The following is a 143,565-nucleotide window of genomic DNA, read 5'->3' as shown; positions in this document are numbered from 1 at the left end:
GTGCTTTATAAACTGTGCTCACTTTGGATGCTTTGAAAATCTGATGTTCATTTAGAAGCTCTAATGTTCCCTGTGTTGGCCCAAGTTAATAGTCAGTAATGTGAGATAATAAACATAGAACTCCGAGGAGAGTCCAGAAGTGTATTTAAAGTTGTAGCGTTTTACTGCTGTGATTAGACCTCCGTTATAAAGAGAGACTTCATGGGTAGAGATCCAAAGGAAAAACCAAACCCTGGTATTTAACCTGCAATCTGAGTGGCTGCTTCATGCTGTCCACCAATTAAAATACAGCTGGAATTAAAAATCCACGAACGGGAATAAAATAATGGTAACTCGACATTGGCTGTGAAATGCATACTTCCTGGGGCAATATTCAAAGAGTTGGTTCCGTGACTTTTACAGCTATTTTTGAACATAATTCTATTTTATATCATCTGTATGTAATTAGAAACACCGTGTTGGCCTCTAAGTCCCCATGGCAGGGTCATCTATCACATCCACTTGACAAAAGTTGTCTTTTCTCAAATTTAGCAACTATTTAATAGTGTTTTGCATCGATTTCCATACTGCCTGAGGTGCCTGAGTCCTAGAGTTAGGCAAGAATAACATTTTCACTCAGAAATGATTGCATTTCTAGTCCTCTGGAGACAATTCAGAGTTTTGTGAATAAAACCCATAGTGACATTTAACATTTGGATCTCCTAATCTTTAGGCGGTATCAGGATTAATTTTACAGTTTAGTGCAAACATTAGGAAACAGTGATTGAAGAAAATAGCTGGTTTTAGAATTCATTTGTTGTCCCTTTCAGACTTTAGCCAGGAATATGTCCCTCTGTCATTTGGAGCCTACACAGATAGCGGGGCCCCCGATACGGCAGAGAAACTCACCATGCTCTTATTTACTGATCAATATCTCTGGTGCCTTAACTATTGGTTGATTCCACGCTTCCACAAACTTATATCCTGTTTATGTGATAAGAAGATTATTACCATTTTTGAAATATAAAAAATACAGCCAAGTAGGTCCATCTGCAATCGGTGATAAGATAAATTGATAAACTGATGGGATCTGAAAAAGGACACGGGACTGGACTGTTTAATGATGCGTTATGGAAACTGGTATCTTCCTGCCATTCATTATTGGACCGGCACCGGGAATGTTTCATCTGAAAAAAGGGCAAGATGGGAATCGCTGGCAAACACCTGGTCAAGTCATGCCAGAAAAAACAAAACAAAGTTGTTTGAGTTTTGGACATCAGTGTTGCTCTCATGTACACCATGTCTTACTGTTTGCTTTTATATGTTTTTGTGTATTAAAAAACAAACCAGGGGGCGGGGCCTGACAGCCAAGATGGCTGGTCGCATACTCATGGATCTCCCACAATGACGGCTAAAAGAGAGCTGCTAAAGAGAGATCTAAAGCAACCAGCGGCAAACAGAGACCGGGTACGAGCAGAGCACGATAAAAGCAACCGATTGACACCAGCCCGGCACCTGAGCGCTGCAGGAAAACTTGCACCGGCCATGCGGCCTACAACAGAGCGAAGCCTGGAAACTGGGGGAGGCGGACGATCTCCTGACCCGGGCCGAGCTCATACACGACAGCACGCTTCAGCCCTGCAACCCCCCCCTCTGGACCGGTGGGGGACATCCCGGTCCTCGCTGGGACCCATCACCCCAGCACTTCTGCCTACCCAAGCGAAGAAGCCCGCACCCACACAGAGAAGCCGGGGCCCAACAAAGATGGCGACGCTACACACGAAGAAGCACTCGCCTTCCACGCCACCCACGGACACAATAGAATTCTTCCGCAAGCTCTGCACCTACCTGTGGGTAAAACTTAAAGCCAGAACGCAACCCTTCACACTGGCGGTGAAAGAGGCTGCAGCCTGGATCCGCCCGACGACTCGCCGTCGCCTGCGGTGGAACATACCACGCGGCCCTAGCGGGACCACCCGACAGGAAAAGAGAAGAGGAGCAGTGTGGCGGAAAGCGACACAAGGCACCGTCCTCAAGCCCAAGCATGGAACCCGCCGGTGTACTCGACCCGCCCATCACCCTGCGGTCCCGGCAACACTCACCTCGCATGCCACAACCCAGCGCGAGGGGACCGGCGGAGCTATCAGCGACCCCACTTGTGCCACAACAGGGCGAGGGTCCGACCGGCAGGGAACCTACCCACGGCCAGACGGGAGAACACCGAAGGGACGAGCGCCTCGACGCAACAGCACATCCACCACTCCGCCATGCGAGCGGGCTACCCCCGGGCGGGACCACCCAATGATGGACACATCGAAACACCCGGTGGGTATAGGCTGAACGGGATAGGCTCTCAGGCAACTGGCGCGGGACTCTGGCTCCTGCCTTATACACCCCACGGGACAAGGCCACCGCTGGAAATACCACACAGCCCAAACATTCGCATCATGGCATCTTGAACTGGGGACACCTAAACTCATATTGCACTGACTAGCCGTGCAGGTTATCTGTTATTAGTTATTAGATTGCAGCTAAGCTATTGTCTTATGCCTTATATACCTCACAAACGTTAACTATGATTTCACTTCTGTCACGTACAATCTACACCGAGACATGCTAGGCTTAACTCTAATGTTCCTAACGGACACCGTTCCGCTCCTAGCAGTGTTTCTCATGCTGTTGCCTACATAAGTTAAATATGAGGAGAAAAAGTTTATTCTTATTAAAAATGCTTCACTCTAACTAAGAAGTTAGAAACCAGTACTAGATGTTGAAACTGCACAGCCTGTAATCTGACGAGCACATAATATTTTTATTTTCTGTTTTTATATGCATTGTGCTTTCCATATGTATACTTCATCCTCCTCATGTATAGACAGTATCGCTGATAGCCAGTACAAATTGCTCTAAGAAATTTGCCTAGCATGCTTATACCTAGATGTTACCCAGCATCTGAACGCACATCTTCATGGATAGATTACTGTACTGCGATAAACGTTTATAGCTCAGGCAGTAGCTCAGCGAGCCTCCTCACTGTACCGAACGACACCTAGCTGGTTAACCCTTTGTTGTTCTTAACTTTACTCACTTTTAAAGAAAATCGTCTAGACCTAGCATATTTACACACTGTGCATACCAGTATAGCGTTTCGCTTCACTCTACTCATGCACTCAGCAGATATGCACTCTGATACCTTAACAGAATAGCGATGCAAAGTTTAATGTTACTTAAGATTCCTTATTATAATGCTCCTACTTAACTACTTTTAAACATAAAATTTGTGCTAGATATTGCATGTACCTCTCTGTTAAACTGTATACTAAGCGTTGGAGGAATGCCGTTGGGGTACCTCCCAACCGACTGTTAAAAGCTTATGCACAATAAAAATAAAGAATTTAAAAAAAAAAAAAAAAAAAACAATAATAGAAGTATTATCTTATATATATATATTTGGGCATGTTAACTTTTCATGTGCTTTTATGTTGACCTCCCAGTGCCAAAGGCATCTTTTCTCCCAGTTCCATTGATTTTGCAGTTTATAGTAAAAATAATAAAACATAATATAATACATTTTTCTCAAACAACTAAAGCAAAATTTGCATCCCCCCCAAAGGATCCCTTCCCCCCCATACCTGCAGCAGGGTGGCACTGGGCTGTCTTTGGAGTCTGTTATTAGATCGTCTTCTAAAGAGAGGGTCTGAGGGTCATTTACTGCAGCAGTGAGATAAGCATGTTTTTCACCAGACAGAGGAGTTTTTTGCATATCTTTAAAAAATATATATACATAATGTATATAATTTCTAATCTAGATGTGGTCGGAATCACCATTTTATAGTGCGTTACAGATTAAGTAAAGCTGCTTAAAATGTACTTTTTGCTAAATACTTTTCAAATACTTGGGTGTCTATTTTAAGCCAGCTGTCTGTTCTAACAGAACAAAATATTAAATAAATAAATGTAAAAACATTTATTTGTTTTTTTCCCATCACTGCTATCTGCCATTATTCTTGAAGTCCTTTGCCAATTCACTATCCAAGGAGTCATCTAAGATACGTCACTGCACTCTGTCCAGATATGTACAAACTGATACGTCTTTGCAACAAGGTCAACCTTCTTTTGATAAATGAAATTCAGCATCAAAACTGGCTTCTTTATCCTCGGTTATTAACCCTTTTGATGCTGGAGTGGGAACACTGCAGATTCTACTCTGAAATCACGTCACTGAAATAGTTAATGGGGTCGGATTGTTAGGATTAACAGACCCGAACCGTGTGCTCTTGTGATGTGATCCCAAGAATTGCTTGAGTCAGGGATATATTTGCTGACTTGCAGAAATATTATGCTGGCATTTACCGGTATGTTGGGATAATGGACAAAGCATCACACAAACAGCCAGTCAGCACACATTAGGATTGCACAGGAGACCTGTGAACGGATCCATCAGAAACATTTCATCCCAATGTGTATTTATTTTACTAACGTTCCAGCGTGGAACATGACCAGATCTTCCATTCTTTTTTTATGTAAATATGTTTATTTACCTTCAAGTTTTTTTTTGGTTTTGTTAGATTAAGCAATAAAAGCACACGTTTTGGCCATGCAAGTCCACAATTGGAGAAAGGAACTGGTCTTGCAGGAGTCAAGTGACCATAAGACTGTGAAATGAGACTCGCAAGCCCCCTGTAGCAAAGAGAATGTACAGCCTTTTCTAACATATTCAGATTTATTCACAGTTGAAATGCACGTCAAGGACCTCCTGCCATGTAACCCATTCAAGTTGTACGAGAATAACAAACTATACATATTGGGGTTTCCAGGACTATTTGAGGGACTTAGTGACCATATGGGTTACTGTGACGGACCACCTGGCACTCCGACCGAGTACCTCCGCCAATCAATGCTCCTAGTGCTCACTGAGGAATTCCAGCACTCCACCAGACACCATAAGGACAGCAGACCCCACTTCCAGCGATGCAGCTGCGCCGGGGTCTCGCCGTCATTCACCCACCCTGGACCCAAGTCCAGGATTCAGCTTCCAGTGGGCAGACCTCTCCTACTCCCACAGAGTGTAGCAGGAACAGCTCTTATAAGAGCTAGTGATTATAATTCCTGGGGAGTATAGTGATATAGCAATCCCCAGGATAGATACAGCCGTTTTCCCCACGCATGAGATGACTCTATGTTGAGGGTAAGCAGGAACAGCCTTTAATGAAGCCACAACTGGCCTTTTATGCAGTTCCCCATGCAAGGGGACCTGATGGGGCGCAGGGTGACAGTTACAGACCAATAACAGTATAGTTACAACATGGGACACTCCCAAACACAAACAATAGAATCCCTCCGCTGTGCTTGGGAGATAATTGAATCAGGAACTGTACTAATCTAACCCAATTATCTCCAAGCATAGAAAAACATACAATTTTATGAAATCCTAAAAAGTACATTAGAAACACATAAAAGTTACATCCCCTGATAGCCCCAATTTGGATGAACAACATATCCAAAAATCACACAGATCAGTTGAGGGTTCAGGAATTTCCTGGAAGGTCATAGTTTTGACCAACCATGCACATGGTCCTATGCCCAAAACAGTTCCAGGGAAATCAGTGCTAACAGTCGGTCAAGTTCGGTAGTCTTGTACAAGTTTCCCTACAGGGCCCATAGTCTGTGGGCAGGAGGCTGGCAAGCAGGCCCTTCCAAGTACAAGTGGCGAGGTTACTTTTGCCACAGTTACTAAATAGTAGGAGACTCACCGGTTTCCTCGTAAGGGGAATAGACAGGGAGATACCTGGTCTAAACTTGGTACTTTAGACGTAAGGATCAATTCCAGCGAACTCCACCAAAACCATATTAACCAGGCAGAACAACAATAGCAAAAGAGCGGTACAGAAGGAAGGAGTAGGGAAGTGATAGGGACCCAGGTTGGACTTCTCCGTGGAAAATTGCACCAAACCCATGAACCCTCAGGACCAGATTGAGTGTGACCTCATCTTCCCATTTGCTACTGTAGCACAAGTTGCAAGACTTCACTAGAAGTCATAAACAACAATTGGGACCATAAATTCAAATATTTCTGCAATCTCAGAGGCGAGATTCTTCCATTAAATCACAAGTACAGAGCTAAATACATTGGCAGGTTTTATCTCACTCACCAGTCGAGTAAGTGGAATCTGTATCCAAATCTGCCCTCGGTTATTGAGAGGTGGTCTGTCTGGATTAATTGAGAGTTTCCTTGAATTCTAGAAGAATGGTGAGTTCCTTGGTTAAAGCGAATATGATGGATAAAATTGACCTGTTAAGCTATCTTATTTTAATTATTTGCTATTTATATAGCGCCAACACATTTAGCAGCACAGTACTATAGGGGGTGATAGTGGCTGTAGTGAATATAGAGGATAATGGGGGTTATAGTCTGTAGGTAGGTAATCTGTAAGTTGTGCTGACTCTTTTGGTGTAGCCTACAAATTTCCTGTAGTGTATTACCAGATAGTGCTAAGTTTAGTCTACATTAACTCCTATGAGTTCAGCAATCAACCCCCAAGATGGGTATGATTGAGGAACCATCTAGGGAGAAAGACACAAGGTTCTAAATCCTGTCCTTGACCCAGGTAAGCCTTGAAACAAGGTTAGAAGTGTCGGTGTGAGAGCCACATTGACCACTTCTTGGATGGCGGAATAAATTTCCCTGTTACCGAATTACAATGCCAAATAATTTTCTTCATTTACTGTCAAGCAAATCGGTCAATTTTGTTTTTACGAAAGTGGCCATAAAGATTTTAGTTAATTAGCACCATTCTTACGTTTCTCACTATTTGGGTTCTGAAAGGGTTAACATCAAGACCTACCTTGCCCTCAGTAACCATTCTCTTCAATCAGATAATTTTCTTATATGTTAAGTTCTGTAGCAAGGAAACCGACAATAATCCAAATGACCATCACAACCAATTTAACGATGATCATCTTGCCAGTAAATGACAAGAAGTTTAAAAACGAGTCCTCAGAGTTTACAGACGAGTCCTTGGATCAGTGGCTGAAATTTTTTAGTAGGCCCTGCATAATGGGAGATTTAGTCTTGATTTACTCATTAATATGAAATTGCCCCATACACACAGCATTCTCCTGCGAGGATTCTGGATTTACAGTGTGGTGAAACATAGACGTGGAGACTCATTTCGTTCCAAACTGCAATTCGTCCAAATTCAGGCCGATCTTTCGAATTCCCAAACTCTGAGACGAAATGCACCCGACTCACGAAGCAAATGAAACATACACTGGACAAGATGTTCATTTTTTGGGGGGGATTTGAATCCCACCCATGGCGACATGAAAGGAGATAATTGATGGCTAGGGACAGACCGTGACAAGATTATTCACTAAAGTGAGAATTCAATGTGAATGTAAGATTTAAGGTAAAAAAAGCCGAAGTGAAAATGTTCGCTAAGTCTGTTATGTTTGGCTACTCTGGTCTTCAATTCGAAATTCATTTTGAATTCTCACGTTAGTAAATAACCCTGTGAATGTTTATTTTAGTCACACATCAACTAAGAAGCGACCAATAGAGAAAAAAAGGAACAGTAAAACAAATCTATATATTTAATAAATATATAATACTGTATTTAAATATAGATCCTTTACTATTTTAGTTGGTTACTTTTTCTCTTCTTGTGAACCAAATGTCGGGGAAATGTGCTTAGTGGTGTACTGTAAAATATATCATCTGTATATTGCGTATATATATTTCACAGTACAGTAATTGGCTTTTTTTTTTTTTTTTTATTAATCTTTCTCGGATTCGTTTTTCCAAATCTCTCTTTGTTAATGAAATTCAAACAAGCTAATTTTTACATTTTATTCATTTTTATTTTTTATATTTTCGGCACAGGTGATTCGACCAGAATGATTTTTCCTACCATGCACAAGTCTAGTGTCACCTACAAATATGAACACTCCAACAGTCCAGTTCCGGACCATTTATAAACAAATGAGAAAGCCCTACACCCAGAACTCAACCTTGAGTAACAAAAGGTTTAATTAATTGCTACAATGGAACAGATGGTGCCCCGTAGTAAACTGAGATCATTCATTACTAATTAAAGACTTGGCCAGCCAGTGAGTCAAGAGAACGACCATCGAAAAGGAAAATACTAGTTTGTAGTTTGTGTTTGAAAATGTGGGTCCTAGCTAGACAGAAGTACATCAAAGGAAGAATGCACACTTACTATGTGAGATTTACCAGCATCTTGGCAAATTATAAACTAAATATATTCTTTAAAAAGAAAACCAACTGACACAAATTTATTTTCAATGTTATATAATGCTTATCCCAGTAATTAGTAATAATGTATTTTATTGTGTTTTGGTTTGTAAAACTTCAAGAATAAGGTTAAAAAGGTAACAAACAATTAATTTTTTTTTTCTAATGCGTTTAAAAGGGACACTACGAAATTGCATGATCTATACATCGAAAAGGCTTCACTAAGCAAAATTAGTTTTGGTGACTATAGTGTCCCTTTCAAACTAAAAGTATATTTTTAATTAAAGAGTATAATACAGAACTGTGAACCTATGTCCCTATGTCACACAAGATAGAACTGCCTTAACATATCGGATGGCATTAATAATACATTTTCAAACTTTTTTTTCAACTCTTTATTTGACATTCACATGTTTTTTTTATTCACTATTTATCTCTATATTTTCTAAGTCAAAGTGCAAATTAGGCAGAGAAGCCATCATTGTTCTCTCTCACATTCTAATCATACTGACGGCAATACAGAAAGGCTGATTGCCATGTACCAACATTTATTAGTTTTTGTAACTTAGCAATTTATTTTTACTGTATGACTTTTAGTTTGGTGTTGATTAGTAATATTAAAAAAATCATAAAATTTTAAATTCCAGTTTTCCACTCTTTATTTATAAAATATTTTACCAGGAAAGATACATTGAGATTTCTCTCGTTTTCAAGTATGTCCTGGGTCCACAAATCATTGCATTGTTACAGTTAGTGTACAATAAAATACAAAATTAATATACAATATATACAACATTTAACATAGAACAGGTAGGAAAAATATAATCAACCATGACAGGTACATTCTGTTTTGAGGTATGTAGAGATGGATCTCTTAAAGGACTTTAAACTTAGGGAAGATTTTAATTTGTGCGGGAGGTCGTTCCACAAATGCGGTGCTCTGTAGGAGAAGGAGGATCGGGCTGCTTTCTTTTTATATTGAGGTAGACTAAGTAAAGTGTTGGTACTGGATCGGAGGTTGTAGGAAGTGGGAACAGCCGGGGAAAGCATTGCGTTCAGGTAGGGTGGGAGTTTCCCAGAAAAGCTCTTAAACACAAGGCTAGAAAGATGAAGGGTGCGTCTGGATTCCAGCGACAGCCAGTTTAGTTCTTTTAGCATGTCACAATGGTGGGTCCTGTAATTACATTGTAGCACAAATCGGCAGAACGAGTTATACAATGTGTTGAGTTTATTAATGTGGGATTGCGACGCAGATGCATATACTACATCCCCATAATCAATGATTGGCATCAGCATTTGCTGTACAATCTTTTCCTTTACTGAAGGGCTTAGGCAGGATTTGTTTCTGTACAGGGCACCTAGTTTTGGATAAAGTTTAGATGCAAGCTTTTCTATGTGCAGGCCAAAAGATAGATTGGGGTCTAACATCATACCCAAGTATTTGAAAGAGTGGACTGCGGTCAGTGTGCCATTTGAAATTGTTTTGATGGATAGGTGAGAATTGTGTAATTTGTGTAATTTAGGTACTGTTCCAAAGATCATTGTGACAGTTTTGTCAGTGTTCAGGAACAGTTTGTTTTTTGCGATCCACTTTTCAACCTCTGTAAACTGGTCTTGGAGCACAGCCTCAAGCTGCGGTAGATCGGAATTGCTCGCATAGATTACCGTGTCATCTGCGTACATGTGTACATTTGAGGATTTGCAGACATTAGGCAGATCATTTATAAATAATGAAAATAGTAGGGGGCCGAGAATGGAACCTTGGGGAACACCACACGTGACTGGGAGAGGGAGGGAGTCGCTGTCAGAAATGGTCCTCTTAATGCAAATCTGTTTACATTTTCCTTAATTAAGCTTTTTTCCCCCTTTCTTCATCTAAAATTACTATTTTGGGATAGAGTTCCCATGAGGACTATTTTTGAAATGAGAAAAATCATGAAAAAAATAAAATAAAAGTCAATTTACTTTCAATAGGATTTTCTGTATGTTTTCAGCAGTAGTCGTAATGTTAGAGAGCAATTGATTCTAGTTCATAAGTGTTTGGACACTTAAACAGGTTAACTATTAATTAAAGTATGACTTGTCAGGAATTCAAAGAGAATTTCACGTTTTCAGCTGAGTTTTCAATTTGACTATTTTTGCCTAAAATTTGAAATTCAGTGTGAAATTCTATTGAATTCACACTTTATGGGAATTAAAGAGAAATCACTTGAGAGGTCAAAGATCTGTGGCGTTAAAGGAACACTCTCTGCACCATAACCACTTTATCTATTTGAAGTGATAATGGTGGCCGGAGTGACTTGACGTTGTTCCTCAGTTTATATTATGGTTTAATGGTTAACCTGTGGTGGCTCGCTGTCTTTTCTGCTCTGGTTCTGGTATGGCTTGTACACCTATACCAACCTGTATGAGTAATAGGTGGCAGTGATAAGCTGAGAGCCCTCATGTTTCGTTCTCAGCCAATCACTGCCCTTATCACAAGGAAGCATTATTATTATTGGTATTTATAAAGAGGAGCCACCTTGTTACACAGGGCTTTATTAGGTAGATCACAAATAGAAGGAAGAAGTGGTGGGAGGGTGGGATTCTAGTTAATTATGGAAAAATAAATGGTTTCACAGTGTACCATGGGAGAGGGCCAGAGCGCTCCAATCATGATAACCATAACCACTTCAAAGAGTTAATGTGGGTATGTTACCTAGAGTGTTCCTTTTAATGTGAGGGTGTTTATTTCTAAATACTACTTGGGAACGACAGACGTTTTGTGAAATTGGGCAATTGTATGCTCGGTTGTTTCTTGACTAATTGACTGTTCTCAAATTTTAGACCATTTTTAGGGAGTTAACAAAAGATTTGGAGCAACAGTTTCTGATATAACAGGGTTTTGGGCTTTCTCGCTTTTGTTCAAATCCAGATGTTACCCCTTTTTCTCGAGGGATGGATTGGATTGAGAACAATCAGAATCTACATGAACTGTGTGTTTTAAGTTATGTTGCTGTTCTCTCACAAAGAATAAAAATATTAGAAAAGCTAAACATCATGTAGCCAACTCCTCGTCTCAAAAACATCAAAACAAGTTATAATGAACAGGAGAATTACATTATTTATTACCTGCGACATTGTACATGCAAGGTCACCTTTCTAGGACGTGAGACAGTATAGGCCTCCCACCCTGACCCCAGTGGGGTCAGTTTAGACAATTACCTGGATTTAATGTAGAGTTCAGTTCAAACTGCAATTTATTTGTTTTACCAATTGATATTTTCTGAAGAAATTCTATATTTCAGCTTTCCGTTGGTCCTCTTGTCCCAAACTGTTTTCCCTCTAAAACAAAAGGCATTTAGGCACAGTTAGGTTATATCTGTTGGGACACGGTTGACCCTTTTATACTCTAAGTTCATTGAAGGGGCCTTAAATAATTTAGAAATTGTACCTTTTCAAGGACGAGTGCTATGCATTCTATTTGTCACGGGGTGCCAATAACAGAATTCCATGGCATTTAGTACCACATCCTATTAGTACACCTCCTCCCCCAATGCATTTACTGTTGAAGCTCAGCCAAGCAGGACCATTGCATTGACCATGCTTGTTTCCTTTGCCTATTCTTCCAGTGAAGTTCTGAGCATGCTGCCAGCACTTGGAAAGTGGAGGATTTAACATGATGTCATGTTTTTATATCCACTAACCCTGCACTGGCACTGGCAGTGAAACTACATTGAAGGAACGAGGGGGAAAGAAGTGTATGCTTCTGGCACAGCAATAATCGGCATGGCTACAGGAGTATGGGTAAGAGAGGGTATGTGGAGACACACAGGGAGGGTACATGTGAGGAGGAGGAGGATGTCGAGACATAATGGGTCAGTAGGGGAAGTGGAAGAGTAACCCATAAAGTGATGGGATACTGAAGCACAATCAAGGATGAATGGTGGAAAGAGGCACAGAAGAAGAAAAGTAAGCGAAAATGAAGTGGGCAGAGGAGTAAGTGGAGATTAAATACTTACTTGCCAGCAAACATTTATTCTACCGTGGTACAGTTCTGATTTTGGGTCCTTGACCTGCTGTTCCTGGTGTTTTCTTTGGTGGTCGGCTTCTGGGGACACCAGAGAAAAATGCAACAAATGTTTAACCCCTTAAGGACCAAACTTCTCAAATAAAGGGGAATCGTGACATGTCACACATGTCATGTGTCCTTAAGGGGTTAAACAGTGCGACTCTGCTTGGCAAGCCTTACACGGCATTATAACCAATACACAAATTGTTCAATAGCGCTCTGCAAATGCGCAGTCCTGCTTGTCTTTCTTCCAGGGAAACCTGTCCTATCCATCTACAAACTGGAATTGGCAGCAACCAAATTGGCAAAAAATAATTTTTGGGAGACACTCATGAGTGATGATGGGAGACTAGTAGGGAACCAACACTGAGATATCACCAGCAAACCTCGATGACAGGGACAAGGAGAGGTCCGAAGACATACGGAAAATGACATGAAGACAGCAGTAACCAATTCATATATTACTTTTCTTGTTTTATTCAGATGGAATGACATCATTGATTGATTAATCAGTGTCACATTGTCGCATGTGATTTTATTCACAATTGTAATGTCTATATGGTTTATAATTTTCAAAGCAATGAAAGGATTAAAAAAATCTGATCTTCAATTTAGTTCACAGACCATCTTCCTGAGTTTAGTCAACATTTGATATGGGGCAGAATTTGACATTCTAATACATTGTTTCCTCCATGTATACAGTGACTACCAGTTAGCAGTTAGTTAGACTGAGGTCGGATCTTCATCTCTGATATTTTATATGAGTAATTTTGACCACGGCCCGACCTCCAGTTTACCCCAGTGCCGTAGCTGTTGTGATTTCCTCGCAGGTACAATCCGTTCAGGTTTGATATATGGCACTCCGTATACCACCAGGCACCTTTGTAATTATTTGCACAGCTTTTCGTGGTATGGCGGTCGTTATCTCTATCTTTGGTAGAAAATGGTGTGTTTCTGTGACCATAGAAGGAGTCACCTGTAAATGGAAGAGAAGATGATGTGTAAACCACTAGTGCAGTCCATTAAATAAACCGGATTATATTTACCTGACCATGAGTTTACTGGAAAATTGGATGTGATTTTTAATTATATCTTTATTTAGGATCTGTCTGTATTTGAAATATCGATACAAAAAAGGGACTTTCACAGCAAACTGTGTAGAAAACACAAAGTAATAAAAACGTAACAAATTGGTATTAACTTCCCTGGTGGCATGAAACGCGTAGGACTGCTTTTTTGCATTTTATATTGCTCCTGTTTTATCTGGTTGCATTTTCTTTTTTTATATAGCCCAAATTTGGATCTGAATTGAATACATGGAAACATATCTGAAACCAGCATTACTCTGAGGGCTCTCTTTGGTCTTACAAATTGTGAGAGTAAATCACATTTATATTTTTAAAAATACGTTAGTTATGCCATTCTTATCTTTCCTAGCAGGACCACCCCTATGTATTGTACATGTGTATTTGAAATACCGGTATATTTAAAAGATTGGTATAAACGTATTCGTTTGTTGACCTATAAGAGAGACAGAAAATATTTCATGGATTTATTGGATAAATCTGGTATTTTTTTAGAAATGTCAAGGGAAGTAAACATTTTAGAAAAAAAAAACAAAGTGAACATATAGTCTAGCTTCAGAATTCTTCTACTTTTTGCTATTGCTTTTTGCTATATTGTGCTAAAATCCACGATCAATGCTCTACAACACATCATTTAGTGAATAAACCCTCAGTGAAATGAAATGAGTCACATCATGAGTATAAAAGGTTTTAAGGTGTTTTTCTGACACCTAGAGGTCATTTTGGGAACGGCAGGAATAATTTCTAATAGATAATTAAAATATTTGGATAACGGATACACAGATGGCTGGTGTCTGTCATACCTGCAGTCCCTCCAGTGAATGACCCCAAACGCAAAGTGTAATTCAGATTCTCCCCTGTGATTTTGAAGTTGCTGTATGTGGCGTAAGTTCTGTTGTTTTCAAAATCCATGAAATCGAAGCGGAGGTCGTATGTTCCTATCAGAAAAGTGAATTATTATTTATTACGTGCAGCGCTGGGCAAAACCACATGGTTTATAAACAATCCATAGAAGATAAACATGAAATAAAGCACGATGTACAATCACATACTGACGGACACGGTCGAGGTTTGTGTTTATGTATCTGTTTGGGTGTCTGCCAGGAGGAGGAAGGAAAGTGACACGGAATCTGAAATTAAATTTATGGATATTTTCTTAGCAGTGACGTTGGGTATCAAAGGCTGATTTGGAATATTTAGGCTAAAATTATCACCTTGAAACAGTTCTACAAATCAGCTGCTATTTTAAATTGCCACAACTCTCTCATTAAATTATAAGGAATATCCCATTCCCTCCCAGCAACGTTTATACATAGGGTTAATGTTAAATGTAAAACAAAAAGTAACCTATGAAACCCCATTGAAGGAAATATTTCCAAACTCATAACAAACTAAGCTCATTTAAATTGTTGAGGGGCAGAGGATTCTGGTAGCCATATTACTTACCGGGCCTAAACAGTTTTACAACAAATTAACCCAGAAATAGGGGTCTTTCACCTACTACCTCTGCCTCATGGCTTTCTTTCTCTCTGCCCGGAGTACGAGGAAGGTTTAGCAGGGTGTCAGCCAATGAGGTGCGACAGTAAATTGACGCTCATGATCACTGGACACCAATTGAGAGAAATAATACGTACTATTTCTCTAACAATTCTAACTACGCCAGTGTGCTAACTATTCATCTGGGGTTTCTGATAAATGTTATGCTAGCAGTACTTGGTAGTGAACATGTTAAAGAACATGGAAAGACTTGTCTTTACCCGTGTGTCTCGTTTCCTCAATTCCAACTCTCTCCTTGACCCCCTTCAATCTGACTTCCGCCCTCTCCACTCTACTGAGACTGCTCTGATCAAAGTCACTAATGACCTAATCGCAGCTAAATCCAAAGGTCACTACTCCACACTAATTCTTCTTGACCTCTCTGCTGCCTTTGACACCGTTGATCATGCTCTCCTCCTTCAAACTCGTCAATCGCTCGGTCTCTGTGACTCTGCCCTCTCTTGGTTTTCCTCCTATCTCTCCCAATGCTCATTCAGTGTCTCCTTTTCCAAGCATACCTCCTCCCCTCGTCCTGTCTCGGTTGGAGTTCCCCCAAGGCTCTGTCCTTGGTCCCCTTCTATTTTCTCTTTATACTGCCTCTCTTGGCAAGCTTATTGCCTCTTTTTGATTCCACTACCACCTGTACGCTGATGACACTCAGATATACCTCTCCTCCCCGGACCTCTCCCCTGCCGTCCTGCAACGTGTCAATGCTTGCCTTTCTTCCATCTCTGACTGGATGTCCTCACGCTTTCTGAAACTCAATCTCTCTAAAACTGAACTCCTTGTCTTTCCTCCTCCTAATACTGATCCTCCTCTCTCGCTCTCCCTTCAAGTCAGTGATATCCACATAAGTCCATCCTTGCAAGCACGCTGTCTTGGCGTCATATTTAACTCTGGCCTCACCTTTGAGCCTCACATCCAGTTTGTTGCCAAATCCTGTAGGTTCCAACTCAAAAACATAGCACGCATCCGCCCCTTTCTTACGCAAGATGCGACCAAAGAGCTTGTCCATGCTCTAGTAATTTCCCTCATGGATTATTGTAACCCTCTCCTGATTGGTCTCCCCAAAAGCTGTATTGCCCCGCTACAGTCTGTAATGAATGCTGCAGCTAGACTGATTTTCCTCTCTAGTCGGTCCTCTCACACATCACCCCTCTGCCAGTCCTTACATTGGCTCCCTGTATCCTATTGGAGTCAATTCAAAGTGCTAACCCATACATTTAAAGCACTGAACAATTCTAGCCCCTCTTATATCTCCTCAATGATACATAGGTATGCCCCTCCTCGTTCCCTCCACTCTGCCCGTGACCACCTCCTGACCACTGCTCGTACCCGTACGGCCAACTCGCGCTTGAAGGACCTCTGACGGATGGCTCCTTTCCTATGGTATAGCCTGCCTACTGCCATCAGACTCTCCCCTAGTCTTCAATCATTTCAGAAGAGTCTTAAAACCCATCTCTTCAGGAAAGCTTATGGCCTCCCAGAGTAACCTCTACCTCACATAACTGTCTCTTGCTCTTGCCTGTTTGATTGCTATTTCCTGTCCTAACGTGTCTTATTCCCCACCTCCTATAGAATGTAAGCTCGTTTGAGCAGGGTCCTCTTCAACCTATCGTTCCTGTAATTGTCCTATTGATAGTTAAATCACCCTCTCATAATATTGTAAAGTGCTACGGAATCTGTTGGCGCTATATAAATGGCAATAATAATAATAATAATAGTAATAATAATAATAAAGTATAATGGCGGGGCTTTGCTTGCAGTAGGAAACATGAATATTACCTGTGGATGTAAGTTGGTGAATGTGATCGTTCCCCAGCCAGAACTCGCTAGTCTGGTGGCCAAACCCTCGCTTGTAGGAATTCCAGTCCTGGAAGAAATCCACCGACCCATCCATCCTTCTCTGGAAAACCTAATTACAAAGTAAGGGGTTATTAGTTAACCCAATAGGTTCCTGTCAGGCTTACCTTGCTGGGAGTCCAACATGCAGAGATAAAAGCTCACCCTTGCATTTAGACACAGGCCGAGGTGGTCAAGGTAGAACTCACCTGGCCTGTGAATCTGTGCACGGGGGCTGTGCAGCTGAATGCTTGTAGTCGCAGTACAGACAAGGAAATCCAGGAGAATAGTCGTAGGTAAGCCAATGGTCAGAGGGTGCCGGAAATCAGGGGATACGAGTAACAAGCCAAGGTCAAAGGATGCCAGAATTCAGGAGATACGAGTCACAATCCAAGGTCAGGAGAAATCTTAGCACGTGGAGTAGCAACTCTCTAACCAGAGTCATTGAACTGACACTGCCCTTAGGGAGGAGCAGTGTCTTATACCTTGATGATTAGTATATCAGGTTCAGCTGGAGAGTGATCGACAGGTCTGAGCCAGGTGAAGTCCAGCCCCTTAGTGCTGCAGGCAATACAAGATAAAACAGGAGTTATCCCAAGTCCTGAAATGGCTCAGATGTTAAAGAGCAGGTTCAGAACTGCCAAGCATACAGGTTCAAATCCCTCTTCGGGCAATAAAAGGGCGACCCCGTCTGGCAGTCTGGAGGTCCAGGCGTGAATCCTGACAGTTCCAAGCAATGGTAAATATTCTGCCCTATTTTAAGTGACCTTGTTCTAATAGATGGTTAGTATTTGGGTTAAACTGAGATCAGGGCGGTGCATGGATTTTTGGCTACACAGGCGAAGATGAATTTTGCTGCCCCCCTACCAACCGAAAAAAATGCATCACCTGTGCATCTCGTAACCCCTTTTTCAATTTCTTACCCCCTTTAGTGTTTCATATTCTCTCTTGAATGTCTTCTCCCTTTTGCCCCTTTGATGTACCTTCTTTAATGTAATATATCCCCCCTTTATTGTGTCTTACTCCCCCTGGTGTACCTTTAACTTTCCCACCAGCCCCTTTCTGTGTCACTGTGCATTAGTGTGGGGGTATGGGGGAAGACATGTGAGGGACAGGATCCAGGACTTTATTATTATTTGTATAGCACCAACAAGTTCTGTAGCACTGTACAATAGGGTTTTAGTGTGGGGTTATAGGGGCAGTATTGTTGGGACAGGGGCTTTAGTGTGGGAATGGGGGTGCTATTTTTTTTATATCCACCCAGTCTCCCTACCTTCAAGAGAAGTAGAGTGAATCCACAGCCTGGGGTCCAGTGGGCTGCCACTGTGCTCCTCTAGGGGAGCTCTGATCCATTTCAGCATTGCCTGTATAGCTCCCTGGTATGCCCCGCAGTGGTGCCTGGGCTGGAATGGCATCCCATTCCGGCTCCTGGGACCTCTACAGGGCATGTCCAGGAGCTATACAGACAATGCTTATATGGATCAGAGCTCCCTCGCTGGCACCCATCGCCCTAAAAAAAATTGGCGCTACAGGAGAGGGGGAAGTGCACAGCGTGAGCTACCACTGTGCTCTTCTCTCCTCCTGCCAGCAACCCAGAGGTTTGCACACCCCCTGCCGGGCCGGTGTGACCTAAGGAAGCCGCTTGTGCCAGTTTATGGTAGCGCAAGCCCTGGCCATTATAAATTATCGCCGAATTAACGCCTCTCTGCTCTGCTGTAAGGCTGTCCCATGTATTCACAACCATTTCTGAAAACATCCCTAATCTTGTTGTTACTTATCATGTTTCCTCTTAAGGGATAAGCTCTGGTGAGTTAAGCCCTGTTTCTTATATATATAAAAAAATCATGAATCCAGAGTTATGGTGGCAACGTTACATAGAACAACAGTGTAGAGACCCCTTGTGGACATAACTGGAAATGCAAGTTAAAATAATCTTGTTGGTGGAGCCTATTTTTTCTATTTAAGAGCAGCCCAGGAAACACTCCGCTATAGCCTGTTTCATCAACCTGTCTCATGTCTGCCTTAGCTGTAGTCTGCTAGGAAAGTAAAACTTAGTGGCCATACTTACTAGCCATCCTCCTCCGTCAGTCTCCATGTCACAATACACAGTGAGAGGAAGCCCATTGCTTGTGTATACTGTGTACCAACCGCTCAGAGAAGCTCCATAGTCCAAGAGCTCCTTACAGTTCTGGGCAGCTGGAGGAGAGAATGAGAGAGGATCATGCTGATTGGACGGTTAGCTGTTTGACTTCCTGATTCAGTTTAATGCAGCCAATCAAAAAGGGAGATTAAATATCTCTGCTTATTAAAACACTCGGAATTGCAGACTTTTAATTAACACAAATTACTTTTTAACAGGCGGCAGCTAAGAAGCTTATTTCCTAAAATGAGAATTCAAAGTGACTTCAAGGTAAATTTAAAATTTAAGGTCAGAATAGCCGTAACTGGAAAAAGTCTCTGTCGGCTATACTTTCATTGTCTAGCTACTCTAATCTTAAATTTCAAATTCACCTTAAAATCACAGATTTCTCACTTCAGTGATTAACCATTTAAACCTTACACGCGTTAAATATTTATATAATATTCACTGTCTCTGATTATTATTAAGGCTACAAATAATTACCTTAAACCTAAAGAGGCCATCTCCTAGTCAGTTTTACTGTATAATTAAATGGATTTATATTTATTTACTTACTTCCAGGGGCAGGTACCCCGGGATCTCCTTTGTCACCTGAACAAAGAAATATTAAAAAATATTTAAAAATATTGCAAATCAGAAAATATATGAATTTTGGACAGTTACATTGTAACTCTAAGAATATTTTAGTATGTTTAAATAGAGACATCACAGATTGTGTCTCTATAAACGGCTCTGTAATAGATAAGTGTGAAGTTAATAAATGCAGAGTTGATAAAATGACATTCCACATTTAAAATGTTTTGCTTTAAAACTCTTATGGCTAATGGATCCCTCTAGATGCAGTAATAATTAGAAACATAGAAACATAGAATGTGACGGCAGATAAGAACCATTTGGCCCATCTAGTCTGCCCAGTTTTCTAAATACTTTCATTAGTCCCTGGCCTTATCTTATAGAAACATAGAATGTGACGGCAGATAAGAATTGTTTCAGTTCCTAATTTCTACCGAACAGTTGAAAGAGCAAAAATAAATGTCCTTTTTCTTAACGTTGCTGTTTCCATTGTTTTGGAGATAAATGTCTAATCTGGTACCCTTAAATATGGCGATCCCACATAAGGATAGCAAATTAGAGTGTTATCTGCTACACAGTTGAAAGATCAAAATGAAGAAAAAAGTCCTTTTATTAAGTTTGATCTTTCAGGCAGCCTTAGTAAATAGCTCCCTTAAGTGGTACTCTTATGTGAGATTACTGTTTTTAAAGATACGAAATTATAGAGCTATCTGCCAAACAGCACCCTAACTTGGTATCCTTTGGAATGCATCTAAAATGTGTTTTTCGTTCAGAAATTCGTCTCAATTTTGGTTAATTTCGAATCGATAATTTCCACATTTTGAGCATTCAAAATTTAAAAAGTCAACAAAATTGAAAGAAAATGTGCCCATGTACATCTCCAGAAGCAACGTTGATTGTTCTTTACTTGATTCTTTATCATTTGTATCTGCTAATTCTACCCACAATAAAGGTTTATCCTGAATTTACCTACTTGTTACCTTTTTGTCCTTGTGCGCCTGTGGCCCCTTTATCACCTGGAAGAGAATACAATCTATATAATTATGAGCCCCTCAGTAAATCCTTTTCACCGCTTTCGATGTGCAATGAGGAGATTTCCTGGCCACGGATTGGGGCCACGTGATGACAATGTATGGTCCACGTATCTTGCTCATTCCATGACTAGCACATCCACGGTTGGCTTTAGAAGCTATGTGGCCTCTTAAAAACAACTGACTGGGCTCTTCCAAACTCTCACATACGCGCATACACAAACATTCCCAGACACACAGTCACAGCCACACTCACAGTAATGCACTTACACACAGTCACAGGATCACACTGCTAGATTCCCGCTCACACAGGTACACACATCAACACATGGCCAGAGATATATTTTACACAGAATCCTTCTTGGTTCTACCCATTTTCCTGTCTGTCTATCCATTGCTGCAGGGTGATGACTTTCATGGTGTCTAGTGGGGGCTGAACCAGTGCTGCAGTCTATGCCTTTCACTCCCACGTGGTTTCCTTCTGCGGGTGTTAGGGTGGAGCAGTTGCAGTTGATGCCCCATGTGGGTGAAAGGAAAGCATGCGGTAAGGGGCCCGCTGTGTTAGAAGCCACCCAGTCCACAGAGATGGCCCCCAGTGTATTGCCAGAGCGCTTACCTGGGTACCAGCTTTACCTACTGATGACGACTCTGCTCTTTGATGAAGCAATTCTGGGATAAAGTTCTACATTCAAATTCTAGATTCTATGGGGATTGTATCAGATTTAGCACATTGCATTTCTATTTCTCTCTCTCTCCATCTTTGTACAGTTGACATGACAGTATAAGAATGTATTAGTTTAGCGATTTATGAGCATTTAAATATGTAGAAAGTATCGTACAATGATTATGAAATGTGATCCCATATTCTGTATTCTAATTTAGTATTCTCCCAATATATCGCTATTTAGAGTAAGTTTACCTTTAAGTCCTATTGGTCCTATCTTCCCGTGAGTTCCAGGCGAGCCTTTCTCTCCTACAAATAAGACACCATAGGGGTTAGTAGAATACTTTTTATCTAAAACCATTTTACATTGTGATTTCTCGGATTCTCAGGATTCCTGGACTGGATACATTATAACTGAAAAATATGCAATGACATCATTATGATAATTAACCTCTGGGTTGATACATCTGACATCACCTTTAGGTCCTGCTGGTCCTTGCACTCCCTGTATTCCTTGTGTTCCAGGAATTCCCGGACATCCTCGCAAAATGGCCAGCTTGTCCGACTCGCCAACGCCAATAAGCTTCACATCTGCCCAGAAAGTAACACATTATATATATATGTTTCACCAGTTAGGGGCTCATTCACCAAATACCAAATTGCAGTGAATTAAAAGCCAAATTACACATTTTAGGTTAAAACAGACAAGCTGGGACGATAGTGAAGTTGGAGAATATTTTCAAATCAGATGGTTTTCCTTTAAATCTGTGATCTGATTTTTTTAAATCATTACAATTTGCTGTTGAGTGAATAAACCTCATAGATTGATCATTTTTTCCTTATTAATCAGATTCAGATTGTCAGCTCTTTTGAGTAAGGCTTTATTCACCTCTTACATCTACTCGTCTACGTCTCATAGTGTAATTGTAAAACTCTGTGGAAATTTCCGACACTATAAAAATGATAATATTACTGATAATAGGAATAATAATTACAGGGTAGTAATGACTCAATTTCCAAGACTCTTACTGACGTCATGGGTTTCAATGTCTTTGTCTGCAAACTTCAACTCATTTTTTTGTGCATTTTTTTCTTTCAGGTTCACAAACAGATTTTACAGACGATATTGAGCTCTACTAAGTGTAATGATTTGTGGTAACTTAAGAATAAGTTTAAAAATGACAATCCTAAATAGTAAATGAAAATGAAAATCAACATAGCTACTAAACTGGAGATAAATACAAACACGGTTATTGTATCCAACATCTTCCAAACTGGTTCTTGAGTCACCACAATTAGCTGTTTATTGTCTACATGACTAGAAACATTATACTATAAAGATCAGTGACCGTAACGTTACGTTACATTCTAACGTTTGTTTTGCTGTACAGAAGGGCTGTATATTCCATTTATATATAACTTTCCTTCATTCAAGATTTGGATTTGAAATTTTAGCCGTATCAGTCCAGTGATGCAGATGTAAAATAGATGAACCTTTTTTTTAAGTGTATCAGAATTTTGGCAAAGTTGGGATAGATCGTATGGTTCTCACAATTAAAGCATTTCTCACCTTCTCAACTTTAGGATGGATAAAGGGAGGATCTCCCGAATGCAAAATTCTGTTAGTCCAATAAAAGCGGTATTAGAAGAACCTAATTTCATCTCTTAATCTTACATATTTATTCACAAGAAATAATGACTTTTGTTTTTACTGATTTTCTCAACATCCATCCATCATTCATAAGTGAGACCTGATAGACTCTCTCACACTGAAACAACCAATTAGGTTTCTCCATTAGTAATAAATAATATAGATTTATGTCTATATACATTGCTTGGCAAGTCAAGTGACAAGCAAGACTTGCATATCAGAGCACTTTGATTGGCTCGCTTTCAAGTCAACCAATCAATGTGCTTTGACATTCAAAGTGTGGGACCTTTATAAAGGACGAGTGTGTATATAACTATGTGTTTATATTCACTTTGTAGTTTGTTTTTCATTTATTTTTCCACTTTTGTTGACCTTATATTATAATTGTAAGTAGCAAAAGTTAAGTTGTATGACTATGTTTACCGGAAATTTGTTTGACCCCTTAAGGACACTTGACGTGTGTGACATGTCATGATTCCCTTTTGTAGCGGAGCGGCAGGGGTTAATCCAAGGGCTCTCCGCTGGTAATCAGGATTCAGCATACAGAAGGCAGGACACACAGCATAATTCCCATTCCCAAGGACCACACGACACATAGCCTGGGAGTCAACTGACAATTTTTATTCACGGCTCCAGGAGTTAACTGTCAACTTTTAAATGTTCTGCAATATGACCTAAATTGGCTAGGTTTGCCACAATGCTCCTTTTATGACATTCTCCCATGCAAGGGAGGTACAATCGGTTCTCAAACAGAATGGTGATTACTGTTCGAGAAACGATTACCTTGTTCACATACAGCAAAATAACGAATCGTTCATAGTAAAAGTCCTGAATACCGTTCTTTTACATAGGAAAAAGTTTGTTGTGGCTACGTCTGCCACACCTTTTATTCCAGAAGTTTGGTCCTTAAGGGGTTAAATCAGTTGTCTGTTCACAACAGCTCATATTTAAAGAAAAAACTCTAAGTGCGCTTCTCCAATCAGTAAAACTATAAACTCAATGATTAGAGTGAGGGATCATTCGTAGCTCACCTGGACAGGTGTCTTCAGCATAACACAGAATGGCGGCCAGCGATACGAGAATGCTCAATGACGAATATGCACAGTTCCTCATCTCACTCCCTGTAGCTGCTGGAGTAGAAGTGTTTTATGGTATCTCTAGAACAGATGGAGATTATCGTCTAAAGTACAACAAGCCCCTCATCCTTAAATAGGCAGCAACGACTGTATGCCAGTAACGGAATTTATGGTGTTTAGCAACGAGAATTTCATCATATGGAGCGGTTTGATTGCAGACAGACCTCTTCTAACCACTGATAGTCACACCTTCTTTTTATTCATCTGATTTGGCTTTATAGATTCATCATTTCTGAATGTTTCCCTTTCCTGGCAATATTTTTACTTCTACTGATATCTTGTAAGATTAGGTTTGCATTATCACATGAAAAATAAAGTTTTAAGCAACGTTCTGCATAACCGTAAAAGAGGGGTGCCATATATTTCAAAAAACATTTTGGGAGTATTGGTTCGGTAAATAAAAGGGAGCTGTGGGGAGCTAAGTAATGACTTGATATACATAGGTAGAGGCGACTACGTTTAACCAAACTGGAGGTTTTTCTACTCACAATTTGTTGCTTGAATAAACCACTTCCAGGGTAATTCATTATTATGGTCTGAATTATTAAATTCACTTTATTTCCCACAACTCACATTTATAGCAGTTATATCCCTTGTTTTCCTTATATTATTGAATTGTATATTCCTGGACATCTCAACTAATTTTATTTTCTTAAAAAAACAAAAAAGAAAAAAAAATTGCCTTATATATTGATAAATAGATAAAGTAGTTCATATTTTTCTCTTTTATGAAATGCAGGTCGACAAATTTCGAGACGGGGTGGAGCTTTTGAAAGGATTGTCGAGGTTTTTACTCTCCTCCTTGATTCGTTGAGTCACTTCCTGACCTCCTTACATTGATGGGCAGCGTTCCGGGTTCCCACCGGACCATGTAACCACCAATGACATTATCAGTGAATGGGAATGTTTGAGATCTGATGGACATGCCCTAGGAATGGCAGAGGGGGAGCATGCCATAGGGTAGATGGCAGTGTCTTTCTCCTAGAAGGTTCCCCCATCGTCTCCAGCTGGTATAAAATGCTACATCAAGGCTGCTAACTGGCAAGTCCACAATCTGCCGTGTGACCTCCATCCACCACTGCCTTCACTGGCTGCCAATAAAATGGCTCATATTATTTATATTACTCAAAATGATCTTACTAAGTAGTACAGAACCAGGGAATAAAGGCGCTATACACTCTTCTAGATTGTAAGTTCGTTTGAGCAGGGTATTCAACTACCTATTGTTCCTGTTACATTTTGCTATTGTCTCATTTGGTAAATTCCACTCTTATTGTAAAGCGCTGCGGAACTAGCTGGCGCTATATAAATACCAATAATAATAATAATAATAATAATACAAGTTCTAATTATAAGTTATAAGATCTGCCTTTTACACCTAGCAGCCAGTAGAGGGCGAGCATAGAGATAGGAGGAGAATCAGAAACAATAATATGTCTGGCTGTGCCAAGACTCAACTGGATTGTGATGTCAATTGTTTAATCTTTAATACACATCTGAAAGAACACAGAGCATCTCATGGAAATAATGTAACACAAGCTTGCTGCAATGCTTTCCTATGGGGAATTTACAGACGCTGGATTTCCTCATGCATAGCGTGAGGATATCCAGCGTCAGGCGATTAAAATCCGTTTAGCCGGGGGGGCGGGGCCAAGCACCAGGACGGAGCAGACGCCATCTTTCAGAGCTCCGGGCCCAAAACTGGTTAATCTACCCAAAATCAATCGACTCGGGCCCCATCGACAACCGCTGAAAGGTGAACTAGGTGCATAAGCACATAAGGAACCCACTCATGCCCTTCACATACGACTCGAAGGCCAAATCAGCCCGCAAGCTCCGGAAAACGCCCAGGCCTCAAGACCTGAGGAAGGCCGCGGAATACGCCGAGGCATTTGCAAACTGGGCCTGGCACTCACCTCCGTCTGAAGCCGACTCGCCTACAGCATCGATGGGCCGCACGAAGCCCAAAACACAAACAGGCCCGCAAAAGGGGAGGGATATCGGCGAAATGCTCTCCGGCCCGACAAAACAGGCACCCGCAGAACGGGCGGACGAAGAGCACACCACAAACCCCTCAGAGGACGAAAATGGCCGACCCCCCAGTAGGTCTAGCGGCCCCCTCCGGTCGCTGCCAGGGGAACCAGCGCACACGCAATCCTCCGATCCCTCGACCAAGCAGGATATCTCAGACCTCTACGACCGCATTAAAAAATTATTTGATGCAGACATCGCCCTTGTGAAAGAAGAAGTACAAGCAGTCACAGAACGAGTCCGGGTGACGGAAGAGGATGTAACCGACCTCAAACGAGGCCTATTAGCCCTGGAGGAGACAACACAAAAGCTGCAAGCTGCCCACAGCAACACGATCCTCAGACTAGATTCCCTCGAGGATAAAGGCCGAGAGAAAAACCTGAAAATCCGGGGGGTTCCAGACACAATAGCGTCAGAAGAGCTGCCCCACCTTATTAGACGCCTAATAGCCTCCGTGCTGCCAGCAAAAATGGCTAAAGCAATAGAGCTAGACGGTGTATACCGCATAGCGAAATCACCCAGGGCACCCACAGCCTCCTCGAGAGACATTATACTTCGCTTCCACGCGTACGCTGACAAACGAAGACTTCAACAGGCACTGCGGGACAAAACGCCTCTCCACTTTGAAACACACAGCCTGACCTTCTATCAGGATCTTACCCGCTCCACACTTCAATGGCGGCAAGCCATGAGACCCATCACGAAGAAGCTCCAAGAAGAAGGCATAGCATACCGCTGGACTGCCCCAAGGGCCCTAACAGTGACAGTGGAGGACAAAACCTACAGAGCTACGGCACCAGAGGAGGCACCAGAGTTCCTGGCCTCACTTGGTCTGGTGAACAGGCCCCCAGAGGAGCAGAGGTGCCATCCCGAGCACTCATGGGACATTTCGAACATCAGGCCGTTCGTCCCGGCCGGAGACCGAAACGCAGGGACCTGACTCGTAACATGCTAACTCATACCTGTTATATACATATGTTTAAAAACCTGTTTATCTGTTGACTTAGTTTACATGCACCCAACATACTACAAACAGGACACCCACAGGCCGCCGACACACCACAGAGATGAATATCCCACACCAGAACGAATAGCACCGACCATAGGGAACTACACAGACGGTATACCCAAGAATAGGCCCACACCTAATGCACCTAATGCAGCACTCCCCCCCCCCCCGCTACCCCCACGTTAAGGGGCCCACATGATGACTTATACACACGGCGCACAGGACACACACATCCCCTCCCCAATCCCCTCTAGCCCGGACCGCCCAAGATGCCAACTAGGGCAGAAGGGTACACAAAGACCGAGGGACCTATACGAACCTAGCCCACACGACGTACTAGCACAGGGACTCCCAGGACTAAACCCAGCTCTCAGGGGAGCACACCCGCTACAGACGCCCTGTCCAGCCCACACCATCAGGCTAAATCGGCCACTCAAAACCCACATCTACGATCACCAAGCAGTCTCATATAGGCACCTTCCCAGACAAACACTAGATCCAAACGAGACTGACCCACTACTTAGACTCCTGTCATAAACCAAAAATGTGAAGCCTGTAAAGTACTACTGTTGTAACGTTTATAAAATGAGGCTGTCATTCTAAGGTTTACATGCAACAATTGTATAATCAATTATGCATTTCGCACGTATTTCATGCATTAACCCTTTTGTTTCACTTTCTGTACTACCTAATCTTATGCCTCAATAAAAACAAAGATTGACAAAAAAAAAAAAAAATCCGTTTAGCCACCAGGAAGTGCCTCTAGTGGCTGTCTGATTGTCAGTGACGAAAGGCAGTCTTAGTCTTGCAATTTAATTATTGTTGTTTCTCAAAAACTGTAATGATTTACATTGCAGGACCAAGTGGGACAGTGACACTGCTCCCAGAGTACATCAATGAGCTGAAGTGGTTTGGGTGATTATAGCGTCCCTTTAATGAGCAGTTACAGCGGATATGTGTCAGTGTCTGGATAGTAGAGACCTGGTGCTACCCAGCAAGCTACTAGTCTGAGCCCCAACCTGCTAATACACATATCTGTTTACTGAAGGATTGTGTTACTAAATGTTACTGCAGCATTGTTACTCAAACTGTTACTCAACGAGCCCAGGACTACTTGCAATCCATTCTCTCCACGTAACAGGGAACTTTGCAGGAAGTGATCGTGGATGGAATATTGGGTAACAACATTGCAAACTTCTTATTTTGTATTAAAGGGATCCTATAGTGCCAGGAAAACAAACCCATGGCTGATGTGCGGTGGCCATCTTGAGGAATACTGGCCAGTGAGTGTTCTACTACAGGGCGGTTGTTTGGACCCAGATTGGTGCAATAAAAGGGGGGAGCGAGATGCCTGTCGGAGACCCAGGAGAGCGGCCGTCTCGTCCCAGCTCAAGCTCCGACGGGCTTCGGGCCCTTGTCGGGTTACTTTTGATGCCAGGCAGGGTCTTGAAAGGTATCCCCGCGTACCCCAGCAGCTGGAGATCGATGTGGTCACCAGTGTGGGTCAGTGGTTGCGTTTGGCTTCCAGTTAGCTCCGATTTTCAGGCCCTGAAAGCACGTCTGAACCTGTTGGCGGTCAGGCCCCGCCCCCTTAAAATACATTTTTGTCTTTCACCTCTTTAGTAGATATCTCCCTAAATAGCAAGAATAGGAAAAGCCCTATTTCTTTAATATGCTCTATCAATTGCTTATTAGATAAGTTCCTAATGTAATTCCCTTAAAGGAACACTATAGTGTCAGGAATACAAATGTGTATTCCTGACACTATAGGTCTAAATAGCTGTTTAGACCCTGTTACAAAGTCCCCTCTGTCTACTACACGTTTGGTACTTGGTTATTAAAAACTCACAAAACATTGTATCAAGTCATTCGTCTGTACGAATGACTGACCACCCGGCCCCTGGCGTGTGCCAATTGGTCATTGACGCCTGGTACCATTTTCGGCTACTGTTTCATATGAGCCCCGCTGGGATCCTCTGTGCCCCGTCTGTTCGTGCATAAAGTACCTAACGCCGTGCCATTTGGTATGTTAAGACTGAGAAGGATATACCGACCTCATGCAGGATGGTGAAGGATTTCTGGGTTGGTAATGGCCAAAGAGCCCTCTAGACACTTTTTATCACCATGGCATTCCCATACCATTCGTGAGATCTAAGCGCTTTTCGTATAACTTGTGGGCTCAGATCCAACATGTTGAATGTGTATATTAAAGAACATAATGTCTGAGTTATGTATTTTTATGCAGTTTTCGTGTATCTGTATCTGTAACAGTTCGAATATTCCCTGTACCTGGAGATAATTAAGTTATTGTAACCGTTGGAACTGATTATCTCCAGGCTAGAGGGGAGGGTTCGAAAAGATGTACTTTGTCCTCATTGGTTATTGTCATTTGTCACCCTGTGTACCATCAGGTCCAGTGGTGGTGTGCCTCTGGCCTGAAAATGTGTATTTAAGCAGTGCATTGCCAATCAATAAACCAGTCTTCTTACCCTCAACTCGCAGCCGTGACTCGTGTTGTAGGGAAATGCTTAATACTAGCTCTACCTATAGCTAGCTGTATATTCTACACTTGCAGGATTATCGCTGGTTGCTGTTTGGAACCTCTCTACTGCTCTGCAGGATTGGGAACAAGGATATCTAAGTGGTCCAACCCTCAACCAGCCTGAGGCAACCGTAACAGACCCTCTGACCCCCTTATCTCTGGTTAAAAAGGTTGTTTACTCACCTTTTTCAGCGTTGCACCGGTCTGGTCGCAACTGGCCCGCCCACGCTCCGCCACCTAGGCTGTGTGATCATCAAACTTAATGATCTTAGCCAATCCAATCATTGGGAGGCTATTGTACATGCAGAGAAAAACGCTGCTGTGCACCAATACACATATCCTGTTTAACTGTTTACATTAAAATGCATTCAGGGACAGGTGACTATAGTGTGCATTTTAATTATGCCAATCACACCAAATTAGGGAGCCATCTACTAAACAGCTGAAAGACCACAATTGAGAAAAAAAAGCCCTTTTATTTATTTTGATATTTTAGACAGGTGTGTTTACTAGATAGCCTCCAATTCTGGTACCGTTATGTGTGATTACTATTTTAAGAATACCAAACTAGAGAGCTATATGCTAAACAGCACCCTAAATTGGTATCCTTTGTAATAATAATAATAACAATAATAATAATAATAATAGTGTCCTTCTGAAGCACTAATCTCCAACTTTCGGATGATCCAAAATTCAAAAGTGAGCAAATTGAAACAAAACAAATTTTTATCTGCTATTTGTACCCACGAGTCTGAGTTTATCCTGAATTTACCTATTTATTACCTTTTTGTCCTTGTGCGCCTGTGTCCCCTTTATCACGTGTGGAAGAGAATAAAATGTGTGTGAGTATATATCTGACAAACATGGATACAATAGTGTGAAATAAGTGTGACAGAGTTACTGGTATACCAGGTGTTAAATCACGGATATAACTTGTCCTGATCGTGCGTTAGCTGTATCTGATCATTAGACAGTATAAAAGGTTATTGATTGAGGTTAACCCTTTATATAGCCCGTTGGTTTAAAGAGATTTAATAGTGTCAGCATTAAAAAGCAAAGTTGTCTTCTTTACACTATATAGCCCCCCCTCCCCCACTCCTCGCACCCAGGGGAGGGCTGGCAGCCTTAGGCCTGGGGGGCAAAACCAGTCAAGTGGCCCATTGCGCCACCCCCCCATGTGACATCACAATGCCCCACCCATATGATCTGCCATATGAACTAACGCCAGTGCTGCACACAGTGTGTGTTTACATTAAAAAGCCTGCAGGGACCAGCTATAGACACCAGAACCACTTCATTAAGCTATAGTGTCCCTTTAATGTGAGGTAAATTATAGATTAGTGTCACTAATAATATACTAGATTGCCTACTTACAATTGGATGAGGATGATGATGGGCTGCAGTTTGGCTCCACTGGTCTGGTGTAGAACAGGACCTCTGGAGGCTGTTTGCAACTGTGGTCACAAAATTCAACGTTCTAGGAGAATTGGAAGCAGCTCCATTTTTTGGGGGCCTCTTACACAGCTCAAGGTCTGGGCTCCAGTGCCTGACGGTGAGTATGCCCATAAGGCCCACTCATAAGTCCACTTATATGTTCCACCCACCCATGAGCTCGCTCACAGGGAGTGGAGTGTGTAGGGGATGTGTTATGTGTTATCTAATATGTGTGCTTATGGTATGTAGTGTATAGGGATACCAGTTTGTGCAGGTGATGCAGTGTGTTTGTGTGTAGTGGAACAGTGTGTATTTGTGTATAAGGGATGTATTATGTGTTTCTGGTTGTGTGTGAGGGATGCATTGTGTGAATCTGTGTTTGTATGCATAAGGGATGCAAGGTGTGTGTCTGTATGTGTGTGCATTGAGTGTAAGAGATGCATTGTGTTTCTGTGTGTATGTAAGAAAAACAGTGTGTGTGTTTGCATGTGTGTGTAAGGGTTTGCAGTGTATGTTTCTGTGTATGTGTGCAAATGATGCATTGTCTTTGTGTGTAAGGGTTGCATTGTGTGTGTGTGTAATGGATGCATTGTGTGTTTCTCTGTGTGTAAGGGAAGCCTGTTCTGTTTCTGTGTATGTATAGGGATGCATTGTGTGTTTCTGTGTATGTATCGGGATGCATTGTGTGTTTCTGTGTATGTATAGGGATGCATTGTGTGTGTGTGTGTGTGCGCGTAGTGTTAAAGAGCTCCCTGTCTTGCCCCCTGTCCTATAGAGCTGTCCCTTCTGTCCCTTAGAGCTCTCCCCTGCCCCTTAGTGGTCTCTCCTCTCCCCCACCCTCCCCTAGCGGTCTCTTCTCACACTCACCCACCCTCCCTGTGCTCTTCTCATCCCCCCTCCACCCTCCCTGTGTTCTTCTCACTCCTCCCTCTGTGTGTTTTCACCCCCCCCCCGTGTTCTTCTTACCATCCCTCCTCCCTGTGTTCTTCTTACTCCCCCCTTGTTCTTCTTACCCCCTTCTTCTTATTACTCCCTTCTTCTTCTTCTTACCCCTTCCTTCTTCTTCTTACCCCCCTTCTTCTTCTTACCCCCTTCTTCTTTTTACTCCCCCCTCTTCTTCTTACTCCCCCCTCTTCTTCTTACCCCCTTCTTCTAATTACTCCCCACTCTTGTTCTTACTCCCCCCTTCTTCTTCTTACCCCCCTCTTTTTCTTATCTCCCCTTCTTCTTACTCCCTCCTCTTCTTACTCCCTCTCTTCCCTCTTCTTACTCCCTCTCTTCCCTCTTCTTACTCCCCCCTCCCCTCTTCTTACTCCCCCCTCCCCTCTTCTTACTCCCCCTCCCCTCTTCTTACTCCCCCCTTCTTCTTACTCTCCCCCCCTCCTTCCCCTCCCCTCTTCTTACTCTCCCCCCCTCCCTCCCCTCTTCTTACTCTCCCCCTCCCTCCCCTCTTCTTACTCTCCCCCCCTCCCTCCCCTCTTCTTACTCTCCCCCCCTCCCTCCCCTCTTCTTACTCCCCCCCCTCCCTCCCCTCTTCTTACTCTCCCCCCCTCCCTCCCCTCTTCTTACTCTCCCCCCCTCCCTCCCCTCTTCTTACTCTCCCCCCTCCCTCCCCTCTTCTTACTCTCCCCCCCTCCCTCCCCTCTTCTTACTCTCCCCCCCTCCCTCCCCTCTTCTTACTCTCCCCCCCTCCCTCCCCTCTTCTTACTCTCCCCCCCTCCCTCCCCTCTTCTTACTCTCCCCCTCCCTCCCCTCTTCTTACTCTCCCCCCCTCCCTCCCCTCTTCTTACTCTCCCCCCCTCCCCTCTTCTTACTCTCCCCCCCTCCCTCCCCTCTTCATACTCTCCCCCCCTCCCTCCCCTCTTCTTACTCTCCCCCCCTCCCTCCCCTCTTCTTACTCTCCCCCCCCCTCCCTCCCCTCTTCTTACTCCCCCCCCTCCCTCCCCTCTTCTTACTCTCCCCCCTCCCTCCCCTCTTCTTACTCTCCCCCCCTCCCTCCCCTCTTCTTACTCTCCCCCCTCCCTCCCCTCTTCTTACTCTCCCCCCTCCCTCCCCTCTTCTTACTCTCCCCCCCTCCCTCCCCTCTTCTTACTCTCCCCCCCTCCCTCCCCTCTTCTTACTCTCCCCCCCTCCCTCCCCTCTTCTTACTCTCCCCCCCTCCCTCCCCTCTTCTTACTCTCCCCCCTCCCTCCCCTCTTCTTACTCTCCCCCCCTCCCTCCCCTCTTCATACTCTCCCCCCCTCCCTCCCCTCTTCTTACTCTCCCCCCCTCCCTCCCCTCTTCTTACTCTCCCCCCTCCCTCCCCTCTTCTTACTCTCCCCCCCTCCCTCCCCTCTTCTTACTCTCCCCCCCTCCCCTCTTCTTACTCTCCCCCTCCCTCCCCTCCCCTCTTTTTACTCTCCCCCCCCTCCCCTCTTTTTACTCTCCCCCCTCCCCTCTTTTTACTCTCCCCCCCCCCCTTCTTACCCCCTCCCCTGTACAGGGGCGGGCTGGGCCGGGGGGCAGGGAGGCAATTGCCCCCCAGGCCGCCCGAAATTCTTTTAGGACCGGCTGCGGCGGGCCGGCCCTTTAAATGCTGCAGCCGCCGAGCGCTCTGTAAAGAGCGCTCAGACGGCTGCAGCAGCTTTTCCCTCCCTCCCCTCCCCTGTAGGTGGCCGAGCTGCACTCCGGTCCGCGGTCCCGGCCGGAGTGATGTCAGTCCGGCCGGGTACAGGAAACAGAAACTCCTGTTCCGCGCGGAACAGGAGTTTCTGTTTCCTGTACCCGGCCGGACTGACAGGAAGGTGCACACTGAGCACCTTCCTATCACTCCGGCCGGGACCGCGGACCGGAGTGCAGCTCGGCCACCTACAGGGGCAGGGGAGGGCTGGCAACCTTAGGCCTGGGGGGGCAAAACCAGTCAAGTGGCCCATTGCACCACAAAATCAGTTCACCATCCATGCCCACCTTTTCCTGGTTTTATAACGGATATTGATGTTATGCTAATCAGTAGCTAACCAGTAGCTCTTTGCCATACCCGCTCCTTCACGGCTCTGACTTTCAATGTTGTCAGAGCGCAGGCTGAGAATCTCTGAGCCTGTGCTCTGACTCATAAACTGAGCGCCGGAACCACGAGGGAGAGGATATAATCTGACTGCACCTACTGCTGGTGCGCACCGGTGGACCACCAGCGAATCGTTTAAATTGAATATGCTGGTGTCCCCAACTTGTGAGCTGTGTTGGCTACTGGGCGCCTCTGTTGTCATGGCACCCTACGTGACCGCACAGCTTGCACACCCCAACGGCTGGCCCTGCTGACACACACTGATGTTACTACTTAGAAATCCCTCAATATTAATACAGACATCAGAGTAAACACCAATAAACTGTGGAGAGCTGATCCCCCCAAATTTATAAAGATTTGCTTAGTGGATTTGTTGTAAGATTAAATCATGCCTCCTCCTCTCTCTCTCCCATGCGCTGCTCTGTAGGCTGGGAGGAAGTGAAGAGTAATCACAGCACACCCCCAGACACACAGCGCACCCCCAGACACACACAGCACCCTCACTCACACACAGCACGCTCAGACAGACAGCACCCTCGCTCACACACACAGCACACTCCCACACATATACAGCACACACACACACATATATATATATATATAATATATAAAATAACCCTCAGTGAGTTAACAGACAAAGAAAATTAGAAACCTAGAATGTGACGGCAGATAAAACCACCCTCACACACAGCACCCCTCTTACATACACACACACTGCGCCCCTCACACGTACAATACGTCCAAATAAATATATATACTGTCACGGTAATATACCCCAACACGCAGGAATAGTACAGATAGTCAGGAGACAAGAAACCAGGGTTCGTCTTACCGGACCTTAGAATGGCCGGACTTGACGAGAATAAGCAAGACAGAGTCTAGAACAAGCCGAGGTCAAGGGAACAGAGAGACAGCGAAACGTAGAACAAGCCGAGGACTGGTACACAGAGGACAAAACAGCGGATAAGCGAGCAGGGATAAAGAGAGAGCGGAGTCAGGAACAAAGCCAAGGTCAAGCACCAAAAAACCAACTGAACGATACAAGCACTAAAGGGAAACTGGACAGAAACCACGATAGGGCAATGAGTAAGGGAAACAGGTGAGTATAAATACCCTAAGGTTCACTTTGATTGGCCCCTGTCATATCCACGCCCCCAAAACGTGAGTGTATGGGGAATGTGGCCTGACAGGGGCCAATGGGAGACTGATTCTAATTTAGTCTCCCACTGTCCCTTTAAGAGCCGCCCGAGACGCGCGGCGCGCTCTTAGTGTCGGGCGGGACACGTGACCGCTTCTCGCGGTCACTGCCCGCCTGACTGATCTTATTGTAGGCTGAGCCGCGCGCGGCTCGTGCAGGAGCAGGACCGCGCGCGGCGAGAAGAGAGGACCCCGGCCGGCCCCTGGAGAGGGTAAGTACCGCTACATATACACACACAAAATCTCCTATACACAGTCTGGGTCCCTTACACAGTAGATCTCCTACACACACACTGCACCACCTACACACACACTACATTCCTTGTCAGCAAACACATACAACATTCTCTAAACACACCCTCTCTACAACCCCTACACACACTACGTCACCTATACACACACACTACAGCCCGTATGCACACACTCGCTACATCCCCTATAACACTATGCTCCCTATACACACACTCTCTACAGCCCCTAGCCACACATATTACACCACAAACACAAATGAAATTGACCTATTTACACAATACACACCACACTCTACACACACGCAATCCCACAAGCAGGCTCCAAACACATGCACCATGCACTATCCTGGCCCTTTTGTCCTCTGGTATCCCACTTGTGGAGACACCAGAGGCAATTTAAAAGCAAACACAGCGCAAGCATGTTATTAAATTTGCTTGCGCTGCGCAGAACAAATTCAGGGCCTTTTTCTAATGCCAGAGCTCTTCAGCGGGGCTCTGCGCATTGAACCAACATGCTCACTTTGAGGGGGGCGTGCTTGTCATTAATGATGACAAAACACACTCTCTCCGGCCCTGCCCCCTTCTTAGGAGGCCGCTCTGATTGAAAAATGCCCGGGCCTTATTTTTTCCCCAGTCCGGCCCTGCTGTTCAGTAAAGAAAGGGGAGCTGTGGGAGCTAAGTGAAGACTTGTTATATGTAGGTAGGGTCGACTATGTTGGAGTTTCTCTATTGGGGCTATATTCAGTGAAATGTCAACTCTTCACAGTTTGTTGTTTATTGAATAGACCACGTGCAGATATATTCATTATTTTTGTCTGAATTTTTAAATTCACTTTAATTCTCTTTGAATTCTCCAAACTCACATTTTTGTTGTGTGTATTGGGGCCGATGTATACTATGGTCGTTACTGCCACCCAGGAGTAGTGGATTTTGAGTGCAGGATTTATTTTTGTGTATTTGCATAAACTAACTTAGAAGGATAAATGCAATATACACGTTTTTAATTGTTGTTATACGATCTGCCTCTTACACCCAGCAGCCAGCAGAGGGCAGACATAGACATAGCCGGAGAAACAATCTATTCTATTCTATTCCTATTTTATTCTATTTCTCCTCCCATAACACAAGGTGTGTCTGTCTGTGGCCAAGACTCACCTGGATTGTGATGTCAATAGTTAATCTTTAATACACGTCTGAAAGAACACAGAGCATCTCATGAAAAACGTTATAGGGGATTATCAATATTTTATTAGACGGTGTAATTCCAGAGAATTTACTGTCACCGTTTTAGTGTGTGAGTATATATCTGACAAACATGGATACAATAGTGTGAAATGATAGTGTGACCGGATTGTGCGTTAGCTGTATCTGATCAGCCGATATTATTATTATTATTATTATTGCCATTTATATAGCGCCAACAGATTCCGTAGCGCTTTACAATATTTTGAGAGGGGGGATGTAACAATAAATAAGACAATTACAAGAAAACTTACAGGAACAATAGGTTGAAGAGAACCCTGCTCAAATGAGCTTACAGTCTATAGGAGGTGGGGTATTAGAAACATTAGGATAGGAAATATCAGGTAGGAGTGAAGCAGAGCTGAGAAGAGACCATAGGAGAGAGCAAGAGACAGGTATGTAAGGGAGAGATTACTCTGGGAGGCCATACGCTTTCCTGAAGAGATGGGTTTTAAGGCCCTTCCTAAATGATTGAAGACTATGAAAGGTTATTGATCACAATCAGGCCCGTCGCTAGCCGACAGGCAAAACAAGCAACTGCTTGGGGCCCCGAGCTGGCCCGGGGCCCCAAGCAGAGCCGGCATGGGCATGCGGTCCTGGGGGGCCCGGACTGCTCAGGTTGTCCGGGCCCTACATTCAGTGGGTACATACCGTGTCGCAGGGGGCCCGGTATGTACCCACTGGGCCGGCCTCTTCTCCTGGGGGGCCCAGCAGCCGGTCACCTCAGGGCCCCCCAGAGGCTGGCCCTGCTGACACCCGGCGGGCGCGCGAGGGAGCACTCTCCCTGGCTGAGTGCTTCCTCTTCAGCTCCCTCGCGCACCGTACTGATGCCGGAGCCGGAAGATTACGTCATCTTCCGGCTCCGGCATCAGTACGCGGCGCGCGAGGGAGCTGAAGAGGAAGCACTCAGCCAGGGAGAGTGCTCCCTCGCGCGCCCTCCGGGTGTCAGGGACTCAGGGAGGACATTTCAGTGAGTGGGGGTGGGGGAGAGGGAGGGAGGACATTTGGGGGGAGAGGGAGGACATTTGGGGGGAGGGAGAAAATTTTGAGTGGGGGGGAGGGAGAAAATTTGAGTGTGGGGGGGAGGGAGAAAATTTGAGTGGGGGGGAGGGAGAAAATTTGAGTGGGGGGGAGGGAGAAAATTTGAGTGGGGGGGAGGGAGAAAATTTGAGTGGGTGGGGGGGAGAGAGAGGGAGGAAATTTGAGGGAGTGGGGGGGAGAGGGAGGGAGGAAATTTGAGGGAGTGGGGGGGAGAGGAGGGAGGAAATTTGAGGGAGTGGGGGGAGAGGGAGGGAGGAAATTTGGGGGGGAGAGGAAGGAAATTTGAGGGAGGGGGAGAGGGAGAAAATTTGAGTGGGGGGGAGGGAGAAAATTTGAGTGGGGGGAGGGAGAAAATTTGAGTGGGGGAGAGGGAGAAAATTTGAGGGAGTGGGTTGGAGAGGGAGGAAATTTGAGGGAGTGGGGGAGAGGGAGGGAGGAAATTTGAGGGAATGGGGGGGAGAGGGAGGGAGGAAATTTGGGGGGGAGAGGAAGGAAATTTGAGGGAGGGGGAGAGGGAGGAAATTCGAGTGGGGGGAGGGAGAAAATTTGAGTGGGGGGAGGAAGAAAATTTGAGTGGGGGGGAGGGAGTAAATTTGAGTGGGGGGAGAGGGAGAAAATTTGAGTGGGTGGGGGGGAGAGGGAGGGAGGAAATTTGAGGGAGTGGGGGGAGAGGGAGGGAGGAAATTTGAGGGAGTGGGGGGAGAGGGAGGGAGGAAATTTGGGGGGGAGAGGAAGGAAATTTGAGGGAGGGGGAGAGGAAGGAAATTTGAGGGGGAGGGAGGAAGGAAATTGGAGGGGGGAGAGGAAAGAAATTGGAGGGGGAGGAAGGAAATTGGAGGGGGGAGGAAGGAAATGAGAGGGAGGGGGAGAAGAAGGAAATTGGAGGGGGGGAGAAGGCAATGAGAGGGGGGGGGGGGAGAAGAAGGAAATTGACGGGGGTAGGGGGAGAGATTGACATCCATCACACACACAATGCACCCCTTGCACACAGAAAAACACACAATGCATTACACACATACACAAGCAATGCATCCCTTACACACAGCAACACACAATGCACCCCTTCCACACACTCAGTGCATCCCTTACAGCAGTGTTTCCCAACCCAGTCCTCAAGGCACACCTACCAGTCCAGGATTTAGGGGTGACCCAGTTGTGTCTAAGGTGTTTTTTCTTTTTTTTCTAAAAACACCTTAGACAAAACTGGGTAATCCTTAAATCCTGGACTGGTAGGTGTGCCTTGAGGACTGGGCTGGGAAACACTGCCTTACAGACACACACACTGCATCCCATACATACACAAACTCACCTTGCAGCCCTTACACATACAAACACAGATTCACACAATGCATTCCTTACACACATCAGGACATCCCCCCCCCCCCCACACACACACACAACCCTGTGAACAAACTCATTGGTGGAACATGAAGGTGGACCCTGGGACCCAGACCTTAAACTGTGTAAATGGCCCTCAAAAAATGGAGCTGCTTCCCGTTCTCCCAGAACATTGATTTTTGTGACCACAGTTACAAACCACCTCCAGAGAGCCTGTTCTACACCAGACCAGTGGAGCCAGACGGCAGCTGAAGCCCATCATCATCCTCATCTGGTTGTAAGTAGGCAATCTAGCATATTATTCGTGGCACTAATCTCAAATTAACCACACATTAAATAAACACTATAGTCCCCTGAACCACTGTAGCTTAATGTAGTGGTTCTGGTGTCTATAGCCTGTCCCTGCAGGCCTTTTATTGTAAACACGGCGGCACTGCAGCACTGTGTTAGTTAACATGGCAGATCATATGGGTGGGGCACTGTGATGTCAGATGGGGGGCGGCAAACTTTACTTTTGCCTAGGGCGGCAAAAATCCTTGCACCGGCCCTGCAGACACTGCATCCCTGTGGGCGGACTCAGGGGGGGGAGGGAGAGAGGGGGGGGCGCCGGGGGGCCCAGACCTTGAGCGTGCATGTGGGGGGTGGGGGGGGGTTGGAGTTTGGGGGGGCCTCCATGTCCGTTTTGCTTGGGGCCCCCAAATTCCTTCAAACGGCCCTGATCACAATAGTCTGTTGGTTTAATGAGCAGTTACAGCGGATTTGTGTGGGAACAGTGCAGGAAGTGCTCATGGATGCAATATTTGGTAACAACGTTGCAAAGTTTTTTTGTAATAACTGCTGCAGAGATAATCAGATACTTTTTCTGGAGTTTGGAAAAAAATATTTGACAAAATTTGATTCCATGTTTATGTGGATTTGGAAAAGCAAACATTATTGTAGAAAATATTACCAAATATTGAGAAAAGGGTTATGACATAAATTAACTCACACATGTATACATATTAATCTAAAAAAACAGACAGACAGACAAACACACACACACACACACACACACACACACACACACACACAATATAATATAATAAACAATGTGTGTATCTTTCTGCACCCATTGTATGCCAGTAAAATACATAGTGATACCCAGCTATGATCCACATACAATGACTGGTATATGGTCAGATGTTGTCATGCCAAGGGGAATATAAAAACAAATTATATAAGTAATATTTTCCTGAGATGGGTCAGTGTTCCTATGAGCTTTCCTTATATATTTATATCAAGTTTTATTATAAAAAGTTTAAACAGTGCAGCCGCACTAGGCACAACTTCCTCCTGTGTTTCAGCCTGTACACATAAGCTTGAGTAGCGTTCTTCGTATGGGCAGTCTTGCTTATCCTTCTTCAAGGGTAGTCAGTCATGACCATCTTCAACCTAATGTTGGCAGCTATTAAATAGACAAAAGAGAACTCTAATCTTTTGGAGTCAATCATGAGCATTGAGGTGATCCTAATAGGGAACCAACAGTGGAATATCCGTGAAAATCTTGATGCCAGGAACAAGGTGAGTTTTTAGATCCTGGCTAGAGTTGTAGTGATATCTCTACCTTAAAATTGGGACACCCAGGTTCAATTTTCGTTCGGACAACCTCACTGGGAAGGTCACCCAACCAGTGGAGGAACTAATGTAGAGTGGGCCCCGGTGCAAGAAATAGTTTTGGGCCCCCCTCTAGCGCAAGTGTGGCCAAAATATAGATTCCCATCAATTGTACAATTCTATGCTAGCTGGGGATCTACCATTTGCCCATCCTTGCAGGGTTGTATTTGTGAGCAGTGTGTCTGTTAGAATTTAAGGGTGTTTTTGTATAGCGTGTGTTAGTCTGCAAGTAGGGTTGTATTTCCACATACTGTTGTCATTGAAATGCAATGGTATACTTGTGTGTAATATATGAGTGTTGTGGTGTGATGGATGTAGTCTTGTCTTTTAAATGTGGATGTACATTTCTGTGTAGTAGTGGTGTTTGAATGAAGGGGTGTGTTTGGATATCATTTTGGAGTTTGAATGCAGGAGTGTATTTTTATGTAATGTTTGTGTATGATTGCAGATGTGTGTTTGCATGTTGGTATTTGATTGCACATACACTACCACATACATTCATACATACATTCTCATTAACACACAGATACACACATATAAACACACTGACAAATACATACATTGATATACACACTGACACATACATACACATAGAAAGACACATATGCACACACCTTGACACACAGACATACACAGTGGGGGACACACACACAGACACTGTCACCAAGATACACATACACACAAACACAGATACCCACTGAGACCCAGATACATACAGACACACAGATACATAGTGACAACCAGATACATAGACAGACAGATACACACTGACACAGAGATACACATACAAATGCAGATACATACTGACACACACATACACATCCACAAGATATACATACACTGACACACAGAAATACATACACACACACACACACACACAGATACACATGCACACACAGATACACACATTGGTACACATATACACATACACACTGACACAGATACATATACACACACACATGCACAATGACACAGAGATAAACACACGTACACATACACACACAGATACACACTGACACATAGATATACATTACACAGTAAACCCAAAAGTTGGTGTGCAACCAAATATATTAAAAAAACTTTGAAATATTTATTTTAAGTCCTTGAACTGCACCTTGCGCAATAACAGCATCCTTTAAATGGTGTATTTCACATTTGGGGATCCGATCCTCACTCCTGATCCACCAGCGGCACAATAGAGTTGGCGATAGTGGGGTCAATGCCTCGTCCCAGGCCCTGGGGCCGCCTCTCAGCCCTGGCGGGAATCCAGGATTGATGCATGGCTATTGTATAGTAAGGGTGCAATTGTTGGAGGGGGGGGGGGAGTTTTGATAAGTATAAAATAATAACAATAATAGGAATAATTCCCAGGGCTGCAGCAATCCTAGGCCGCCATCTGGTGGTATCTCGCTCACCACCTCTCCCTCCCGTGTAGTTCCACCATTGCACCTAACATTATATGTCTGCTTACCTCAAATCCTAATAGGTCATAAGATTGTTTCTTCACCTCCAGATATCCCCTTTCTATAATTGTAAAGCTCTACGGAATGTCCTAATAATAACCTGAGAGCAGGTAGACAATAATACCCAATTAATATATTATTTTTCTTGTTTTATTCTGATTGATGTGCAATCTGTCACATTTCCGCATGTGATTTTATTCACAATTGTAACGTTTATAATGTCTATAATTTTCAAACCAATGAAAGGATTTAAAAAAAATTACACATCAGGATACGGAGAAACACTGTATTACCAAACATTTACATTACTGATCTTCAGTTGAATTCGCAGACCTTCTGCCTGATTACAGTCAATATTTGATATGAATTTTTATTTGCCCATTCTAATACATTGTTTCCTCCACGTATACAGTGGCAACCAGAGAGCAGTTAGTTAGACTGAGGTCGGATCTTCATCTCTGATATCTTATATGAATAATAGTAACCACGGCCGGTCTTCCAGTTTACCCCGTTGGCCGCACTTTTGTGAGTTCCCCGCAGATACAGCCCATTCAGGTTTGAATAATGACAGTCAGTATACCACCAGGCACCTTTGTAACTATTTGCACAGCTAATCGTTTTATGACGGTCATTATCTCTATCTTTGGTAGAAAACGGTGTGTTTCTGTGACCATAGAAGGAGTCACCTGTAAATGGAAGAGAAGACGATGTGTAAACACCTAGTGCAGTCCCTTAAATACACAAACTATCCAGTGACATGTGTTTAAATGCTTAAAATAAACAGAGATCCTCTAAATCAAACGTAAATATTGTGGATTCTATATTACTTTGTGTAAGTATTTCTAAATGTTCTAGTTATTTTGTGAATACTAAACCATCTGCACTATAGTTTGTCTAATTAAACGTATTTTGTTAAGATACACCCCGTTGTCATCGCTTCACTATTTATAGTGGTTTTCACTTATACACATACTGTTGATTGTTCTGGTGAGGGGAGTAAGGTTAACACCACACAAGTGTTTTGAGTTTCTATTGTTTAATTATTATTAATTCACTTTCTACACACTAAACTTTTATATATCAGTTTTGCTCTATTTCTAAATGTTTTCACAGGCCAAGAAACAAGTAATACAGATCTTTACTCTCTGGGAAGCATGAGCAAGCCTAACTCGTTAAACCGAGGATCTTCATCATCTATCAATTTTAGTGCTCAGTTACCAACAATTCCTTGTAAAAAAAAACTGATTATATTTACATGACCATGAGTTTACTGGACAATTAGATGTGACTATTAATTATATCTTTATTTAATATCTGTATTTGAGATATATATATATATAAATATCTGGTATAAAACTGCCAGTTTCTTATCCTATGAGAGCAACCAATAATATTTCGAGTATTAGACATGGGGGGTTTATTGGATAAATCTGGTAATTTATAACAATCAATGTGAACGTATACTTCAGCTACAAAATTCTTAAAAATCTTTCAATTTCACACTTTTGTGAAACAAATTGCAAATCCATTATCAATTCTGTATAACTCATTATTTAGTGCATTACTCCCCAATGAAATCAGAGCCATAGCAAGAATAGAAAAGAAACTTCTAATGTGTTCTCTGACACCCAGAGGATATTTTGGGAACTACAGGAATAATATCCAACAGACCATTTAAAGTGGCACTGTCACCACCCCATAAAAAAAATTGGATTTCATAAAGATATAATCTTTATGAAATACTCATTTTGATTGTTTTAGAATTTCACTAAAAATTCCAATCCAGTCAAGAGATATACCGAGACAAAATAAGGACTTCTTGGTCTCTGTGTATTTCCTACATCTAACTTTTTTTTTTTTAGGCTCAAAGCGGAGTCTAAAAGTCAATCCCGACAGCCTCTCCAGTGATGGCTGCAGGGAATTGACTGTGTCAATGAAGGATCCCGAGGTCTTGCAGGATCCTCCTTAGCCGCAGTGCTGTGAGAGCAGTGACGTCGGCACCTGATTCTACAGAGTCAGGAAATGAAGAAGAACAGTATAAGAAAGATGGCAGCACCCACGAGAGAGAGTTTCAGGTACGTACGCTCACACTTACCTACCTCCAGAGCCACCGGACCCCCAGCGGAGATGTCACAATCGGGGAAATTGCGAACTTGGCAAAATCCCCTAATGGCGACAGTGTCTCTTTAAATATTTGGACAACGGAGGGTCACAATACACAGTCAGCCTGTGTCTGTCATACCTGCGGTCCCTCCAATGAATGACCCCAAACTCAGAGTGTAATTCAGATTCTCCCCTGTGATTTTGAAGTTGCTGTATGTGGCGTAAGTTCTGTTGTTTTCAAAATCCATGAGATCGAAGCGGAGGTCGTATGTTCCTATCAGAAAAGTGAATTATTATTTATTACGTGCAGCGCTGGGCAAAACAACATGGTTTATAAAGAATCCATAGAAGATAAACATGAAATAAAGCACCATGTACTATCACATACTGACGGACACGGTCGAGGTTTGTGTTTATGTATCTGTTTGGGTGTCTGCCAGGAGGAGGAAGGAAAGTGACACGGAATCTGGAATTAGATTTATGGATATTTTCTAAACATTGAAATTGGGTATCAAAGGCTGATTTGGAATATTTAGGTTTAAAAAAAAACACCTTGGAACAATTCTGCAAATTAGCTGGTATTTTAAAATGTCACAAATCCCTAATTACATTTTTTTGGATATCAATATCCCATCGCCTCTGAGTTCCCTTTTACACATGGGTTAATTTAAAAAGTAAAACAAATGTTAATTCATGAAATCATATTTAAAAAAACACAGTCTCTCTCTCTCTCTCTCTTTCTCTCTCTCTCTCTCTCTCTCTCTCTCTCTCTTCACGCATCCTTGTGGGTGGACTCAAGGGTGGGCCCTGTGGATGGTCTAAACCCAAATTTGGGGTACTGACACCAAGTCCCTCTGTCTCCCAGCTTCCTAACTATCAGCATGGAGCACAAGGGAGCTTTAGCTGGGCTGCAGCTAAGAAGCTGATGGAGTAAGTTGACGCTCACAGCCTATCACTGTTTGTCCATAGAGAGAAATAACGCATACTATTTAATTAATTATTCTAACTACGCCAGTGTGCTAACTATTCATCTCAGGTTTCTGATACATGTTATGCTATATTTTTTAAGGAAAAAAAAGTACTTGGTAGTGAACAGGTGGGGACCGTGCACAGAACCACAGTGGGGTCTTGCAGTAGGAAACATGAATATTACCTGTGGACGTAAGTTGGTGAATATGATCGTTCCCCAGCCAGAACTCGCTGGCCTGGTGGCCAAACCCTCGCTTGTAGGAATTCCAATCTCGGAAAAAATCCACCGACCCATCCATCCGTCTCTGGAAAACCTAATTACAAAGTAAGGGATTAGTAGTTAGCCCAATAGGTTCCAAGCAATGGTAAATATTCTGCTCTCTATTTGAGTGACCTTGTTCTAATAGATGGTCAGTGATCGGGGAATTAAGTTTATCATTGGTCGCAGGGAGCAGGTTATGTAAAGTGATCTAATACACAGAATTATTTTACCAGCAAATGTGGCCAATTAGCCAATCTAACCTGCTCCTTCCATATTCTTATATATTATCTCTGCATTAATGTATCCTTCCTGTATTGGAGGTCTGTCCCATGTATATGTGACCATTTATGAAAACAATCCTAATCTTGTATGTTCCTTATCATGTTTCCTCTTAACGGATAAACTCTGGCGAGTTAATCCCCGTTTCTTATCAATTAAAAAAAAAATCATGAATCCAGAGTTATGGGGGCAACGTTACATAGAACAATAGTGCAGAGACCCCTTGTGGACAGAAGTGGAAATGCAAGTTAAAATAATCTTATTGGTGGAGCCTATTTTTTCTATTTAAGAGCAGCCCTGGAAACACTCCTCTATTGCCTGTTTTACCAACCTGTCTAATGTCTGCCTCAGCTGTAGTCTGCTAGGAAAGTAAACCTTAGTGACCATACTTACTAGCCATCCTCCTCCGTCAGTCTCCATGTCACAATACACAGTGAGAGGAAGCCCATTGCTTGTGTATACTGTGTACCAACCGCTCAGAGAAGCTCCATAGTCCAAGACCTCCTTACAGTTCTGGGCAGCTGGAGGATAGAGAATGAGAGAGGATCATGCTGATTGGACGGTTAGCTGTTTGACTTCCTGATTCAGTTTAATGCAGCCAATCAAAAAGGGAGATTAAATATCGCTGCTTATTAAAACACACAAAATGCCAGACTTTAACAGAAATCACTTTTTTTAATAGGCGGCAACTGAATCTTACATGTGTTGAATCATATATGTATAAAATATAAACTACCTCTGATTATAAATAATGGAACAAATAATTACCTTAAACCTAAAGAGGCCAATTCCTAGTCAGTTTTACTGTATAATAAAATGGATTTCTATGCATTTACAAGGTGTGATACTTACTTCCAGGGGCAGGTACCCCGGGATCTCCCTTGTCACCTGAACAAAGACATATTTAGAAACATAAAAAATAAAGCATTTTATAAAATATTGTAAAACATGTAATATATTCATTCTGGAAAGTTACTCTGTAAATCAAGGATTTATTTATTATGTTTAAATAGAGACATTATATATTGTATCACTAGACACGGCTCTGTAATAGCATTGGGAGTTAATACAATTACATTCCACATTCCAAATGTTTTTCTAAAAAATTGGCATATTTAATGGATCCCTCTAGATTCACCAATAACTGTTTCAGTTCCTCTTTAATCATAGGAGAAGCCCTCTTTCTTCAATCTGCTCGGTTAGTAGATAAGTTACCAATTTGGTACCCTTAATTATGGCAAACACACGTAAGGATAGGGCACAAAATTAGGGAGCTATCCACTAAACATCAAAAAAGACCAAAATTAAGAAATGCACTTGTTCTTAATGTTTACTGTTTCATATTAAAATGCTAATCTCTGAGTTTCGGACCATCCCAAATTCGAAAGTGAATGAATTAAAACTTAATGAACAGGAACACATTTTTCACACATACATATCTCTACCAGCCGTATTGTTTGTTAATTGTGTGATTCTTTTTGATTTCCATCTGCTATTTCTACCCACAAGTCTGAGTTTATCCTGAATTTACCTATTTATTACCTTTTTGTCCTTGTGCGCCTGTGGCCCCTTTATCACCTGTGGAAGAGAATACAATCTATATAATTATTAAGCCCCTCAGTAAGTCCTTTCCACCCATTTCAATGTGGGATGTAGAGATTCCCTAACCACGGATTCCCTAACCACGGATTGGGGTGCATGGTCCACGTATCTTGCTCATTCTGTGACTGGCACACCCACGGCTGGCTTCATATGTAAAGGTGAAGCCTGAAGTTTTGGCAGGGGCTTGTTTACCTTAACGAACTCCTCTCACTGCTCCATACCGCTACCTTATTGGCGATTCTGATTCCCCCTCCCTCCACTCCCCTTATTCTCATATTCTCTATCTTTTTCTTTCTCCATAATTTCTATCTTATTCTTTTTTGATGGATCCTCTTTATTTTACAGGCCTGCTGAAACGTCGATTTCGGCACACCATGACCAACTTTCACGTAGCAATATGTTAATTTTACACATATCTACGTACTATCGGCTATGATACGGCCTTAGCGCCACGACCACAAATATATATATATAACTTTGCAGGATGACATGACAGTGATTTTTTTTTTATTAATTTAGTGATTTATTAATATTTAATTATGTAGAAAGTACATTGCAATGTAAATGACATTTGATCCCATATTCTGTATTCTAATTTAGTATTCTCCCCATATATCGCTATTTAGAGTTAGTTTACCTTTAACCCCTGTTGGTCCTATCTTCCCGGGAGTTCCAGACGAGCCTTTTTCTCCTAAAGATTAGACACCGTAGAGGTTAGGAAGGTAAATTTTGTCTGGAAATATTTCGCATTCTAGAACTGGATAGATTGTAAGTGACAATAAGCGCAATGACATCATAATGTTTAATAACCTCTGGGTCGATACAGCTGATATTACCTTTAGGTCCTGCTGGTCCTTGCACTCCCTGCATTCCTTGTGTTCCAGGAATTCCCGGACATCCTCGCAAAATGGCCAGCTTGTCCGACTCGCCAACGCCAATAAGCTTCACATCTGCCCAGAAAGTAATTAAATATATATCTATATATCTCTATCTATCTATCTACCTATCTAGGACTTGGGAATTGTTATACACAACAAACTATGCAACAATATGCAATGTCAAACAGCAGTGGCTAAGGCCATGAAAAAGGGCATTCATTCTCGGGACGAGAATATAATTTTGTCTCTTTATAAATCACTGGTAAGACCACATTTTGAATATGCTGTGCAATTTTGGGCACCTGTTCTAAAGAAGGATATTATGGCACTAGAAAAAGTGCAGGAGCGGGCTACAAAATTATTAAAAGGAATGGAACATATCAGCTATGAAGAAAGGTTAACAAATTTAAACCTCTTTAGTTTAGAAAAATGTTGCCTGAGGGAGGATATGATAACATTATACAAATATATCCTCGGCCAATACAAACCATTGTGTGGAAATCTATTCACAAACCGGACTTTACATAGGACATGAGGTAATGCGTTTAGACTGGAAGAAGGAAGATTTCATCTAAGGCAGTGGTAGTCAACCTTTTTCTACCTACCGCCCACTAATGCATCTTTTTGGTTGAAAAAAATTCCTTACCGCCCACCAGTTTTCGCGCAAATGCAGAATATTTTTTAGAAAGGAGGGGGTTTTAAAAAAAAATAAATGTACGTACATTTAGCTTTTTATTTCTACTTAATGCAGGTTTATAAGGTTTTTAACTTTATAAATTTTAATGAGAAAACAATAAAGTAAATTGAAATTACCTTTACTAGTGATTAATGAGATCCTTGAGGTTGATGCTGCAAGACTAAATATTTGCTATCTGGTTCGATTTTCGTAAGGAACAAACAAAGGTCTCTTTCAGTGATATTCAGACGACTTCTCTGTTTGCGCATATTCTGATTTCTCATTTGTGCATCAGCTCATCTCCTCTCCCTCCTCAATTCCCCTCCCCACCTTTTTTTTCCCTTTTTTCTATTTTTTAACCTTCCTTATAGCAATGCCCAGTAGGAAGGCTGAGCTAGGTAGCCCACTTACTATAGTCCACTATAACAGACAGGCACACACACACACACCAGACACACACACACACACAGACACACACACACACCAGACACACACACACACCAGACACACACACACACCAGACACACACACACACCAGACACACACACACACCAGACACACACACACACCAGACACACACACACACACCAGACACACACACACACCAGACACACACACACACCAGACACACACACACACACCAGACACACACACACACACCAGACACACACACACACACACCAGACACACACACACACACACACACCAGACACACACACACACACCAGACACACACACACACACACACCAGACACAAACACACACACACCAGACACACACACACACACCAGACACACACACACACGCCAGACACACACACACACACACACGCCAGACACACACACACACACACACACCAGACACACACACACACACACACACACCACACACCAGACACACACACACACACACACACCAGACACACACACACACACACACCAGACACACACACACACACACCAGACACACACACACACCAGACACACACACACCAGACACACACACACACCAGATACACACACACACCAGACACACACCACACACACCACACACCAGACACACACCACACACACACACACACCACACACACACACACACCAGACACACACACCAGACACACACACACACCAGACACACACACACACCAGACACACACACACACACACCAGACACACACACACACCAGACACACACACACACAGACACACACCAGACACACACACACACACCAGACACACACACACACACACACACACACACACACCAGACACACACACACCAGACACACACCAGACACACACACCAGACACACACCAGACACACACACACACACACACCAGACACACACACACACACCAGACACACACACACACCAGACACACACACACACACACACCAGACACACACACACACCAGACACACACACACACACACACACCAGACACACACACACACACACCAGACACACACACACACACCAGACACACCAGACACACACACCAGACACACCAGACACACACACCAGACACACACACACACACACACCAGACACACACACACACACACACCAGACACACACACACACACACACCAGACACACACACACGACACACACACACACGACACACACACACACGACACACACACACACACACACACAAGACACACACACAGACACACGCACACAGACAGACAGGCGCGCACACACACGTGCACGCACACGCGCGCACACACACAAACAAACACACAGACAGGCGCGCACACACGCGCACACACGCGCACGCACACACAAACACACAGACAGGCGCGCACACACGCGCGCACACACACACGCACACACAAACACACATACAGGCGCGCACACACGCACACACACGCGCACACACACGCACGCACAAACGCACACACACGCGCGCACACACACAAACACACAGACAGGCGCGCACACACACGCGCACACACACGCACACACACGCACTCACAAACACACAGACAGGCGCGCGCACACACGCACACACACGCACACACACGCACACACACGCACACACACACACAGACAGGCGCGCACACACACGCACACACAAACACACAGACAGGCGCGCACACACACGCACACACAAACACAGACAGGCGCGCACACACACGCACACACACACAAACACACAGACAGGCGCGCGCGCACACACACGCACACACAAACACACAGACAGGCGCGCACACACGCGCACACACACGCACACACGCACACACAAACACACAGACAGGCGCACACACGCACACACAAACACACAGACAGGCGCACACACACGCACACACAAACACACAGACAGGCGCGCGCACACGCGCACACACACACAAACACACAGACAGGCGCGCACACACACGCACAGACAGGCGCGCACACATGCACGCACGCGCGCACACACACACACACACACACACAGACAGGCGCGCACACAGACACAAACAAACATACACATTATATTTAAGTCACCCTCCTGTTTCCTACCTTTAAGGTGCAGGAGGGTGACTTTTCCTGGGGTCCAGTGGTGGCTCAGGTGGATGGGAGTCAGAGTTCCCACTCTGACTCCCTCTGCTTCCTCCCGCGCGGCTCTCAGTTTTAGCTGGGAGGAATGACCGGGGAATCACTTCCTCCCAGCTCTGTGATGTCATCACATGGGGCCCGGTCACGCTGTTAAAGCGCCCAGCGCTGACCGGGCCCCCTTACAATCCGCATCCATCGGGTGGCCCTGACAGCATGGGCCACCCGATGGACACTTTGGAAGGCGGCGCCGGAGCCACAAATGGTCACAGCGGTACCCAGTCGCACAGGTACCGCCGGCTCGCACCCGCCCGCACTATCAACCTGGAAATCCCTACCGCCCACCTGGAATCCTGAAACGCCCACTAGTGGGCGGTAGGGACCAGGTTGACGACCCATGATCTAAGGCAAAGGAAAGGTTTTTTTTTACTGTAAGAACAATAAGGATGTGGAATTCTCTGCCTGAAGAAGTGGTTTTATCAGAGTCCATACAGATGTTCAAACAGCAACTAGATGCATACTTGCAAAAACAGAATATTCAAGGATATAATCTTTCAATGTAGGGTAATATGTGCTTGATCCAAGGATAAATCTGACTGACATTCTGGGGTCAAGAAGGAATTTTTGTTTCCTAGTTTGTTGCAAAATTGGAAGTGCTTAAAACTGTTTTTTTTTTTGCTTTCTTTTGGATGAACAGCAAAAAACAAATGTGAGGAAGGCTGAACTTGATGGACGCAAGTCTCTTTTCAGCTATGTAACTATGTATCTATGTCAGTTGTGTATCATGGACCCTAGGCAGGACAAAACTCAGGCACCCCCTCCGCCCCTGCCACCCCACCCTTCCCCCCTGCCCCGCCTTCTAAATACACACACACACACACACACACACACACATTCACTGACAGATACACATACACTTGCTAACAAACATAAACACTCACTAACAGACACACACACACTGACACACACACACACACACACTAACAGACACACACACTCACACTAACAGACACACACACATTCTCACTAACAGACACATACTCACTCACTGACACACACACACACACACACACACACTAACAGACACACACACACTCTCACTAACAGACACACACTCACTCACTCACTAACAGACACACACACACACACACACACACTAACAGACAAACACACACACTAACAGAAAAACACACACACTGACAGACACACACTCACTCACTAACAGGCACACACACACTAACATACACACACTCACTCACTCAAACTAACATACACACACTCACACTAACATACACACACTCACTCACTCACTCACTCACTCACAGACACACACTAACAGACCAGCACACACACACACACACACACACCCTAACAGACAAACACACATACTAACATGCAAACACACACACACACACACACACACTATGTTAGTGTGTGTGTCTGTGTGTGTCAGTGAGTGAGTGTGTGTGTTTGTCTGTAAACACACACACACTAACACACACACACTCACTAACAGACACACACTCACTATCAGACACACACACTAACAGACACACACTCACTATCAGACACACACACTAACAGACACACACACTAACAGACACACACAGACATACACACTCCCTCCCCTGAGCGCTCTGCTCAGCTCCCTCTCGCGCTGCCTGCAGAGTGATGCCGGGAGCCGGAAGGTGACGTCATATTCCGGCTCCCGGCCTCACTCTGCGCGCGGCGCGCGAGGGAGCTGAGCAGAGCGCTCAGGGGAAAGTGCTCCCTTGCCAGCGCCGCCCGCCAGGCATGTCAGTTAGCCCCAAGGCTAACAGGACATTTGCCTGGGCATTTGGGGGCGGCTTTTTTTGCCACCCCCTGGAAAATGCCGCCCAAGGCAAATGCCTTGTTTGCCTCGCGGCTAATACATCCCTGATCTATGTATGTATCTATCTATCTATCTGTCTGTCTGTCTGTCTGTCTATCTATCTATCTGTCTGTCTGTCTATCTGTCTGTCTGTCTGTCTGTCTATCTGTCTATCTATCCATCTATCATCTATCTATTTTTTTTGGTTCACTGAAAAACATATTGTAACGAATTAAACACCAAATGACACATTTTAGGTTACAGTAGCCAAGCTGGGACTATAGTGCAGTTGGAGAATATTGCCAAATCAGCTGGTTTTCCTTTATATTTGCGATCTGGTTTTTAATTCAGCACAATTTTGTGTTAAGTGAATAAACCTCATAGAAAACAACTGTAGGGAGCATTATTTTTCTTATTAACCACATTCAGATTTTCATCTCGTTTGAGCAAGGCTTTCTTTACGTCGTAGATCTACTCGTCTACGTCTCATAGAATAATCGTAGAACTCTGTGGACATTTCCGACACTATAAAAATGATAATATTACTGATAATAGGAATAATTATTACAGGGTATTAAAAACTTCATTTCTCATGTCATAAGGTTTTGTCTGCAAACTTGTTAACTAAAAGTTATTTTATTTAGAATGGGATAAAAATGATAGTCCCAAATAGTAAATTGAAAATGAAAATAAACATATTTACTGAATTGGAGATAAATACAAACAAGATTCAACAACATCTTCCCAAATGGTTCCCGAGTCACCCCAATTAGGCGTTGATTGATTACATGATTAGAAACATTATAATATAAAGTTCAGTGACAGTGACATTACGTTACATTATGAAGGTTGTTTTGCTGTATGGAAGGGCTGTATATTCCATTTAGATATACATTTATTTTGTTCAATATTTGGATTTGAAATATTAGTCGTATGAGTCCAGTGATGCAGATGTAAATTACAGTTAAAATTGGTATCTTGCAATAAATTATTTGACTATCAGAATTCCAGCACGGTTTGGATAGATCCTCTGTTTGTCAAGTCTAAAGCATTTCTTACTTTCTTAGCTTCAGACTTGATAAAGCTTGTCTTTCCAAAATTCTGTTAGTCCAATAAAAGTGGTAATAGAAGGTCAAATTTTCATCTCTTATTTTACATGTTCATTCTATAAAAACTATTACTTCTTTTACTGATTTTTACAATATCCATCTGTCCATCCATCTGTCCATTCAAAGAGAGATCTGACAACCAACTGGGTCTTCCCAGTAATAAAACATAAATAGTATAGATGTACGTCGATATACATTACTGGACAAGGCCCATGACAAACGACTGACTTTTTATGAAGGATAATCAATGATTAGAGTGAGGGATCATTCATAGCTCACCTGGACAGGTGTCTTCAGCATAACACAGAATGGCGGCCAGCGATACGAGAATGCTCAATGAGGAATATGCGCAATTCCTCATCTTACTCCCTGTAGCTGCTGGAGTCGAAGAGTTTTATGGTATCTCTGGAACAGATGGAGAGTATCGTCTAAAGTACAACAAGCCCCTCATCCTTAAATAGGCAGCAACGACTGTATGCCAGGAACGGAATTTCTGGTGTTTAGCAACGAGAATTTCAACATACGGGGTGGGTTGATTGCAGACAAACCTCTTCTAACCACTGACAGTCACACCTTCTTTTTATTCATCTGATCTGGCATTGTAGAGCAGGAATTTAAATAATAAATTAACCAATATTTTCTGAATGCTTCCATTACTTGGAATTAATTTGCTTCTGAATATATCTTGTAAGATTAGATTTGCATTATTACATGGAGAAGACAGTTTTAAGAAATGTTCAGTATCACCTTAAAACGGGGTGTTATATATTTAAAAAACCTTTTTGGGAGTATCTGTTCAGCAGGCCCGGACTGGCCATCGGGTATACCGGGCAAATGCCCAGTGGGCCGCGATGGCCGTGGGGCCGAAGCTGGCAGGGGAGATCACAGGATCTCCCCTGCCAGCCCCTGCAGGGCCAGCGCTACCCGAGCACCGGCCCTGCTGTGTGCCTCCATGGGCCGGTAGGGAGATCAAAGATCTCCCTCACCGGCCCAGAGGCAATTAGAGGCGGCCGCTTGCTGGGGAGGGAGGGAGGACCGTCGGAGCTCTAGCCAGCAGCTCCGCCGGGTCCTCTCGCGGGATTCCGAGCGTTGCCGCGGTTACCGCGGCAACGCTCAGATCTCGCAAGAGTGAACTGGACCACTGGACCACCAGGGAAGGATGACAGAACGGCTCCCCCCCCCTCCAGGCAGAAAGGCTCCCCCCCTCCAAGGCTAAGGTAAGAAGGGGGGGGGTATAACTTTTTTTTATTAATAAAAAATATATATTTAAATTTAAATAAAAAATACATTCACACTCACACACATAGCACCCCCAGACACACACAGCACCCAGACACACACAGCACCCAGACACACACATCACCCCCAGACACACACAGCACCCTCAGACACACACAGCACCCAGACACACACAGCACCCCCAGACACACACAGCACCCAAACACACACAGCACCCCAGACACACACAGCATCCAGACACACACAGCACCCCCAGACACACACAGCACCCAAAAACACACAGCACCCAGACACACACAGCACCCCCAGACACACACAGCACCCAGACACACACATCACCCCCAGACACACACACATCACCCGCAGACACACACATCACCAGGGGAGGGCTGGCAACCTTAGGCCTGGGGGGGCAAAACCAGTCAAGTGGCCCATTGCACCACAAAATCAGTTCACCATCCATGCCCACCTTTTCCTGGTTTTATAACGGATATTGATGTTATGCTAATCAGTAGCTAACCAGTAGCTCTTTGCCATACCCGCTCCTTCACGGCTCTGACTTTCAATGTTGTCAGAGCGCAGGCTGAGAATCTCTGAGCCTGTGCTCTGACTCATAAACTGAGCGCCGGAACCACGAGGGAGAGGATATAATCTGACTGCACCTACTGCTGGTGCGCACCGGTGGACCACCAGCGAATCGTTTAAATTGAATATGCTGGTGTCCCCAACTTGTGAGCTGTGTTGGCTACTGGGCGCCTCTGTTGTCATGGCACCCTGCGTGACCGCACAGCTTGCACACCCCAACGGCTGGCCCTGCTGACACACACTGATGTTACTACTTAGAAATCCCTCAATATTAATACAGACATCAGAGTAAACACCAATAAACGGTGGAGAGCTGATCCCCCCAAATTTATAAAGATTTGCTTAGTGGATTTGTTGTAAGATTAAATCATGCCTCCTCCTCTCTCTCTCCCATGCGCTGCTCTGTAGGCTGGGAGGAAGTGAAGAGTAATCACAGCACACCCCCAGACACACAGCGCACCCCCAGACACACACAGCACCCTCACTCACACACAGCACCCTCAGACAGACAGCACCCTCGCTCACACACACAGCACACTCCCACACATATACAGCACACACACACACACACATATATATATATATATATATATATATAATATATAAAATAACCCTCAGTGAGTTAACAGACAAAGAAAATTAGAAACCTAGAATGTGACGGCAGATAAAACCACCCTCACACACAGCACCCCTCTTACATACACACACACTGCGCCCCTCACACGTACAATACGTCCAAATAAATATATATACACACACAAAATCTCCTATACACAGTCTGGGTCCCTTACACAGTAGATCTCCTACACACACACTGCACCACCTACACACACACTACATTCCTTGTCAGCAAACACATACAACATTCTCTAAACACACCCTCTCTACAACCCCTACACATACTACGTCACCTATACACACACACTACAGCCCGTATGCACACACTCGCTACATCCCCTATAACACTATGCTCCCTATACACACACTCTCTACAGCCCCTAGCCACACATATTACACCACAAACACAAATGAAATTGACCTATTTACACAATACCACACCACACTCTACACACACGCAATCCCACAAGCAGGCTCCAAACACATGCACCATGCACTATCCTGGCCCTTTTGTCCTCTGGTATCCCACTTGTGGAGACACCAGAGGCAATTTGAAAGCAAACACAGCGCAAGCATGTTATTAAATTTGCTTGCGCTGCGCAGAACAAATTCAGGGCCTTTTTCTAATGCCAGAGCTCTTCAGCGGGGCTCTGCGCATTGAACCAACATGCTCACTTTGAGGGGGGCGTGCTTGTCATTAATGATGACAAAACACACTCTCTCCGGCCCTGCCCCCTTCTTAGGGGGCCGCTCTGATTGAAAAATGCCCGGGCCTTAATTTTTCCCCAGTCCGGCCCTGCTGTTCAGTAAAGAAAGGGGAGCTGTGGGAGCTAAGTGAAGACTTGCTATATGTAGGTAGAGGCGACTATGTTGGAGTTTCTCTATTGGGGCTATATTCAGTGAAATGTCAACTCTTCACAGTTTGTTGTTTATTGAATAGACCACGTGCAGATATATTCATTATTTTTGTCTGAATTTTTAAATTCACTTTAATTCTCTTTGAATTCTCCAAACTCACATTTTTGTTGTGTGTATTGGGGCCGATGTATACTATGGTCGTTACTGCCACCCAGGAGTAGTGGGATTTTGAGTGCAGGATTTATTTTTGTGTATTTGCATAAACTAACTTAGAAGGATAAATGCAATATACACGTTTTAATTGTTGTTATACGATCTGCCTCTTACACCCAGCAGCCAGCAGAGGGCAGACATAGACATAGCCGGAGAAACAATCTATTCTATTCTATTCCTATTTTATTCTATTTCTCCTCCCATAACACAAGGTGTGTCTGTCTGTGCCAAGACTCACCTGGATTGTGATGTCAATAGTTTAATCTTTAATACACGTCTGAAAGAACACAGAGCATCTCATGAAAAACGTTATAGGGGATTATCAATATTTTATTAGACGGTGTAATTCCCAGAGAATTTACTGTCACCGTTTTAGTGTGTGAGTATATATCTGACAAACATGGATACAATAGTGTGAAATGATAGTGTGACCGGATTGTGCGTTAGCTGTATCTGATCAGCCGCTATTATTATTATTATTATTGCCATTTATATAGCGCCAACAGATTCCGTAGCGCTTTACAATATTTTGAGAGGGGGGATGTAACAATAAATAAGACAATTACAAGAAAACTTACAGGAACAATAGGTTGAAGAGAACCCTGCTCAAATGAGCTTACAGTCTATAGGAGGTGGGGTATTAGAAACATTAGGATAGGAAATATCAGGTAGGAGTGAAGCAGAGCTGGAGAAGAGACCATAGGAGAGAGCAAGAGACAGGTATGTAAGGGAGAGATTACTCTGGGAGGCCATACGCTTTCCTGAAGAGATGGGTTTTAAGGCCCTTCCTAAATGATTGAAGACTATGAAAGGTTATTGATCACAATCAGGCCCGTCGCTAGCCGACAGGCAAAACAAGCAACTGCTTGGGGCCCCGAGCTGGCCCGGGGCCCCAAGCAGAGCCGGCATGGGCATGCGGTCCTGGGGGGCCCGGACTGCTCAGGTTGTCCGGGCCCTACATTCAGTGGGTACATACCGTGTCGCAGGGGGCCCGGTATGTACCCACTGGGCCGGCCTCTTCTCCTGGGCCTCTTCCCCCAGAGGCTGGCCCTGCTGACACCCGGCGGGCGCGCGAGGGAGCACTCTCCCTGGCTGAGTGCTTCCTCTTCAGCTCCCTCGCGCACCGTACTGATGCCGGAGCCGGAAGATTACGTCATCTTCCGGCTCCGGCATCAGTACGCGGCGCGCGAGGGAGCTGAAGAGGAAGCACTCAGCCAGGGAGAGTGCTCCCTCGCGCGCCCTCCGGGTGTCAGGGACTCAGGGAGGACATTTCAGTGAGTGGGGGTGGGGGAGAGGGAGGGAGGACATTTGGGGGGAGAGGGAGGACATTTGGGGGGAGGGAGAAAATTTTGAGTGGGGGGGAGGGAGAAAAATTGAGTGTGGGGGGAGGGAGAAAATTTGAGTGGGGGGAGGGAGAAAATTTGAGTGGGGGGGAGGGAGAAAATTTGAGTGGGTGGGGGGGAGAGAGAGGGAGGAAATTTGAGGGAGTGGGGGGGAGAGGGAGGGAGGAAATTTGAGGGAGTGGGGGGGAGAGGGAGGGAGGAAATTTGAGGGAGTGGGGGGAGAGGGAGGGAGGAAATTTGGGGGGGGAGAGGAAGGAAATTTGAGGGAGGGGGAGAGGGAGAAAATTTGAGTGGGGGGGAGGGAGAAAATTTGAGTGGGGGGAGGGAGAAAATTTGAGTGGGGGGAGAGGGAGAAAATTTGAGGGAGTGGGGGGGAGAGGGAGGAAATTTGAGGGAGTGGGGGGAGAGGGAGGGAGGAAATTTGAGGGAATGGGGGGGAGAGGGAGGGAGGAAATTTGGGGGGGAGAGGAAGGAAATTTGAGGGAGGGGGAGAGGGAGAAAATTTGAGTGGGGGGAGGGAGAAAATTTGAGTGGGGGGGAGGGAGAAAATTTGAGTGGGGGGGAGGGAGTAAATTTGAGTGGGGGGGAGAGGGAGAAAGTTTGAGTGGGTGGGGGGGAGAGGGAGGGAGGAAATTTGAGGGAGTGGGGGGAGAGGGAGGGAGGAAATTTGAGGGAGTGGGGGGAGAGGGAGGGAGGAAATTTGGGGGGGAGAGGAAGGACATTTGAGGGAGGGGGAGAGGAAGGAAATTTGAGGGGGGAGGGAGGAAGGAAATTGGAGGGGGGAGAGGAAAGAAATTGGAGGGGGAGGAAGGAAATTGGAGGGGGGAGGAAGGAAATGAGAGGGAGGGGGAGAAGAAGGAAATTGGAGGGGGGGGGGGGAGAAGGCAATGAGAGGGGGGGGAGAAGAAGGAAATTGACGGGGGTAGGGGGAGAGATTGACATCCATCACACACACAATGCACCCCTTGCACACAGAAAAACACACAATGCATTACACACATACACAAGCAATGCATCCCTTACACACAGCAACACACAATGCACCCCTTCCACACACTCAGTGCATCCCTTACAGCAGTGTTTCCCAACCCAGTCCTCAAGGCACACCTACCAGTCCAGGATTTAGGGGTGACCCAGTTGTGTCTAAGGTGTTTTTTCTTTTTTTTCTAAAAACACCTTAGACAAAACTGGGTAATCCTTAAATCCTGGACTGGTAGGTGTGCCTTGAGGACTGGGCTGGGAAACACTGCCTTACAGACACACACACTGCATCCCATACATACACAAACTCACCTTGCAGCCCTTACACATACAAACACAGATTCACACAATGCATTCCTTACACACATCAGGACATCCCCCCCCCCCCCCCCCCCCACACACACACAACCCTGTGAACAAACTCATTGGTGGAACATGAAGGTGGACCCTGGGACCCAGACCTTAAACTGTGTAAATGGCCCTCAAAAAATGGAGCTGCTTCCCGTTCTCCCAGAACATTGATTTTTGTGACCACAGTTACAAACCACCTCCAGAGAGCCTGTTCTACACCAGACCAGTGGAGCCAGACGGCAGCTGAAGCCCATCATCATCCTCATCTGGTTGTAAGTAGGCAATCTAGCATATTATTCGTGGCACTAATCTCTAATTAACCTCACATTAAAGAAACACTATAGTCCCCTGAACCACTGTTGCTTAATGTAGTGGTTCTGGTGTCTATAGCCTGTCCCTGCAGGCCTTTTATTGTAAACACGGCGGCACTGCAGCACTGTGTTAGTTAACATGGCAGATCATATGGGTGGGGCACTGTGATGTCAGATGGGGGGCGGCAAACTTTACTTTTGCCTAGGGCGGCAAAAATCCTTGCACCGGCCCTGCAGACACTGCATCCCTGTGGGCGGACTCAGGGGGGGGAGGGAGAGAGGGGGGGGGCGCGGGGGGGCCCAGACCTTGAGCGTGCATGTGGGGGGTGGGGGGGGTTGGAGTTTGGGGGGGCCTCCATGTCTGTTTTGCTTGGGGCCCCCAAATTCCTTCAAACGGCCCTGATCACAATAGTCTGTTGGTTTAATGAGCAGTTACAGCGGATTTGTGTGGGAACAGTGCAGGAAGTGCTCATGGATGCAATATTTGGTAACAACGTTGCAAAGTTTTTTTGTAATAACTGCTGCAGAGATAATCAGATACTTTTTCTGGAGTTTGGAAAAAAATATTTGACAAAATTTGATTCCATGTTTATGTGGATTTGGAAAAGCAAACATTATTGTAGAAAATATTACCAAATATTGAGAAAAGGGTTATGACATAAATTAACTCACACATGTATACATATTAATCTAAAAAAACAGACAGACAGACAAACAAACACACACACACACACACACACACACACACACACACACAATATAATAAACAATGTGTGTATCTTTCTGCACCCATTGTATGCCAGTAAAATACATAGTGATACCCAGCTATGATCCACAGACAATGACTGGTATATGGTCAGATGTTGTCATGCCAAGGGGAATATAAAAACAAATTATATAAGTAATATTTTCCTGAGATGGGTCAGTGTTCCTATGAGCTTTCCTTATATATTTATATCAAGTTTTATTATAAAAAGTTTAAACAGTGCAGCCGCACTAGGCACAACTTCCTCTGTGTTTCAGCCTGTACACATAAGCTTGAGTAGCGTTCTTCGTATGGGCAGTCTTGCTTATCCTTCTTCAAGGGTAGTCAGTCATGACCATCTTCAACCTAATGTTGGCAGCTATTAAATAGACAGAAGAGAACTCTAATCTTTTGGAGTCAATCATGAGCATTGAGGTGATCCTAATAGGGAACCAACAGTGGAATATCCGTGAAAATCTTGATGCCAGGAACAAGGTGAGTTTTTAGATCCTGGCTAGAGTTGTAGTGATATCTCTACCTTAAAATTGGGACACCCAGGTTCAATTTTCGTTCGGACAACCTCACTGGGAAGGTCACCTAACCAGTGGAGGAACTAATGTAGAGTGGGCCCCGGTGCAAGAAATTGTTTTGGGCCCCCCCTCTAGCGCAAGTGTGGCCAAAATATAGATTCCCATCAATTGTACATTTCTATGCTAGCTGGGGATCTACTATTTGCCCATCCTTGCAGGGTTGTATTTGTGAGCAGTGTGTCTGTTAGAATTTAAGGGTGTTTTTGTATAGCGTGTGTTAGTCTGCAAGTAGGGTTGTATTTCCACATACTGTTGTCATTGAAATGCAATGGTATACTTGTGTGTAATATTTGAGTGTTGCGGTGTGATGGATGTAGTCTTGTCTTTTAAATGTGGATGTACATTTCTGTGTAGTAGTGGTGTTTGAATGAAGGGGTGTGTTTGGATATCATTTTGGAGTTTGAATGCAGGAGTGTATTTTTATGTAATGTTTGTGTATGATTGCAGATGTGTGTTTGCATGTTGGTATTTGATTGCACATACACTACCACATACATTCTCATTAACACACAGATACACACATATAAACACACTGACAAATACATAGATTGATATACACACTGACACATACATACACATAGAAAGACACATATGCACACACCTTGACACACAGACATACACAGTGGGACACACACACACACACACAGACACTGTCACCAAGATACACATACACACAAACACAGATACCCACTGAGACCCAGATACATACAGACACACAGATACATAGTGACAACCAGATACATAGACAGACAGATACACACTGACACAGAGATACACATACATATGCAGATACATACTGACACACACATACACATCCACAAGATATACATACACTGACACACAGAAACACATACACACACACACACACAGATACACATGCACACACAGATATACACATTGGTACACATATACACATACACACTTGTGTATGTGTAAAAAATTACACATCAGGATACGGAGAAACACTGTATTACCAAACTTTTACATGACTGATCTTCAGTTGAATTCGCAGACCTTCTGCCTGATTACAGTCAATATTTGATATGAATTTTTATTTGCCCATTCTAATACATTGTTTCCTCCACATATACAGTGGCAACCAGAGAGCAGTTAGTTAGACTGAGGTCGGATCTTCATCTCTGATATCTTATATGAATAATAGTAACCACGGCCGGTCTTCCAGTTTACCCCGTTGGCCGCACTTTTGTGAGTTCCCCGCAGATACAGCCCATTCAGGTTTGAATAATGACAGTCAGTATACCACCAGGCACCTTTGTAACTATTTGCACAGCTAATCGTTTTATGACGGTCATTATCTCTATCTTTGGTAGAAAACGGTGTGTTTCTGTGACCATAGAAGGAGTCACCTGTAAATGGAAGAGAAGACGATGTGTAAACACCTAGTGCAGTCCCTTAAATACACAAACTATCCAGTGACATGTGTTTAAATGCTTAAAATAAACAGAGATCCTCTAAATCAAACGTAAATATTGTGGATTCTATATTACTTTGTGTAAGTATTTCTAAATGTTCTAGTTATTTTGTGAATACTAAACCATCTGCACTATAGTTTGTCTAATTAAACGTATTTTGTTAAGATACACCCCGTTGTCATCGCTTCACTATTTATAGTGGTTTTCACTTATACACATACTGTTGATTGTTCTGGTGAGGGGAGTAAGGTTAACACCACACAAGTGTTTTGAGTTTCTATTGTTTAATTATTATTAATTCACTTTCTACACACTAAACTTTTATATATCAGTTTTGCTCTATTTCTAAATGTTTTCACAGGCCAAGAAACAAGTAATACAGATCTTTACTCTCTGGGAAGCATGAGCAAGCCTAACTCGTTAAACCGAGGATCTTCATCATCTATCAATTTTAGTGCTCAGTTACCAACAATTCCTTGTAAAAAAAAACTGATTATATTTACATTACCATGAGTTTACTGGACAATTAGATGTGACTATTAATTATATCTTTATTTAAAATCTGTATTTGAGATATATATATATATATAAATATCTGGTATAAAACTGCCAGTTTCTTATCCTATGAGAGCAACCAATAATATTTCGAGTATTAGACATGGGGGGTTTATTGGATAAATCTGGTAATTTATAACAATCAATGTGAACGTATACTTCAGCTACAAAATTCTTAAAAATCTTTCAATTTCACACTTTTGTGAAACAAATTGCAAATCCATTATCAATTCTGTATAACTCATTATTTAGTGCATTACTCCCCAATGAAATCAGAGCCATAGCAAGAATAGAAAAGAAACTTCTAATGTGTTCTCTGACACCCAGAGGATATTTTGGGAACTACAGGAATAATATCCAACAGACCATTTAAAGTGGCACTGTCACCACCCCATAAAAAAAATTGGATTTCATAAAGATATAATCTTTATGAAATACTCATTTTGATTGTTTTAGAATTTCACTAAAAATTCCAATCCAGTCAAGAGATATACCGAGACAAAATAAGGACTTATTGGTCTCTGTGTATTTCCTACATCTAACTTTTTTTTTTTAGGCTCAAAGCGGAGTCTAAAAGTCAATCCCGACAGCCTCTCCAGTGATGGCTGCAGGGAATTGACTGTGTCAATGAAGGATCCCGAGGTCTTGCAGGATCCTCCTTAGCCGCAGTGCTGTGAGAGCAGTGACGTCGGCACCTGATTCTACAGGGTCAGGAAATGAAGAAGAACAGTATAAGAAAGATGGCAGCACCCACGAGAGAGAGTTTCAGGTACGTACGCTCACACTTACCTACCTCCAGAGCCACCGGACCCCCAGCGGAGATGTCACAATCGGGGAAATTGCGAACTTGGCAAAATCCCCTAATGGCGACAGTGTCTCTTTAAATATTTGGACAACGGAGGGTCACAATACACAGTCAGCCTGTGTCTGTCATACCTGCGGTCCCTCCAATGAATGACCCCAAACTCAGAGTGTAATTCAGATTCTCCCCTGCGATTTTGAAGTTGCTGTATGTGGCGTAAGTTCTGTTGTTTTCAAAATCCATGAAATCGAAGCGGAGGTCGTATGTTCCTATCAGAAAAGTGAATTATTATTTATTACGTGCAGCGCTGGGCAAAACAACATGGTTTATAAACAATCCATAGAAGGTAAACATGAAATAAAACACTATGTACAATCACATACTGACGGACACGGTCGAGGTTTGTTTATGTATCTGTTTGGGTGTCTGCTAGGAGGAGGAAGGAAAGTGACACGGAATCTGAAATTAGATTTATGGATATTTTCTTAGCAGTGACGTTGGGTATCAAAGGCTGATTTGGAATATTTAGGTTTAAAAAAAACACCTTGGAACAATTCTGCAAATTAGCTGGTATTTTAAAATGTCACAACTCCCTAATTAAATTTTTTGGGATATCAATATCCCATCGCCTCTGAGTTCCCTTTTACACATGGGTTAATTTAAAAAGTAAAACAAATGTTAATTCATGAAATCATATTTAAAAGAACACAGTCTCTTTCTCTCTCTCTCTCTCTCTCTTCACGCATCCTTGTGGGTGGGCCCTGTGGATGGTCTAAACCCAAATTTGGGGTACTGACACCAAGTCCCTCTGTCTCCCAGCTTCCTAACTATCAGCATGGAGCACAAGGGAGCTTTAGCTGGGCTGCAGCTAAGAAGCTGATGGAGTAAGTTGACGCTCACAGCCTATCACTGTTTGTCCATAGAGAGAAATAACGCATACTATTTAATTAATTATTCTAACTACGCCAGTGTGCTAACTATTCATCTCAGGTTTCTGATACATGTTATGCTATATTTTTTAAGGAAAAAAAAGTACTTGGTAGTGAACAGGTGGGGACCGTGCACAGAACCACAGTGGGGTCTTGCAGTAGGAAACATGAATATTACCTGTGGACGTAAGTTGGTGAATATGATCGTTCCCCAACCAGAACTCGCTGGCCTGGTGGCCAAACCCTCGCTTGTAGGAATTCCAATCTCGGAAAAAATCCACCGACCCATCCATCCGTCTCTGGAAAACCTAATTACAAAGTAAGGGATTAGTAGTTAGCCCAATAGGTTCCAAGCAATGGTAAATATTCTGCTCTCTATTTCAGTGACCTTGTTCTAATAGATGGTCAGTGATCGGGGAATTAAGTTTATCATTGGTCGCAGGGAGCAGGTTATGTAAAGTGATCTAATACACAGAATTATTTTACCAGCAAATGTGGCCAATTAGCCAATCTAACCTGCTCCTTCCATATTCTTATATATTATCTCTGCATTAATGTATCCTTCCTGTATTGGAGGTCTGTCCCATGTATATGTGACCATTTATGAAAAGAATCCTAATCTTGTATGTTCCTTATCATGTTTCCTCTTAACGGATAAACTCTGGCGAGTTAATCCCCGTTTCTTATCAATTAAAAAAAAATCATGAATTCAGAGTTATGGGGGCAACGTTACATAGAACAATAGTGCAGAGACCCCTTGTGGACAGAAGTGGAAATGCAAGTTAAAATAATCTTATTGGTGGAGCCTATTTTTTCTATTTAAGAGCAGCCCTGGTAACACTCCTCTATTGCCTGTTTTACCAACCTGTCTAATGTCTGCCTCAGCTGTAGTCTGCTAGGAAAGTAAACCTTAGTGACCATACTTACTAGCCATCCTCCTCCGTCAGTCTCCATGTCACAATACACAGTGAGAGGAAGCCCATTGCTTGTGTATACTGTGTACCAACCGCTCAGAGAAGCTCCATAGTCCAAGACCTCCTTACAGTTCTGGGCAGCTGGAGGATAGAGAATGAGAGAGGATCATGCTGATTGGACGGTTAGCTGTTTGACTTCCTGATTCAGTTTAATGCAGCCAATCAAAAAGGGAGATTAAATATCGCTGCTTATTAAAACACACAAAATGCCAGACTTTAACAGAAATCACTTTTTTTAATAGGCGGCAACTGAATCTTACATGTGTTGAATCATATATGTATAAAATATAAACTACCTCTGATTATAAATAATGGAACAAATAATTACCTTAAACCTAAAGAGGCCAATTCCTAGTCAGTTTTACTGTATAATAAAATGGATTTCAATGCATTTACAAGGTGTGATACTTACTTCCAGGGGCAGGTACCCCGGGATCTCCCTTGTCACCTGAACAAAGACATATTTAGAAACATAAAAAATAAAGCATTTTATAAAATATTGTAAAACATGTAATATATTCATTCTGGAAAGTTACTCTGTAAATCAAGGATTTATTTATTATGTTTAAATAGAGACATTATATATTGTATCACTAGACACGGCTCTGTAATAGCATTGGGAGTTAATACAATTACATTCCACATTCCAAATGTTTTTCTAAAAAATTGGCATATTTAATGGATCCCTCTAGATTCACCAATAACTGTTTCAGTTCCTCTTTAATCATAGGAGAAGCCCTCTTTCTTCAATCTGCTCGGTTAGTAGATAAGTTACCAATTTGGTACCCTTAATTATGGCAACCACACGTAAGGATAGGGCACAAAATTAGGGAGCTATCCACTAAACATCAAAAAAGACCAAAATTAAGAAATGCACTTGTTCTTAATGTTTACTGTTTCATATTAAAATGCTAATCTCTGAGTTTCGGACGATCCCAAATTCGAAAGTGAATGAATTAAAACTTAATGAACAGGAACACATTTTTCACACATACATATCTCTACCAGCCGTATTGTTTGTTAATTGTGTGATTCTTTTTTATTTCCATCTGCTATTTCTACCCACAAGTCTGAGTTTATCCTGAATTTACCTATTTATTACCTTTTTGTCCTTGTGCGCCTGTGGCCCCTTTATCACCTGTGGAAGAGAATACAATCTATATAATTATTAAGCCCCTCAGTAAGTCCTTTCCACCCATTTCAATGTGGGATGTAGAGATTCCCTAACCACGGATTCCCTAACCACGGATTGGGGTGCATGGTCCACGTATCTTGCTCATTCTGTGACTGGCACACCCACGGCTGGCTTCATATGTAAAGGTGAAGCCTGAAGTTTTGGCAGGGGCTTGTTTACCTTAACGAACTCCTCTCACTGCTCCATACCGCTACCTTATTGGCGATTCTGATTCCCCCTCCCTCCACTCCCCTTATTCTCATATTCTCTATCTTTTTCTTTCTCCATAATTTCTATCTTATTCTTTTTTGATGGATCCTCTTTATTTTACAGGCCTGCTGAAACGTCGATTTCGGCACACCATGACCAACTTTCACGTAGCAATATGTTAATTTTACACATATCTACGTACTATCGGCTATGATACGGCCTTAGCGCCACGACCACAAATATATATATATAACTTTGCAGGATGACATGACAGTGATTTTTTTTTTATTAATTTAGTGATTTATTAATATTTAATTATGTAGAAAGTACATTGCAATGTAAATGACATTTGATCCCATATTCTGTATTCTAATTTAGTATTCTCCCCATATATCGCTATTTAGAGTTAGTTTACCTTTAACCCCTGTTGGTCCTATCTTCCCTGGAGTTCCAGACGAGCCTTTTTCTCCTAAAGATTAGACACCGTAGAGGTTAGGAAGGTAAATTTTGTCTGGAAATATTTCGCATTCTAGAACTGGATAGATTGTAAGTGACAATAAGCGCAATGACATCATAATGTTTAATAACCTCTGGGTCGATACAGCTGATATTACCTTTAGGTCCTGCTGGTCCTTGCACTCCCTGCATTCCTTGTGTTCCAGGAATTCCCGGACATCCTCGCAAAATGGCCAGCTTGTCCGACTCGCCAACGCCAATAAGCTTCACATCTGCCCAGAAAGTAATTAAATATATATCTATATATCTCTATCTATCTATCTACCTATCTAGGACTTGGGAATTGTTATACACAACAAACTATGCAACAATATGCAATGTCAAACAGCAGTGGCTAAGGCCATGAAAAAGGGCATTCATTCTCGGGACGAGAATATAATTTTGTCTCTTTATAAATCACTGGTAAGACCACATTTTGAATATGCTGTGCAATTTTGGGCACCTGTTCTAAAGAAGGATATTATGGCACTAGAAAAAGTGCAGGAGCGGGCTACAAAATTATTAAAAGGAATGGAACATATCAGCTATGAAGAAAGGTTAACAAATTTAAACCTCTTTAGTTTAGAAAAATGTTGCCTGAGGGAGGATATGATAACATTATACAAATATATCCTCGGCCAATACAAACCATTGTGTGGAAATCTATTCACAAACCGGACTTTACATAGGACATGAGGTAATGCGTTTAGACTGGAAGAAGGAAGATTTCATCTAAGGCAAAGGAAAGGTTTTTTTTTCACTGTAAGAACAATAAGGATGTGGAATTCTCTGCCTGAAGAAGTGGTTTTATCAGAGTCCATACAGATGTTCAAACAGCAACTAGATGCATACTTGCAAAAACAGAATATTCAAGGATATAATCTTTCAATGTAGGGTAATATGTGCTTGATCCAAGGATAAATCTGACTGACATTCTGGGGTCAAGAAGGAATTTTTGTTTCCTAGTTTGTTGCAAAATTGGAAGTGCTTAAAACTGTTTTTTTTTTTGCTTTCTTTTGGATGAACAGCAAAAAACAAATGTGAGGAAGGCTGAACTTGATGGACGCAAGTCTCTTTTCAGCTATGTAACTATGTATCTATGTCAGTTGTGTATCATGGACCCTAGGCAGGACAAAACTCAGGCACCCCCTCCGCCCCTGCCACCCCACCCTTCCCCCCCTGCCCCGCCTTCTAAATACACACACACACACACACACACACATTCACTGACAGATACACATACACTTGCTAACAAACATAAACACTCACTAACAGACACACACACACTGACACACACACACACACACTAACAGACACACACACTCACACTAACAGACACACACACATTCTCACTAACAGACACATACTCACTCACTGACACACACACACACTGACACACACACTAACAAACACACACACACTCTCACTAACAGACACACACTCACTCACTCACTAACAGACACACACACACACTAACAGACAAACACACACACTAACAGAAAAACACACACACTGACAGACACACACTCACTCACTAACAGGCACACACACACTAACATACACACACTCACTCACTCAAACTAACATACACACACACACTCACACTAACATACACACACTCACTCACTCACTCACTCACTCACAGACACACACTAACAGACAAACACACACACACACACCCTAACAGACAAACACACACACTAACATGCAAACACACACACACACACACACACACACACACTATGTTAGTGTGTGTGTCTGTGTGTGTCAGTGAGTGAGTGTGTGTCTGTTAGTCAGTGAGTGTCTGTTAGTGAGTGTGTGTGTGTCTGTTAGTGAGTGTGTGTGTTTGTCTGTAAACACACACACACACTAACACACACACACTCACTAACAGACACACACTCACTATCAGACACACACACTAACAGACACACACACTAACAGACACACACAGACATACACACTCACTCACTTTTTTTTTAATTTAACCCCCCAGCCTCCTTACTTCTGGGCATGCTGGGGGGTTCTCCCTTTCCCTGGGGTCCAGTGGCTGCTGGGCGGGTGGTCGGGCAGCGCTGGTGAGGGAGCACTTTCCCCTGAGTGCTCTGCTCAGCTCCCTCTCGCGCTGCCTGCAGAGTGATGCCGGGAGCCAGAAGGTGACGTCATATTCCGGCTCCCGGCCTCACTCTGCGCGCGGCGCGCGAGGGAGCTGAGCAGAGCGCTCAGGGGAAAGTGCTCCCTCACCAGCGCTGCCCGCCAGGCATGTCAGTTAGCCCGAAGGCTAACAGGACATTTGCCTGGGCATTTGGGGGCGGCTTTTTTTGCCACCCCCTGGAAAATGCCGCCCAAGGCAAATGCCTTGTTTGCCTCGCGGCTAATACATCCCTGATCTATGTATGTATCTATCTGTCTGTCTGTCTGTCTGTCTGTCTATCTGTCTGTCTGTCTGTCTGTCTGTCTGTCTGTCTGTCTATCTGTCTGTCTATCTATCTATCTATCTATCTATCTATCTATCTATCTATCTATCTGTCTGTCTGTCTGTCTGTCTATCTATCTATCTGTCTGTCTATCTATCTATCTATCTGTCTGTCTGTCTGTCTGTCTATCTATCCATCTAACATCTATCTATTTTTTTTGGTTCACTGAAAAACATATTGTAACGAATTAAACACCAAATGACACATTTTAGGTTACAGTAGCCAAGCTGGGACTATAGTGCAGTTGGAGAATATTGCCAAATCAGCTGGTTTTCCTTTATATTTGCGATCTGGTTTTTAATTCAGCACAATTTTGTGTTAAGTGAATAAACCTCATAGAAAACAACTGTAGGGAGCATTATTTTTCTTATTAACCACATTCAGATTTTCATCTCGTTTGAGCAAGGCTTTCTTTACGTCGTAGATCTACTCGTCTACGTCTCATAGAATAATCGTAGAACTCTGTGGACATTTCCGACACTATAAAAATGATAATATTACTGATAATAGGAATAATTATTACAGGGTATTAAAAACTTCATTTCTCATGTCATAAGGTTTTGTCTGCAAACTTGTTAACTAAAAGTTATTTTATTTAGAATGGGATAAAAATGATAGTCCCAAATAGTAAATTAAAAATGAAAATAAACATATTTACTGAATTGGAGATAAATACAAATAAGATTCAACAACATCTTCCCAAATGGTTCCCGAGTCACCCCAATTAGGCGTTGATTGATTACATGATTAGAAACATTATAATATAAAGTTCAGTGACAGTGACATTACGTTACATTATGAAGGTTGTTTTGCTGTATGGAAGGGCTGTATATTCCATTTATATATACATTTATTTTGTTCAATATTTGGATTTGAAATATTAGTCGTATGAGTCCAGTGATGCAGATGTAAATTACAGTTAAAATTGGTATCTTGCAATAAATTATTTGACTATCAGAATTCCAGCACGGTTTGGATAGATCCTCTGTTTGTCAAGTCTAAAGCATTTCTTACTTTCTTAGCTTCAGACTTGATAAAGCTTGTCTTTCCAAAATTCTGTTAGTCCAATAAAAGTGGTAATAGAAGATCAAATTTTCATCTCTTATTTTACATCTTCATTCTATAAAAAATATTACTTCTTTTACTGATTTTCACAATATCCATCTGTCCATCCATCTGTCCATTCAAAGAGAGATCTGACAACCAACTGGGTCTTCCCAGTAATAAAACATAAATAGTATAGATGTACGTCGATATACATTACTGGACAAGGCCCATGACAAACGAGTACTTTGGGCGATTTTACTGGTTAGTTATCAAGCCAACCAATCACTGTGCTCTGACTGACGTTCAAAGTATGGGGGGCCTTTTTATGAAGGATAATTGTGTCTATACCTATGGTTTTATTCACAATGAGTTTGTTATATTATGCCGTTATATTATAATTGTAAGTAGTAAATGTGAACTTTTATAAGTACATTTACTAAATAAATGTGTCTAAATCATTTGGCTGTTCACAATAGTTTACTTTTTAATGAATAAACTCTAAGTGAACTTCTCCTCTCAGTAAAAATATAAACTCAATGATTAGGGTGAGGGATCATTCATAGCTCACCTGGACAGGTGTCTTCAGCATAACACATAATGGCGGCCAGCGATACGAGAATGCTCAATGAGGAATATGCGCAATTCCTCATCTTACTCCCTGTAGCTGCTGGAGTGGAAGAGTTTTATGGTATCTCTGGAACAGATGGAGAGTATCGTCTAAAGTACAACAAGCCCCTCATCCTTAAATAGGCAGCAACGACTGTATGCCAGGAACGGAATTTCTGGTGTTTAGCAACGAGAATTTCAACATAGGGGGTGGGTGGATTGCAGACAGACCTCTTCTAACCACTGACCCTTCTTTTTTATTTGATCTGGCATTGTGGAGCAGGAATTTAAATCATAAATGAACCAATATTTTCTGAATGCTTCCATTACTTGGCATTTTATTTGCTTCTATCTTTATCCTGTAATATTAGATTTACATAATGACATGGAGGAAAGTGTTATGCAATTGTGATCATTAGTTTAAAAACGGGGTGCCATATATTTCAAAAATATTTTGGGAGTATCTGCTAAGTAAAGAAAAGGGAGCTGCGGGGAGCGAAGTAATAACTTGCTATATGTAGGTAGTGGCGACTACGTTGGAAATAGGTTCAGCTTGACGAAGCTGGAATATGCTTTATTGTGGTTATATTCAGTGGAACGTCAGCTTGCAGGAAAATTTATTATTTTGGTCTGAATTTTTTAATTCACTTTAATTCTCTTCGAATTCCCCCAACTCAAATTGAAAGCACTATGTCGCTTGTTTTCTCTTTTTTGTGGAATTGTAAATCCCGTGGGCAGCTCATTTTTTTTTCTTTAAAACCCCCCCAAACCTTTCCTTACATAGTTATACATAGATAAAGTAGTTCATACTTTTCCTTTTGTATGAGATGCCGGATGACAAAAGTCGAGAAAGGGCGGAGCTTTAGTTAAGCTCCATGTAATTTGTCAAACCTCTCTTTACTCTTTACCTCCTTCCATCGTTGAGTCACTTCGTCATTGAGGGCGAACATAGAGATAGGAGGAGAAACGGAAACACTGGTTCTATTTCTCCTCCCATAACACGAGGTGTGTCTGGCTGTGCCAAGACTCAACTGGATTGTGATGTCAATAGTTCAATCTTTAATACACGTCTGAAAGAACACAGAGCATCTCATGAAAAATGGTAAAACATTATAGGTTATTTTCAATATTTTATTAATCGGTGTAATTCCCAGAGAATTTACTGTTACCATTTTAGTTTGTGAGTACATATCTGCAAAACATGGATAAAATAGTGCGAAATGATAGAGTTACAATGTTCCTGTTACAATCTTTGTTACAATTTTCATTTTGTTTATATTGATTGAGGATTTCAGGTATATCTTTGTTTTGTTTATATTGATTGAGGATTTTAGGTATATCTTTGTTTTGTTTATATTGATTGAGGGAAAAGAGGGATCATTTTGTTATACCTAAATGTGGAAGGGTAAATACCTCTTCACTTTGATTGTCATTATACTGCACCTTGGGTCGTTTTAATTTTATTTAATATTACTGGCACAACAGGTGTTAAAGCACGGATATAACTTGGCCGGATTGTGCATTAGCTGTATCTGTTCATAAGACAAAACAAAAGGTAACCCTTTATATAGCCTGTTTGTTTAATGAACAGTTAAAGCATATTTGTGTTAGTCAAGGCTGGCCCAAGACATTGTGCTGCCTGGGTACAAGGAAGAAATGCGGCTCCCACGCCTCATCAAAACCACACACATCTATTACGTTATGTAGTGTGTGTAGTGAATGCATTGTGTGTGTTTGTGTAGTGAATGCATTGTGTGTGTGTACTGGATGCAGATTGTGTGTGTAGATGCAGTGTCTGTGTGTTTAGTGGATGCAGTGTGTGTGTTTAGTGCATGTATATGTATATATGCATTTTAAATTGTACTGGGGTTGCAAAAGTGCCACCTGAAACCATGGCCACACTTAGACCAATGTACAGGCTGGCCCTGGTGCCAGTGTTTGGATAGTAGAGATCTGGTGGTAGTAGGGTGCTACTAGTCTGAGCCCCAACCTGCTAATACACAGATCTGTTTACTGAAGGACTGTGTTACTAAATGTTACTGCAGCATTGTTACTCAAACTGTTACTCAACGAGCCCAGGACTATTTGCAATCCATTCTCTCCACGTAACAGGGAACTGTGCAGGAAGTGCTCGTGGATGGAATATTGGGTAATAACGTTACAAACTTCTTATTTCGTATTAACTGCTGCAGAGATAATCCAATTCTGTTTCTGGAGTTTGTAAAATCATTTTACAAAATATGATTATGATTTAGAAATATGATTTCTATGTAGATTTAGAAAAAGAAACGCTTTTAAAAAACATTACCAAATCTTTACAAAAAAAGTTTTTACAGAAATGAACACACACATTTACACAAACACACAGATGTACCACACCAACCATAACCAATAAAGTAAAACAATGATGAAAGATGGGGGATGAGATGTCACTTTGTGTATCTTTCTGTACCCACCATATGACAATAAATGTATAGTGATACATACATGGTGTAGAGAGCAACAGGTGCAACTATGATCTACAGACAATGGGCGGTATACAACTTGAGAAAGGCTGTTGTGTGAGCCGAAATGTTGCCTTTCCACTCCAGGAGAGTCTTATGCCAAGTGGAAAATATAAACACATAAGTGATATTTAATATGATCCACATCCTTAGTTGTATCAGTGTTCCTATAAGCATTTCATTATATAATTATATATATTAAAAAAAAAAAAAAAAGAAGGTTTAAACAGTGCAATTTTGCTCGGCATGACATACACGCTTAAGTAATATTCTTCACACGGGCAGTCTTGCTTGTCCTTTTTCCAGTGTAGCTTGTTATGGCCATGGTGTTGGAAGCTATTAAATTAACAAGAAAGTTCTCTAAATTATATTATTATGAGTGTTAATGCAAGGCCTGTAGGGAACCAACTGAGGGATACCACCAGCAAACCTCAATGACAGGAACAAGGTGAGTCTTTAGAGTCTGGTTAGAGCTATGGTACTGTCACAGCCTTAAAACTGTGAAACCCAGCTTCGAATACTGTTCACCCAACGCCACCAGTAAGTGTCCCTGGAAAGTCACCTAATGATATAGATTGTGAGATTGTTTGAGCAGGGCCTTCTTATCCTCTAGATATCCCCCTTTCTATAATTGTAACACTCTGTGGAATATGTTAATAATGAGCTGAGAGCAGGAAGACAATAGTAGCCAATTAATATATTATCTTTCTTGTTTTTTTCAGATTGATTGATGTTCTGTCTGTTCATCGTCACATTTCCACCTGTCATTTATTCACAATTGTAATGTTTATGTGTTTAACATTTGAAAAGCCAATAAAAGGATTACAAAAAAACCAAAAAAACAACACATCGGGTTAGGGAGAACCATTGCATTACTAAACGTTTACGTGATTGATCTTCAGTTGAATTCACAGACCTTCTGCCTGATGACAGTCAATATTTGATATGGGGCAGAATTTGACATTCTCATACATTGTTTCCTCCATATATACAGTGACTACCAGTTAGCAGTTAGCAGTTAGTTAGACTGAGGTCGGATCTTCATCTCTGATATCTTATATGAGTAATTGTGACCACGGCCAGAACTCCAGTTTACCCCATTGGCGTAGCTTGTGTGATTTCCCCGCAAGTACAGTCCATTCAGGTTGGATGAATGGCACACAGTATACCACCAGGCACCACTGTAAACATTGGCACAGCTACCAGTGGCATAGAGGTCATTATCTCTATCTTTGGTAGAAAATGGTGTGTTTCTGTGACCATAGAAGGAGTCACCTGTAAATGGAAGAGAAGACGATGTGTAAACAACTAGTGCAGTCCCTTAAATACACAAACTATCCAGTGATACATGTTAACATAAACAGAGATCCTCTATATCGAACATTTAAATATGGTGTATTCTATATTACTTTGTGTAAATATATTTCTAGATGTTTGCCCAGACCAGCAAACAAGTAATTACAGAGCTTTACTCTCTGGGAAACACGAGCAAGCTTAACTCGTTAGACTGGAGATCTTGTACATCATCTATCAATTCTTGTGCTCAGTTACTGACAATTCCTTGTAAATAAACCTGGTAAAATTTTATAACCCTGAGTTTACTGGAAAATTGGATGTGGCTATTAATTATATCTTTATTTCAAAATCTATCTGTAAACGATTGGCATAAAGCTGTCAGTTTCTTGTCCTATTAGAGAGACAGTGAATATTTCATGGATTAGACATTGGGGTTTATTGGAATAATCTGGTATTTTATAGAAATGTTAGGGGAATTGTACATTTGAGCCAAAAGAACAGTAAAGACAGACATACAGTTGATTTAGAGAAACCTTCAAATTCTTTAAATGCCACTATTTTGTTAAAAAAAAAAAACAGCAAATATCTTTTCAATTTCATACAACTCATCAATTCACAATCCCCCCCATTCCCCCTAAAATAAGACATTTGCCCTAGCTTATTTTCAGGGTTTGTTTGTAATATACAGTCAGGTCCATAAATATTGGGACATCAACACAATTCTAATCTTTTTGGCTCTATACACCACCACAATGGATTTGAAATGAAATGAAGATTTGCTTTAACTGCAGACTTTCAGCTTTAATTTGAGGGTATTTACATGCAAATCAGGTGAACGGTGTAGGAATTACAACAGTTTGTAAATGTGCCTCACACTTTTCAAGGGACCAAAAGTAATGGGACAATTGGCTGCTCAGCTGTTCCATGGCCAGGTGTGTGTTATTCCCTCATTATCCCATTTACAAGGAGCAGATAAAAGGTCCAGACTTCATTTCAAGTGTGCTGTTTGAATTTGGAATCTGTTGCTGTCAACTCTCAATATGAGATCCAAAGAGCTGTCACTATCAGTGAAGCAAACCATCATTAGGCTGAAAAAACAAAACAGACCCATCAGAGAGATAGCAAAAACATTAGGTGTGGCCAAATCAACTGTTTGGAACATCCTTAAAAAGAAAGAACGCACTGGTGAGCTCAGGAACACCAAAAGACCCGGAAGACCACGGAAAACAACTGTGGTGGATGACCGAAGAATTATTTCCCTGGTGAAGAAAACACCCTTCACAACAGTTGGCCAGATCAAGAACACTCTCCAGGAGGTAGGTGTATGTGTGTCAAAGTCAACAATCAAGAGAAGACTTCACCAGAGTGAATACAGAGGGTTCACCACAACATGTAAACTGTTGGTGAGCCTCAAAAACAGGAAGGCCAGATTAGAGTTTGCCAAACAACATCTAAAAAAGCCTTCACAGTTCTGGAACAACATCCTATGGACAGATGAGACCAAGATCAACTTGTACCAGAGTGCTAGGAAGAGAAGAGTATGGAGAAGGAAAGGAACTGCTCATGATCCAAAGCATACCACCTCATCAGTGAAGCATGGTGGTGGTAGTGTCGTGGCGTGGGCAGGTATGGCTGCCAATGGAACTGGTTCTCTTGTATTTATTGATGATGTGACTGCTGACAAAAGCAGCGGGATGAATTCTGAAGTATTTCGGGCAATATTATCTGCTCATATTCAGCCAAATGCTTCAGAACTCATTGGACGGCACTTAACAGTGCAGATGGACAATGACCCGAAGCATACTGCAAAAGCAACCAAAGAGTTTTTTAAGGGAAAGAAGTGGAATGTTATGCAATGGCCAAGTCAATCACCTGACCTGAATCTGATTGAGCATGCATTTCACTTGATGAAGACAAAACTGAAGGGAAAATGCCCCAAGAACAAGCAGGAACTGAAGACAGTTGCAGAAGAGGCCTGGCAGAACATCACCAGGTATGAAACCCAGTGTCTGGTGATGTCTATGCGTTCCAGACTTCAGGCTGTAATTGACTGCAAAGGATTTGCAACCAAGTATTAAAAAGTGAAAGTTTGATTTACTTTTGGTCCCTTAAAAAGGGGGAGGCACATATACAAACTGTTGTAATTCCTACACCGTTCACCTGATTTGGATGTAAATACCCTCAAATTAAAGTCTGCAGTTAAAGCACATCTTGTTTGTTTCATTTCAAATCCATTGTGTTGGTGTACAGAGCCAAAAAGATTAGAATTGTGTCGATGTCCCAATATTTATGGACCTGACTGTAAGCCCTACCCCGAAAATAAGTCCTAGTTGCTGGTAGCAAGTTCGCTAATTCATGGGATTCCATGTGTTAGTGAACTTGTCTATGTCCGAGGGAATTCACACAAATGTAGACCTGTTTTTCTAGCACATGCTTGCTACCATTTTCCCCTGAAATAAGACCTCCCCTGAAAATAAGTCCTAATGCATTTTTCAGGAGAAAAATTAATATAAGACCCAGGAAAACACGGAAATAGACCATTTCTATATATGTAGAAGGGAGTATCCCATACACAGACAACCTGCACCTGTCATACCTGCAGTCCCTCCAGTGAATGACCCCAAACTCAGAGTGTAATTCAGATTCTCCCCTGTGATTTTGAAGTTGCTGTATGTGGCGTAAGTTCTTTTGTTTTCAAAATCCATGAAATCGAAGCGGAGGTCGTATGTTCCTATCAGAAAAGTAAATTATTATTTATTACGTGCAGCGCTGGGCAAAACAACATGGCTTATATAGAATCCATAGAAGGTAAACATGGAATTAAGCACTATGTACAATCACATACTGACGGACACGGTCGAGGTTTGTTTATGTATCTGTTTGGGTGTCTGCCAGGAGGAGGAAGGAAAGTGACACGGAATCTGAAATTAGATTCATGGATATTTTCTTAGCAGTGACGTTGGATATCAAAGGCTGATTTGGAATATTTAGGCTAAAATTATCACCTTGAAATAATTCTACAAATCAGCTGCTATTTTAAATTGTCACAACTCCCTAATTAAATTCTAAGGAATATCGTCATTTCCACCAGCCCTGTGTATACATAGTTTAATGTTAAAAGTAAAACAAAAAGTAACCCATGAAATCATATTTAAAAGAACACTTACACATCCACAACAAAGCCACTAAAGCACTTTAAGTAGCTGAAAAGCTTTATGTGTGATGCATGTGTCCTTTTTGCAAAAAAAAGCAGATTTTAGTAGAAAATGACACTTTAATAAATTAACCTGGTTACACCCCCTCTTCCCCGCCTTCCCCTCCTCCCCAGCCCGTCCTGTTACTTCCTGGTTTATTCAGGTCAGTGGAGCTAAATTCAAGAGGCAGCAATTGCCCCGAGCTTCTGCCTTGTAAAGACTTCTCATTGAACTGTATTGGGAAGTCTCTGATTGGAAAGCCTCAAAAAGCCTGGGCGGGGTTAGAAGGGGAGGGCCTGCAAAGACTTCAGGCGAGAGATCTACAGCTTATACAAACTGTTTTTAGATATACATGCAATTAATAAAATTCATAAATAAATGGAGGAAATTAATTACAGGTTGGCATATGTGATAAACCACCTAATTTTGATATCGACGAGGAAGATTAGTGGTTATAGCAAATTGGGTTAAGCTGTACATGTGGGTCCCATAGGAAAGCATTGGATTGGCTGAGATTATCAATTCTGGTTATCTCAGCCAAGGAGGTAAGACGGGGATTGGAGCCAAATGATGCTCTGGCCAATCAACATCTACTCTTAGAGATGCATTGAATCAGTGAATCGTTATGGGGAAAGTTCAGCGTCTCCATGCAGAGTATGGAGACGCTGACCGTCAGTGTTGCACACTGTGCAACACTGACCCAGGAAGCACCTCTAGTGGCCATCTGAGGTGTGCCTTAGAGCAAAAAGCCTGCAGGGACTGATTATACTTGCCATAACAAATACATTAAGTAGCAGTTGTTTTGGTGACTATAGAGTCCCTTTAACACAATATGGCCATATGGTGTAGCTGAATCCCCATATATGTTTGCTGAGATAGGTGATTTTAAGTAGCCTTGTAAAATTTTAAACTGTATTTTTGTTTTTTGTGTGAGCGCTGTTGCTACAAGATATAAGGAAGGAAATAATGCATGGAAACAGGCGATTAGATTGACTAAATTAGAAAATGAGAAAAAGATAGGCAAACCATCCACAAAAATGTTTATGTACATAAATAAAAAAAAAAAAGTGGAAGTGTAGGTATACTGAAAACAGAGCGTGTTATTTATGCAAATCAGGAAAAGGCAGAAACTAAAAAAAACTATTTTTCCTCAGTATGAATTAAGTAGATATGCAAATGATTGCTGCAAAAAACTTGAAGAAAATTGTGATTGGATGACTGAAGACAAGGTAAAGATAGTTACTGTAAAGAAAGCTATGCGGCCTAATGATATTCACCCACAAGTACTTAAGGAGCTAAGTGTGGAAATAAGTTAACCTCTGTTTCTAATTTTTCAAAATTATTTTCTTTCAGGAATTGTACTGGAAGATTGGAGGCAGAAGTGGTTCCTATTTTCAAAAAGGGTTTAACATCATTGACTGGAAATTATAGACCTGTGAGCTTAACTTCTATGGCTGGGAAAGTATTTGAAGGGTTATTAAGGGATCGTTTTCAGGAATTCATTGGGGAGAACATTTTTATTAGTAAAAATCAGCATGGTTTTATGAAACATAGGTAACCCAAGAGTGGATTAAAGATAGATTACAAAGAGTTGTCATTAATGGTACATTTTCAAGCTGGAGAAGTGGTGTCCCAGAGGGTTCTGTTTTGGGACCGATTCTATTTAACATATTTATAAATGATCTTAAAATAAGCATTGAAAGTCATGTTTGAGTATTTGCAGATGACACAAAGCTCTGTAAAGTAATACAATGTGGGCAGCAGATTATTTCACTGGAGAGGTAGATTGGGTGACTGGGCACTCAAATAGCAGATGAAATTGAATGTAGCAAAATGCAAATTTATGCATTGGGGTAAAGAATGCACAAGTAACTTACACCCTAAATAGTAGTGAATTAGGGATAAAACACATAAGAAATATTTGGGAATTGTTATAGACAACAAACTATGCAATAATGTGCAATGTTAATCAGCATTTGCTATGCCCAGTAAGATATTATCATGTATAAAAAGGACATTAATTCTCTGAATGAAAATATAATTTGCCTCTTTATAACTCAATGTTGAGACCACACCTTGAATATGCTGTGCAATTTTGGGCACCTGTTCTAAAGAAGGATATTATGGCACTAGAACATTTTTTTCTGAAGAAAAGTTAACAAATTTAAATCTACACAAACGGCACATCAGAGGGTATATGACTGCATAATACAAATATATTCAGGGCCGGTACAATCTATTGTCTGGAAATCTATTCATAAACAGGACCATACGTACGACACAGGTTCCTGCATTCAGACTGGAAGAAAGGAGAATACGTCTAAGGAAAAGGTTCATTATAGTAAGACTAAACAGCAGATGTTTAAACAGGAACTTGATAAATACTTGCAAAAACACAATATACAGGGATATAATTATAATATGGGGGGGGTTATAGCTTCTTAATCCAAAGAGAGATCTTATGAGTGTAGGGGTTTCTGGGAGCTATCTTACCTTTAGGGGTTAGATTGTTTTTCAACAGTTTAAGCCTAAATTGGGGCTCAGGCACCTAGTACCTCTGTCTCCCTGCTTCCTTCTTCTCTGCACTACAGTATGAGGAAGGTTTAACTGAGTGACAGTTGATATACTTATAGACAAAGTTGAAGCTCACAATCACAGGCCAACCATTGTGAGAGATAATACGTACTATTTCTCTAACTATTCTAACTATTCTAACTGCACGAGTGTGCTAGCTGTTCATCCCGGTTTTCTGATAAATGTTATGCTATACTTTTTGGAAGTAAAAAGCAATATGTTGCAGTGAACAGGAACCATGTTTTGCAGTAGGAAACATGAATATTACCTGTGGACGTAAGTTGGTGAATATGATCGTTCCCCAGCCAGAACTCGCTGGCCTGGTGTCCAAACCCTCGCTTGTAGGAATTCCAGTCTCGGAAAAAATCCACCGACCCATCCATCCTTCTCTGGAAAACCTAATTACAAAATAAGGAGTTAGTGGTTAACCCAATAGGTTCCAAGCAATGGTAAATATTCTGCTCTCTATTTGAGTGACCTTGTTCTAATAGATGGTCAGTGATCCTAATCTTATCGTTACACATTTCTTCTTAAAGGATAAGCTCTGGTGATCTGAGCCCTGGAATTTTTCTTATATATAAAAGTAATGAATCGAGAGTTATGGTGGCAATGTTACATAGAGCAATATTGCAGACACCCCTGGTGGGCATAAGTGGAAATGCAAGTTAAAATAATCTTTCTGGTAGAACACACTTTTTTCTATTTAAGAGCAAGCAGCCCTGGAAACACTGCTCTATTGCCTGTTTTACCAACCTGTCTAATGTCTGCCTTAGCTGTAGTCTGCTAGGAAAGTAAAACTTAGTGGCCATACTTACTAGCCATCCTCCTCCGTCAGTCTCCATGTCACAGTACACAGTGAGAGGAAGCCCATTGCTTGTGTATACTGTGTACCAACCGGTCAGAGAAGCTCCATAGTCCAAGAGCTCCTTACAGTTCTGGGCAGCTGGAGGAGAGAATGAGAGAGGATCATGCTGATTGGACGGTTAGCTGTTTGACTTCCTGATTCAGTTTAATGCAGCCAATCAAAAAGGGAGATTAAATATCGCTGCTTATTAAAACACTCAGAATGCCAGACTTTACTTGTTGATAGACAGCAACTGAATTTAGCATGCAGTTAGTATCTCTGTATATAATTAATGGAACAAACAATTACCTTATATATTATATAACAAAATGGACTTATATGTAGTTACAAGGTGTGATACTTACTTCCAGGGGCAGGTACACCGGGATCTCCCTTGTCACCTGAACAAAGAAATGTTAAAAAATATAAATTAAACATAAAAAAAAAATATTGCAAAAATAAAATATATACATTTTCAACACTTATGTTGTAAATCAAGGTTTTTTATTTAGTATGTATAAATAGAGACATTACGTATGGTATCACTATAAACGGCTCTGTAATAGCATTGGGAGTTAATAAAGGCAGCGTTGATAAAATCGCATTCCACATTTCAAATGTTTTGTGTTAAAAGTGTCACGTTTAGTGGATTCCCCTAGATTCACCAATAATTGTTTCAGTTCCTCTTAAATGAAACATATATTTAAATTAAAGAAACAGACATTGAACTTTCTTTCATTCTCGGATGTGTCCACATTTCTGATTTCTTTACAAAACACTTGAAGTAGCAACATTAAAAGAAAGGGCTCTTCCTATGTTATACTCTTTCAGCTGCTTAGTAGATAGCTCCCTAATTAGCAAAAATAAGAAAAAATAAATTCTTCAATTTTCTCCGCCGTTGCTTAGTACATACGTTCCTTATTTGGATACCTTAATAATGGCAATCCCACGTAAGTATAGGACACCAAATTAGGGAGCTATCTATTAAACAGCTGAAAGAGCAAAAATAATAAAAACCCTTTCTCCTAAATTTGGTCTTTCACTTGTTTTCTAGATGAAGTCCTTAAACCGGATAACCTTAAACATGGTAATCTCAAACTAGGATAGATACTTAGGGAGTGTCACTAAACCGCTGGAAACCTTTTATTAATTTCGATCTTTCAGGCAGCTGTGATTAGCAGATAGCTCCTTATTTTGGTATCCTTATGTAGGATGATTACTATGTTAAAGGATTCCAAATTAGGGAGTTATATGTTAAACGTTTATATGATTTGGTCTCCTTTGGAAAAATAATTGCGTCTGAACTTGGTTCCGAAATGTTTTTTGAATTTCGATTTGTCCCAAATTGATCATTTCTGAATTCCAGACAATTCAAAAGTCAACCAACTGAAACAAAACGTGCATGAAACTATTGTTTTCACACATTCACATCTCAAGAAACAATATTGGTTGTTCATTACTTTATTCTTTATAATTTTTATCTGCTATTTATAGTCACAAGTCTGAGTTTATCCTGAATTTACCTATGTATTACCTTTTTGTCCTTGCGTGCCTGTGACCCCTTTATCACCTGTGGAAGAGAATAAAATCTGTATAATTATAAGACCCTCAGTAGGTCCTTTCCACCGTTTTCAATGTAAGATGCAGAGATAACCTGGCCACGCATTGGGACCACGTGATGACAATGTATAGTCCACGTATCTTGCTGATTCAGTGACTAGCACACTCACACAGGTACACACATCAACACATGGCCAGAGATATATTTTTACACTAAATCCTTCTTGGTTCTAGCCATCTTCCTGTCTGTCTATCCATTGCTGCAGGGCGATGACTTTCATGGTGTCTAGTGGGGGCTGAACCAGTGCTGCAGTCTAGGCCTTTCACTCCCATGTGGTTTCCTTCTGCGGGTGTTGGGGTGGAGCAGTTGCAGTAGATGCCCCATGTAGGTGAAAGGAAAGCATGAGGTAAGGGGCCCGCTGTGTTAGAACCCAACCAGTCCGCATAGATGGCCCCCAGCGTATTGCCAGAGCCCCTTACCTGGGTACCAGCTTTACCCCCTGATGACGACTCTGCTCTCCGATTCTGGGATAAGGTTCTACATTCAAAATCTAATTTCTATGGTGATTGTATCAGGTTTAGAACTCGACATTCCTATTGCTCTCTCTCTTTCTACATATAAAGTGAAAGAGAGAAAGAGCTTTGTACAGTTGGCATGACAATAAAAATGTGATCCCATATTCTGTATTCTAATTTAGTGTTCTGCCAATATATTGCTAAAGAGTTAGTTTACCTTTAACGCCTGTTGGTCCCATCTTCCCAGGAGTTCCAGGTGAGCCATTTTCTCCTAAATATAAGACACCACAGGGGTTAGGAGAATATATTTTGTCCAAAACCATTTTACATTGTAATTTAGGACTCTCAAACTGGATACATTGTAACTGAAAAATACACAATGACATCATTATGATAATTAACCTCTGGGTCGATACAACTGATATTACCTTTAAGTCCTGCTGGTCCTTGCACTCCCTGTATTCCTTGTGTTCCAGGAATTCCCGGACATCCTCGTAAAATGGCCAGCTTGTCCGACTCGCCAACGCCAATAAGCTTCACATCTGCCCATAAAGTAAAACATAATTTATATATATATATATCTTTCACCAGTTAGGGGTTTATTCACAGAATATCAAATTGTAGTGAATAAAAAACCAAATTACATATTTTAGGTTAAAAAAAAGCCAAGCTGGGACGATAGTGCTGTTAAGTGAATAAAAACGAAAAAAAGAAAAAGAAAATGCCCTTTTGCTATTAATCACGTTTAGATTGCGAGCTCATTTGAGCAAGGCTTTTTTTTCGTCTCACGTCTTTACTTCTTGTAAAATAACTGCATAGTAGAACACTGTGTAAATTTACAATACTATAGAAATGACAATAATAATACTGACAACATGGATAATAATTACAGCTTTGTCAATTACTTACCTTTCAACACAGTTACTGACATCGTAGCGTTCAATGGTTTTATCTGCAAGCTTACACTCGTCATATTTTACAGAAGATATTGAGTTCTATTAACTAAAATTATATGGGATAATTTAAGAATGGGATTTAAACTTTCAGTCCAAAAGAGAAAACTGAAAATAAAAATCAACATATCTGCTGAACTGGAGATAAATACAAACACGATTATTTTATGCAATGTCTTCCAAACTGGTTCTAAAGTCACTACAATTAGTTATTTATTGACTACATGATTAGAAACATTATAATGTAAAGATCTGTGACAGTGACATTACATTATACAGTTTGTTTTGATATAAAGACTTTCCTTGATTCAAGATTTGGTTTGAAACTTTAGCCGTATGAGTTCAGTGATGAAGAATTAAAATAAGAGATGGAATAAGTATCTAGTAAGTCCTTATTTATTGGACTATTGGGGTTTTGGCAAACTTTGAATAGATCCTCTGTTTCTCAAGTCTAAAGCATTTCTCACTTTCTTAGCTTCAGACTTGATAAAGGGAAGATCTAAATTCTGTTAGTCCTATAAAAGCAGTTTTAGAAGACTTTAATTTCATCTGTTATTTTACATCTTCAACCTATAGAAATAATTACTTGTGTTTACTGATTTTAGCAATATCCATCCCTCCCTCCATCCAAAACTCATCCATCTATCCATCCAGCTATCCATTCATCCAAAGAGAGATCTGACATCCAATTGAGTCTTCCCAGTAATAAAACATAAATAGTATAGATGTACGTCTATATACATTACTGGACAAGACCGTTGAGAATTGAGACTTGCCTGTCAGAGTGATCTGATTCTTTAGCTATCAAGCCATCCAATCACTCACTGACATTCAGAGCATGGGTATCCGTTTATAAAGGAGGATTGTGTATAATATGTTTTTTTTCACACCTAGCACAAGTGTTCACATTAACTTTTAGTTAACATTTTACTTTTCGCTACTTATTTTATAATTGTAAGTAGTTTATAATCAAGTTTACCAAAATGTTTCTAATTCAGTTGTCTGTTCACAGTAGCTTACTGTTTGAAAAATAAACTCTAGGTGGGCTTCTCCACTCAGTAAAAATATAAACTCAATGATTAGAGTGAGGGGTCATTCATAGCTCACCTGGACAGGTGTCTTCAGCATAACACAGAATGGCGGCCAGCGATACGAGCATGTTCAGTGACGAATATGCGCAGTTTCTCATCTTACTCCCTGTAGCTGCTGGAGTCGAAGAGTTTTATGGTACCTCTGGAACAGATGGAGAGTATCGTCTAAAGTACAACAAGCCCCTCATCCTTAAATAGGCAGCAACGACTGTATGCCAGTAACGGAATTTCTGGTGTTAAGCAACGAGAATTTCAACATAGGGTGTGGTTTAATTGTAGACATACCTCTTTTAACCACTCATAGTCATGCCATCATTTTATCTGATGTGGCTTAGTAGAGCAGGAATTTAAATTGAGATGTATTAAGGCAAACAAACCAATATTTTCTATTTTTGGTATTACTCGACTCTAATGTGTCGTCAAATGTGCATCTCAATTTTGTAAACCTGGTGTAACATATTCATCCTCACCTTGTGGCCAGCGACCGTCCATCTGCATGAATGACACTTGCGGCATGATAATGGACACCGGCCACTGCAGATCCAAGGCTAATTAAACCCCAACACTCGCTCACGTGACTGACGACGTCGGCGTGCACATGACATCGTTCACACAAAGCGCGCGCACGTTTTGGGGTCAAAGAGTGATCCCGGCCAATTGGAAAGGTGGAGCAGGTATAAAAGCCTAGAATTACCTTTCCTCGTTGCCCTGTCATGGTTTCCATAGTGGTTCTCCAAGAGAGCGCGTTCCGTATTCTGGTTATTCTTGTTATTGACTTTGGCTTTGATTTTGCCTTCCCTCTATTCTGGTATCCCTGACCCCTGGCTTTTTCTTTATTGTTGTGTCCCTTTCTGTGTCCCCTGACCTCGGCTATTTCTATGACCATTCCTTGGTAAGTTAGTCCAGCTATTCTAGGGTCCGATAATATGTGACCTATTGGTCTCCTGTGTTACACAATTCTACGTGCTGGATCATACTGTAATCCTGACATTTCGACAGGGCCATCGATCCTGTAGAATTTTGAAAGCACATTGCTGCTTGCGAAAGGAAACTAGAGGAGAATGATCACCGCATGGATCAATTTGCCCAGAATTTGCCCACTGCATGGATCAATTTGCCTCAGTACGCTTCTTACCCGAACAGCGCATCTACGGCCTCTGGTCTCTTCTTCTGTCTCACCTCTGCCTTATGTACCTCCGCCTATAGTACACACTATGGTAGTATAGACATAGGCCCCACTATCTCTCTATCTCCTCCACTGCACTTTGATGGTAATATTCAAGAATGCCGGGGTTTCCTTAATCAAATGGAGTATGATTTTGGGGCCTCACCGGGATCTTTTCATCAATCAACTTAAGGGTAAAGCTTTAGCTTGGGCCAATCCGTTATGGGAGAGTAATTACCAGGAATTCCTTAAGAAATTAAACTTACATTTGAACCATTAGGCAGGGAGGAAGACGCCTCCACTGCCCTGATGCACATCAAACAAGGGAGCCGGTCTATCTCGGACTATGCCATAGAATTTCGTACCCTGGCTTCCGAGGTAGACTGGACTAGCAGTGGGCTAATCTCCGCATTTAAGAAGGTATTATCTGACACTATACTACATGAGATTGCCGCCAAAGATCTACCCAAAAAACGTAATAAATTTATCACATTCGTTATGCAAATTGAAAATAGATTAAGAACCAGCGAAGCTACTAAAAATAAGACCAGACGTATGACTATGCCTTTAACACCCCGTTTCTCCAGACCTATTGTCCCTGAAATTCCTGTTCAGTCCGAACCTGAACCCATGCAGTTGGGGGTCACTTGACTGTCTGAAGCAGAAAGACAATATAGGAGAAAAGAAGGCCTATGTCTATAATGCGGTAGGAAAGGACATATGAAAAACAATTGTCCCATTCATCCGGAAAACTACCGCACCTTAATGGGACAGGTCTTAGGTGTAATGGAGACGTCCTCTGAAAAGAATAAATATAGATTTCTCCTTGATATTTCGATTATACTTGACAAAAATAACTTTTTATGCAAAACCCTGATGGACTTCATTGATGTCCAGTTTGTTAAGCGTAATACTTTACCTATCAAGGAACGACTATCACCTCTAGCTGTAGAGGCTATAGATGGGAGACCACTCTCACAACCATTGATTACTCACAAAACCTTACCCATTAGTATATCCATTGGAGCCTTGCATAAGGAAGATATAATGTTTCAGGTTATTGCATCCCCTTTCTGTCTGATCATATTAGGCTTTCCTCGACTTAGTAAGCATAACCCTCATATTGATTGGGCTAATGGGAAAATATTGTAATGCGTTAAGGATTGTAATGAAAGGTGCATATTACAGATCACCAAGAGAGTAGATACTATTGAATTACCCGCTGTCACTAAGTTCTCAAACTCCCGAGGTTCCCATACAATACCAGGACATTAAGGAAGTATTTAGCAAAACTCAGTCTAATGTATTGCCTCCCCACAGACCGTATGACTGTTCCATAAACTTACTACCAGGCGCTATGCCACCTAACGGAGCAGTTTATGCTCTATCCCCACAGGAAAGTAAAATAATGGAGGAATATATTAAGGACTCACTGAGTAAAGACCATATACGTAAATCATCCTCGCCTGCTGGTGCAGGATTCTTTTTTGTATCTAAAAAGGATGGTGAATTGCGCCCATGTATCGATTACAGGGCATTGAACAAAATCACCATTAAGAAGCCTACCCCATTCCCCTTATTGCTGAATTATTTGACAGGCTCCAGGGCGCTAAGGTGTTTACTAAGCTTGACCTTAGAAGCGCTTCCAATTTAGTGAGAATCAAGGAAAGCTCACCACGGTCATGTTAGACAAGTCTTGCAAACTTATTGAAAAATCACCTTTATTGCAAATTGGAGAAATTTATCTTTGATCATTCAGAAGTACAGTTTTTGTGATATAATATTTCTGCCTCAGGATTTCAGATGGATCCTAAACAACTGGAATCGGTCCTACAGTGGCCTTTACTCACTGGGTTAAAAGTCATTCAAAGGTTCATTGGGTTTGCCAATTATTACAGAAGGTTTATAAAGGGTTTTTCATCTTTAATAGCTCCCATTTCCAATTTGACATGCAAGGGGGCTAACAGTACAATATGGTCTAAGGAGGCTATAGAAACTTTTGAAATTCTCAAACAAAGGTTTGCCTCTGCAGACTATTAATACATCAAGACACCAGTAAACCTTTCTCACTGGAGGTTGATGCCTCAGAGACGGGAGTAGGAGCTGTTCTCTCCCAGAGGGAGAACCAGGATACTCCTTTGCACCCTTGTTGCTACTTCTGTAGAGTTTGAGTTGAGTTGTCCTTGAGTTGTCCCCTGCTGAGCGCAATTATGATATTGGCAATAGAGAATTGTTGACCATTATTATAGCTCTCAAAGAGTGGTGACATCTTTTGGAGGGTTCCAAGGACCCCCTTTTGATCATTACTGACCACAAAAATCTGACTTACGTTAGTGATGCTGAGTGATTGTCTTCTAGACAGGCTAGGTGGTCACTATTCCTTTCTCGCTTTATTTTTTTTATAACTTATAGACCTGGGTCTAATTTGTCAAGGCCGATTCCATATCCAGACAGTTTGATACTGAGTCTATACAAGAACAAGAGACATCCCCTATCATCCCCCCTGAATGTATCATTGCTTCCACTATCCTTTCATTGTCCTCTCCGCTGCTTGGCTCCATAATGGAGGCCCAGTCTCAGGCGCCCTGTGGTAAACCTCCGGATAGATTGTTCGTCCCATTGGGTGAAAGGGTTAATCTCATGAAGGTGTTCCATGACAACTTGACTGCTGGTCATCCGGGTATTAATAAATCCACATCCGCGATCATGAGATCATTTTGGTGGGATTCCCTCAGGAAGGATGTTAAGGAGTATGTTCAGGCTTGTTCTGTTTGTGCAGTTTCTAAAGTACCTCATAAACTTCCTTGTGGCTTGTTGCAACCTTTTCCGGTTCCTGAGGTTTCATGGTCTCACTTATCCATGGATTTAATTGTTGAACTTCCTAGTTCTAATGATTATACCACTATTCTCATGGTTGTTGATCGTTTCTCTAAAATGGCTCATTTTATCCCACTCAAGAAATTGCCCTCATCTCAAGACCTGGTACTGATCTTTATACGTGAGATTGTCCGTCTGCATGGCATTCCTCACAATATTGCATCTGATAGAGGTTCTCAGTTGGTATCTCGGTTCTGGGCTTTCAATAAGCAGTTGGGGATTGAATTATCATTTTCATCCTCTTATCACCCCCAGACTAATGGTATGGCTGAAAGGGCTAACCAGTCTTTGGAATTATATTTGCGTTGTTTTGTTAATAGCACCCAAGACAATTGGTCCAAATTACTACCTAGTTTGTGAGAAACAATGCTGACCATGACTCCTCTGGACATAGCCCATTTTTTGTTAATACTGGCCGACACCCTACTGTCCTCCCGGCTGTCTTTTCTGACATGGCTTTTCCTGCTTTAGGTGACCGTCTTGCCTCTATTCTGGATACCTGGGTTATCTTCGCGCAACAACTGGCTTAAGGTCCCTAGTATGAAATTTGCTCCTAGGTTCCTTGGGCCTTTTCGTGTCCTTCGGATGCTCAATCCCGTTTCGTACTCTCTGGCCCTTCCAGCCTCCTTGAAAATTCCCAACACCTTTTTTGTCTCCTTGCTCAAACCCCTTGTTTGCAATAAATATACTGTCCCAAGTGCACCCCCCCCCCCCGCCTCCCTTGGTTGTTTCTGGACAGTAGGAGTATGAGGTCTCTTCTATAATTGATTCTAGATTTTCTTGGGGCACTTTACAGTACTGGTTGATTGGAAAGGTTATTGTCTGGCCGACTGGTCTTGGGTTCTAGCCTCTGATATACATGCAAGATCCGCTATTTTCATGCCAAATTTACTCTTAAGCCTAGTCCTTCAGGTGGGGTTAATGTAACATATTCATCCTCACCTTGTGGTCAGCGGCCATGCATCTGCATGAATGAAACTTGCGGCATGATAATGCTCACGTGACTGACGACATTGGCATGCTCGCTCACGTGACTGACGACATTGGCGTGCACGTGACGTCGCGCACGCACCACACGAGCACGATTTGGGGTCAAAGAACGATCCCGGCCAATCAGAAAGGTAGAGCAGGTATAAAAGCAATGAATTACCTTTCCTCATTGCCCTGTCATGGTTTCCCTAGTGGTTGCCATATACCATAGTAACATTGATGGTATTTCAATTTTAGTGTTACACGTTAAGTCTATTCTTTCTTAAGCCCTCTTTTAGGAACAACATTTGCCTGTGTGAATTCACCAGATCGAAATTTACCTGTATGAATTCACCAGTTTTAATTCACCCTGTGTGAATTCGCTAGAAAATTTAGATTTTTGCCCCGAATGTAATGCACCATCGAATCTAATGCGCATTCAAATTTGGAAACTTTATTTTCCAAATAAGGTGCGCATTAGATTTGAGTAAATACAGTATTTTATATTAAAACACCACTTTGAGTTATTTTAAATTCAGACAACTCACATTTAAAGCAGCTACGCTCCTTGATTTCTTTGTATTGTTGTCCCCCTGGGATGCTAAGCTTTTTATTTTTTCTTTAAAAAATGTTTCCTTCACAAAGTTATACATATATCAAGCAGCTTGTATTTTTCCTTTTGTTGACAACAGGTTGACAAAACTTGAGAAAGGCCAGAGCTTTAGTCAAGCTCTGCTTAATTTGTCAAACCTGTCATTGGCTGTTAAGCTCTTTACTCATCGAGTCAATTCCTGATAACGTTGAGTCACCTCCTTACATTGATGAGCAGAGTTCAGGATTCCCATCTGACCATGCAACCAACAGTGACATTATCAGTGAATGGGAATGTTTAAGATCTGATGGACATGCCCTAGGAATGACAGAAGAGGAGTATTCAGATTTGTTAGATGGCAGCGCCTTTCTCCATCATCTCCAGCTGGTATAAAATGCTACATCAAGTCTGTTAATTGGCAATCTGCCGTGTGACCTCCATCCACCACCGCCTTCACTGGCTGCCAATAAAATGGCTTATATTATTTATATTACTCAAAATGATCTTACAGAGCAATATATAACACTGCTTCTATCTCTCCTCCTCCAACACAATGTATGTCACGGCTGTGCCAAGACTCAACGGTATAGTGATGCCAATTGCTCAATCTTTAATACACATCTAAAAGAAGATGTAAAATAATAAGTATTTGCAGTTTCTTGGAATAACTTAACATATGCATAGTCGCCTTTTCGGCATGTGCATTATAAAGCCCCCAAAGACCCCAAGGACCCCATTCTAGGGTCCAATAATATGTGACCGATTAGTCTCCTGTGTTACACAATTCTACGTGCTGGATCATACTGTAATCCTGACATTACGACAGGGCCATCGATCCTGTAGAATTTTTGAAAAATTTACCTTCTTTTGGAAAAATTATCACTGGTTTATTAATAAATGAACAAATACATTATTAAAGGTCATTGTCAACATATTTTAACATTAGTTATCAACCCCAGTTTTTGTTTTTTTTTAACAATTCTACCCTGACAATGACCCCCATAAACAAATAATATTACCATGTATTAACATATAAATACCATCGAGGACATGATTTTCCATGTTCCACCATGTAGTGGTATACCAAGATACACCCTACACCACCAGGTTCAGAACTACCGACGAGCTCGAACCAACCAATATCTATCCAAACCCAACCGTTCTTAGCAAACTAACTATCTTACATCTGGACACACAACCTACACCCAAACTTGTTTATCCAATCCCCTGCCGCCGTGACCAAATGGGAGGGTGGGACAAACCAGGTAAGTGAGGATTAAGATGGCCCCTTAATCTCAAAGGGCCACTATATATACTCCCATAACCCAAAAATCCCACCCCCACTTTCTACAGCCAAACCCCCACAGTAACTCCCTTATGCCTGTCTCCTAGTCATGTCAAGGCTCATTCCACTTAGATGCACTGCTCCTTGGGCTACATTTTTATAGGGCTAACAGAAATTTGTAATGGCGAGTTTTCAGGAGTTCCTCCCTTTGTCAAGTCTACAGCATGCTTTATATTTAGACTAATACGGCATCTCAGATATAATGACTATCTAAAAGAACACAGAGCATATCGTGAAAAAAGCTACCACAAGTTGTGACTTTCAATATTTTATTAATCGGTGTAATTCCCAGAGAAGGGACTGTTACCATTTAGTGTGTGAGTATATATCTGACAAACATGGATACAATAGTGTGAAATGTTATTGAGACAGAGTTACTGGTATAACAGGCGTTAAATCACGGATATAATTTGTCCTGATCGTGCTTTAGCTGTATTTGATCATCAGCTGGTATAAAAGGTTATTGATCACACAGGGGTTAACGCTTTATATAGTCTGTTGGTTAAATGAGCAGTTACAGCAGATATGTGTCAGTGTCTGGATAGTAGAGACCTGGTGCTACCCAGCAAGCTACTAGTCTGAGCCCCAACCTGCTATTACACATATCTGTTTACTGAAGGACTGTGTTACTAAATGTTACTGCAGCATTGTTACTCAAACTGTTACTCAATGAGCCCAGGACTATTTTGCAATCCATTCTCTCCACGTAACAGGGAACTGTGCAGGAAGTGCTCGTGGATGGAATATTGGGTAACAACGTTGCAAACGTCTTATTTTGTAATAACTGCTGCAGAGATAATCCGATTCTGTTTCTGGAGTTTGTAAAAAAATTATCTGTCAAAACATGATTTTTTTTTTGTAGTTTAAGGAAAGCAAACATTATTATTACAAATATTACCAAATCTTTACAAAAAAGGTTCTTCCGTAAACTAACACACACATTTACACATATTAATACACACACTCACGTAAAAAAAAATGTAAAAAATAATTTCACAAAATATGATTTCGGCAAGGTGTATTGTTAGTTTGGGACCCACCAAATACATTTGTCTTGATGTGGCAGGTGAGCTTACACTTTAATGGGAGCGATACTACAAAACCCTCCAGTTATTCAAATGTACATAAAGAATTGTGATACTGTGCAGGTAACTTTGTATTTTGGCTGATGTTGCCTATGTCACCTACACAAGGATCACGCACGAGTGGTAATTTCCCTTGTTACAATTGCATATGCTGCAACTCTATGCAGAAAAACGTAAGACGTGAGGATAGACAAAATAAATTATTATTTTGAAAAATAATTTTTGGATCAAAGAACTAGGTGCTATTAACCTTAACGGTTTAAGTCAGGAATATGACCTCATCACGTGTATTTGAAACTTGTTTTTAATATATTTAAATTTTAAAGTGTACAATATGTTTTCTTACATATATCATTTTTCTTACAGATTGGCCTTTATTCGGTGTGCTGCCGTTGGTGGTAGTTTGTCAGATACACTTCACTTCTCTGATTCCCAGTGTTCCCTGCTTTGGATCTTGTAGGAATATTTTTATATTAAGATAAGTAATAAACAATATGGTCTGTCCGAATTAAAAATAAGAACAACTTTAGATCTGGGAGTTAACTATTACTGTACAAGGCAGTGACAATTGAAAGAAATTCTCAGCCAATGGAAGTTGTAACTTAGTATATACCTATACATTTTAAGATATCTGGATGCTTTATGCTCAGCCAATGGAAGTTGTGATTTAGTATATAACTATACCTATTTAGGATATTTGGATGCTTTATGCTGTTTTATTAGCCTTTTTTTGCGCACATGCGTGGAACATATGGCGTTGGTGCGTGTGCAATACAGATATTGTTGTCTGCTGCCGCACGTCTGCGTGTTTAGAAGTATGTCTGGTCCTGATATCTTGCACGCATGCACGCGACTGTTGGAATCTGCGTCTGTGCGTGGTGTGTTGGTGGCGTGTGCGTGTGTAGACAATAAGTGCGCATGCGTGTGGCGCGGGAGCACTGCGCATGCACGGACGCACGCACATTTTGGAATTAGAATTTTAAATCAACGTCTAGCACACAACATCTATCACACACACACACACACACACACACACACTCAACATGATAAACAATGGAGAGATATGGAAGGGGGGCAAATGCCAATGTGTGTATCTTTATGTACCCACCGTATGCCAGTAAAATATATAGTGATACGTACACAGTGTAGAGAGGAACAGGCTCTGCTTTAATCCACAGACAGTGACTGGGATATGGGCAGAATTTGTTATGCCAAGTGGAAAATAAAAACAAATAATATAAGTAATAGTTCTGTTACTAAAGACCTTAGTTAGATGAGTGTTTGTTTAAGCTTTCCTTGTATAACTATATATTTATTTTTAGTTTCAAGTTTGGAGTGAAAATGATCTCATCCATTTGGTTTCTTTGCCGAGTTAAAGAAGAATGCAGTTATTATAAGTTATAGAATGTGGGGGTCACTGAAAAAGACGGGGTTACGTGAGATTTGCCAGGAATTCAAACTACGTTCAAGGTGAAATCTAAGGTAAAGCCCAGAACAGAAAACTGAAAACAGAAATGATTCGGAGACTTATTTTAAAACAGTGATTTTGTCCTAAATGTTTTAATTCACTTTGAATTGCTGACAATTCTCACACAGTAAACAACCTTCTACCATAGGTGGTTACTCAAATATCTAAAGATGGCTTCAATAGAAGTGTTCTCACTAGAACGGCTGGAGTTATTGAAGCACCCAGTTATAAGTAGTAATTCATTTGCCAAACCATCAATCGGCTATCGGACGTCGTTACTTCTCGGATTGAGGCCGCATCTTCAATTCAGAAATCTTGTACGAATAATTGTATCCTCGGCCTGACCTCCAGTTAACCCCATTGGCAAAGCTACTGTGATTGCCGCGCAGGTACAGCCCATTCAGGTTCGATACATGACACTCTGTATACCACCAGGCACCTTTATAAATATTAGCACAGCTGCCCACGACACGGCGGTCATTATCTCTATCTTTAGTAGAAAATGCTGTGTTTCTGTGGCTGTAAAATGAGTCACCTGTAAATGGAAGAGAAGAAAATGTGTAACAATAGTGCAGTCACCTAGATAACTAAATAAATTATGCATTCTAATTAGATGGACAGAAATGCCTAAAAGGAAAAGGTATGCATAATACCATAATCACCATATTACTTATGTAATCTAAAGTGTATTTTGTAAACAATGCAGGATTATAATTGAACGTTTTTAGTTATTAGAGAATGAAACAGAATAAAATGTATCAAAAAATCTGAAGTGACAGATTTTTTGGGAACTGAATATTCTTCCATGTTAAATAGAAGAATTTTATGGCAATAATGAAAAATAAACCTCATGTTCATTAAAGAGGAATGTGTCTACCGTACCTGCTGACCCTCCTGTGAATTTTCCCAAACTCAGAGTGTAGTTCAGATTTTCCCCAGTGATTTTGAAGTTGCTGTATGTAGCGTACGTGAGGAGGTTTTCAAAATCTGTGAGATCAAATCGGAGTTCGTATGTTCCTACTTGACCAGAAGTTTGGGGGGGGGGAAAGGAAGGAGCTGGTTACGGTTACTTTATCATTATATTTATTTAAAACGATAGCAACGTTTGCAGAGCTGAAATTTTAACGAAGCTGATATACAGTTATACGTTGCATGAAATTAACCACAATGTAGTTATTCATACGCTGACTTGATGAATGAGGAAGGTAATATAATTACAGGCATTCTTATTTACATACAACAGTTTATATGATAGTACATATTCTACAGCGAGCTTTGGTAAATTGCCAACTGCAAATAGCTGGGTCAAATTTTTTTTCAAAAATGGCAATTTTTTTTGTTTTTTTGAAAAGATCACACGGCACCATAAATACGTAATCTGAATGGAGTTATTATGGTGCAAGGAGGTCCCGAACGCTGGTTTACCTGTAGGAGTTTAACCTGAAAGTCTTCAATCAGGCACAGTCAGCTATTTCCCTTCACTTCCATTCCAGTATGAGGTTCTAATCAGAGGCCACACTGAGCGTCAGTAGCTCCCCATTCACAAAATGGAATGAAAGAAGTACGATAGAAAGTACAGTAGAAGAGTGGCAGAAATAGGAAACATATTACCTGTAGATGTAAGTTGGTGAATATGATCGTTCCCCAGCCAGAACTCACTGGCCTGGTGACCAAAACCTCGCTTGTAGGAATTCCAGTCTCGGAAAAAATCCACCGACCCATCCATCCTTCTCTGGAAAACCTAAAAGCAATCAGAGGAGGAAGGGGGTTATATTTAACTAATCCAAAGTTCCCCGTTGAGCACATGTATTTAATCGTGATTTTTTGAGTTCCAGAATTTGTACACTGACTGTATCAGAATTTGGGAATCTGTCTCTGAGTTGTACAGGGCTATCTGTCTATATTATTGGTCACAGGACCTTCTCAATAATGACCTAATATAAATGTAAAAATAAAATATTTAAAGCACTATTTTACTCCTTTAATCGTGTTAACCTTCATTCTTAAACTCTCCATGTATAACCTTTAGCCAGCTTGGCCTGTTGGCTTTTCCACGCACTCATAACTAACTATTTCTATAATTAAAAATAAACATAACTATATCTTTGCCATTGATATCTTCTGAGCTTTGATAAAATTCAGCCCTGGGCTCTAACTCCTTCTACTCCTTGGCAGCAACAATGACCATAGTACACATCAGCCCCAATACATAGAATAACAACCAAAGAAAAAAATTACTTGCTCACTATCCCAAATCCCCATGCACATTTAAATAACTGGAGTCTTTTTAGTATCAATCCAGTGGCCATTTGAGTGTAAGCTCACATGCCACATCAAGGCAAAGACCCATTGTGTACATAATAGGAAATGCAAGTAAAATAATGCCAGTTTACCATTTATTTTAAATGAGAGCAGCCCTTTTAAATATCCTTTTTGTGCTGTTTGGCAATGGTTTTGCCAAAAAACTATACTTACTAGCCATCCTCCTCCGTCAGTCTCCATGTCACAATACACAGTGAGAGGAAGCCCATTGCTTGTGTATACTGTGTACCAACCGCTCAGAGAAGCTCCATAGTCCAAGAGCTCCTTACAGTTCTGGGCAGCTGGAGGAGAGAGAAAGAGAGAGAATCATGCTGATTGGACGGTTAGCTCACTTGACTTCCTGATGCAGTTTCATGCAGCCAATCAAATTGTACAAATAAATCTTGCTATGTATCACAGCACCTAATATTATTATTATTTTATTATTTTATTATTTATATAGCGCCATCAGACTCCGTAGCGCTGTACAATGGGTACAATATGGAAGGCATGTAATACAGCAGTTGAATCTTTCACACTGTCACATATTATATTTCACTCTACGCACAATGGTTTGAGTACTTGTTTTAACCCCAAAATAACTAACAAGGAATTGATTTATATTTAATTCTACAATGTGTTTAGAAAATGTGAAACTTACTTCCAGGGGCCGGTACACCGGGATCTCCCTTGTTACCTGCACAGAAAAATATTTACAAACATTTATTTCACATTTTGCAGAAACTCAAACCAGAAAATACGATTCATGTTAATATTTTCATCTGACATTTTTAATGATCACTGTCTCTAATCAATGCCTGGCCACTGGTCATGCTTTAGAACTAATGTTATATTTGTACAGCAAATTTATTTATTGTTTCTTTATTCGATTTTTGAGTTTTATACTTTTGCAAATTGACTTACCTTTTAGCCCTTGGGCACCTGGGGCCCCTTTATCACCTGTGGATAGAAAATCATTATAAATCATCTTGTGTTTTCTTTCCACCCTTATCAATCTAGGATGTCATCACAGATTATGACTACAGTTCGCACATGGACATCCTGCAGTCATGGAGTTGGGACACACGGTGTGATATTTGTAGATCACATGACTTACAATGATATAATATGATCACATGTTTAAATGGTGTGGACCAGGCTCAGTAACTGGCTGGGGAAATGGATGTATGGGTTCTGGAAGCTGGAGTTACCAAATAAAACTATGATAGACTGAATATCTCTAAAATATCCACAAATTAGATGGAACTCAATTATTATCTTCTTCGATAGTTAAAGAAGCTCAATTTGTGGAACCTCACCTTTAGGTCGACGTTGCAACCACAATCTGAGCTTTATCTGAGAGACATGTTAACAATAGGTGCGTGATGAGAATGAAACAAAATACTATATTTATCAAATAAAAGGGTCCGTTTGGTAGGAGCAATTCGAGCAATTCCAGGTTAAAAGTTTCTCTCTCTCTCTCTCTCTCTCTCTCTCTCTCTCTGTATTTAACTGGCATTAAACTATACATGATATTATATAATATTAGCTGAGCAAGGTGGTCTGAATATAAAGCATTATAGGCATGCAATATGTGTATATTACAGACCCTTGACTGATAGAAATTACAATCTAAAATTATGATGTGATTCTGTATTCTCCCCATTGATGGCTGGTTACTTTACCTTTAACCCCCGTGGGTCCTATCTTCCCAGGAATTCCAGGCGAGCCTTTTTCCCCTAAAATTATAGCAAGTCATAAAGGTTAGGAAGACACAATGTGTCTGAGAGCATTTCACATTGTAAGTAGTAGGTTATTTATTAAGGTGAGAATTGAAGTGAATTTAAAGTTCAAGGCCAGTGTAGTTGTATTGAAAGCATAGCTGACTTTAATTGTTCCAGTTCCGCTATTTTGACCTTAAATTTTATAAACCATTTAGAATTTACCTTAAATTCTCACTTTATAATATAGTGTGTCACTTTATAATATAGTGTGTCACCTTATAATATAGTGTGTCACTTTATAATATAGTGTGTCACCTTATAATATAGTGTGTCACTTTATAATATAGTGTGTCACCTTATAATATAGTGTGTCACTTTATAATATAGTGTGTCACCTTATAATATAGTGTGTCACCTTATAATATAGTATGTCACTTTATAATATAATGTGTCACCTTATAATATAGTGTGTCACTTTATAATATAGTGTGTCACTTTATAATATAGTGTGTCACTTTATAATATAGTATGTCACCTTATAATATAATGTGTCACCGTATAATATAGTATGTCACCTTATAATATAGTATGTCACTTTATAATATAGTGTGTCACTTTATAATATTGCGTGTCACTTTATAATATAGTATGTCACTTTATAATATAATGTGTCACCTTATAATATAGTATGTCACTTTATAATATAATGTGTCACCTTATAATATAGTATGTCACTTTATAATATAGTATGTCACCTTATAATATAGTGTGTCACTTTATAATATAGTATGTCACCTTATAATATAATGTGTCACCGTATAATATAGTATGTCACCTTATAATATAGTATGTCACCTTATAATATAGTATGTCACTTTATAATATAGTGTGTCACCTTATAATATAGTGTGTCACTTTATAATATAGTGTGTCACTTTATAATATAGTATGTCACCTTATAATATAGTGTGTCACTTTATAATATAGTGTGTCACTTTATAATATAGTATGTCACCTTATAATATAGTGTGTCACCTTATAATATAGTGTGTCACTTTATAATATAGTATGTCACCTTATAATATAATGTGTCACCTTTTAATATAGTATGTCACCTTATAATATAGTGTGTCACTTTAAAATATAGTGTGTCACCTTATAATATAGTGTGTCACTTTATAATATAGTATGTCACCTTATAATATAGTGTCACTTAATAATATAGTATGTCACCTTATAATATAGTATGTCACTTTATAATATAGCGTGTCACTTTATAATATAGTATGTCACTTTATAATATAATGTGTCACCTTATAATATAGTGTGTCACTTTATAATATAGTGTGTCACTTTATAATATAGTGTGTCACCTTATAATATAGTATGTCACTTTATAATATAGTATGTCACCTTATAATATAGTATGTCACTTTATAATATAGTATGTCACTTTATAATATAGTGTGCCACTTTATAATATAGTATGTCACCTTATAATATAGTATGTCACCTTAAAATATAGTGTGTCACTTTATAATATAGTATGTCACCTTATAATATAATGTGTCACCGTATAATATAGTATGTCACCTTATAATATAGTATGTCACCTTATAATATAGTATGTCACTTTATAATATAGTGTGTCACTTTATAATATTGCGTGTCACTTTATAATATAGTATGTCACTTTATAATATAATGTGTCACCTTATAATATAGTATGTCACTTTATAATATAATGTGTCACCTTATAATATAGTATGTCACTTTATAATATAGTATGTCACCTTATAATATAGTGTGTCACTTTATAATATAGTATGTCACCTTATAATATAATGTGTCACCGTATAATATAGTATGTCACCTTATAATATAGTATGTCACCTTATAATATAGTGTGTCACTTTATAATATAGTATGTCACCTTATAATATAATGTGTCACCGTATAATATAGTATGTCACCTTATAATATAGTATGTCACCTTATAATATAGTATGTCACCTTATAATATAATGTGTCACCGTATAATATAGTATGTCACCTTATAATATAGTATGTCACCTTATAATATAGTGTGTCACTTTATAATATAGTATGTCACCTTATAATATAATGTGTCACCGTATAATATAGTATGTCACCTTATAATATAGTATGTCACCTTATAATATAGTGTGTCACTTTATAATATAGTGTGTCACTTTATAATATAGTGTGTCACCTTATAATATAGTGTGTCACTTTATAATATAGTGTGTCACTTTATAATATAGTGTGTCACTTTATAATATAGTATGACACCTCATAATATAGTATGTCACCTTATAATATAGTGTGTCACCTTATAATATAGTGTGGCACTTTATAATATAGTGTGTCACCTTATAATATAGTGTGTCACTTTATAATATAGTGTGTCACTTTATAATATAGTATGTCACTTTATAATATAGTATGACACCTCATAATATAGTATGTCACCTTATAATATAGTATGTCACCTTATAATATAGTGTGGCACTTTATAATATAGTGTGTCACCTTATAATATAGTGTGTCACTTTATAATATAGTATGACACCTCATAATATAGTATGTCACCTTATAATATAGTATGTCACCTTATAATATAGTGTGGCACTTTATAATATAGTGTGTCACCTTATAATATAGTGTGTCACTTTATAATATAGTATGACACCTTATAATATAGTATGTCACTTTATAATATAGTATGTCACCTTATAATATAGTATGTCACCTTATAATATAGTGTGTCACTTTATAATATAGTGTGTCACCTTATAATATAGTGTGTCACTTTATATTATATTATGTCACTTTATAATATAGTATGTCACCTTATAATATAGCATGTCAATTTATGGCATTATATGTCAGTATTTTTGTTTTTTTAAAACCAATTCATAGCTGAAAGGGACTCAATGCAATGATCACAAGAGGTGGTTTTATCAGAATATGTACAAATGTCTAAACTGCAATTGGATAAATACTTGCAAAAACATAATATACAGGGATATCATTTTTAATTAGTGGGGTAATAGCTTCTTGATCCAAGGAGATATCTGACTGCCATTTGGGGTCAAGAAGGAATTCTTTCCTAGTTTGTTGCTAAATTGGAAGCGCTTCAAACTGTTTTTTTTGCCTTCTTTAGGATCAACAACAAAAATGAATGTGAGGAAGGCTGAACATGATGGACGCACGTCTCTTACCAGCTATGTAACTATGTAACATCATAGCAGTAATTAGCTCGTGTTTGATACAGCTGATATTACCTTTAGGTCCTGCCGGTCCTTGCACTCCCTGCATTCCTTGTGTTCCAGGAATTCCCGGACATCCTCGCAAAATGGCCAGCTTGTCCGACTCGCCAACGCCAATAAGCTTCACATCTACAGAAAATAATTATATATCGAGAATGGGCCAATAATGTGAAAACAGTCAACAAGGTCACAGGTCCGTCATAAAGCCATTGAAACAACAGATTTAAATGTATACTTTTATATAAAAATAAATTGGTGGGATCTCGCTACCACCTCATAATTGTTTATTTGTGGAAAGTTCTGGAAATTTTAGGAGAGCATGTCAGAAAGAAGTCAAGTTGTTACAGTAGTAAAATAAATAACTTTATTATTAAAGTTTTGTAAACTTTTTGAAAAATGATATAAAACGTTAGAGCAAAACACCTGTGCTGAATAGAAATGGACCATTTTCGGTATATTGTTGTTCTGTCCTACATTTTTAATGAGCTGTTAGCTCATCACAGCTCACGACAAATTTGAATAAACTTCTATTGCCTTTCTCCACTTAGAAAATAAATATAATAACAGATTAGGGTAAGGGGTCATTCAGAGCTCACCTGGACAGGTTTCTTCAGCATAACACATCATGGTGGCCAGCGATAGGAGGGCACTTAGTGATGTCCATGAGCTGCTTCTCATTGTGAATCTTCCTGTCTCTGATTTTAATGATATCTCCAGAACAGATAGAATGTACCGTGTAAAATCCAACAAGCCCCTTAACCTTAAATAGGCAGCCACGACTGTATGCCAATAACGGAATTTCCGGTATTTAGCAACCCAAATTTCACCATATGGAGCGGTGAGTATGTAAACACTCTCTCTTTTAACTGTTGAGAGTTACACAGGCAAATTGTGTGCTATTTTTTATTTTTTAAGAACAGAGAACTATAGCTTGATCTAATAATCATCTGAGGAAAGGGATTTAGGGGTAAATATTTCAGATGACTTAAAGGTAGGCAGACAATGTAATAGAGCAGCAGGAAATGCTAGCAGAATGCTTGGTTGTATAGGGAGAGGTATTAGCAGTAGAAAGAGGGAAGTGCTCATGCCATTGTACAGAACACTGGTGAGACCTCACTTGGAGTATTGTACGCAGCACTGGAGACCGTATCTTCAGAAGGATATTGATACCTTAGAGAGAGTTCAGAGAAGGGCTACTAAGCTTGGAGGAAAGACGAGACAGGGGGGATATGATAGAAACATTTAAATACATAAAGGGAATCAACACAGTAAAGGAGGAGACCATATTTAAAAGAAGAAAAACTACATCAACAAGAGGACATAGTCTAAAATTAGAGGGGCAAAGGTTTAAAAACAATATCAGGAAGTATTACTTTACTGAGAGGGTAGTGGATGCATGGAATAGACATCCAGCTGAAGTGGTACAGGTTAACATAGTGAAGGAGTTTAAGCATGCTTGGGATAGGCATAAGGCTATCCTAACTATAAGATAAGGCCAGGGACTAATGAAAGTATTTAGAAAACTGGGCAGACTAGATGGGCCAAAAGTCTCTTATCTGCCGTCACATTCTATGTTTCTATGTTAAAGCACACAGGTCTATATTTGTGAATATTTACTTTCTTAACAATATTTGTACTTCTACCAACATCTTGTATGACTAAATTGCAATTAAATATAAAATAATGTTTGGAGAAATATTCAGCATAACCTTTTTATTTGATGTCTATATTCAAGTACATTTGGGGTACGGGGTTTGTTCAACAACAATGAGCTGTGCTATGGTTCAATAAAGTGTCTGAGTTGGACAAAGTGCTCCCCAAGTGGGAAATTTCATTGGCCTACATTGTTAAACTTCACAAGTTCACAGACTACTTGCAGAGTTATTCTATAAAGTTGTTTTGAATTCAAAGTGAATAGCTTTTAGACTGAAATTATTTAATTAGAAAACCCAATCCAGTTTGATCATGTTGGCCCATAATGAAAAGAAATCTCCTTTCTCAGATATTTTGGCAATTGGCAGAGAATAGCACTGCCTGTGTTTCCTGCAGTGGGAGACGTGTGAAGATTCAATTAATAAAAGAGTTAGAAAGAATTCAAAGAGATGAAAAGGATTGTATTATTATCAGGATAGAAATGGGACAGAAGACCCTTATATGTTAAACCCAATATATTCACAACAAATAATGGATTGTGGCAATTTAAGAATGCAAAATACACGTGAGGTGTAAAAAAATAAAATAATTAATTATAAAAATCCTCACTGCTGTTTATGCTTCTATTCTGGAACGGTGTGACTCCATATTGTCTCCTTGTCAATCATCATTATAAGCTCTGCCCTTTACCATTATTGATATAGTAAGTGGAGGTGAAAGAGTAACAACGTTTCAGGTTCTCTTCCTTCAGTGTGATGTGTGCCGTGACTGTGCCAGGACTGAACTGGATTATGATGTTAAAGGACCACTATAGGCACCCAGACCACTTCAGCTTAATGAAGTGGTCTGAGTGCCAGGTCCATCTAGGATTAACCATTTCTTCTATAAACATAGCAGATTCAGAGAAACTGATATGTTTACAATAGGGTTAATCCAGCCTCTAGTGGCTGTCTCGTTGACAGCCGTTAGAGGGCTTCCGCGCTTCTCACTGTGATTTTCAGATGGAGGAGCTTAACCCATGAGTGATGCTGACATAGATTAGCCAGGAAATTAACATTAACCCCTTCAGGACGGAGTCAATAGTGCACGTTCTGATCAAAACAAAACGTAAACAAAAACTGGAATTTGCGCTATATATATATGTCTGTTCAACCGTAATTCACCGCTGTCACATTAAGTGCACCCACACTTATTATATATCATTTTGTTCCGGAGAAACAGGGCTTTAATTTGTCAATAACTATTCATATATGGAATTTAATTTATTATGAATAAAATGTAAAAAAATGTGAGAAAATAAGATTTTTTTTTAAATTTGTATTTCCGTCTGACATTTTAGCTGTGAATGTCATAATACTGTTATGCACATGTTTGTAATCAGCAATGTCTCACGAGTACAACAGTACCCCCCATTAACAGGTTTTATGGTGTTTTGGAAAGTTACAGGGTCAAATATAGAACGTTCCATTTTCAAATTGAAATTTGCCAGATTACCGTATATACTCGAGTATAAGCCGACCCGAATATAAGCCGAGGCCCCTAATTTTACCCCCAAAAACTGGGAAAACTTATTGACTCGAGTATAAGACTAGGGTGGGAAATGCAGCAGCTGCTGGTAAATTTCTAAATAAAATTAGATCCTTAAAAAAAATATATTAATTGAATATTTATTTACAGTGTGTGTATATAATGAATGCAGTGTGTGTATGAGAATGCAGTGTGTGTATGAGAATGCAGTGTGTGTGTATGAGAATGCTGTGTGTATGAGTGCAGTGTGTGTGTATGAGAATGCTGTGTATGAGTGCAGTGTGTGTATGAGTGCAGTGTGTGTATGAGTGCAGTGTGTGTATGAGTGCAGTGTGTGTATGAGTGCAGTGTGTGTATGAGTGCAGTGTGTGTATGAGTGCAGTGTGTGTGTATGAGTGCAGTGTGTGTGTATGAGTGCAGTGTGTGTGTATGAATGCAGTGTGTGTGTGTATGAATGCAGTGTGTGTGTGTATGAATGCAGTGTGTGTGTATGAATGCAGTGTGTGTGCATGAGTGCAGTGTGTGTATGTGTGTGTGTAATGCAGAGTGTGATGCAGAGCCTTGGTGGGGGGTGGGCATTTTTTATTTTTTAATTATTATTTTAATATTTTTTTTTGTTTCATTACATTTTTTTTATTATTATTTTTTTATTTTATTATTATATTTTATTTTATTATTATTTTTTAATTTTATTATTTTTATTTTTTTATTAACATATATACAATTTTTCGTCCCCCCCTCCCTGCTTGCTAGCTGGCCAGGGAGGGGGGCTCTCCTTCCCTGGTGGTCCAGTGGATGAGCACTGTGTAGGAGGGGGCTGTGGGGGCTGCAGAGAGATGTTACTTACCTTTCCTGCAGCTCCTGTCAGCTCTCTCCTCCTCCGCCGGTCCGTTCAGCACCTCGGTCAGCTCCCAGTGTAAATCTCGCGAGAGCCGTGGCTCTCGCGAGATTTACACTGTGAGCTGACAGAAGAGCTGAACGGACCGGCGGAGGAGGAGAGAGCTGACAGGAGCTGCAGGAAAGGTAAGTAACATCTCTCTGCAGCCCCCACAGCCCCAGTCTGTATTATGGCAATGCAAATTGCCATAATACAGACAATTGACTCGAGTATAAGCCGAGTTTGGGTTTTTCAGCACAAAAAATGTGCTGAAAAACTCGGCTTATACTCGAGTATATACGGTAATAATGTTACCTTTGAGACGGTTGTGGAGGAACCAGCCTCGCCACTGGACACTGGAGAAGCCTGGTTGCCCGCCTCCTACCTGCTGACTATGGCCCCTGGTAAATTTGTAATTTGAAATAACTGATTTGGGCATGTTGTATTATATTATACTGCTACTGGCCCTTTAAGAACCATCTGGGGACATACTGTGGAGTTACTGGGTGGCCACCATTTCATGTATCAGAGGCACATGGTGAGAACAATGGATGAAGCACATGGTGAGAACAATGGATGGCGGCCATTTTAACTCACAGACACTGTTGTGACTTTTCTACACGGTGCCATCTCGCCGGTATTTGGTGCACAAAGACATTGTGCAGTAGTTTTAAACTATACAACAGGGGACACATTATACAGTAATTATTTTTTATATAATCTGTATATGTTCTGCGGAATCTGCATTAAACTGTATCTTCCAAACTACTGAATGGATCTGGGTGAATTTTGGATATGTGGTTCACCCAGATCCCCTGGTTCCGAGGATATACTTTATGGGGTTATTGCATGTTTTGGGGTCCCTGTGATATGTTTTATAAAACTGTATTCTTCTGCCTGTGATAATGAGATTACCCATTGTGTTCAGTAATCCTGTTACAGACAGAGGGGAGGATTTTGTGTGGGAGTGTCTGTGTGTATTGTACGGATTGATTGGTTGTTCTGTAAAACCCTGTGGGCTGTACTATGTTTGTGGATTGGGAATAAAAGAGACTGTATGTGCTAGTACAGTGAGTTCCTGTTTAACCCTCAAAGTGAAGTGTCGTCTCATTATTGGGGGAGGATTTATTGTATGCTGTTCCAGTTTGACTGCTAGGAGTGTAAACCTATTCGTATGGTTTTTCCTATTCGGCTGTATACAGCATTCAGATGCTAGAGAGGATTCCTATGCTTCTCAAATTTGGTGGTTGTGGTGTCTGCTGAAGTGCTTGAAGTCCTCAGGAAACGCTAGGAGCATCCTTTAACGGAGGTACCCAGTCGGGGTGCCAGGCGATCCGTTACAACGGTGTGGTAGTCCAGGAATGAGAATTACCCCCATAATGGCATACCATTTGAAAAAGTAGACAAGCCAAGGTATTGAAAGTGGGGTATGTTTAGTCTTTTTTAGTAGCCACTTAGTCACAAACACTGGCCAAAGTTAGCGTTCATATTTTTTTTTGTGGAAAAAAAGCAAAAAACTAATATTTGGCCAGTGTTTGTGACTAAGTGGCTACTAAGAAAGACTGGACATACCTCACTTGCAATACCTTGGGTTGTCTACTTTTGCAAATGGTATGCCATCATGGGGGTAATTCTCATTCCTGGGCTACCATACGCTCTCAAAGGCAACATAACCAATCTGGCAAATTTCAATGTCAAAAAAATGAAATGCAAGCCTTATATGTGACTCTCTAACTTTCCAAAACACCATAAAACCTGTACATGTGGGGTACTGTTATTCTCGGGAGACTTCACTAAACACAAATATTAGTGTTTTAAAACAGTAAAACATATTACAACAATAATATAGTCCATAAAAGTGCCGTTCGTTTGTAAAAAATGCAAAAAACTTAACTTTTACTTAAAATATCATCGTTGTAATACAATTTACAAGTTTGAAACACTAATATTTGAGTTCAGCGAAGTCTCCCGAGTAAACCAGTACCCCCTATGTACAGGTTTTATGGTGTCTTGGAGAGTTACAGGGTCAAATATAGTGCTTGCGAATTAAATTCTCTGCACTTTCTCCCTGTGTTGTCAGGCATGTCAATCAAATTTTAATTAAGTGAGTACCGCCGAGGTCCTCGGGGCCAGCGCAACGGCTTTAAAGCCCATTTAAAGCGCAACGGCATGGAACGCCGTAACGGCGTTAAGGGGTTAATACCTGCCTCATTGTTTGTGCAAGATCATCTTCTTAGGACAGGACGGTCCCCCAACCCCACACCAGTGTTAAGACAGTTACCTGGATTTAATGCAGAAAGAATTCACACGCAAATGTGCAATTCAAATATTCAGTCCAAACCCCAATTTGGTATTTGTGTTACCAACTGATATTTGTTGAAGCAATTCTATATTTCAGTCTCTAGTTGGTCCCCTTGTCCGTAACTGGTTTTCCTCTTATATAAAAGGGCATCCAGGCACAGCTAAGTTATATTTGGTGGGACATGACGGCCCCATTTATGCTCTATGTTCATTGAAGGGGGCTTTAAATAATTTAGAAATTGTACCTATTTCAAGGTGGGGTGCTATGCATCCTCTTTGTCAAGGGGTGCCATTAACAGACTTCCATGGCATTTAGAACCACATCCTATTAGTACACCTTCTCCCCCAATGCATTTACTGTTGTAGGTCAGCCAAGCAGGACCATTGCATTGGCCATGACCGTTTCCTTTGCCTATTCTTCCAGTGAAGTTTTCAGCATACTGCCAGAACTAGGAGTGTTTAACATGATGTTGTGTTTTTCTATCCACTAACCCTGCATTGGCACTGAAACTACATTGAAGGAACGAGGGGGAAGGAAGTGTATGCTTCTGGCACAGCAATGATCGGCATGGCTACCTCGAGTATGGGTAAGAGAGGGTATGTGGAGACACACAGGGAAGGTACATGCGAGGAGGAGGATGTCGAGACATAATGGGTCAGTAGAGGAAATGGAAGAGTAACACAGTAAGTGATGGGATACAGAAGCACAAGTGGGGATGAATGGAGGAAAAAGACACAGATGGGGAGGAGAAACTGAAGTGGGCACTGGAGCAAGTGGGGATTAAATGTCTACTTGCGAATAGTTATTTATCCTACAGTGGGACAGTTCTGATTTTAGGCCCTTGACTTGCTGTTCCTGGTGTTTTCTTTGGTGGCCGGCTTTTGGGTACACCAGAAAATAATGCAACAAATGTTTAAACAGTGCGGCTCTGCTTGGTAAGCCTTACATGGCCTTTCAACACAAATTGTTCAATAGTGCTCTGCAAATGGGCAGTCCTGCTTGTCTTTCTTACTTGGCAACCTGTTTTACCCATCTACAAACTGGAATTGGCAGCAACCAAATTGACAAAAAAGAACTTGTTTTTAGAATGGCATGGCTGTGATTGGCCAGTGCAGCATGTGACCCAGCCTCTATATATAAGCTGGAGTCGCGTAGCGCCGCACGCACATGAGGTCTTATTAGTGTAGGGAGAGGATGCTGCAGCTGTGAGGGACAGCTTAGGAAAGAATTCTGCAAACTAGTACATTAGTGGGGTGCACTTCATATCTGAGATTCAAATAGAAGCGTCTAATAGTGCGCTTACAGCGCAGTGGTAAACATTCTTATTTTCTGGGTGCTAATCTGCTCAATAGTACATTTTGGGGTGTGCACTTCATATCTTACTATCCCGCTTCTATGTCTCCTGGAAAAAACGCTGCGGGCGATGATAGAAGAGGATGTGGCACAGGAGGAAGAGGGGTCATTTCCACGGTTATCAGGCCAGTCATTCACAAGTGGCTTGGAGGGTGGGTTCCTGCACCTGCATAGGCTAGGTAAACAATTGTCCAGCCAGGGCACAGTTTTGGAGGATGAGGAGGAGGATGATGAGGATGAGGAGGTAGAGGAGGAACCGTGTTCACAGCAGGGTGGCACCCAACGCAGCTCGTGGGCATCACTGGAGCGTGACTGGGGGGATACGGAGGACGCAGACGATACACCTCCCACAGAGGACAGCTCTGGGCAGCCTGGCACACATGAGCGACTACATGCTGCAGTGCCTGCGCAACGACTGCCGAGTTGCCCACATTCTAACTTGTTCTGATTACTGGGTGGCCACCCTGCTGGATCCCCATTACAAGGACAACGTGCCATCCTTAATTCCCTCACTGGGGCGTGATCGTAAGATGCGTGACTACAAGCGTACGCTGGTAGACGTGCTGCTGAGGGCATTCCCAACTGACACCAGGGGCTCAGTGGAAGCACAAGGCGAAGGCAGAGGAGGATGAAGAGGTCACCAACGCAGGTGGGGCACCGCCAGCACCTCGGAAGGCAGGGTTAGCATGGCCGAAATGTGGAAAAGCTTTGTCAGCACGCCACACAACCAGCACCACCTTCTGATATGGAACGTCTTAGCAGGAGGCAGCATTTCAGCAACATGGTGGAACAGTACGTGTGCACACGTCTACACGTACTGACTAATGGGTCTGCCCCATTCAAATTTCTTCATGCATCAGGACTGCAAGAAAAGCACCTCAGGCCACAAATGTTTCTTTTTTTGTATGTCTCAATATTTTGGGGGCTACCCCAATAAAAAAATAAAAATAATATATATATATATATAAATAGTGTTGGCTACCTCCTCCTCCTCCTCCACCGCCGCTTCCACCTACACTGCCACGGTCACCGCCTCCTCAACCTATGGGTCATGTAGTATAAACTATGTACACAATAGCAGAGGCTTGTGAAGGCCTTTTCTCCATGCATCAGGAGTTGAGCTCAGTTTTAACAATGAAAGAGAATACCCTGCACTCCAACCCTCTCTCAAATGGATAATTCTATTTTATGGCTCAGCTGTATTTTTAATTTGTATGTTATTTTAAGTGATTTCCCTATCCACATTTGTTTGCAGGGCCCTTGTCCTACTCTTACCCCCATTTTACTTCCTTTTGCAGCTCTCTAGCCCTTTCCAGGAGTTTTTTAGAGCCATTTTTTGTGGCCAAAAGTTTGGGTCCCCATTGACTTCAATGGGGTTCGGGGTCAAGTTCGGGCCCGAACCCGGACTTTTTTTCAAAGTTCGGTCGAACCCGCCGGACCCGAACATCCAGGTGTCCGCTCAGCTCTAATCACCAACAAATCTCGATTACAGGAACAAGGTGAGAGCCGAAAGCAACCAGAAAATCACATGAAAACAGCAGTAACTAAATCATATATTATTTTTCTTGTTTTATTCAGATTGATTGACATCATTGATTGATTGATTGCTCAGTGTGACATTTCTGCATATGATTTAATCACAATTGTAATGTTTATATTACTCAGCCTGGTTACAATGCAGCCGCCCATCCCATGTGTCCCCTATTAAGGGTTAATAATGTATAGGGGTGTATATAAAAAATACCCCTTTCTGTCTCATTAGAGATTTTTGCCAGAGGCTCAAGGAAGCAAGGTGAATGGTTAGAGTTAGGACCCACCTAGGGGGGTCTGCCTTGATGTGGCAGGTGGGCTCAATCCTCTCATGGCCATTGGAGGTAACTAAAAGACCTCCATTTGTTTTAAAAATACATAGGGATAAAGGAGAGAGCGCAAGTAACATGTTTTTCTTTGGTTTTTACTATGTATTGGGGCTGATGTGTACTGTAGTCATTGCAGCCGCCCAGTAGTGATGGGAGTTGAGCGCAGGACTTTTCTTTCTGCATTTGTAATGTTTATGTGTTTATACCTTTTAAACCAATAAAAACATCTAAAAAAAATAACACATTTGGGTAGGGAGGAACATTGTATTACCAAACTTTTACATGACAGACCTTCTGGTTAATTACAGTCAACATTTGATATGGGGCAGAATGTGACGCTCTAATACATTGTTTTTCTCCATGTATACAGTGACTACCAGTTAGCAGTTAGTTAGACTGAGGTCGGATCTTCATCTCTGATATCTTATATGAGTAATTGTGACCACGGCCAGTCTTCCAGTTTATCCCATTGGCGTGGCTGTTGTGATTTCCCCGCAGGTACAGTGCGTTCAGGTTTGAATGATGACACCCAGTATACCACCAGGCACCTTTGTAACTATTTGCACAGCTACCAGTGCTAAAGAGGTCATTATCTCTATCTTTAGTAGAAAATGGTGTGTTTCTGTGACCATAGAAGGAGTCACCTGTAAATGAAAGAGAAGACGATGTGTAAACAACTAGCGCAGTCCCTTAAATACATAAACTATCCAGTGATATGTGCTCAAATGCTTAACATATATATTAAGGAGGCTTACTGTGTATTGTGACCCTCTCTTCTCCATATATTTAAATAGTCTATTAGACATTATTACTGCAGTTCACACTCACTGACACACACTCTCACTGATTTGACACACACTGACAGATGTACAAACATTTACTTACAGACACACACTTACTGACAGACACATACACATTCTCTCACAAACACTCACACATTATTATTTAAAAAAATATATTTGTATTTAAGTCCACCCAGCCTCTCTACCTTTGGGATCATTCCTTTAGTAAACAGCACACGAGGGAGCAGTAGCTCCTGGCACCACTGCAGGGTGCGTGAGAGAGCAAAGCTGTATGATCATTAAGATTACAGGTCCTTTGGTGCCTCCATTCTCCCCCCAGACACAGTATGAAGGCAGGAGAAGAACCTACTGTTCAGGTAAGCAGGTGTCTGCTCTGCCTTAGCGCACAGCCTGCCACCTCATAGGGGCGCTAAGGTGGCCAGCCGACCACCTCTTGGTGTACCCCTTGGTGTGCGCATATCTCTGGTTGAGAAGCAAGTTAATAGACCATTGAAAATACACAGACAGCTGGTGTCTGTCATACCTGCAGTCCCTCCAGTGAATGACCCCAAACGCAGAGTGTAATTCAGATTCTCCCCTGTGATTTTGAAGTTGCTGTATGTGGCGTAAGTTCTGTTGTTTTCAAAATCCATGAAATCGAAGCGGAGGTCGTATGTTCCTATCAGAAAAGTGAATTATTATGTATTACGTGCAGCGCTGGGCAAAACAACATGGCTTATATAGAATCCATAGAAGGTAAACATGGAATAAAGCACCATGTACTATCACATACTGACGGACACGGTCGAGGTTTGTTTATGTATCTGTTTGGGTGATTTTGGAGGAAGGTAAGTGACACGGAATCTGAAATCAGATTTATGGATATACTTAACAGTTTTTTTTTTCTGTAAGAACAATCAGGATGTGGAATTCTCTGCCTGAAGAAGTGGTTTTATCAGAGTCCATACAGATTTTCAAACAGCTACTAGATGCATACTTGCAAAAACAGAATATTCAAGGATATAATCTTTCAATGTAGGGTAATAACTGCTTGATCCAAGGATAAATCTGACTGCCATTCTGGGGTCAATAAGGGATTTTTTTCCTAGCTTGTTGCAAAATTGGAAGTGCTTCAAAACTGTTTTTTTTTGCCTTCTTTTGGATCAACAGCAAAAAACATATGTGAGGAAGGCTGAACTTGATGGACGCAAGTCTCTTTTCAGCTATGTAACTATGTAACTATGTAACAGTGACGTTGGGTATCACAGACTGATTTGGAATATTTAGGCTAAAATTACCACCTTGAAACAATTCTACAAATCAGCTGTTACTTTAAATTGTCACAACTCTCTCATTAAAGTATAAGGAATATCCCAAAAACTAAACCATGAAATACTAATTAAAGGAACAATCCCCACCTCCATAACAAATTAACGTATTTAAGTTGCTTTGGGTGCAGGAGACTGGGATCCTTCTTACCTTCAGGATCACACTGTTTTACAATGATTTAACCCAGAAATTGGGGCTCCGGCATCTCTTACCTCTTTTTCACGGCTTCCTTTCTTGCTGCACTGCAGTTCGATAAGGATTAGCCGGGTGGCAGCTGAGTAAGTTGACGCTCACAGCCTACCACTGTTTGCCCATTGAGAGAAATAATATGTACTATTTCTTTAATTATTCTCACTATGTCACTATGCTAACTAATTATCTCAGGTTTCTGATAAATGTTCTGCTATATTTCTTGTATGTAAAAAGCAGGTTAAGAACCACAGTGGGGTCTTGCAGTAGGAAACATGAATATTACCTGTGGACGTAAGTTGGTGAATGTGATCGTTCCCCAGCCAGAACTCGCTGGCTTGGTGGCCAAACCCTCGCTTGTAGGAATTCCAATCTCGGAAAAAATCCACCGACCCATCCATCCTTCTCTGGAAAACCTAATTACAAAATAAGGGGATAGTGGTTAACCCAATAGATTCCAAGCAATGGTAAATATTCTGCTCTCTATCTGTGTGACCTTGTTCTAATAGATGGTCAGTGATCGGGTTAAACTGAGCTTTACTCTGATATCCAGGGGAATTAACTTTATCATTGGCCGCAGGGAACAGGTTATATATAGTGATCTAATATGTAGTTGTGGGAGGGGTTAACCGGCTATTTAAACTCTAACCAACCTCCTATCATGGCCGCCATCAAGTCAGACTCCATTGGCGTCCACTTCCGGTTCCGGTCAGTCAGCACCTCCAGCTGAAACTAAGATCCCAACAACTCCCAGCCAACACCAGCACCGAAGTTGAAGGGCTCCAACCAGCCTGCTTGCCCGCCACTGGCGCACCCAGACAGGCACACTTCCGGGTCTAGTGAGTACAGCATCCCCCACCAACGCACATCACGCTCGAGCGGACCCCCTCCGGACACACAAACGGTCCGACGGGACTTCCAGCTACACAGCCGCTCCAACGGGGGGCGGGAGGGGCGGCAAAACGCATGCATATGCACCAAGCCCCCCCCGGACACAAACGGTCCGACCACGCTTCCGGGTACACAGCCCGCCAACTGGGGGCGGGAGGGGGAGGGTCCGTCAAACGCACGCATACATGACGAACCCCCGGGACACAAACGATCAGACGGCGCTTCTGGGCTACACAGTCCGACAACCGGGAGCGGGGGGGGGCAAGCAAACGTACTCACACGCCCCCCACCCCGAGTTCCGGTGGCACTTCCGGGTTCAGGGTTCACAGACAGCCAACGGGAGTGAGGGGGACGGGACGGAGGAGGACAGGTAAACTCACCTCCTCCCCCCCATCCCCATCCCTCTAAACATCTTTAATAGTGTGCAGTTTACTACCTGAATACTACCATAGCAATCACAATAAAAAAATAAAAATACAATTGTTCAAACTCTGTTACTCCTACACAATCTCTAAAAACTCACTCATTTTCAACACATATGTATTTTCAGCTAGGCAACCCCTAACATAGGATCTCAACTCCTGTGAATACCTCCCTACTACATAACAGGTAAGTGTGAGAAAATTTCGCATTAAGATTTCTCAGTATTTTCGACTTGCATACTCACCCTCATTATTGCCTAGGTCGTCTGGGACAACTCATAGTTCACAAATCTTGATCCCGTATTCACCGATCAAGTTACATCCAGGTAATATTTTTTCCCCATTTGGCCACACTCAAATAACGGCAAGCCAGAAACACTAATCTTTCCTCATCTTAGGTTTCCAACCCGTAGCAAGTCATACGTAGAACAAGTCCTACGTAGAACATTAATCATGTTCCATAGGTCAAAGCGTTCATCAAAATTCACTAACAGCACGTAAGTATTTTCCCAATTTTCCACTCCACTTTTCACAACAGGAAGCACACCGGCCAGTCCACGCACCCAATAGTCCAACAGGTCATTAGGCCAGCACAACGGCTCCATATTAAACACACACCTAACGTACGCTATTACACAACGCATAGATCCGTAAAACCCACCACCGGGATACGACATCACCTAAATCGTTCCATAAATTCACTTTACGTGTCACAAGTTACGGTTAGTTCGGTCCTCACAAGCGGATACCACTCCGCCCACTGGCATCACAGGGAAAAACGTACAATAAGACACCTACGAGCACCCGACCATTACCTAACCCACTTAAAAGTACTTTTCCCCCTAAACTACCAATCACTCCAAACCAGTGCCGCCGTGTTTACAATAAAAGGCCTGCAGGGACAGGCTATAGACACCAGAACCACTACATTAAGCTGCAGTGTTCTGGGGACTATAGTGTCCCTTTAATGTGAGGTAAATTAGAGATTAGTGCCACGAATAATATACTAGATTGCCTACTTACAACCAGATGAGGATGATGATGGGCTTCAGCTGCTGTCTGGCTCCACTGGTCTGGTGTAGAACAGGCTCTCTGGAGGCGGTTTGTAACTGTGGTCACAAAAATCAATGTTCTGGGAGAACGGGAAGCAGCTCCATTTTTTGAGGGCCCTTTACACAGCTCAAGGTCTGGGTCCCAGGGTCCACCTTCATGTTCCACCAATGAGTTTGTTCACAGGGGTGTGTGTGTGTGGGGGGGATGTCCTGATGTGTGTAAGGAATGCATTGTGTGAATCTGTGTTTGTATGTGTAAGGGCTGCAAGGTGAGTTTGTGTATGTAGGGGATGCAGTGTGTGTGTCTGTAAGGGATGCACTGAGTGTGTGGAAGGGGTGCATTGTGTGTTGCTGTGTGTAAGGGATGCATTGCTTGTGTATGTGTGTCTGTGTGTAATGCATTGTGTGTTTTTCTGTGTGCAAGGGGTGCATTGTGTGTGTGTGTGATGGATGTCAATCTCTGCCCCTACCCCCGTCAATTTCCTTCTTCTCCCCCCCTCCAATTTCCTTCCTCCCCCTCCAATTTCCTTCCTCTCCCCCCTCCAATTTCCTTCCTCCCTCCCTCTCCCCCTCAAATTTCCTTCCTCTCCCTCCTCAAATTTCCTCCCTTCCTCTCCCCTCTCCCTCAAATTTCCTCCCTTCCCTCAAATTTCCTTCCTCCCCCCCAAATTTCCTCCCTTCCTCTCCCCCCCTCAAATGTCCTCCCTTCCTCTCCCCCCCAAATTTCCTTCCTCTCCCCCCCACTCCCCCAAATTTCCTTCCTCTCCCCCCCTTCAAATTTCCTCCCTTCCTCTCTCCCCCCAAATTTCCTCCCTCCCTCCCCCCTCACTCCCTCAAATTTCCTCCCTCCCTCTCCCCCCTCACTCCCTCAAATTTCCTCCCTCCCTCTCCCCCCTCAAATTTCCTCCCTTCCCTCCCTCTCCCCGCCACTCATTCAAATTTCCTCCCTCCCTCCCTCTCCCCCCACCCCCACTCGCTCAAATTTCCTCCCTCTCCCCCCACCCCCACTCACTCAAATTTCCTCCCTCTCCCCCCCACTCACTCAAATTTCCTCCCTCCCCCCCACTCACTCAAATTCCCTCTCTCCCCCCCACTCACTCAAATTTCCTCTCTCCCCCCACTCACTCAAATTTCCTCCCTCTCCCCCCCACTCACTCAAATTTCCTCCCTCTCCCCCCCACTCACTCAAATTTCCTCCCTCTCCCCCCACTCACTCAAATTTCCTCCCTCTCCCCCCCACTCACTCAAATTTCCTCCCTCTCCCCCCCACCCCCACCCACTCAAATTTCCTCCCTCTCCCCCTGTGAAGAAATGACTATATTATTCGATATTTTGTTGCATAGTTCTTGCTTTTTGTGTACTTTTCATTCGGCAGATGGGTCTGCCGAACAGAGACCACCCCTGGCTCACTTAACTTCAAAGCCGGCATCACTTTCACCCTCTATGTGTGCGGTCAGCGTTCGTACTGTCGAACGCCACGTGGCAGAGAAAACCGCGGCCATCTTTTTTTCGCCAAACAAAGGCAGCGGGACTTGGTCGTCGAGTGTCTGGAACTAAAATCGGACACTCGACTTCCCAAACACCGGTCTCCATCATGCGAACGCTGGAACTAGTGATACCGATTAGCTAGGAGAGCGCTATTCGGTACAAAGATGCACACGGATGAGGGGAACAATCGCTGCTAGGAGCCAGGGGAATTCATTCGGTACTTTTATGCATTTCTTCCCTTTTTCTGAAGTGACCGGCAAAACCACACGAACCTCTGGAACTATTTTGGGCAGTCCGGCCCCAGTGGACCGGTCACAAAGGACTTCCATACTTTTTGCGAACCCCTGAACCGATCCGGGTGAAATTTGGATATGTTGGTCACCCGGATCGGGGCTATCAGGGGATATAGTATTTGTGGGGATACCCCAGGTATAAAGGGGTGTTCCAGAAATTGGGGAAAATAGTGAATTTTCAGCCTGGAGATAATTAGGTTGTTACTATATCAGGCCTGATTATCTCCAGGACTAGGGGAGGGAACTGCCTGTTTGTATTGGGTGTGTTTTATATTTTTACTGTTCGGGATTGGATAATTGTTACTCCTCCCTGTGGGATGTCCCCTTGCATGGGGACCTGCATAAAAAGCCATGTGTGTGAATAAACGTTAGTTCTGCTTGTATCCTGAACCTGGACTCTGACTGTTATTTGGAATTCGTATGCTGTAACGAGGGAATTATCTTATGCAGCTGTTATATTCCGTATGGACTTCGTCCCTGTAACTACCGAACCGGATTCTCGCTACCTTAGGCTCTGACCGTCCGGGAGGAAACTACCGAACTCGATTTGGTTAAACGTGGTTTCCTTACACCCCCCTCACCCCCACCCACTCAAATTTCCTCCCTCTCCCCCCCCCACTAACTCAAATTTCCTCCCTCCCCCCTCCCACTCACTCACATTTCCTCCCTCCCCCTCACTCAAATTTCCTCCCTCCCCCCACTCAAATTTCCTCCCTCCCCCCACTCACTCACTCAAATTTCCTCCCTCTCCCCCCCACTCACTCAAATTTCCTCCCTCTCCCCCCCCACCCCCTCAAATTTCCTCCCTCTCCCCCCCACCACCACCCACTCAAATTTCCTCCCCCCCCACCCCCACCCCCACCCACTCAAATTTCCTCCCTCTCCCCCCCCACTCACTCAAATTTCCTCCCTCTCCCCCCACTCAAATTTCCTCCCTCTCCCCCCCACTCACTCAAATTTCCTCCCTCTCCCCCCCACCCCCACCCACTCAAATTTCCTCCCTCTCCCCCCACCACCCCACCCACTCAAATTTTCTTCCTTCTCCCCCACTCCACTCACTCAAATTTCTCCCTCCCTCTTCCCCACTCACTCAAATTTCACCCTCCCTCTCCCCCACCCCCACTCACTCAAATTTCTCCCTCCGTCTCCCCAACTCACTCAAATTTCTCCCTCCCTCTCCCCCACCCCCACTCACTCAAATTTCTCCCTCCCTCTCCCCCACCCCCACTCACTCAAATTTCTCCCTCTCTCTCCCTCACCCCCACTCACTCAAATTTCTCCCTGACACCCGGCGGGCGCGCGAGGGAGCACTCTCCCTGGCTGAGTGCTTCCTCTTCAGCTCCCTCGCGCGCCGCGTACTGATGCCGGAGCCGGAAGATGACGTCATCTTCCGGCTCCGGCATCAGTACGGTGCGCGCGAGGGAGCTGAAGAGGAAGCACTCAGCCAGGGAGAGTGCTCCCTCGCGCGCCCGCCGGTTGTCAGCAGGGCCAGCCTCTGGGGGCCCTGAGGTGACCGGCTACTGGGCCCCCCAGGAGAAGAGGCTGGCCCAGTGGGTACATACCGGGGTCGCAGGGCCCCCTGTATGTACCCACTGAATGTGGGGCCCGGACGACTTGAGCAGTCCGGGCCCCCAGGACTGCCGGGCCCATGACAACCGTTGCGGTTGTCATGCCCTGATGGCGGCCCTGATCACTCCTAACCAGTGTACTTCCTCATTTTCATAGAATGTCACACGCTTCGGATATAGCCGAGGATGTCTCCCTACCCAGCACCCCAGCTAGAATCGCAAGCCCAACCAGACCGAGTACCCCTGTCGAGAATTTAGAGACAGCAAGTCCAGGGTCTCTACGCTCCTGGACCATACCCAAGATAGCGGCCGAACTCAGGAGACGTGGCATATCATAACCAGCCACGGCTAGTAAAGCGGAACTATACCGCCTCCTGAATGCCAACCCCGACACCCCGAGACCAGGCACCAGCACACAGGCAACCGATGGAAGCACGCCTGGAATCCAGGCCACAATGTCTGTACTTCTTTCTTCAGTTAACCTCATCAACGAGAGACTGGAGAAACTGGGAAACCAAGTGGCCATAATCACCCCAGCAGCTATCCTTCCCACTATACCCCAAACTTTACCTCAAGCAGGTAACATCACTAGTTCTAACCCAACACCTACACCTTCACATATCATCACTCCTGCCCACTTAGTACCCCAAGCTATTAAAAAAGAAATTTTAGAAGGGAAAGATGTCAACCTGGTATCCCTACTCATAGCGTCCCAAGACTTAGTAGAAAACAAGGCATACTGCTACGGGGAGGTGTAGGTCGTACTCAAGGCTAGGGACCCCAGACTCAACAAGAAGCTAGCCATCCCTGACTTCATGATAGCTCTTGGCCTGTTCTGGGACGTCATATGTTCCGTCTTCCCTCAACGCAGAGAGGAGCTGGATCTCTACCTCCACAAAGTGGTTGACCTAGGTAACAAGTATGGAGGCTACTCCTTCTATGATTATCATAGGTAATTTTCGGCGAAGGCGACGGCAACACTGGTTCAGTTTAACATTCGCTCAGACTGGAGCCAACTAGACACGGAACTGTTCTGCCGCCACTTCGCCAGCCTCAAGCCTCCGTCTTGTGCCATTTGTGCATCAACCGCACATTCCACCAATTTGTGCCCTTCCGAACTGAGCCAACCCTCCACTAGCCACGCAGAGGCCGCCCCCAGCAAAACAGAAAGGGTACTAAAAGACAAACTGGGCAGACCCATCGTCTTTTTAGGCAAAACACAGATATGCAACAACTTCAATGTTGGAGGTTGTAGCTTCAGTGCTTGTCGTTTGTTGCATGTCTGTTCCCTCTGCTTTAGGGCACATGCAAAGTCCATGTGCCCTAACCGGCTTTTCCAGAGACAATGACTCACCGAAGTTAACATTAGCAATCTCACCTATTACCTCGCCAACCACCCCTCCCCTCACTTGGTCGAGTTCCTCATCACGGGTTTCACTAAGGGATTTCACACCGGGCTAGTGGCACTCCCAGGGGGCAATCTAGAATGCAGGAACCTGCAGTCAGCCATCCTAGACGCCCACACCACCGACACACTGCTCACAGCAGAAGTCAATCAAGGGTTCATGATAGGCCCCTTCAAACAACCCCCCTACGCCAGTTTCAGAACCAACCTAATTGGCATTGCAACTGGGAAATTTAACAATAAAAAAAGCATGATCATTGACTTGTCTGCACCTCATTCATCAGTGGTTCCTAGCATTAATTCTCTAATACCATCCAGCGAACTTTCGCTGCAGTATGCCACATGGGAGCAATTTTGAAAGCAGGACGCGGTGCCTGGTTAGGGAAAACCGACATCGCTAACGCTTTCAAGTTGCTACCCATACCCCCGTCTCTGTGGCATCTGCATGGGGTCAAGTGGAAGGGCCAGTACTACTTCGCAACTCGTCTGACATTTGGGGCCAAAAGCAGTCCCAAACTGTTCGACACGTTCGCCGAAACACTGTGCTGGCTCCTGCTAAACGTTTGTGGCTGCCCAGTGGCAATACACTACCTGGATGACTTCCTCACGGTTGAGGAACCTAACTGTATTCCCCACAGCATTGACAAAACTGCAGCTTTTTTCTCTACACTAGGAGTCCCCCTGTCAAAGGACAAAACGATAGGTCCTTCTACAGCCCTAACTTTCTTAGGTATCCATCTCGACTCCACATCTATGATAGCTAGCCTACCTGAAGAGAAAGTTAACCGTATCACAAATGAAATCACATGGCTCACGCACAATAACAGTTGCTCCTGCAAAGAGTTGCAATCTCTCCTTGGCTCTCTAAACTTCGCAATCCGCATAATACCACAGGGCCGCGCATTCCTTTCACGCTTACTACACCTCCTAACGGAAGCCCCTCACGACAATTCGCCCATACGGATCAACGATAACGCCAAGGCAGATTTACTGATGTGGGGTCGGTTTCTCTCCTCCTGGAACGGGAGGTCAATGTTCATACCCCCTTGGATGAGGAATCCCCAGTCATACACACCGATGCAGCAGCCCACACAGGGTTCGCAGCCATATACAAAAAAACAATGGCTCCGCGACTCATGGCCAGCAGAAACGGCAACATTACAGACCTTTAACACTACATCTTGTGAATACAGCTCTAGATCACTGGCGTTAATAAACCCAGCCTTTGCAACTCTGCTTAAATTTAACAAATCTCAGTTTCTTGAGATGCTTAACTCTGCCATTGTGGATTGAATCCTATCCAGTTTTTCAGACAAATGTCCACCTAGTGCCTAGTTCCCTCTTTGCAGAGACCAAAATAAGTCACTGCTCGTTTTGTAAAAGTGTAAATAAAGTTTGGTGAAAATAATCGCACCTGTTCTAAATTAGTTTACTTTATTTGACAGAAACCAAGAAAACAATAAACAATCGATGTATTGTTCAACCAGGACAATTAACAATATATCCCCTAGTTTTCTTACCAGCAAGGATTCCCACAAACATTTCTCCTACCGTACAATGTAATTTATTTACCAAAGGTGTGACCTGCTACTGAATAGAACATATAAAAACACATATTACAGTTTGGAGATTTCTCCTGCTCATCGTTTGCGTACTTTTTGAAAGAAGCGACTGGTGCTTTTTAATATTCCTTTACGGATATTTTTTGTGAAATCGTAATATCTGCCAAATTCGTCCAAATCATTAGGGGGGAAATCTTGTTTGACCTGTCAGCACACATGGTGTTTCAAATGGACAATTAAAAGTTATTTGAAGATGATGTGATGTTTACAAGCAGATCCTAGATCTTCATTAGGGGGTCAGGATTAGGGGGTCAGCTCCCTCTCAGCTGGTTGATGAAATCACCACAATATGGAAGTCCGGTAAAAAAAACGATCTGCTTTATTACATCTTAATATATGGATAAAATACAAATCCGGTGCTACACGTTTCGTCTTGTATAAGACTTCCTCAGGGACCCAGCAGTAAAAATAAATTCATACAGATATAATAAATCCTAACAAAGGACAAATAGTGTATAACCCTTCCCTTCAAAGTCCTTCCTGATACATGGCTTTCCTCCGATCCCATTGGTGGTCCAATGGGTGTCTTCAATGATGTCCAGCTGTTCCAGGGAATCCCAAAGTTGATTTTCCCAGGTTAAACGTACCCGTATGTCTTCACTTCCGGGTGACTTATGTGTTCCAACAAGTGGCCATTATGCGTTTCACCTTCGGTAGTTTCTATTGCCCATCATACATTGACATGAGCATAACAATAAATAGATCTCAGGGAATCCTGCAGGGCTCAAATTTTTTTACCATTTCCGGAGTCCAGGCTTCCATATTCCATATTGTGGCGATTCCATCAATCAGGTGAGAGGGAGCCCGGGACTTACCCCCCAACCATCTAACGGGAGGCACCTTAAGGCGACTTTACCATCTTCATCTTGGCGCAGTTTTATTGCATCACTAACTGCTTTCTGTACACATATTTCTGTTATACGGGATACGGTCTAGAATATCCAGAGAGGAAGCTGTTATATTACATTGAGAAAAGTAATTTCCTTTTAAGACACTTTTAGGACACTATTTTCTAGAGGTGTGGGTTTAGACACCCTCTGTCTTTTTGCTATATATAGTTATAGAGAAATGGCAGTAGATACGTGGAATAACCTTCCAGTGGGAGCAGTAACAGTGATATAGAAAGGGTAGTAGATACCTGGAATAACCTTCCACTGGGAGCAGTAACAGTGATATAGAAAGGGTAGTAGATACCTGGGATAGCCTTCCACTGGGAGCAGTAACAGTGATATAGAAAGGGTGGTAGGTACCTGGAATAGCCTTCCAGTGGGAGCAGTAACAGTGATATAGAAAGGGTAGTAGATACCAGGAATGGCCTTCCAGTGGAAGCAGTAACAGTGATATAGAAAGGGTAGTAGATACCTGGAATAGCCTTCCAGTGGGAGCAGTAACACTGATATAGAAAGGGTAGTAGATACCTGGAATAACCTTCCACTGGGAGCAGTAACAGTGATATAGAAAGGGTGGTAGGTACCTGGAATAGCCTTCCAGTGGGAGCAGTAACAGTGATATAGAAAGGGTAGTAGATACCAGGAATGGCCTTCCAGTGGAAGCAGTAACAGTGATATAGAAAGGGTAGTAGATACCTGGAATAGCCTTCCAGTGGGAGCAGTAACACTGATATAGAAAGGGTAGTAGTTATCTGGAATAGTCTTCCAGTGGGAGCAGTAACAGTGATATAGAAAGGGTAGTAGTTATCTGGAATAGCCTTCCAGTGGGAGCAGTAACACTGATATAGAAAGGGTAGTAGTTATCTGGAATAGTCTTCCAGTGGGAGCAGTAACAGTGATATAGAAAGGGTAGTAGTTATCTGGAATAGCCTTCCAGTGGGAGCAGTAAAGGCTGACCTAATGGAATTGAAAAATGCTTTGACTATGTATAATGCTGACTTAATAACTAGCAAGATCACCTTGATGTCTAATCATGTGCTGACCCAGGGCCCAGTTTTTTTCCATTTATGGCTGTTAATTTTAGATTTATTTTTTTCCCCTTTTCTATCAATGCAGCTTGGGTTGTTCACCCACTTTATCACAATGATCTGACTGATATTTTGAGATTTTTCCATTTGGCATCAATGCAGCTGGAGCTGTTCTTCCAGCTTGTCTAATGTTTGCCTGTCAGAGAACAATGTGCCTGTTTGTGTGGATGTGTGTGTGTGTGTGTGTGCGCGCACGTTGTACAATGCATGTAATTCACAAACCTTCATCTGATGCGTCGCTGCCCTGGGCGGTGTGCACATGCTGTGTGATAATGGAAATGGACGCAAAAAGATAAAAATAAAATTATAAATGTATTCTTCCCAGAATGCCTCACTGGTCCTTACATTAGTGATAGTATTTTGGAGGGGTGCCATGCTTATTACATTGTGAGGTACCCCGGTTGGCGCCTGTACATTTTGCTTTAGTACCTTTGCTATATCCAGTAATTCTGGATCAGGTAGCTCGACCTTTTTGAGCTACCGGTATATAAGAGTTGTATAACACAGCCCATGTGAGGAAAAGTGTATATATACATTTTTATTTTACAATTTTTTATTTTTTTTTACGGGTTATACTTTTTCATATGACTTTATTTATTTATTTTTTTTTTTTTCATATTTTGATTGACTGCACACACCATATGCCCTCAGGTGTTCTAACGGTCTACCACAGTGAGTTTGAATACTCTGATGAAGCACGTATAATCATGTCAAGAGCCGCTAGGCACAAACATTTCTCACCCTTCCTGTCTTACCCTCCTGTTGGGATGCTTGGGTTGGGGCATAGGAGAAACAAAAAGTACCCTGCCCCAAAATAAAAAAAATAATAAAACCCCAAAATAGTAATCCTGTAAACAAGGCGAGGCACACAGGAAAGTAAATGTGAAAAAAAAAATCAAACAAAACACAAAACCACATTAATTTGTAGTGTATCTCGTTTGCAAAACAAAATGGAGCCTGTAGACAGCCGTCATTCTATGCCTGAGTTTGATGCAATTCCAAAATGGCCGCCCGCACACTGAAATCCTTACAGATCACATGTGGCGATTGCAATGAAACATACTGTAGGTTGGCTCGATGGAATCAATATCCATCTGTTATGGGAAAAAAAATGACCAAACTACCAATAAATAGCTGTGCTGGGTTACCGTGGGAACCTTGGATTGCATTCTGCGGTTTGTTCTTCCATATTATAATGATGGCACGCTCTCGTAGTCAACAACCGCTATTCAGGTGTTTGGAAATTTTAACTCCCATCACTCTCAGCAATTCTTGCTTGTTGTTTTAGGTATACTAAGTCGAGAATATCGTCGATAACAGCCATATCTTGGCAGTTGCATCTACAGCTATTGACGAGACAATTCCTATGACCCTCAGCTGGCTGGCTAACCGTGATGGGTTTTGTTGTATACATAGAACACCTTATATGTGGGTCCTTGGCAGCCAATGCAGTCCTGTGAGGTTTGGGGCCCCTTACACAGCTCACACTATCCTTAGCCAGATGGTGCATTGTACAATTATAGTCATTTTTTTTTATTTCCTCTAGACTGCATTGTTAAAGAACTATATTTTCCTCTTGTTAAAGTAGTTGTGTATTAATCCTGTTTTAAACGGAGACATCTCACCCACTCCACATTTAATGCATGGGATCAATGTAGTACGAGCCTGGAATCCTCATAGCTGCTGGGTTTAGGCTGGGCCAGCTAGCCAATCATTGTTTCGGCTTCCTTTTGGCCACAGCTTCATATGCACTTCTGATCGGCATTGCCAGGTTGCACCTGCTGTCCTGAGATCTAGAACCCTGCACCTGTGCACCAGAGACTTCACACCAGGGCTGCCATCAGAAATTTTAGGGCCCCTGACACAGCTTAAGATCTGGGCCCCCGGGGCCAGCCCCGAGTCCGCCCACAAGGATGAAGTGTGTGTGTGTATAGTGGATGCGGTATGTGTGTCATGGATACAGTGTGTATAGTGGATGCGGTATGTGTGTCATGGATGCAGTGTGTATAGTGGATGCGGTATGTGTGTCATGGATGCAGTGTATATAGTGGATGCAGATTGTACGTTTTGTGTAATGTATGTTATGTTTGTATTAGATGCAGAGTGTGTGTATAGTGAATGCAGAGTGTGTGTTTTTGTAGTGGATGTAGTGTGTTTGTAGTGAGTGAAACGTGTGTATAGTGAATGTAGTGTGTGTGTGTAGTGCAAAGTGTGTTTAGTGAATGGTGTGTGTGTGTGTAGTACAAAGTGTGTTTAGTGAATGTAGTGCGTGTGTAGTGCAGAGTGTGTTTAGTGAATGTAGTGTTTGTAGTGAGTGCAGAGAGTGTATAGTGAATGTAGTGCAGAGTGTGTTCAGTGAATGTAGTGCAGAGTGTGTTCAGTGAATGTAGTGTTTGTAGTGAGTGCAGAGAGTGTATAGTAAATGTAGTGCAGAGTGTGTTCAGTGAATGTAGTGTGTGTGTAGTGCAAAATGTGTATAGTGAATGTAGTGTGTGTGTGTAGAGCAAAATGTGTATAGTGAATGTAGTGTGCGTCTGTAGCGCAAAGTGTGTTTAGTGAATGTAGTGTGTGTGTAGTGCAGAGTGTGTTTAGTAAATGTAGTGTATGTAGTGTGTTAGTGAACAGTGCAGGGGGCAGGAGCTGCAGTGGGCGCAGGGGGTAGGGGATGCAGTGGGCGCAGGGGGTAGGGGATGCAGTGGGAGCAGGGGGTAGGGGATGCAGTGGGAGCAGGGGGTAGGGGATGCAGTGGGAGCAGGGGGGTAGGGGATGCAGTGGGAGCAGGTGGGTAGGGGATGCAGTGGGAGCATGGGGTAGGGGATGCAGTGGGAGCATGGGGTAGGGGTGATAGGGGATGCAGTGGGAGCAGGGGGGTAGGGGGTGCAGTGGGAGCAGGGGGGGTAGGGGGTGCAGTGGGAGCAGGGGGGTAGGGGATGCAGTGAGAGCAAGGGGGGTAGGGGATGCAGTGGGAGCAAGGGGGGTAGGGGATGCAGTGGGAGCAGGGGGTAGGGGATGCAGTGGGAGCAGGGTGGGTAGGGGATGCAGTGGGAGCAAGGGGGGTAGGAGATGCAGTGGGAGCAAGGGGGGGTAGGGGATGCAGTGGGAGCAGGGGAGGTAGGGGATGCAGTGGGAGCAGGGGGGTAGGGGATGCAGTGGGAACAGGGGGTAGGGGATGCAGTGGGAGCAGGGGGTAGGGGATGCAGTGGGAGCAGGGTGGGTAGGGGATGCAGTGGGAGCAAGGGGGGTAGGGGATGCAGTGGGAGCAGGGGGGTAGGGGATGCAGTGAGAGCAGGGGGGTAGGGGATGCAGGGGGGTAGGGGGTAGGGGATGCAGTGGGAGCAGGGGGGTAGGGGATGCAGTGGGAGCAAGGGGATGCAGTGGGAGCAAGGGGGGGTAGCGGATGCAGTGGGAGCAAGGGGGGTAGGGGATGCAGTGGGAGCAAGGGGGGTAGGGGATGCAGTGGGAGCAAGGGGGGTAGGGGATGCAGTGGGAGCAAGGGGGTAGGGGATGCAGTGGGAGCAGGGGGGTTAGGGGATGCAGTGGGAGCAGGGGGGTTAGGGGATGCAGTGGGAGCAGGGGGGTAGGGGATGCAGTGGGAGCAAGGGGGTAGGGAATGCAGTGGGAGCAGGGGGGTAGGGGATGCAGTGGGAGCAAGGGGGTAGGGGATGCAGTGGTAGCAGGGGGTAGGGGATGCAGTGGGAGCAAGGGGGGTAGGGGATGCAGTGGGAGCAAGGGGGGGTAGGGGATGCAGTGGGAGCAGGGGGGGTAGGGGATGCAGTGGGAGCAGGGGGGTAGGGGATGCAGTGGGAGCAGGGGGGTAGGGGATGCAGTGGGAGCAGGGGGTAGGGGATGCAGTGAGAGCAGGGGGTAGGAGATGCAGGGGGGTAGGGGGGATAGGGGATGCAGTGGGAGCAGGGGGGTAGGGGATGCAGTGGGAGCATGGGGGTAGGGGATGCAGTGGGAGCAGGGGGGTAGGGGATGCATTGGGAGCAAGGGGGGTAGGGGATGCAGTGGGAGCAAGGGGGTAGGAGATGCAGTGCGAGCAAGGGGGGTAGGAGATGCAGTGGGAGCAGGGGGGTAGGGGGATAGGGGATGAAATGGGAGCAGGGGGGGTAGGGGATGCAGTGGGAGCAGGGTGGGTAGGGGATGCAGTGGGAGCAAGGGGGGTAGGAGATGCAGTGGGAGCAGGGGGGTAGGGGGATAGGGGATGCAGTGGGAGCAGGGGGGTAGGGGATGCAGTGGGAGCAGTGAGAGCAGGGGGGGGGTAGGGGCTCCCAAAACCCTCCCAAACCTTACCTCTCTGGTGGTCCTCTTCTGAAGGAACCTCACAATGCTGACACAATGCCTGTAAGTCTGCTCAGGGCAGCTCCGCACAGCTCACTCTGCACTGTGACTGGTGATGTCACTTCCTGCAGAACCAGCCGCAGGGAGCTGCCCTGAGCAGTTACAGGCAGCTCAGTGAGGCTGTGTTCTGAGACAGGCACACTGAGGGGCAGCCTAGTGGGGTCTTTGGGAGGGCCCTTTAGCTGTCCCTCAGTGTGCCCTGCACGGACATGATTAGTAGCAGCAAGGGCCCGCGGACGGCTATGCGGGCCCCTTGCTGAGTGCAGGCTGGCTGGGGAGATTAACTCCCCAGCTCAGCCATTACTTACTGCAGCAGTATGTGGGGCTCGGGGCCCCCCAGGACCGCCGGGCCCATGACAACTGTTATGGTTGTCATGCCCTGATGGCGGCCCTGCTTCACACAGTGGTGATGGTACTATACTCTACCTATTCAAAACAAAAATACATACAAGAATTCAGAATTGATTTTCTGATGTGCATGGTTTGTGTTTTTTAGGTTGTTTGTTTGAGTGTTCCTTGGTTAGCTGTACACGGGGATATATTGATTCTTCCCTCTTATGACCGGATTCAAAGCAGAGTATTTTGTGTGTTCTCTAGTGCAGAACGACTGATCGATTTGTGGGTCTGGCAGGAAATGGGCCTTACGTTGCGGTGACTTTTAGTACGAAGGTTTTGTCCGAAACCAGCCATATCCTTCCTGCTGACATTGGATACATGGGACGCTGTGTGCAAAGTGTACAGGAAGGACCCAAGGTCAGCGTGCTCGCCTCTGCCCCTTGGGAACCAGGAATATTTTTTATAGATCTGACTATAAAAGATTCTTCAAATTTAGCAGCAATTTTTTAAAAGCAATTCTAGATATTCCAGCTATAGGATGTTATTGTTTGATTCTATTCCACTAGACTCTTAAAGTCTGTCTCAGAAAATAATTCAACTCTTTCTTGCATACAGCAGGACTAATTTGGTTAAAACACAACCCTGAAATCTGTATTATTTTGTTTCAATTGCCACAATCCCACCTGCATTACGGTGTGCCGGGACACACCTTGGACTCCCCTGGAGCACCTCATTTACTAGTACAGGTTACACATTTCACGTTGAGAACATATTGGAGTGCAAGCTCTCTAACCCAGAATGTGATACTGTTTTCCAACTGGAGAACCCCTTGGCTGGATTGCAATTAATTGTGAGCAGATCAAGATTCTGTTTTTTATTCTTCCCTATCTTCCTTGTCTTCTGATGAGTTGGTCGTTGAACATTTTGCACACTTTCCCCCCGTGAATGTCCCACCCTGCACAGATGTTTTATTACTTTATCTTAATTCTTAAGGAAAATGGAAACATGTTTTGATTCTTCCAATAGACGTTTGATTTATGTTAACCCTCCCTGTATTGTGTTCGATACAATTCTCCTACACAGCGCAGCCTAAATGTTTAAACAAAGATCCCTGGCAAATCATGCGATTTTCCATTAACTTCAAAGGGCATCCTATCTCCATAGTGTATGAATAAATATGCTGTGTAATACGATCTTCAAAAAGGGATATTACAACAATTCAATGGCTCATGTTTAGATGTTGATGAATCCTTTGTGGGTGCTTTAAAGGTACGGTAAATGCTTCTGAGTCGTATTTATGTTAATCTTTGAATGAATGTTCTTGTTATCTTCCTTAGTAACGGTCTATAACAGTGCTTAGATTTTTTTTTATATTGTTATTGCTGGGGCAGTGCATTGGTTTATTTACTAAACACTGAATCGGAGTGAAATTCTTGCAAATGTTAGGGGGAAAATCTGGAAAAATTCTCTTAGTGTTGTATTCATAGTTGGACTATTGTTTTACAGTTTTGTCTTCAATGCAGTGAATACACCCATAGAGAAACATGTTCTGCACCATCATACAGTGTATCGTAATGGTTCCTCTTTAAGATGTGTTTAAACAAGAATTAGACTCAGATACCCGTGATGTCATGACAGTATACTAATATCGACTTCATTCGCGGTGATAACAGTAGTAGTCGCTACAGCAAGTAACAATGAATTCTGCGTTAAATTTAGCAGATTATATCCCAGGCAGGGCCGGTGCAAGGATTTTTGCCGCCCTAGGCAAAATAAAAATTTGCCCCCCCCCCCATGGGACATTACAATGCCCCACCCATATGATCTGCCATATGAACTAACTCCAGTGCTGCACACTGTGTTTACATTAAAAAGCCTGCAGGGACAGGCTATAGACACTGGAACCACTTCATTAAGCTGCAGTGGTTCTGGGGACTATAGTGTCCCTTTAATGTGAGGTTAATTAGAGATTAGTGTCACTAATAATATACTAGATTGCCTACTTACAACCAGATGAGGATGATGATGGGCTCTAGCTGCAGTCTGGCTCCACTGGTCTGGTGTAAAACCGGATCTCTGGAGGCTGTTTGTAACTGCAGTCACAAAATTCAATGTTCTGGGAGAACAGGAACCAGCTCCATTTTTTGGGGCCCCTTACACAGCTCAAGGTCTGGGCCCCAGGGCCTGACGGTGAGTATGCCCATAAGGCCCACCCATAAGTCCACCTATATGTTCCACCCATTAAATTCGCTCACAGGGAGTGTAGTGTGTAGGGGATGTGTTATGTGTTATTGTAGAGGATCTAATGTGTGTGCTTATGGAATGTAGTGTATAGGGATACCAGTTTGTGTAGGTGATGCAGTGTGTCTGTGTGTAGTGGAAGCAGTGTGTGTTTGTGGTTATGTGTAAGGGATACATTGTGTGAATCTGTGTTTGTATGTATAAGGGATGCAAGGTGTGTGTAAGAAATGCATTGTTTCTGTATGTATGTAAGAGAAGCAGTTTGTGTGTGTGTGTGTTTGCATGTGTGTGTAAGGGATGCATTGTGTGTTTCTGTGTATGTATATGAATAGGGATGTATTGTGTGTGTGTGTGTGTGTGTGTGTGTAGTGTGAAAGAGCTCTCCCTTCTGTTCCTTAGTGGTGTCTCCTCTCCCCTCCACCCTCCCTTAGGGGTCTCTTCTCACACCCACCCACCCTCCCTGTGTTCTCCTCACCTCCCCTTCTCCTCATCTCCCCTTCTCCTCACCCCCTCTCCTGTGTGTCTTTTCACCTCCCCCCCATGTTCTTCTCACTCCCCCCTCCCTGTGTTCTTCTCACCACCCCCTCTCCTCACCCCCTCCCTGTGTTCTTCTCACTCCCCCCTCCCCGTGTTATTCTCACTCCCCCCTCCCTGTGTTCTTCTCACCTCCCCCTCTTCTCACCCTTTCTCCCTGTGTTCTTCTCACTCCCCCCTCCCTGTGTTCTTCTCACTCCCCCCTCCCTGTGTTCTTCTTACTCCCCCCTCCCCCCTTTCTTCTTACTCCCCCCTCCCCCCTTTCTTCTTACCCCCCCTCCCCTCTTCTTCTTACTCCCCCCTCTCCCCTTCTTCTTACTCCCCCCTCTCCCCTTCTTCTTACTCCCCCCTCCCCTCTTCTTCTTACTCCCCCTCCCCCTTTCTTCTTACTCCCCCCTTTCTTCTTACTCCCCCCTCCACTTGTCTTCTTCTTACTCCTCCTTCCCCCCTTTCTTCTTACTCCCCCCCTTTCTTCTTACTCCCCCCTCCCCTCTTCTTCTTCTTCTTACTCCCCCCCACCCCTCTTCTTCTTCTTACTCCACCCCCACCCCTCTTCTTCTTCTTACTCCACCCCCACCCCTCTTCTTCTTCTTACTCCACCCCCACCCCTCTTCTTCTTCTTACTCCACCCCCACCCCTCTTCTTCTTCTTACTCCACCCCCACCCCTCTTCTTCTTCTTACTCCACCCCCACCCCTCTTCTTCTTCTTACTCCCCCCACCCCTCTTCTTCTTCTTACTCCCCCCCACCCCTCTTCTTCTTCTTACTCCCCCCCACCCCTCTTCTTACTCTCCCTCCCCCTTCATACTCCCCCCTCCACTTGTCTTCTTCTTACTCCCCCCTCCACTTGTCTTCTTCTTACTCCTCCTCCCCCCTTTCTTCTTACTCCCCCCTCCCCTCTTCATACTCCCCCTTACCCCCTTTTTTACCCCCCTCCACTTGTCTTCTTCTTACTCCACCCCTCCCCTTGTTTTCTTACTCCCCCACCTTCCCTCTTCTTCTTACCCCCCCTCCCATCTTTCTTACCCCCCCTCCCCCAGTTCTCCACCTAACCTCACTTCCCCTGTAGCGTGGCCGAGGTCCTCTGCGGTCCGCGGTACAGGAGTTTCAGTTTCCTGTACCCGGACGGACTGATAGGAAGTGCACACTAAGTGTGCACTTCCTGTCAGTCCGGCTGGGTCGCGGACCGGAGAGGAGCTCGGCCACGCTACAGGGGAGGTGAGGCAGTGCAGCAGCCGCCTGAGCGCTCTCTATAGAGCGCTCAGGTGGCTGCAACCTTTAAAGGGCCGGCGATGGGGGCGCAGGGGGCCCCCTCCTATATGGCGCCCTAGGCGGCTGCCTAGTTCGCTTTATAGGAAGCGCCGGCCCTGATCCCAGGTTGTTGCCAGGGGTAGAATAGAAACAGCAGAGAGGAGTTGTCTATATTGACGGCACAAACACACCATTCCTCAAACAGATCAAATCTCTATTGTTACGATTTCCTGCTGCTCTATCAGTCGGTTCTGCTGCTGATTCCATAAGTCACTTCTGGATACACTGTAGCATAAGTAGCGAACACATTATACCCATCTCAAAGTATGGTCCTTTGCTTTACAGGTTGACCCCGGGGCAGGATCGAAGCCCATGGTGGTGAAGATTTATAAAAATGAAGTGGATGAGGAAGTGGTTGTCCGAGAGATAAGTCTTTTGCAGAAGTTATCTCATCCAAACATTGTAAGGTAGGTACCTTTCACCAGTTACTGTATTTTTGTATGTGTCTGTATCTTCTAATGTTCCGCCTTGACTTGCTTCTGGTGGAAGTCAACATTTTGTGAGTTTTCGAAACACGTCACTATATTTTCTGTGACTCCTAAATAAATTAGACTCTTGTAGATTACAGACGATGCATGAATAAAATATCAGTCATTTTCAAATACGAAGGCACAAAGCTGAAAAAAAAAAATCCTGACCCCTGATTGTACACGATTTTGTTTTGGGGTTTGCTGTTGGACATTTAAGTCGCAAATTTGACATGATTTTGGAACAAGCATGATTTCCCAAAATTCTATATTCGAGTTTGAATGACAAACTATAAAAGTCAATTTAAGGTGTCCCAATCTGTTTATATTTTAGGTACCTTGGTATATGTGTGAAAGATGAAAAGCTGTATCCAATATTGGAGGTAAGCAGAAGAAATGCTTTCATATTTCATATAAATATATGTGATTGGAATGAGTAGTATTTGCTATTGTTTTTTCCTCTCTAGATATTTATGCTATGTTTTTATACTTGCTTTCTCTGTCAAATCATAAACACTGGAAATCACTAAATTGACCCTCTGGTCATAAACCTCTTTAATTTGGCAAATTACCCTGTATTTACCGAGTTTAGTATGGAACTGGTGTTATATTTGGTATATTCAGTATTGAAAGCATAGTTATACGGTACAGATACTGAGAGAAGCAATGATGTAATGTGTAAATGATACATTTGGAATTCAGAATTAAATAGTGTACAATAAAAACATGGTCAGTGCAAAGTGTTGCCCTTGAGATTATGTCTGTTGAGAAAAGTTCCATCACTCTTAAGGCAGATAAAAGTAAATCTATGAAAGAAATACAATCTAAAAAAAAATTAAAAATGTAGAGGACTTTTAGTAACTGTTTCTTCTCTTCTTTTAGTATGTGAATGGTGGGTGTGTAGAAGAATTACTAGCATGTAAAGAAGTTGCCCTTAGCTGGAAAGAGAAGGTGGACTTGTCCTGTGACATTAGCCGGGGCATGGTCTATTTACACTCTAAAAATATCTACCATCGAGACCTCAACTCCAAGGTATATGGTAGGCTATTGTCTAACGTTTTTGAATCTGAAAATGCATTCTTCAAATTTGTAAATAGATTCTCAGGTCCAGAAAGAAGCTGCAGGCAGCTTTAAGCAGAACCTTCAGTGTTGCTTGTGGTCCAAAATTACATTAGTTCTTCTTTGTGCTGGCAGAAATTGTTTACGTTCTAATTTACAAATTTGGCTCAATCAATACTCAATCAATCATAGGCATAGACCTCTATGCAGTAAAATGGGCTGATGATTTAGTGACAGGGGAAAGAAGGAGAACCCTTCTCCAGGCAATTCTCCTGCTCACCATCATAGATATTCCACCAGCAAGTGCCTACTTGGAAAATATAGGAGCGGAGTAACTAATAAGACTCTGTTCTGATGCTAGTGGGCTGCTAGCCATTAAGGATGATTGGCCTGCTTTCTGGAAGTGTCCCTAAGGAAGGCCATTTGCTGTTCAGAATGAGAGCGGGGGTTAACATAGTGTAATAACCAAGGACCTCCACATATGACAGTGCTTAAAGTGACTTGATGGGTTGACTTCCAAATCTTTCAAGATTCCTAGAGCCAATTCTCTTTTCTGGATTGTTTTGTCATTTACTTTCTAGAACTGTCTAATCCGGGTGACACATCGAGGCAGGGAAGCTTTGGTAACAGATTTCGGCCTTGCCCGGGAAGTGGTGGAGCCAGCCCTGAAGAATGGTGAAAGGAAACTTTCTCTGGTGGGATCTGCTTTCTGGATGGCTCCCGAAATGTTGCGTGGAGAACCCTATGATCGAAAGGTTGGTTCCTCTTTTTTCTTAAATCACAATTTAATCAGCTGTTTATTTATCTTTTATAGCAGCAATTGCCAAGAGAATGGTGTTTTAGGACTGTGACTCTCTAAATAGTCTCCAAAAACCATAGAAGATTCAAGGATGGGGTATTTTCCATTCCTGCACATATTCAGACTGATTTACTGCAATAAACAATCCAGGGAAAGATAATAAAACCCGACTAGTAATAAAAAGTAAAGGGAAAAAAAATCAGTTTATTCATATATCCTTCTGAGTTCTTATCTGCATTTAATTCAAGGTCTCAACAAACGTATCACTTGGCAAATATGTACATAATGGGGACAGAGCTACAGCGCTGCTAGTCCTTCGATTGTTCAAATAATGAGTTTAGAACATGCGCACGTCCCGTCATATAACCCTTCCACCTCATTAACTCAGACCATAAGGGGAAAATAATTGGAATATTTGTAACTTCCTTCCCTAGGTTGACGTTTTCTCTTTTGGGATCGTATTATGTGAAATCCTTGGCCGAATTCCCGCTGATCCGGAGATTCTGCCACGAACTCGGGTACGTATGATCCTGTATACAATGTACTGCTCCTTGTCATCCATGGTCGACCCACTGTCTCTCTCATCCTTTTGGCACACATTGGGTTACGTGCAGGAAACGTAAAATGTATCTTCTCGAAATCACTTTCCCTAGTGGAGTGTGTCTGCTTTTAATTGTCTCTGCAGAAACCTCTTGGAATGCAGCGTAGGGAGGATATTGTAATAACAACGTGTGTGTTAAAAGGATCCTCTGGGAGATATTAAATGGAATATTTTATAGTAATACATACATCTATTGGTCACTGCTGCAATTTGGCACATGAAGTACTTTACTAACTCAAAATACTCGCCAACTGCAAAAGACCTGTTTTGCAGATTTATATAAAAAAAATATTTTTTTGGGAAAAAATAAATAAATAAAAAATGCTGTACATCTGTCCCAAACCCCCCCACCCCCCCAAAAAAAAAAAATGCAAATTGGGGTTAAGTGGAAAGGGGGCTGATGAATAGAGTTACGATTGTGGTTTTGGTTTTGTTGTTTTATGCTGTTTGTTTATTTTCAGGTTACGAATGCCTTTTGCCTTGTATCATTATTGTTTTACATTGGTTAGATCACAATTAACTTCTCCGCACATTGCAGCAAGATGTGTTGACCTCTGTCCTTTCTGTTACAGGATTACGGTCTAGATGTGGTTGCTTTCCAAGAGCTGATTAAGGATTGTCCTAAAAGAGTCCTGGATTTAGCCGTCAGCTGTTGTCGGGTAATAGACTTGAGTGGATTTCTGTTTCTTTTATTCTTTAGCCTGGGTTTTTCTCTGGGAACTAGTCACGAAGCACTAATTTGTGGTGACTGAAGAACTGACTTGAAATTTTAAAGGAACACTCCAAGCACTATAACCACTTTAGCACACTGTGGTGGCTATGGTGCCCCCCCATTCTATGCAGTCATACCATTTTACCTCTGGCCTGCCAGGCGTTTCTCCCCACCTCCAGCTGACATAGAGCGAGATGTGTCTGTCTGAGCTAAGCCTGGAGGTCCAGGGCTTTACAACTTTGACTGAGAGTGATTGGCTTACGTTCTCAGCCAGTGATTTAGACCTGCACTCTAGTGCTTAGCTCAAGAGCGCTAAATTACGTTTTTAAGCAGGAGGTTCCAGCTCTTTATTGGTTACAGTGGAGGCGGGGAGCAGGGCACGGTGGAGTGCAGAGAAGAGGGAAGACCCGTTCTAAAAGATGCACACATAAAAAGGAACCGTCTCATCCCATGGTTTGTGTCACTTTGCTTACCTATACCCTATATTTAAAGGGACACTCCACTGCCTAACTACAAACAAATATTTATTTAGTAAATATCCTCAATCGCGGTCGTCAGCTCTGCCCTTTGCAGAGTGGAGACACAGCAACAATGTTTCAATGGCTCCTCCCCTAGCGCAATGCATCCCCTGCCTCAACTGGATTGTGATGCCACTTTCGGAATCGTTAATATATACTAAAAACACCAAATGGAAAGAAACGTGTTTTTGCATTACTTAATAATGCATGAAATATGGGCCTCGGTTTTAATATTTTTGGATAAGTATTTAAAAAATAATTGTATTATAATATTAAAATATCTAGAATAATATATATATATAATATGAAAAAGAATCAATATATAAAAAAAAAAAATGATTCAAATGTTTAAAATAAAAATTCCCAAAGTCGTTACGTTTTCATATATCTCACTATCTCCCTCTTTTTATCTTGTACCTCACACTAATGATTTTATATTCAGTTGGGTTACCACCATTTAGGGAGTTTAGTTTTTTCCTGCTTGAACCACCCACTCGGCATACTCTTCCTTGGCCAGTGGGTTACTGTCACTTTGTATTTCTTTTTAAAACTTATTATAAAATTATTTGAAAAGCTTAAATAACTTAAAAAGCTTATCCTACGTATTTAACCGAGGTCAAGGTGTGTTACATTGCTTTGAAATGGTTCACTGATGTTTCAAAAGGTAATTCATATTCTCTGCTAGCCCGTGACTATCGCAGAGGATTCTGGGGATAGTAGTCCTAAACAACTTGGGGGTGTGCTTTGTCACTTAGCCTGGGTTTGACATTCGTGAATGTTATTTCTCTTTAATTAAAGGAACAATCAAGAACCCTAAAGCACTTTAACTTATTGAATAGCTTTATGTGTGAAGAGTGCACCCGATTTTTTTTTTTTTATGTTGCAAAAAGTACAGATTTTTGGTGCATTATGTAGTTTGGCGACAGGACACCTGATGCTATCCCTCTTTTTATTTTGACAGCTTGAGGCCTTTAAGAGACCGTCATTCAGTGAAGTCCTTGATGAGCTTGAAGACATTGCAGAGGCTTTAGAATCACAGACAATACTTCAAGATTCTGGCTGAGGTTTAATCGCTGGACTCTCTCTCACTTGTAAATAAATGTACAAACCCCTCCAGGTTAAAGGACAGATTTTTTTCGGGGGGGAAATGTGTATAAATAAGAATACAGAACCTGGTATTTATTGAATTTGACTGGGCTATATTTTTGTGAATTTTTGTTTTCTTTTATATATGTGGTATTGTCACAAACCTCAACAAATGATCTTCTTGCCGCACTGGGCGTGGCTTGCACTGATTGGCCTGCGTTCAGAACTTGACGCCCCTGGCAACTCATGAAAAGGTCATGTTAACTACATGTTCTCATTGAGTGGCATTATGTTTTTTTTTAATGTACAATTTTGTTGCTACATTTTTTAGCAGTTTGACTCCAGAGATCCTACCTCTACTGTAAAAGCATCGCACTCATTTCAACTTAAGAGACTCTGTCACCAATATTCTGTAAATCGAATGAAACTCCAGCTCGTGCAGAATGCTATAATATTCCGTTTTTTAATCATGCGTTTTATATACCTCTGGATTCATACAGTGCTTTATAAACTGTGCTCACTTTGGATGCTTTGAAAATCTGATGTTCATTTAGAAGCTCCAATGTTCCCTGTGTTGGCCCAAGTTAATAGTCAGTAATATGAGATAATAAACATAGAACTCCGAGGAGAGTCCAGAAGTGTATTTAAAGTTGTAGCATTTTCCTTTCTGCGTTTTACTGCTGTGATTAGACCTCCGTTATAAAGAGAGACTTCATGGGTAGAGATCCAAAGGAAAAACCAAACCCTGGTATTTAACCCGCATTCTGAGTGGCTGCTTCATGCTGTCCACCAATTAAAATACAGCTGGAATAAAAAATCCACGAACGAGAATAAAATAATGGTAACTCGACATTGGCTGTGAAATGCATACTTCCTGGGCCAATATTCAAAGAGTTGGTTCCGTGACACTTACAGCTATTTTTGAACATAATTCTATTTTATATCATCTGAATGTAATTAGAAACACAGTGTTGGCCTCTAAGTCACCATGGCAGGGTCATCTATCACATCCACTTGACAAAAGTTGTCTTTTCTCAAATTTAGAAACTATTTAAGTGTTTTGCATCGATTTCCATACTGCCTGAGGTGCCTGAGTCCTAGAGTTAGGCAAGAATAACATTTTCACTAAAAAATGATTGCATTTCTAGTCCTCTGGAGACAATTCAGAGTTTTGTGAATAAAACCCATAGTGACATTTAACATTTGCATCTCCTAATCTTTAGGCAGTATCAGGATTAACTTTACAGTTTAGTGCAAACATTAGGAAACAGTGATTGAAGAAAATAGCTGGTTTTAAATTTATTTGTTGTCCCTTTCAGACTTTAGCCAGGAATATGTCCCTCTGTCATTTGGAGCCTACACAGATAGCGGGGCCCCCGATACGGCAGATAAACTCACCATGCTCTTATTTACTGATCAATATCTCTGGTGCCTTAACTATTGGTTGATTCCACGCTTCCACAAACTTATATCCTGTTTATGTGATAAGAAGATTATTACCATTTTTGAAATATAAAAAATACAGCCAAGTAGGTCCATCTGCAATCGGTGATAAGATAAATTGATAAACTGATGGGATCTGAAAAAGGACACGGGACTGGACTGTTTAATGATGCGTTATGGAAACTGGTATCTTCCTACCATTCATTATTGGACCGGCACCGGGAATGTTTCATCTGAAAAAAGGGCAAGATGGGAATCGCTGGCAAACACCTGGTCAAGTCATGCCAGAAAAAACAAAACAAAGTTGTTTGAGTTTTGGACATCAGTGTTGCTCTCATGTACACCATGTCTTACTGTTTGCTTTTATATGTTTTTGTGTATTAAAAAACAAACCAATAATAGAAGTATTATCTTTTATATATATATATATTTGGGCATGTTAACTTTTCATGTGCTTTTATGTTGACCTCCCATTGCCAAAGGCATCTTTTCTCCCAGTTCCATTGATTTTGCAGTTTATAGTACAAATAATAAAAAATAATATAATACATTTTTCTCAAACAACTAAAGCAAAATTTGCATCCCCCCCAAAGGATCCCTTCCCCCCCATACCTGCAGCAGGGTGGCACTGGGCTGTCTTTGGAGTCTGTTATTAGATCGTCTTCTAAAGAGAGGGTCTGAGGGTCATTTATTGCAGCACTGAGATAAGCATGTTTTTCACCAGACAGAGGAGTTTTTTGCATATCTTTAAAAAATATATATACATAATGTATATAATTTCTAATCTAGATGTGGTCGGAATCACCATTTTATAGTGCGTTACAGATTAAGTAAAGCTGCTTAAAATGTACTTTTTGCTAAATACTTTTCAAATACTTGGGTGTCTATTTTAAGCCAGCTGTCTGTTCTAACAGAACAAAATATTAAATAAATAAATTTAAAAACATTTATTTGTTTTTTTCCCATCACTGCTATCTGCCATTATTCTTGAAGTCCTTTGCCAATTCACTATCCAAGGAATCATCTAAGATACGTCACTGCACTCTGTCCAGATATGTACAAAGTAACTGATACGTCTTTGCAACAAGGTCAACCTTCTTTTGATAAATGAAATTCAGCATCAAAACTGGCTTCTTTATCCTCGGTTATTAACCCTTTTGATGCTGGAGTGGGAACACTGCAG

At 42.3% G+C, this 143,565-nt stretch overlaps 6 protein-coding genes across 6 annotated transcripts; 1 reads left to right on the top strand and 5 right to left on the bottom strand.

Annotated features, from left to right (window-relative positions):
* Positions 1–12,890: 12,890 nt before the first annotated feature.
* On the bottom strand, positions 12,891–23,951 carry LOC134573295 (ficolin-1-B-like). The gene is made up of 9 exons (XM_063432953.1): positions 23,838–23,951; positions 21,633–21,746; positions 21,411–21,464; positions 20,441–20,476; positions 19,443–19,478; positions 18,816–18,943; positions 16,691–16,820; positions 14,173–14,307; positions 12,891–13,260 (listed from the first exon to the last, which is right to left on the bottom strand). The coding sequence occupies exons 1-9, from the start codon at positions 23,917–23,919 to the stop codon at positions 13,004–13,006; spliced, it is 972 nt and encodes a 323-aa protein (XP_063289023.1). The 5' UTR covers positions 23,920–23,951; the 3' UTR covers positions 12,891–13,003.
* An 18,369-nt stretch (positions 23,952–42,320) lies between these two features.
* LOC134573293 (ficolin-1-B-like) lies at positions 42,321–54,948 on the bottom strand. The gene is made up of 9 exons (XM_063432952.1): positions 54,738–54,948; positions 48,238–48,351; positions 48,039–48,092; positions 47,342–47,377; positions 46,652–46,687; positions 46,193–46,320; positions 45,443–45,572; positions 44,429–44,563; positions 42,321–42,872 (listed from the first exon to the last, which is right to left on the bottom strand). The coding sequence occupies exons 1-9, from the start codon at positions 54,817–54,819 to the stop codon at positions 42,616–42,618; spliced, it is 972 nt and encodes a 323-aa protein (XP_063289022.1). The 5' UTR covers positions 54,820–54,948; the 3' UTR covers positions 42,321–42,615.
* Positions 54,949–63,245: 8,297 nt separating this feature from the next.
* LOC134573289 (ficolin-1-B-like) lies at positions 63,246–73,061 on the bottom strand. The gene is made up of 9 exons (XM_063432948.1): positions 72,957–73,061; positions 68,984–69,097; positions 68,785–68,838; positions 68,088–68,123; positions 67,398–67,433; positions 66,939–67,066; positions 66,190–66,319; positions 65,217–65,351; positions 63,246–63,659 (listed from the first exon to the last, which is right to left on the bottom strand). Exons 1-9 carry the CDS (start codon positions 73,036–73,038, stop codon positions 63,403–63,405), a joined length of 972 nt encoding a protein of 323 aa, XP_063289018.1. The 5' UTR covers positions 73,039–73,061; the 3' UTR covers positions 63,246–63,402.
* Positions 73,062–76,365: 3,304 nt separating this feature from the next.
* Positions 76,366–115,299, bottom strand: LOC134573298 (ficolin-1-B-like). Its single transcript, XM_063432956.1, has 10 exons — positions 115,243–115,299; positions 87,543–87,666; positions 85,911–86,024; positions 85,700–85,753; positions 84,941–84,976; positions 83,772–83,807; positions 83,378–83,505; positions 82,831–82,960; positions 79,391–79,525; positions 76,366–76,773 (listed from the first exon to the last, which is right to left on the bottom strand). The coding sequence occupies exons 2-10, from the start codon at positions 87,622–87,624 to the stop codon at positions 76,517–76,519; spliced, it is 972 nt and encodes a 323-aa protein (XP_063289026.1). The 5' UTR covers positions 87,625–87,666; positions 115,243–115,299; the 3' UTR covers positions 76,366–76,516.
* On the bottom strand, positions 96,941–105,091 carry LOC134573286 (ficolin-1-B-like). The gene is made up of 9 exons (XM_063432944.1): positions 104,942–105,091; positions 104,361–104,474; positions 101,014–101,067; positions 100,253–100,288; positions 99,990–100,025; positions 99,503–99,630; positions 98,639–98,768; positions 97,910–98,044; positions 96,941–97,562 (listed from the first exon to the last, which is right to left on the bottom strand). The coding sequence occupies exons 1-9, from the start codon at positions 105,021–105,023 to the stop codon at positions 97,303–97,305; spliced, it is 975 nt and encodes a 324-aa protein (XP_063289014.1). The 5' UTR covers positions 105,024–105,091; the 3' UTR covers positions 96,941–97,302.
* A 17,517-nt stretch (positions 115,300–132,816) lies between the features above and the next one.
* LOC134573292 (dual specificity testis-specific protein kinase 1-like) lies at positions 132,817–141,040 on the top strand. The gene is made up of 8 exons (XM_063432951.1): positions 132,817–132,881; positions 135,983–136,104; positions 136,499–136,547; positions 137,047–137,196; positions 137,805–137,978; positions 138,457–138,540; positions 139,196–139,282; positions 140,815–141,040. Exons 2-8 carry the CDS (start codon positions 136,010–136,012, stop codon positions 140,914–140,916), a joined length of 741 nt encoding a protein of 246 aa, XP_063289021.1. The 5' UTR covers positions 132,817–132,881; positions 135,983–136,009; the 3' UTR covers positions 140,917–141,040.
* Positions 141,041–143,565: the final 2,525 nt, after the last annotated feature.

This window comes from Pelobates fuscus, chromosome 9 (genome assembly GCF_036172605.1).
Source record: "Pelobates fuscus isolate aPelFus1 chromosome 9, aPelFus1.pri, whole genome shotgun sequence".
NCBI classification, from domain to species: Eukaryota; Metazoa; Chordata; class Amphibia; order Anura; family Pelobatidae; genus Pelobates; species Pelobates fuscus.
Note: the sequence above shows the minus strand (reverse complement) of the source record. Positions and strands in the feature narration are given on the sequence as shown.

Bases quoted from the DNA above. Each gene is read 5' to 3' on its own strand.
- LOC134573289 (XM_063432948.1), bottom strand. From the start codon at position 73,038: ATGAGGAATTGCGCATATTCCTCATTGAGCATTCTCGTATCGCTGGCC. The intron at 68,839-68,983 runs GTAATATCAGCT...TCTAATCTTTAG, and splicing joins AGGACCAGCAGGACCTAAAG to GAGAAAAAGGCTCGTCTGGA. The intron at 66,320-66,938 runs GTAAGTATGGTC...CTTTGTAATTAG, and splicing joins CTGACGGAGGAGGATGGCTA to GTTTTCCAGAGACGGATGGA.
- LOC134573286 (XM_063432944.1), bottom strand. From the start codon at position 105,023: ATGAGAAGCAGCTCATGGACATCACTAAGTGCCCTCCTATCGCTGGCC. The intron at 98,045-98,638 runs GTAATATGTTTC...CTGGTCAAGTAG, and splicing joins TCACCAACTTACATCTACAG to GAACATACGAACTCCGATTT. The intron at 97,563-97,909 runs GTACGGTAGACA...TTCCATTTACAG, and splicing joins ATTCACAGGAGGGTCAGCAG to GTGACTCATTTTACAGCCAC.
- LOC134573292 (XM_063432951.1), top strand. From the start codon at position 136,010: ATGGTGGTGAAGATTTATAAAAATGAAGTGGATGAGGAAGTGGTTGTC. The intron at 136,548-137,046 runs GTAAGCAGAAGA...CTCTTCTTTTAG, and splicing joins AGCTGTATCCAATATTGGAG to TATGTGAATGGTGGGTGTGT. The intron at 139,283-140,814 runs GTAATAGACTTG...TTATTTTGACAG, and splicing joins TAGCCGTCAGCTGTTGTCGG to CTTGAGGCCTTTAAGAGACC.
- LOC134573298 (XM_063432956.1), bottom strand. From the start codon at position 87,624: ATGAGAAACTGCGCATATTCGTCACTGAACATGCTCGTATCGCTGGCC. The intron at 86,025-87,542 runs GTGAGCTATGAA...CTTTATGGGCAG, and splicing joins TGCTGAAGACACCTGTCCAG to ATGTGAAGCTTATTGGCGTT. The intron at 76,774-79,390 runs GTATGACAGGTG...TTCCATTTACAG, and splicing joins ATTCACTGGAGGGACTGCAG to GTGACTCCTTCTATGGTCAC.
- LOC134573293 (XM_063432952.1), bottom strand. From the start codon at position 54,819: ATGAGGAATTGCGCATATTCCTCATTGAGCATTCTCGTATCGCTGGCC. The intron at 47,378-48,038 runs GTAAACTAACTC...TCTCTTCCACAG, and splicing joins AGGACCAACAGGGGTTAAAG to GTGATAAAGGGGCCACAGGC. The intron at 46,688-47,341 runs GTAATAAATAGG...GTCTTTGTTCAG, and splicing joins AGGCGCACAAGGACAAAAAG to GTGACAAGGGAGATCCCGGG.
- LOC134573295 (XM_063432953.1), bottom strand. From the start codon at position 23,919: ATGAGGAACTGTGCATATTCGTCATTGAGCATTCTCGTATCGCTGGCC. The intron at 19,479-20,440 runs GTAACAAGTAGG...TTCTTTGTTCAG, and splicing joins AGGCGCACAAGGACAAAAAG to GTGACAAAGGAGATCCCGGG. The intron at 16,821-18,815 runs GTAAGTATGGCC...CTTTGTAATTAG, and splicing joins CTGACGGAGGAGGATGGCTA to GTTTTCCAGAGAAGGATGGA.